The sequence below is a fragment of the Pelobates fuscus genome, chromosome 1 (assembly GCF_036172605.1).
Source record: "Pelobates fuscus isolate aPelFus1 chromosome 1, aPelFus1.pri, whole genome shotgun sequence".
Classification (NCBI taxonomy): Eukaryota; Metazoa; Chordata; class Amphibia; order Anura; family Pelobatidae; genus Pelobates; species Pelobates fuscus.
The window spans coordinates 207,904,890-208,037,265 of NC_086317.1; the positions used below are offsets into that span (position 1 = coordinate 207,904,890).

Consider the following 132,376-nt stretch of genomic DNA (forward strand, 5'->3'; position numbering starts at 1 on the left):
CGGCGTACGGCGGATCAAGGCCCCTCCTGGAGCCTCTGTCTTTGTCCTGCTTGTGTGGGTTTAGTCGTCAAGATAGTCTTCCCATGGTTGCCATATTTTATGGAATGATTTCTCTGTGTTCCTAATTTGGGCTGTGAGTTTGTCCATCTTTGACCTTTACTATCACGTCATTATCTGTGGGTAATGTGGGCTTCAGCCACGCCTGGGCTAGAGCCCTTCTGGCCACTAGTGTGATTTTATTAAAGAGTTGTTGTTCTTTTCTGGGGAGGCCGTCTATGGGTTTGGACAGTAGGACCGACCATGGGTCTAGATCTACACGTTTCACCAGTACGTCAGTTAGTAGTGTCTGTATGCGCTTCCAATATTTGTTTATTTCCGGGCATTCCCACCACATGTGCACGAAGGTGCCTTTACCGCCGCAGCCCTTCCAACATGTGTCCATCATGGTTTTCCAGATTATGTGTAGTTGCACTGGTGTGGTGTACCATCTCATGAGCATTTTATATGATTGTTCTTGGTGCAGTACACAGATTGATGTCTTAGCTGTCGCTTCCCATATGTCCACCCAGTCCTCACCTTCCAGTGCCCCTCCCAGGTCCGTCTCCCACTGGCAAATGTATCGTGGGTCTTTAGCGTCTTTGGCAGGGGCGCTGAGTTGTGCGTATATAGTTGTTATTAAGCCCTTTTGTATGGTTTCAGCATTACATAGCTGTTCATAGAACGTCATTGGGGTGTGAGCTGCTTTTTTAACCTCTGGGGTTTTGGCGAAGTCTCGTAGTTGTATATGTCGAAATACATCTTTTGTAGTTAGGGGTGCTAAGGTTTTCAAACTATCGAACGTTCTGAAGGAGTCCCCCTCATACATGTGGCCATATCTCTGCATCCCCGTACTCTCTATGCCCCTAAAGTCTTGTGCACTCAGCCCGGGTTCAAATGCTTTATTCCTCAAGTATGGAGTTAGTGGTGAGGGTGTGTGTTTAAGTGCATATTTGGTGGCTGTCTTGTCCCATATACGTATGGAATTGAGGATTACCGGGCAAGTGGTTCGTAGGGATGGTCTGTCCTGTTTGGGCACCCATATCCAGAATTGTGGCAGATCCGTATTCATGAGCTTCGTTTCCAGGTCGACCCACCAGTGTGAGCCCTCTGGTGTCTGCCACGCTACTATTTGGGCTAACTGAGCCGCCAAGTAATATTGGTACAGATTTGGGAGTCCCAGTCCTCCCCTTGATTTCGGTCGGTACAGCACTTGTATAGCTACTCTGTGTCGTCTTTGCAGGGCCGCCATCAGGGCATGACAACCGTGACAATTGTCACGGGCCCGGCGGTCCTGGGGGGGCCCGGCACGCGGCCGGATTGCTGGAACGGGCCGGGACTGAGAAGAGGACTAATATGTCGGGCGGGCCCGAGTCCCGACAGTAGGGGGGCCCAGCAGCTTAGCCTCTGTGCCGCTGGATGCTGGGCCCCCCTGTGTGCCGCCGGGAGAGAGCTGCACAAATCCGGATTCCTGTGTGACTCCTGTCTGCAGCTCCGCCTCCACGGGTGCAGTCCAGAGCTGAAGACCATGATTGATTGTCAGCGAGCTCAGCCAATCAGAGCTCGCGAGACAATCTCCACATGGTCTGACTGCAGCTCTGAACCCGTGGAGGCGGAGCTGCAGACAGGAGAGCATGGGACCTCGAGGGTGCTGCTGCTGCTGCAGAATAGATCACCAGGGGTAAGTTATTTTATTTTCCACTCTCACTGCCAACCTCCCCTCACTGCCACCCTCACCTCCCCCACTCACTGCCATCCTCCCTTCCCCCATAACTGCCATCCTCCCTTCCCCCCATCACTGCCATCCTCCCTTCCCCCATCACTGCCATCCTCCCTTCCCCCATCACTGCCATCCTCCCTTCCCCCCATCACTGCCACCCTCCCCACTCACTGCCACCCTCCCATCCCCACTCACTGCCACCCTCCCTTCCCCCACTCACTGCCATCCTCCCTTCCCCCACTCACTGCCATCCTCCCTTCCCCATCACTGCCATCCTCCCATCACTGCCACCCCACTCACTGCCACCCTCACCACCTCCCTCCACTCACTGCCATCCTCCCTTCCCCATCACTGCCATCCTCCCTTCCCCCATCACTGCCATCCTTCCTTCCCCCATCACTGCCACCCTCCCCACTCACTGCCACCCTCCCATCCCCACTCACTGCCACCCTCCCTTCCCCCACTCACTGCCACCCTCCCATCCCACACTCACTGCCATCCTCCCTTCCCCCATCACTGCCATCCTCCCTTCCCCCATCACTGCCACCCTCCCCACTCACTGCCACCCTCCCATCCCCACTCACTGCCACCCTCCCTTCCCCCACTCACTGCCATCCTCCCTTCCCTCACTCACTGCCATCCTCCCTTCCCCATCACTGCCATCCTCCCTTCCCCCCATCACTGCCACCCCACTCACTGCCACCCTCACCACCTCCCTCCACTCACTGCCATCCTCCCTTCCCCATCAATGCCATCCTCCCTTCCCCCATCACTGCCATCCTTCCTTCCCCCATCACTGCCACCCTCCCCACTCACTGCCACCCTCCCATCCCCACTCACTGCCACCCTCCCTTCCCCCACTCACTGCCACCCTCCCATCCCCCACTCACTGCCATCCTCCCTTCCCCCACTCACTGCCATCCTCCCTTCCACCCTAATACTGCCACCCTCCCCTCCCCCATCACTGCCACCCTCTCCCCAGATCACCAGGGACAGGGAGTCACTTCACTCTTGAGGTAAGTTAATTTATTGTCTCACTGCCACCCTCCCCTCACTGCCACCCTCACCTCCCCCACTCACTGCCATCCTCCCTTCCCCCCATCACTGCCATCCTCCCTTCCACCCTAATACTGCCACCCTCCCCTCCCCCATCACTGCCACCCTCCCCCCATCACTGCCACCCTCCGCTCAACCACTCAATGCCAGTCTGCCACCCTCACCTCCCCCACTCACTGCCACCCTCCCCTCCCCACTCACTGCCACCCTCCCTTCCCCCCATCACTGCCATCCTCCCTTCCCCCCATCACTGCCACCCTCCCCACTCACTGCCACCCTCACCTCCCTCCACTCACTGCCACCATCCCCTCCCCCACTCAATGCCAGTCTGCCACCCTCACCTCCCCCACTCACTGCTACCCTCCCCTCCCCCACTCACTGCTACCCACACCTCCACTCACTCACTGTCACCCTCACCCCCACACAAAGTCATCCCCTTTACCATGCCACACTCACATCTATCCCTGCTAATCCTGTATCACACTCCCCTCCAACAACGTTGCCACACTCACATTAATACATCCAATCCTGTCACACTCAACACCCTTCGCTCTGCCACACTCACCATGTCATAATAATCCCTCAATCATGTCACACTCCATCCTCCAACCATGCCACACTAGCACCAAATGCTGTCACACTCACTGATTCACACTTCAACCATGTCACACTGAACCTGAATATTAATCCTCCTTAAAGGGACACTCCAGGCACCCAGACCACTTCTGCCCATTGGAGTGGTCTGGGTGCCAACTCCCACTACCCTTAACCCTGCAAGTGTAATTATTGCAGTTTCATAAACTACAATATTTACCTTGCAGAGTTAACTCCTCTAATGGCGGTCTTCTAGACTAGACAGCCACTAGAGGACACTTCTGTGTTTATAGCACATGAAAAGTGTGCTATAACGGCACAAGACGTCCTCACGCTATGTGAGGACCTCCAGCGTCGCTGAAATCCCCATAGGAAAGCATTGAAAGCATTTTTCAATGTTTTCCTATGGGGAGGTCTAATGCGCGTTTGTTTGTGTGCGTCTCCCCCGCCGACGGCCGCGCATGCTCTATAGGTCTCCCCGTCTGATGTCGGTGGGGGAGGAGCGTGAGTGGATCCTGACCCAGCGCTGAGGGACATCGGCGCTGGATACAGGTAAGTCACTGAAGGGGTTTTAACCCCCTCAGCAACTTGGGATGGGGGGTGGGAGGGAGAGGGGACCTGCAGTGTTTTCCTGGCACTGGAGTGTCCCTTTAACCCCTTAAAAGACCACTCTAGGCACCCAGACCACTTCGGCTTAATGAAGTGGTCTTGGTGCTAGGTCCAGCTAGGGTTAACCCATTTTTTTATAAACATAGCAGTTTCAGAGAAACTGCTCTGTTTATAAATGGGTTAATCCAGCCCTCAAAGCCTCTAGTGGCAGCTCTTGCCCCGCGTGCGCATTCAGCCGAATGGGAGGAGAGGAGGAGGATCGGAGGAGAAGAGCTCCCCACCCGGCGCTGGAGAAAGGTAAGTTTTAACCCCTTTCCTCTCCCCAGAGCCCGGTGGGAGGGGGACCCTGCACTATAGTGCCAGGAAAATGAGTATGTTTTCCTGGCACTATAGTGGTCCTTTAAGGACACATGACATGTGTGACATGTCATGATTCCCTTTTTTTCCAGATGTTTGGTCCTTAAGGGGTTAAGCATGCGTGGGATATGCATAAGGCTATCCTAACTATAAGATAAGGCCAGGGACTAATGAAAGTATTTAGAAAATTGGGCAGACTAGGTGGGCCGAATGGTTCTTATCTGCCGTCACATTCTCTGTTTCTATTAACACCCCTCATCCTGTTACACTCCCTCCTCCAACTATGTCACACTCATCCCCAAATCTTTCCCTGCCACACTCACCCTGTCACTTTAAGCCCCACATTCACCCCAATTCTGTCACACTCTACTTCTCTCATTCTGTCACACTCACCCCCACCCCTGTCTCTTTCACGCCCCTCGCCCTGTCACCAGTGGTGTATCCTGGTTTTGTGCTGCCCTAGGCAGGACAAAACTCAGGCGCCCCCGCCCCCCCCCTCGTGCCACCCCCACGCAACCTTTCCCCCCGCCCCGCATTCTAAATACACACACACATTCACTGACAGATACGCATACACTAGCTAACAGAAACACACACTAGCTAACAGAAACACACACTCGCTAACAGAAACACACACACACTAACAGACACACTCACACTCAGTAACAGACAAACACACTCACTAACAGACACACACTAACAGACACACACTCACTCACTAGCAGTCGCAGACACAAACTAGCAGACACACACACACTAACAGACACACACTCACTCACTAGCAGACACAAACTAGCAGACACACACTCACTAACATACACACACACTCACAGTCAGACACACACACTAACAGACACACACACTAACAGACACACACAGTCAGACACACACACTCACAGGCACACACTAACAGACACACACACACTAACAGACACACACACACTAACAGACACACACACACAGACATTAACACATTTTTTAAAATTTATTTAACCCCCCCCCCCCTGCCTCCTTACCTTTGGGAATGCTGGGAGGGGGGTCTCTTCGTCCCTGGTGGTCCAGTGGCTGCTGGGCGAGCGGCATTGGCGGGCGGCTGGCGAGGGAGCACTTCCTCTGAGCTGTCTGTTCAGCTCCCTCGCGCGCCTCAGAGTGAGGCTGGGAGCCGGAATATGACGTATTCCGGCTCCGCCTCCCAACCTCAATCTGCGGCGCGCGAGGGAGCTGAGCAGACAGCTCAGAGGAAGTGCTCCCTCGCCAGCCGCCCACCAGCGCCGCCCGACCGCCCAGCATGTCTGTTAGCCGCAAGGCTAACAAGACATTTGCCTTGGGCATTTGGGGGCGGCTTTTTTTGCCGCCCCCTGGAAAATGCCGCCCAAGGCAAATGCCTTGTTTGCCTCGCGGCTAATACGCCCCTGCCTGTCACACTTACTCTGCCAAGTTAACCCTATATTCCCCCGTCACAGTTACACCCTGAAGACAGTAATCATACACAGTCGTGAAATACAGCTTTTCCATAAACACAATGCACAAAGATCACAATCAGCCCCCCATACATACGAGCTTCCACTTGCTCACATGGTCCCAGACACACACATGCTCACAGAGACACACATTCACTTACAAGGATACTTGCTGTCTGACACACACTCTCAGACATATTTAGAAATACACAGAGCCAAATGCACATCGTGAATGTATGTTTGTCTGTGTGTTTCTCTGTGCATCAGTGTGTTTGTTTGTTTCTTGTTGCTCAGACCTTGCGACTGATGGACACCTGCAATTTTCCTGAAAGGTGAGTATTTCTGCCTGTTACATGACCACGTACGTGCTTGTAACTTCCTAGGACATCTGAAGATTACTACATTGGTAAGTTGTATTAAAACACATTGAGCAAGTCAATTTGTGTAAAATTTGTTTGCACTGCACTATTTGCACATTTTTGTATATATTTGCTCATTGTTTCCTGCGTTATTTGTTTGTTTTGATATTTATATTTATTATTTATTTGCACTTTTTGTGAAATTTATACAGTTTTAAAAGTTTACATTTTTACCTTGTGTGGTTAGCCATTGGTACTCAGGTCTGGTTCTACATGATTTGACTATTTATTTGTTTTTGATAATATTGTCTAATATATTATTGCATTTGTCTATTAATATGTAATTGAATTTGCACAATTTTGAAAGTTTACATTTATACATCTTGCCACTAAATCTTTTTTCTGTGTTTTCTTTTAACCATACCCTTTTTCTACATTGTTTGAGAGTCAGTTTTTAATTTGGCTTTTGCACTTATTAGGTAGCATTAATACATTTTCGAGAGCAAACACATATTTACTGTTATTTACTGACATTTGCTATAGTATCACATATTTGGGGTTTTGGAAATTCTTTACAATATTGTAGTAATAGATGTAGTTTGGCTCATTGATATAAGTGCGGTTCCGTCCGTAATAAATACATCAAAATGTATCTGCACAAGTCTGGAGCGCAGAAGAGGAAAGAAAAGAGAGAACGAGAGCAAGAGGACGAAAAACTAAAAAAGAAGAATCCATTATTGAAGTATTTTAAAAAGGAAAAACATACAGAGCAAACAGCTATGATACAGACTGACTCTGAGGAAGATGACGTACATCATCAAGAACCAGAAAAGGAGATCGCTTGCTGCAGCACATCTAACACAACTGACCCTGAAGTTCTAGTTGAACCGTTAGAAGAGATGGAAGCTCCACCTCCAAGCAGCGTTTCTAACACACAGGAAATTGTACAGGAAGAATTGGATTGGAAAGATCCAGCTCTGTGGCCAGATGTTCTAAAAGACAAAGACCGGGAAAAAAATGTGATTGGTGGGCTAAGAAAAGAAGAGGAACTAAAAGAAATGATTAAAGGTATGGATAAAGATTATAAAGAACAGTCCTTTAGTGAGTTTCTCATATATTCAAAGTCCTCTAATGGACGAGAGAGACATATTCGGGAATGGCTCAAGTGGAGTCCTACCAAGAATGTGCTGTATTGTGTGACCTGCATGGCATTTTCGTCTGATCGTGTCAAAGCGACTAGCATGCTTTGTAAGAAAGAAGGATTTGATCCATCAAAAAAAAAAGTGGCATTTGCTTTACATCAAACTGCCAGAACATGAAAACTCCATTATTCATAAACAAAACTACTGGAGTTGGAGAAAACTTCAAATGTCCGTGGCGGGGCATGGTGTGGATTCTAATCTGCAAAAAAGTTTGGAAACCGAAACAAACAAATTTTCTTCTTTGTTAGAAAGACTTCTGGATGTAACTTTGTTTTTGGCATCAAGAAATCTGGCTTTTCGGGGAAGCTCGCAAAGAATTGGAGACCAGCACAATGGTAATTTCCTTGGTCTACTTGAATTGATAGCACACTATGATCCAGTGCTCCAAGAACATTTAGAGAAAGTGAAGAAAAGTCAAGAGACAGGAAAAAAACTGCATGCACACTATTTATCCTGGGCAACACAAAATGAGTTCATAAACCTATGTGGAAAGCATGTTCTGAATACAATACTCAAAGAAAGAGAAAAGGCAATTTATTTTTCTGTGATATGTGATGCAACACCAGATGTTTCACACACAGAACAAAATGTAATTGTTTTAAGGTATGTCTACAATGAACCAGGGTCTGAAGACTGGACTATTCAAGAAAGGTTCATTGAATATTTTGACTTCTTCCATAAGACTGGAGAGGAAATAGCAGAAATGCTATTATCAAGACTACACAAACATGGCATCAATGTCAAGGATTGTAGAGGTCAGGGCTTTGACAATGGAGCCAATATGTCTGGGAAAAATAAAGGAGTCAGAGCTCGCATACAGGAAAAGTATCCGAAAGCTATATTTTGTCCATGTGCTTCACACTCCTTGAATCTTGTGGGTGTGCATGCAGCATCATGCTGCCCTGATGTGATCACTTTTTTTGGATGTGTGAATCGCCTGTACACACTTTTTAGTGGAAGTCCTGAGAGGTGGAATATTTTGAAGGAAACCATTGGTGGTTCATTGCATGGCCTGAGTGACACCAGATGGAGTGCCAGGATAGAAGCTGTTCGTCCTATTGCTCAAAAACTTCCCAGCATTTTGGAATCCTTGGAGAAAATATTATCATCCAGAAAACTTTCAAGTGAAGCTCATTCAGAAGCTGTAGGCCTTAAAGACTATTTTTCATCTTTCAAAGCTGTCATCCTGGCAACTTTCTTGGTGAAAGTTCTTCAATGTTTTGAAGATAGGAACAAAATTCTTCAGTCCCGATCAATTTCACTGGAAATTGGAGCAGAAAATATCAAGGCCCTTTCTGCGGAAATGCAATTACTCCGGGAAAGGTGGCTTTCTCTACTTTCTGAGGCTAAGCATGTGGCAGGTAATTTGGAAATACCAACGGTACTGAAAACACAGAGAAGCCGGCAAAGGCAGAAGAAACAACACAGTGAATTGGGCAGTGAAGACCAAGAATCTGAAGAAGAATTTAAGGTAAGTGTTTTCTTTGTGGCACTAGATTCTGTCATTAGTGAACTAAACCAACGGTTTAATTCTATGGAAAATGTGTGCAGTTTATTTGCTCCCATTTTAAAACTTAGAACAATATCGGATGAAGAACTTGTGACATCCACTGAAAATCTTATATCCAAATACCCTGAAGATCTTACAGTTTCACTGTTAAGTGAAATTCAGCACCTTCGCAAAGTTTTTGATGCCACATTTGCAAGCAGCTTGGGTCCACTGGATTTGCTGAAATCTATATACAAGCTACAGCTTGAAGGAATATTTGGAGAGGTTTGCATTGCTCTCAGAATATTTGCTACCCTTCCACTTTCTGTGGCTGAAGGAGAGAGAGCGTTTAGTAAACTATCTCTGATTAAAAACTATCTGCGTTCAACAATGAGTGAAACACGTCTAAACAGCCTTGCTATTCTTTCTATAGAGCATGAACTTGCCCGCACTCTTAACTTCAAAGACCTAATTACAGATTTTGCCATCCTTAAAATAAGAAGATGGTCAACTCAGCAAACTTAAACATTCAATGTTTACCGCGGAATGTTTATCATGTTCTTCAGACACGTTATATTTGTACTCTGCCAACTGCTTAGGTATGGTGGTTACCCACATGCCTTCAGACTTTTTGATTGTGTGTGACATTGTGCTGAGCTGTATCAAAATGTTATTGTTATTGTATTGTTATTGTAAGATAAAACATTGACTAATTTTGTTGTTTAGAATTATTTCAAACTGTTCACAATTATTTAAATGGTTCAAGAAATGTTTTATGTTAAGGAGTCTTCTTCCGTATAGTCATAGTTCATATGTTTGGCCAAAAAATAAAACTAAATGACTCTTATTTAAGTAAAAGAATGTATTTCAGATTTCATTCAGGACAATACATGGATATAGGGACATTGATATTTACACAGTTTACACCACTACTACACTACTCTGAATATATTTCTAGAAAAGGACATACAGGGCTATAAATAATAGAGTAGAACTTAATATTTAGAGCTTCTTGATCCAAGGAGAATTCTGATTGCCTTTTGGAGTCAAGAAGGAATTTTTTCCCCCTAAGTGGCATTCATAATAGCTTAACTTGGGGGGTTTTTTGCCTTCTTTTGGATCAAAAGCAGGAAGGATAAGTAGAAAAGTTGAACTTGATGGGCCCAGGTTTTTTTCAACCTAAATTACTATGTAAAAATGGAAATTTAGCTTTCTGACACCATAGCTTAGTGTAACATCATATAGTTTGAAATAGCGTGGCCACAAATTTAAGGTTCCGAGTTATGTATTGGTGATTTCACCAGCATAATTCTGCAATTCAGAGGTCTATTCACTAGACAGGGAATTTTAATAGATTTTCTAACTCAAGGGCAAAATAGTTGACCTACTGCAAGAAAACTTCTAATTTGGCTTCAATGTTTCAATTCTCTAATAATTAATTAGCTATTCCCAGCTTAGTTAATAGACCTCACTGTTTCAAGGTTAGGTTAGGTTAGGTTAGGGTCCTGCTCAAAGAGTCTACCTTGACGTGGTGGCAGGCTTACTATTTTTAGGCCAAACTATAGATGAAGAGACTCCTTTCTATTAAGAATGATCATATCTGAAACTATGCAAAAAAAAATAACTATGCAAGGAAGGGGGCGTGGTTAAGTATGGGGGGGGGGGGCCCAGACCATTTGTTCTGTTAGGGGCCCGAAAATTTCTGGTGGCGGCCCTGCGTCTTTGTGCCCATATAAAGTTATCTATGTGTCTTTGTAGTGTCGTTAGGTCTTGCTTAGTAACTTTGATCGGTAGGGCCTGGAACAGGAACAGTAGGCGAGGTAGCAACGTCATTTTTATTGCATGTAGTCTCCCTATCCATGAGATTGTTTTTTCTTGCCATTTTTCTATATCCCGACATAGTGTTAGCAATGTGGGTGTGTAATTCGCTTCATACAGTCTCCCTGGTTCTGCGGTTAGTTTAATCCCTAGATATTTAATGTCAGTTCTTGTGAAATTGAGGGAGTGGTTGGCTTTTATGGCGTTAATCTACGCCATATCCATTTCCAGTGGCATGGCCACTGATTTTTCTATGTTAATTTTGTAGCCTGACACACGTCCATATTCCTTGAGGAGGGAGAGAAGGTGGGGCAGGGATCCCTGGGGGTCGGTGAGTGTGATCATGATGTCATCCGCATACGCATACGTATTCCTCCCCTCCTGCCCTTATGCCTGTTATGTTCCTATCCTCCCTTATCCTTTGCAGGAGTGGCTCTAGTGCTAGGACGAACAACAAGGGGGAGAGGGGGCAGCCCTGTCTGGTGCCGTTGGCGGGCTTGAATGGGGTCGGAGCTGTTCCTGGTACCGCTGTTTGCACCCGCGGTTCTGTGTACAGGGCTTTTATGCCCTTTATGAGCGTTTCCAGCATTCGTAGGTGCCCCAAAATTGAGAAGAGGTAGTGCCACTGGACCCTGTTGAACGCCTTCTCCGCGTCCAAGGATAGGATCAGAGAAGGCGTCCGGGTCCTCACCGCCCACGAAATGACATCTGCCCCCCTCCTGGTGTTTTTGTACAGGTGCCGAGATGGTACAAAGCCGACCTGATCAGGGTGGACCAGTGTTCCCAGTAGGGGGTTCAGGCGCGTCGCTAGGATTTTTGCAAACACTTTTACATCAAAATGTATCAGCGAGATGGGCCTATAATTCCCTTCCTCCGTCGGGTCTTTACCTGGTTTGGGGATGAGTGTGATGTCTGCCGTAAGTGTTTCCGGATTAGGATGTCCTCCGTCCATCCATTCCGTGTACACCTTCACCAGCCTTGGGATCAACGTGTCTCTAAGGATTTTATAGTAGGAGCCGTCGTAGCCGTCTGGGCCTGGGTCTTTGTTTCCTTTGAGTGCTGTGATTGCCCTGTCTACCTCTTCCTCCTCTATCGGTGCTCCCAAAGTTTGTATGGCTTCCGGAGTCAATCGCGTCATATTTGTTTTGGCTACGAAGTCTGCGACCGCTTGTGCATATTCCATCTTTTATTCCATTCCATCATGTGCATTGTTTCCATCTAGTTCTGGGGAATGATTATAGATGTTGGCTAGGAGCTCCGTGAAGATCTGGGTGATCTCCATGGGGTTATGTGTCACCTGCCCTGTCTTGTCCCGGATCGCTGTTATGGATTTGAATTGTTGTTTGGGGTATAGTGCCCTGGCCAGGAGGGTGTCCATCTTATTAGAGCGTTCGTAATAAAGGCGTTTTTTACGGACCAGATCTCTGCCGAGATCCTCTACCGCCGTGGCCCTTATTTTATGGCGGAGTACCCTAAGGTCCTGGAGTCCCTGTGTCGTGGGGGTTTGTTTGTGCCTGGCTTCGGCCCTCCTCAGCGCCTTTTGGAGCTCGAAGAGGGTTTCCGCCTTCTGTTTTTTCCGCCGGATTGCCAGTTTGATAAGGGTGCCCCGGATAACCGCCTTATGAGCGGCCCATATCGTAGATTGCGCTAAGTCTGGCGTGTCGTTTTCATCAAAGTAGGACGGAAGTTCATCCTGAATGAGCTTCGTCACCTCTTTAATAAGTGTGCTGTTCAACCTCCATTTCCATGGTGGCTTGGGCCCTGGGATTCTTATTATAAGCTCTATGTCAGCGTGGTCTGACCACGTAACAAGGTTTATTCGCGCAGATTGGATCCATGGGATCCCTCTCTGATTGACCAGAAATATGTCTATGCGGGAGTATGTGGAGTGCGCCGCCGAGAAGAATGTGTAATCTCTCTGTCCCGAGTGTCGCAGCCTCCAGAGGTCTATCAATTCCATTTTTTGTATAAACTGGGATAATAGCTTGTCTTGTCCCCCGACCTCAGATGCCCTCTGGCCCCCTATCGGTGTGCTACGGTCGACTGGTGGGCTGGGAGTCGCATTCAGGTCGCCCCCCAGCACTATTATTCCGTATGGCAGTGTGTGTAATTTATCCCAGAAGTCTGGGTCTGGTTGGTTGGGTGCGTAAATGTTAATCAGATGGTATGTGGTGGTGTATATGGTCCCAGTAAGGATGACATACCTACCCATGGTGTCGGTTTGTGTCGTTCGGGTGACTAAAGGGAATTTTTTGTGTATTTCTACTCCGTTTTTCTTCACCAGAGCTCTGGAAGAGTATGCCCTGGTGTAGAGGTGATCAGTTAGCTGAATCCGGGCTGAGCGCAGCATATGCAATTCTTGTACGAAGGCTATGTCTGTCTTTTGTCTTTTTAGTTCCCTCATTAACAGTCGCCGTTTGGTCGGTGTGTTAAGGCCGTTGACGTTTAGGGAGGTTATTTTAAGTGTGGCCATGTTCTGCTTCAGGTCCTGCCTGTCTCGTTCGCGTTGGAGTCAGATCTGTCCGCCGCACGCCCCTCCGAGGTGCGTGTGTGAAAATTAACAATTAAGAATTAAAAATTTAACAAATTCTTGCTAAGCAAAGAGGATGGGAAGGGGGGGGTCCTCTTTAGGGAGGTTTTGTTAGGTTAAGAAGCGGGGGGAGGATTTGTAGAGGTCCTTGGGAGGACTGCAGACACGTGGCACCCGCGGCCCCTCCAAAGGTTGGTGGGGTCCGGTGAGCCCGCGTAGTAGTCCCGGCCTGTTTTTTGTGCGGTTGAGATGGGCGGGGAATAGAAAGGGGGGGGGTTGTAAGGTGTGGTGGGGGGAGGTGGGGGATCTCCCCGGTCTAAGTCGTGCCGGGTGTAACGAGTACGTTGTGTAGCACGGAGGGGACAATCATTCGCCGAGCACCCTGATGCCGATCCGAATAATAAAGTTTCTTAGTACATATACATCAGTTCCCTGCGAGGTTTTTTTGGGTCTGTGTGTCCTCTCACGTCAAGTCACATGTGTTTATAGACAATGACATTATATATTACATACATTATATACACTGCCATGAATAACCAAATAAGTGAAACATGAAGTAAATAAAACATAGAATTTGTACTAGTCTAATCAACCCGTCCTCTAACGCTATTGTGCCAAGTACGATTTCAGTTAACAGTATGGTTTCGGCTTCCAGGAAGGGCCGGTTTACCCCGAGAGTTCGGTTGCCCAGCCGCCCCAGCTGTCTACAGTTCGTGGTTTTCCCTCACAACCCTACAGTATTTTGGGTGTCTCTTGGGGTCTGCAGTATGGGGGTTGAGGTTGGGGAGGGGATATCATCCAGTCTGTGTCGGGTCTGTTGGAGATCATACCTTCCCGTCCCATGTCCAGTAAGGTGGTGGTGGGGAGGGGGGCGTAAATGGCTGGGTGAGTAAAGGCCCGTGACCCCACTGTTAGGTGTTAACCGTTAACAGGTCTTGGTTTACTGAGCCTGTTTTGGGGTACCTGGCTATTCCCTTTGCCCGTAGTTTAGTGGTTACCCTGATTTACAGCGTGTACAAAAAAAAGGGGGGGGGGAAGGGGTTTACACTTGCGTGTCTGGTCGCGTTTGCGATGTTCTCAATAGCCCAGTTCGGTGTCTATTTGCTTAGGTATGTACTCCGGGATACAGTCCCTTTCCCCGGTTTTCACCGGTGCTGTCCTAGTTTCAAATGTTCATTGTTAAAGTCAGACTTCGTTGTGTTGCGTTTAGTTCTCTTGTAGTCCGGTCATGTATCCCTTCTTGGCTTGTTCACTCTCTTTTCTTCATGTTCCGTCGTCTCCAGCTCAGCATGTTGATCATGGTTTGTGTGTTAATGTTTTTTCTTTTTTTCTTTTTTTTTATATATTTTTCTTCTTTTTCTTCGTTTTTTTGTGTGCAATCTTTTTTCTTTGCTATTTCGTTCTCATTTTCCTGTTGTTTTATCGTTATCGTTGTTTTTTTGTTATTTATTCTTTTTTTCTTTTTTGATAATTTTTCCGTCTTCTGTTTGTTGTTTGTTCTCTGCTTCAGTCCTTTTTTCCGGTGTTGTTGTCGTCTTTTATTGTGTTGTCCGTGACTTGGATTTGTATTCCAGGTATTTAGGTCAGTTTGGGAGAGGTCTATGGTAGTTTAGTTCTGTCCGTTATGTATTTAAGTCCATTGGGAGGAAGGCCCTTTTCGGGCCCCTCAAGGAGCACCGTCCTGTGCTGCCTCCTCTCTGGGCAATTGACCCAGTGCCTGGGTGCCTCTGTGGGGGAGTCCGAAATCCTCTGGGACTTCTATGCCTAAGCCGTGGAGGAAGGTCTTGGGGTCCGCTGTGGGCAGGAGTACGGCTGGTCTCGGTCCATTAAATACCAGCATTTTAAAGGGGTGTCCCCATGCAAAATTGAGGCCTTTGGCTCTGACTAGGTAGGCAATGGGCTTCCATTCCCTTCTTCTGGCTAATGTGGCAGGTGCTATGTCTTGATACAGGTGGATTGTGGAGCCTTCCAGTGAGTAAGTGTGATGGCGTGCGCTTTTTATGATGGCTTCTTTGGTGGAGAAAAAGTGCCACCGCATTATTACATCCCTTGGGGGGCCGTCCGGGGGGGCCTCTTGCTCTCAGTGCCCTGTGTGCCCTATCTATGGTCCACAGATGTTCCGGTATGGCAGGCAGTTGCTCTCTAAACAGACTCAGGAGCACCTTCTGTATTTCTGTGTCTTTTATTCTTTCCGGCAGGTCTTTTATCCTTAGGTTGTTTCTGCGAGACCTATTAGAGGCATCTTCTATTTCAGCTTCTAGTTCAGCCACCCTAGCAATAAGGTGGTTGGTGGTGGAGGCTGCTTCGTTTTGGGCCGCCACCACGTGGTCCATCCTCCATTCTAAGGCCTCTGTGCGTTGGCCCACTGTTTGTATCTCCTCCTTGACTTCCCTTGCGGATCTCTCTATCTCCCCCGCCAGGTAATGTCTTACCTCTCCTAGAGATTGTAGGATTTCCGCATTAGTTGTCTGTAGAGGTTGGTGCCTGTGATCTCTGGTGCTCGGGGAGTCTGGGGAGCCCGTGCTCATCTGTCCGCCGCCATCTTTAGCTGCGTGCGGCCTAGGCATCGTGAGTAGGTCGGCGACAGATGGGGTACCTTCCCTCGGCTTCTTGCCGGATTTTTTGTTCATTGACATCTCCTGGTGCTTCCCTCCTATAGTGAGAGGATTTTAGGAGCGTTGGCAGGGGTGAGTTGTTGTTTGCGTGGCTTTTCTCATCGTGCAGGGCGCGGAGCTCTCAGCCTAAGCAGCCATTACTCTCGGCGGTCAAGCCACACCCCCTACCTGTGGGTTTTTATTTGTCTCCTGAACAATTCTTCTGGCAGTTGTGGCTGAAATCTTTCTTGGTCTACCTGACCTTGGCTTGGTATCAAGAGATCCCCAAATTTTGCACTTTTTAATAAGTGATTGAACAGTACTGACTGGCATTTTGGAGGCTTTGGATATCTTTCTATATCCTTTTCCATCTTTATAAAGTTCCATTACCTTATTACGCAGGTCTTTTGACAGTTCTTTTCTGCTTCCCATGACTCAGTATCTAGCCTGCTCAGTGCATCCACTTGAGAGCTAAAAAAAACGAATTGACTATTTATACACAGACACTAATTGCAATTTAAAAAACCACAGGTGTGGGAAAATAACCTTTAATTGCCATTTTAACAAGTGTGTGTCACCTTATGTGTCTGTAACAAGGCCAAACATTCAAGGGCTTTGATCGGGGCAATTTGGGTGATTTCTGTTATCATTATGATTTAAAAAGGAGCCAAAAATGGCTTATATGATCACTATCCTTCATTAAAATAATTTCACAATTTCTGCCATTGTATGCAAACTTTTGTAACTGTAATTAGCACTAGTGTCTATAATCCTATGTTCTCATTTATTGTAGTTCATGGGGTGAAGGCAGAACTCCCCATCAATTAAAAATGTAAATATATTTATAGTAACCATAAACATCAGTACTCCAGATCCTCTATAAAGTAAGCCAGACTCACTCACACAGGCATGGCAAAAATCTGGTAGAAATAAAAAAAGATAAAAAGCAAAACTTAGCTTATTTTTTTTATCCTAATTTTCTTTTATGTGCAGTGAATTAATTAACCCAACGTGTGTCATCTCTGAGACGTGAAACTGTATAGTTATTATAGTATTTCACAATGTAACCTCTTTGAGGAACTGTGTCATGCTTCTAATTCTGAGGTTTTACCACATGTTTATTACAGTAAAATCTGAGTATATGTTTTCTTTTTTCATAAAACTTCCACAAGGTCAAACTGGAAAGGTAATGTGCCCCGCCCCAACCTTTTTAACATGAATGATCAAAGGTATTATTCAGTTCTTCATAAAACTTGCATACATTTACCATGAGTCCTCAGTTCTTAAAAACTGACATCAGTGGTGACACACCAAGGTAGTTTGTTCAGGAGTTTGCCTGAAGGATCATGAGAAATAATCAAGTGCCCAAATACAAAATTACATAAATCCCAATAAAAACACACATGCATTTAATAAAACACATTCAAAAAGAGCAGAGTTTAAAAAAAAGTTACCATGGGATGCCAAGGCCATTTTCTCCTCCCACCTCCCAGACCTGAATGTATCAGTAAGGATTGGAGGATTGCTGTGAACAATGGCAATTGTCACTATCTTGGTGAAAGACAATGGCAGTTGTGCCTAATGGACCACACCCAATTCCATGATCCAACCTCCACCCTAGTAAACATATCATCTGGGATAGAGACACAAACCATTGGAATGAGAAGACTGAGAACTCATGAGGTTCTGGTAATTGTGCCATGCGTGAAACAAATACCTTTGATCACACTGACTCCATTGCAGCGAATGATCTAGGAGCAATTTAGTGCAGTCAGGACACTCTTCTCAGCCAGCTGGGGCACAAAATATTTTTTTACAGCAGAGAATTATCATCTCTTTAGTGTAAATGTATACGGATAAATCCCCAAGAAATAGACAAAGCTGGAGGCATTGAACGTAAAAAATAAATACATTTATTAAGAAATACTATCACAATTATACAGGCAAAATAATGAGAAAGCAAAAGCAATACATCACATTTCAAGAGTAAACCTGTAACCAATTACTAACAAGTGGCTATGTTAGGGATACATTAATGATATTATGTTTAATGGCTTGTCACCAGCACACTGTATATACAGACATGAGGTACAGCAGGAGTGAAAAAGCAAGTAACAACAATGCAAAAAAACAAAAAGTACTGCAGTAACAATTAAGAGGCAGAACTTTACTTTATTGATTTCAACTGTGTCTTCAAATTGAAAAAAATCATGAATAGCTTACAACTCTGTCAATAATGCCATTGTGGTGTTTATAAGACGCGTTTAAAGATTTACAAAAACAAATACTTTTCAGGACAATGCCAGGTCTTTCGAAAAAGTGTTTCATTTCTGCCTGCATTCCAAACAAAATATATGAATTTGGATCTTTTGTTTATTAAATGATGCCATAGCCTATTTCAAAGGACAGAAGATTGTATACAGTTAGGGCACGATTCTTGTTATTTTGGCTGTTACCAAAATAAATTCAAGTTACAGTTAAATAATGAACATGGGCTTAAAATGAGTATTTCAGCTTTAATTTGAGAATATTCCCATTCAAATTGGAGAAAGGGGTTTGGGAATTACAGCTCTTTAATATGTAGCCTCCTCTTTTTCACTGAACCAAAAGTAATTGGACAATTGGCTCAAAAGCTGTTTCATGGACAGGCATGGGCTATTCCTTTGTTATTTATTCATCAACTGAGCATGTAAAAGGAGTTGATTCCAGGTATGGCATTCGCATATAGAAACTGTTGCTGTGGAACCCACAACATGTGGTCAAAGCGGCTCAGTGAAATACGCCATCCTTAGGCTGTATACAATTTTATTTATTTATTTTAAATCCATCAGAGATATAGCAGGTACATTAGGAGTGGTTGAAAAAAACAGTTTGGTACGTTCTGAGAAAAAAGAACGCAATGGTGAGCTCTGCAACAAAAAAATGCCTGGACGTCCACGGAAAACAACAGTGGTGGATGATCATAGGATCCATCCCATGGTAAAGAACCCCTTCACAACCTCTAGCTAAGGTAGGCATATCATTATCCAAGTCTACCAAGACCAAATACAGAGGTTTCACCACAAGGTGCAAACCATTCATAAGCCTCAATAGAATAGAAAGGCTAGATTAGACTTTGCCAAAACCATCTAAAAAAGCAAGGCCATTTCTGAAACATCATTCTTTGCACAGATAACACTAAGATCAACCTGTACCAGAATGATGGGAAGAAAATAGTATTGAGAAGGAACAGCCTATGATCCAAGGCAAAGCATAGACATTCAGTGTCTCCACCCTTTGCAGGGAGGCACTTAACTTTCCTCACAGAGATGCATTGACTCAATGCATCTCTATGAGAAGATGCTGATTGGCCAGGGCCTATAGATTTGCTAGCGTGTATTGTGTCCTAGTACATACGTACTTGTATTCATAAGCTTGGGGTAAATTATAAATGTCCCTTTTTTTCCATGTCCATTTTGTTTCTGACTATTGCGTTTTTTTGTTTTTTTTTAAATTCTTTATTTTTGAAGTGTGCACAGTGATAACAATTGTTTATGAGGTACCCCAAAGGCAATCCTCAAACACGTTAGGCACAATTCGATCATAGGGGTAGACATGAGATCTTGCACACAATTTTTTTTTTTTAAAGCAAGGTGATATACAGTAGCGATGGACATTGCTCAGAGAGTTTGATATACATAGCAAGTATTAATACATAGGCTAGGCATGCTTGTTTAAGCTAAAGTCACAGAAGTAATGATAGATGCAGATATCAAACAGGTAACGTTAGAGACTTTTCATAGTATATGTTTGCACGGTAACAAGATTAACGCAGTTATATGTTTAACATTAAAGATCACGTTTTGCTGCTGCAAGATATGCCTAAGTGATAATTAAACATGCAGTAAGATGTTCCTACAGGTGTTATGCAGGCTAAGTTTGCCACCCTGAGTGACTGTAGAGGTAAGTGCTAGTGTGGGGATGTTAGGGACATGTGGTGCAGTCTTAAGGTTTAGTGTTCCTGGCTGAGTGTGATGTGATTGTGGGTCATCAAAGACTAAGCCTTCGTAATTAAATGCTTCTTGTCGGGTTGTGCGGCAGAAAGTGTGATGTGAGTGTGACAAACTGCACCACATTAAGATTCGTGGGAGCCGTGACCCCTGGTCCCATGGTTTATGTTCAAGAGGTGTCAAACAGCATATAAGGTTCAACAAACAGCGTGGCACAGGTCTGGAACATAGGGAAGAGAGTAAGGCCGGGAGGGCTAGTTATGTGTGAGTGTTTGTGAGTTTTGTTCAGCCTCGAGCACTGGAACAAGCAATGTAACAACCTGTACAGTAAACATAACGTGGCATTGGAGCTGGCAACACATTTCTAAGTTCTATACAAGATAGTTGAGTCAGTGAGGGAAACATAACATTTCTGCTTATGTGCATTACGCCCGTCTGGGTCAAACGTATTAATTGTAGAGGTAGGGTAGCTATCTCTTGGATTGTGTTTCACCACGTCAAGACATGCAAAATCATAAGGAGGAACAATGAACACTAAATAGAGAAAGAAAAAACAAGCGGGACAGGGACATATTCCAATAGTCAAGTTACTCTGGTCACATGTCGGCCCCTAGGTTGTGGTAAGAATATAGCAATATTGCCCACTGTAAATGTGGGGTTAACTGTACGGGGGCCGTGAGTCCCATATAGTCTTGTCGTATTCACCCGTCAACCAGTGTCCCAAATGGTGATCTCTCCGGGTCGTAGCTCGCTGTTCAGGCCTTCCCTCCGCAGAGCAACTCGGTCGGGTCCCTCAGGTAGGGGTTGCTGTCCGTGTATTGCGGGTATCGGCTCTCGGGACAAAGGTTTCTGCAGTGGCCGGGTTCCACTCGTGTGGTTTGGAAGGAGCTCGGGGCTGTTGAAGTGAGTCCGGTGGGAGGCCCAAAGCGGCAAGGTGCGTCTTCGCCTCCTGCAGGTCCGCTATATGGTAGGTATTTTCACCCTGGATCACCTGAAGTTTGTGCGGGGTACGCCACCGGTATTTGATGGAGTGTGCGCGGAGCAGGGTGGTGAAGGGCCGAAGAGTTGCGCGCCAGGCCACAGTCCCTCTAGAGAGATCTGCGTAAAGTGAGAGGGCCAGGTCTTCGAATATGAGGGGTGAGTTACCTCTGGCGGCGGCCATTACAGCCATCTTGTCCTGACGCTTTTGGAATTTGATAATCAAGTCCCTGGGTGCCGTCTGGGGAGCCGTAGGCGGTTTCGGGATTCTGAACAGGCCGTCTATTACTACCCCTTTGGCCTGCTTTGGCGGTAGGAGTGTGCCAATTAGACGTCGTATAAAGTGGGGGAGTTCAGACTCTGGGACCGTCTCTTTAATGCCTCTAACCTTTATGTTTTGGGCTCGGCGCGAGTCCTCCAGTGCCGCCATAGTCTGTTCCATCCTCAGGTGCTGTAGTTGTAGCGTTTGCACCTCCTGCTGGAGCGTGGACATTTGTCTCGTGTGGTTGCGACAGTCTTGCTCCACAGTGCTCACACGATGTGTCAGGCCCTGAATATCTTTTCTCATTGCAGCCATATCGCCCTGTATGTTTTTGCGGAGCTCCGCCAACAGCTCCCTCATCTCGGCCTTAGTTACCGGGGCAGTGTCCGGCTTTGCCTGAGGCTGTGTCAGGGTGTGCATTGCCGGTGGGCATAACTCCTCAGGCTCAGAGAGACCTTCGTCGGTGTCAATAAAGTCATCCATGTAGGCGTTTAAGTCAGGCTCCGGATCGCCACGTGCTCGGCGCCATAGATCCCCTATGCTGGTGCCCGGCCGGGGCGGGTCAGGTTTTGGCTTTTTATGTTTCCTGCCCATTGTTGTGCCGCCTGTCGCCGTGTGTGGACTAGGGTAGCTTTTTTTGGGGGGGTAAAAAATTCGAGTTTCTCTTGCTTTGGGCCTGTAGATCTCGGAGCTCTCCAGAGATGCGACCAGTCAGTTCGGCTGCTGGCTCCGCCCCCCATCCTATTGCGGTTTTTTAATGGAATATCAACATAGATGTACAGAGGTCCATTATCAGCTACCATCTGACCTGTGCTCCAGTTGCATGTTGTGTTTGCTAATAGTTTAACATTTAAATGGCTAATTGATAATTAGTAAACCCTTTTGCAATTATGTTAGCACAGCTGATTAAAGAAGCAATACAACTGGCCTTCATTAGACTAGTTAAGTATCAGCAATTGTGGGTTTGATTTCAGGCTCAAAATGGCCAGAAACAAAAAATCTTCTTTTGAAACTGGTCAGTCTGTTCTTGCTCTCAGAAATAAAGGCTATTCCATGAGAGGAATTGCCAAGAAACTACTCCCTTCGCAGAACAGTGCAAAATGGCTGAAACTAGATTAGAAAGAGTGGGAGGCACCACTGCATAACTGAGCAAGAGGTCAAATACATTAGAGATTCTAGTTTGACAAACAGGTGCCTCAAATGTCGTCAACTGGCAGCTTTATTAAATACTACTTCCAAAACACGTCTCAACGTCAACAGTGAAGAGGTGACTATAGGATACTGACCTTCAAGGCAGAGTTGCAAAGAAAAAGACATATCGTACAGAGGAAAATTGGATGAAAAGTGTTATGGACAGACAAATCAAAGTTTGAGGTGTTCAAATCACACAGAAGAACATTGGTGAGATGCAGATCAAAAGATGCCAAAGGAGTGCTTCATGCAATCTACCAAGCATAGTGAAGGCAATCTGATTGTTTGGTAGTGGTAAGGTGGGAGTTCATAACAGGGAAAAGGGACTTTGAAGAATGAAGGCTATCACTCCAGTTTGCAACAGCATACCATACCCTGTGTAAGGCGCTTGATTGGAGCCAATTTCCTTTTACAACACGACAATTACTCAAAGCACTGCTCCAAACAAAACTATTTAGGGAAGAAGCAGTCAGCTGCTATACCGTTTTTAGTGGAGTGGCCAGAACAGTCAACCTATTAAGCTGTTTTGAAAGCAGCTTTAACTTATGGTACATAAGAAGTGGCGATCAAGCAGCCCAACCTGTGGGAGATGTTTCAGGAAGCATAGGGTGAAATCTCTTCAGATTACCTTAACAAGTTGATAACTAGAATGCAAACGTTTTGCAATACCGTAATTGCTACACATTGGGAATTATTTGACAAAGCAAAGTTTGAAAGACACAATTATTATTTCAATTAAAATTAATTATTTCTGACCTTGTCAATGACTATATTTCACGTGCAAACGTATTTCATGTATGTTTAAATGAAAAAAAAAAAAAAATTCAACACCAGTGTATGTAAGTGTTCGTAATAAGATAGGTGTGATTGTGTGGCATGTTATATGTGTTAGAATGTATAATTCTGCATGTGTGAATGTAGCTTATTAGAGGTTTGTAAGATGCATGTTATGTTTGAGTGACTGATCATCTATGAGTTTGTATGGCTGAGGAAATGGAAGAAGTAATTTATATTGGATGGGGTATGCTATACAAGTGCACACCTCTCCTGACGGGCTCCTTTATAGTTTTCATGCTTATAATTATGTCCTTCATCAATCTACAACATTCTGAATGGAAACATCAACGTAAGTAATAGAGCTGATGCTCTCAGACAATTAGTGACTTCCCATTCACGTACCTTTTTCAAGCCAGTTTTATGAATGGAAGTCATTGCTTGGCTGAGAGTGTCAGCTCTCAGCCAATCAGCAGCGCCCCTATCTGGCAGCACACCGCGCTACCTGAAACTTCAAAAGCCGGATGCTGCCTGTGGGAGTTGAGATTAGCGTTGGAGCCAACTTCACGAATGGTTTAACCCTTTGAGTTTAAAGGTGCACCTGGGGGCTTCCTGGCACCATAACAACCTCATTTAGATTAAGTGTTTATGGTGCCTAGTAGATATGTGCAATTTGTTTCGGTCCGAATTTAAATTCGGCCGAATTTCGGCAATTCCGACACTTCCGAATGTCCGAATTTCGGAAGTGCCGGATCAAACCGAATTGCAGAGAAAATTAAGGGAATGATGGCAGGAATCTAACCCTAACCCTACCCCTAACACCAACCCTACCCCTAGTAGGGTTAGGGGTAGAGTTAGGGTGGGGTAGGGTTAGGGAATTGCCAAAGTCTCGAATTACTGAATTTTGGAAGTGCCGAACCGGAGAATTGCCGAATTTCGGAAGTCCGAACTGAAGTGCCGAATTCCCAAATTGCTGAAGTCCTGAATTTCGGAAGTGCCGAACCAAACAAAATTTTTTGTAGGTAAGGGGTAGAGGTAGGGTAAATGGTAAAGGTAGAGTAAGGGGTAGGGTTAGGGAATTGCCAAAGTCTCGAATTCCTGAATTTTGGAAGTGCCCAACCGGAGAATTGCCGAATTTCGGAAGTCCGAACTGAAGTGCCGAATACCCAAATTGCTGAAGTCCTGAATTTTGGAAGTGCCGAACCGAACAAAATTTTTTGCCCAATGACTTTCCTAGTGCTTGGAGTGTTCCTTTAAATAGAAAATAAAGTCTGGTGTTGTAAGAGTGTTATTGGAAGATACGCACAAGAGAGCCTGTCTTGTTTTTGCAGAACGGGGAGTGATGAGGCTCATTCATAGACAGCATCTGGTGTGCTTTTTTCTCTGAAAAAGATATCTCCATTTGTCAGTCACCATCAGTAATCAGCAATACAATAATGCATTAAAAATGGTGGTTATTTGCCAGCATGGAGGGTCTAAGCAATACTTACCATGGGTTAATTTCTACTAGCCATGGCTACATTTTTACTCGCCAATGGCTACTTGGAATTTTAAAGGAACACTATTGGGGGGAATCCTTAGATTTACTTACCTTATTTTTCTATGCATGCCATTCTCCGTGCTGCAATTCTGCCTCTGCTGGCTGAAATCATCAATACTGATAATCTCAGCCAATCCAATGCCTCTCCACGTGGAAGCATTGGGAGGCTAATGCTCATGCGTGGCAGTCGCTGAGCTGTGGCCAATCAACATCTTCTAATGAGTCAATGCATTTTATGGGGAAGCATTCAGCATCTCCATGCATTGTTTGGAAATGCTGAACATCAAGTCAACAAACATAAGAAGCCCCTCTAGTGGCAGCCACCAGAGGTGGTGTTAGCCAAGTTCAGCCTCCAGGACAGGCTATATGCCCAGTGACCACTATATTAAGTGCCTATAGTCCCTATCTTAGACTACACTGTAACTATCATTCATTTTTCTGCAGTCCATGCAGAAGTAATTCTGCCTTCCTTAGGATTTTGAAATGTTTAACAGGTAAGAAGGTAGATATAATCACCAAATTATCTTACTCCTCTGTACTGTCATCTATCCTTTGCTTCTAGTCTTCATCTCCATATGGCTTAATTTGTCTGAAGCCACGTTGTTATCGTAGTCTTGCGAATGCATACCAATACAAAACATTGGTCTGGGGAAGATCCCACAAAAACATACATGATCTTGAGTTTGTGCAAAGAGATACCTATAGTATGTATTACACATTGTGCTAGAAGTTGCATATTATGTTTAACCATCACACACAATGGCCACTGTTAAAAAAAATATATATATAAAAAAAAAAAAAAAAAAAATATTTTAAAGGTTTATCCAAAATGTTTTAAATCGTTTGAAAAGCTTATCCAAAAATATTAAATTGAGGCCAATGCCTGATAGAAAACTGCCAGATGCTGCGTCTCATTTTGCCAAAAATTATATTCTCCATAATATATAATTTCAGTACCATGGAATTTATGAAAAAAAATTAAGTAACAGAGGCACTTTAGAAAATAACCCTGTTGGGTTTTATTGATTAAACCCTGAATTGTAGTTGTGGCTGGCTGAAAATAGTCAATAGGCAAAACAAAAAACAGCTAGGCTATTTATGCCAATATTTTGTAATTCCGTTTTCATTACAATTATTTTGTTTTAGTCAATATTCCTCGAAGAAAAAAAAAAAGTTAATTATCATGCAATTAAATTTAAAAGTCAAAATAATGGAATTGGAAACATAGTTGAATTTATGCAGTTCGCAATATATGAAATAAATAAATGAATTAAATTTACGTTGAATTCATACTTTAGCTAATCTCGCTTCACCTCTTGTATGTTACTTTTTTTTTGTCTGTTAATAAATTGTGTTATATCCCCAGTTTATAATTGTAAATGTCTATGGATAATGATAATAACTGCATGGAGTAAATTCCAAATCGCTTAGCGTTGACATCTTACGTGCAAAACAACTCCGGGCAAGAGCCAAGTTAAAAATTCTCAGACTGCACTAAAAAGTGCAACTTTGCTCGTTTAACCTTTTATTTGACATTTTTTTTTTTTCACAATTATTACAATTCAGATTTATTTTGTAAATAACCCTCTGTGTGAGCAAAGTGTATCCATGGTATAGAAGAGCAAATTTAAACCCCAGTAACTTGCTTCCCTATTCACAACCACTTTGTACTTACTAACCCTATATTGTGGTTGGTCAATGCATGGCTGACTCAGTGACTGTGATGCTATACTTTGTACAGACACGGAACAGAGCTATATTGTGAGTATAGATAGCGCTCCATGTAAGAGCAGGTTAATATTAAACAAAATGCATCAGGTACACTGTGCTCGGCCATACTCCTACACCCAGCACACACACACACATTTCCTTCATCCTGGCCTGGTTTCCCGGCAGGCCTAGGGGTTACTAAGGTAACGCAGCTCTCAGCCCTCCCTCTCCCTCCCATGATGCAGCGCGGCAGCTCCAAGTCCCCCCAGTGCGCCGCCATGTTGTCGGAGTGAGAGGCAGAGGTAGGGAGACGGCTCCGGGGGCTGAGAGAAACAACGACTCAATCTGACTCCATCCTCCCGCTCCGCCCGTGAGTATTCGCTCGAAACCGACACCGGGAGATACGTGAGACTCTAGGCTCTCCTAATCCGTCATTATTTCGGGGGTCCACCACTCCAAGAGGGGGGAGAAGGGCGTTTAAAAAGGGGCCGGTATCCGGCGCTGGGTCCTCCCTCTGCCCATGTTTTGAGGCCTCTATTGTTACGGGAGCTGGAGGGGGGGGTGGGGGTTTCGCGATTAAACCCGAATACAGCGCGTTAAACTCTTATGAAATCGCAGTGTCGGCCTCAGTGCATCGATTAGGGCAAGAAGCACCTATTTTTCGAGGTTTCCATCCCTGGAGCCATGCAAATTGTGGGATTGTAGGGTCACAGGCTTCCACTGTAGGATCTGCTCCCTTGGAGGCCCCAACATTAAATATGACTAACAGCTCTATGTAGGCGATTGAAATGTACAGGGCAGCGTAATAACAGGTCACTAATCACCTATCTTTATAGGCACAATTTGGTTCAGGAGTAAAGATCTTTCACACTTGGGTATGTATCTAGTGTACTTACAGGAAGATGTGTTGGTCTTTTGTCATTCTCTACCCATTTGGCACAGCTTGATGATCTCCTTTTTTTTTTTTTTTTTTTTAAGTGTTACTGTATCTGTTTTGTCAGTGCTGTAATCATACAAAGCTTGCTGTATGGCCTGCTCTAGATTTGTGTTTGCAGAGTGCTTGATATGCTAAAACACAGTGGGTTAGTTTATTTGGTGGATAGGTTTGTTGTGTTTAAACTTGTACTTATTTTCGGCCTTTCTTGTCTGTATATATTTATGCACTTCTGCTTTGCTTGTAGGAGAGTGGACTGACATTTGATTGTTGATACATTTTTATTTTTTCCTTCTCCATCAGTTCAACATAATTTTCTTTTTTTTCCTTTGGGCCCTGATTGCCAGTGCTTACTTTTTTTTTTTTTTTAGTTTGTGTATCTGGTATTCTTCTCACTGAGCTAGAATGTACAGAACTATGCAGTCATTCATAATTTTGAAATGGATTAAATATTTACATGTAGATTAGAAGTTTACTGAATCCTCTTTACCCTCCCCCACATCCAACAAAACAACAGGGTTCAACTTCTATCTATAGTGAGTTTGTATTGTCTTGCAAACTGCTTTTGTAGCGAAGATACAAGGTGAAAATCGAATTTGTTTATAGAAAACAATGCAGCCGTACACAAAACTTAAGTAGGATATAATTTTTTTTTTCCTCCATTTATAGTGTCGCTCTATCATAAAATTATTAGCAAACTTTGTCAGTCTAGAAAATTCCCAAGTCTAGTATTCAGTGGGCATAAAACTATAATCAATGGCTAGTGTAAACACTTGTATTGGTGTGCAGGATGTTTATAGGTTTTATCCATACCTGTATGTAAATTGTTTTCTCATAATTGAAAAATGGTGACATGTTCAAAACTTCGTTGATCGTTATAGGAAAGCTTCAGAGGATGATCACTGGAATATGGTATAGTCAAGAATAAGTAACACAGGTTTTTGACAATTTCTGTCTTAGTTTATCAGGTGACTCTTCAACGTTTGAAATTCTAGATTACTATGGAACACTGACAACACTGACATTTCTCTTCTGAAACGGGGGTGGGCAGGAGTAAGTTACTATGTGGTGTTGATCTATTTATTGGAGACTTATGTAGTACACCATCTTGAAATTACATTTTAGTTTGTTACTCTAGTTAGCAGTAGGCTAGTGTGACCAGTCATTGTGTAAGAAAACCCACTGAACCTGGTTACATTTATATTATTTTATAGTTGCATATTTTTCTTTGAGTGGTTGTGGAATTTACATATACGGTTTTCAAAGGAAACGAAGCACACCATCCTCTTCAGATTAGTGTGTTTGGGCAGTCTACCTTTTTGGTTTTGGTCAAAATGTTTGAGTGGAAAAAAAACTGGGTTATCGCAGTATTCCTTTCTTTAGTGTTGCTTTATGTGCATGTGCACCCTCAAATGCGAGTGGTAAGGGCCCAATGATTTTAATGTATTCTAAATTGTGCCTTGCCCTTATGAAATGTATTTTTTTTCTTTTTAATAAACCGCTTCTGCCCAAGTTTCAGAAGTTGATTTAGTTTTTTTTAGTCATTTAATTTATCTTAGAGAGCTTCCCTATAAAAGTTTTGAATTGTTACCTTGGTAAATGCACTTCTAGATGGTAAGTGGTGCATAACTGAATAACTTCTTTAGCATCCTGAATTGACTTCCCATTAGTTAACCAGTCACTTTCAACCACAAAATGGTATCAGCAAGTGAACTTGTCATGACACTAATTACCATTATATTATGTATCACACCAAACGTATGTCAGAATTATAAAAATAAAATTTTTTGCAGTTTGGAAAATTTGTCCACTGTAATTTCTGTTATTCATAGACTTCAAAGAGGCAAATTACTCATGAGTTTCTTGTCATTACTTTCTGCTTTTCTTTGCTGTTCCCATCTGGGTTTAAGCCCTGCTTTTCTTCATTTAGTGAATATGGTAGTTATTTCTTAACTAACATTCTTTTTCTAAACACCTATGGTGTCCGAGGTAACTCGTTAGTGTTGATTAGAATTTTTTATTTTGACACAATGGCTAGTTTGGTGTTATATTTAAAGGGCCACTAAGATAATTTCAACCTAATGAAGTGGTCTGTATGCAGTGCTCTTGCCGTTTTCCCCTTGCAATGTAAAACTAGCTGTTTTGCAGATACGGCAATGTTTTAATTGCGTGACTAGATACACCTCTACTGGCTGTTCCATTGACCGCTATTAGAAGATGAACTAGAGAAGTGTACCGATAAGGACTGGGATAGATGAAATGTACTAAATAGTCGTTGCCAGAAATCCACAGAATGGTTGCCAGAGGTAATGGATCAATCACAGAGAGAAGCAGCCAATTTCTTGAAAAGTTATTACATCCTTTTGTTGTTAAACTGAAGTCCTATCTTCAGGATACTAAGCAAACACAAATTTTACTAGAAAAAAAAACTCTGGCTGCAGAGTGTTCCACATATAGATGGCTGAGTTGGAATTAACCTCATTCTGGTTGGAAATGACTATAACAGTGTTGAAAATGGAACCTATGTTGTGGGGGTTCATAGCATTGCAACAGTGGAGGTAGTGGACAGGAAGGGAATTTTTCAACGAAGTGTGGTCTGCACTGAGAAGCCACCATCCAATGTGTAAAGATTTCTCAGAAGTATTGCTATATATTTCAAGGTTTGAAATTTCCACTTTTTGCACACTCACCCCTGGATTAGACAAATGGGATGTGCTACTCTACCCACAACCACATGCAGTAGGAGTGAAAATGGCATTGACCTCTCCCTGGAAATACCAGGGAGCTTCTACTGGGAGAATCAGGCACAATGGTAGCTGTGCTGTTGTATGTCATCACATTTGTCCAGTGCTATCCTTGTGGCTGCAGGCTTAATTTTTTTTTATGAAAGTACAGGTCCACATGGCTCCTATCTCACAACTACAAAGGTGGGGTGGAATTCCCATATAGTGACAAAGGTGTTCAGCAGTAGGTGGTGTCAAAATTAAAAAGGGGGAAAAAAAGAGGAATTGGTATCAGTTGACCACTCTAGCCAATTAGCAGTCTCCCTGCCAATTACTGGAGGACCTGGAGATCTGGGTGACTATAGTGGTCCTTTAAGGTAAGAGAGCAGAAAATGTTATGGTTCCTAAACTGTTCTTTAAAGGAAAAGGAACACTATAATGTTGGGAATACAAACATGTATTCCTAGTGCTATAATGTTCAGATAGGTTTAGCTGCCACCACCATCCCCCCCAAACATAAAAAGAAAACTCTGTGCTGTGCGAATCCACAACTCTTTATAGAGATGCATTGAATTAATGTTCAGCTTCTTCATACTGAGCGTGGAGACGTTTAGCACTGGACTAAGCAGCACCTCTAGTGGCAGTCTATTGCCCCGTTTCCACTGAGTGGTACGGTCTGGTACGCTATTTTGAGTGTTTCAATTATGAAAGTGGCCCATACAACCAAACCGCACCATTCCTGGGCCCCCTTCAGACCTTTGTCCATAGGAAATGTAACAATTAGGGTGGAGCTACTGGCGTCACACTATACAATCCATTGATTGGCGGACAGGAAAACGTCAATGCTCATGACAAATGGCACGCTAGGCATTTGGTCCAAACCCTGTATGCCCCCTAGCGGTCCAACTTGCAGCGGAAACGCTCACCTGAATAGGCTGGACCATTCTAACCTTTCCGAACTATACCGCTCAGTGGAAACGAGGCATAAGTGACTGCACCTACAGTTGTTACTAGGCAGTAATGTAAACACTGCCTTTTCTCTGAAAAGGCAGTGTCTGCAGAGATAGACTATAGGCACCAAAACCACTACATTAAGCTGTAGTGGTTTTGGTGACTATAGTATCCCTTTAACATTAAATGAAGTGTGTGCTTTTAATGGTCATTTTAGTATTGAGTGGCAGTGACTTCAGCCACACCCTCTGACACTTCTTTCATACATACACTCCTGTATTGATGCACCTACTGACTCTCTGGGTAAAAAGTGATTTAGAAGTGGTTATTGTTGGTTTTTGTGGTGAGGAGTACATACAGTATAAGAGGTTTGTAGAAAGGGGCAACTTTTTATTTATTTATTGCTAGAAAAGAGATTCAACAAATTCTATGTAGAATGGATAAACAAAATAAATTGGATTAATTTGGTGTTAGCAGTTCAGTTTTATGCTACTTTCACACAGGTTAGAAGATCCTTTCTGTGTATTAACATTAATATTTACATATTCGTCATACTCTGTATATACAGACACCCTGCACTAAATAAACGAGTACTGGTTGGATAATATCTCGCAAAGCTTAAATTGAAATACTTGTTGCATGTTGGCAGAATATTTTTAAAGTAACTTTATGAAATACTCAAATTTGACTGTATTGGAATTTCTTTGCAAAAAAAAAAAGTTAATTAAAATTCCAACAGTATCAAAAACTTGAAGAAAAGGTAAAGCAATATATTTTTTTAATGGTCAAGTCTGAAGTTGACAAAAATTACAAAAGGCAGAGCTTCCACTGTTATATTTTGTGGGTTCCTATAGTCGCTTCTAGGGATGGCTATGTAATGACTGGCGCCTTGTCTTGCATCGTGAGATTTGGTCTAAGGAGGATCGTGCAGTCTTGTGAGATCCTCCATAGTCCATCATGCGTGCGTGTTCAGCAATAATGAAGGCACCAGGAGCTGAAGAAAAAAGACAGAAGATTGGGAAAACTTGGGGTAAGTATAAATTTACTCACTAGTGCCTCATTCTGAGCAAAGGATGTTTTTAAATAATGAACCCCAAAAATAGCATTAATTTTGTGTATTTCTTTAGGCAATGAAAACAGACAAAATTTACTTGCATATACTATAGCATAATGATGTTCTACATTAACTTTCCGCTTGTCCAATTCCTCGGTTATTTAGTCTCCTAGATATATTTGCACGTTGAAGACACCCTGGAATCTTTTAACATCTGGAATTGAACAAAATGGGCTATTAAAAACACTATTACAAAAATAAAATGTTATTTGAAAAGTAGCATTTGAAACCTGTTAACAGCACATGTCTTTATTTTAGACCAGTGGTTTCAAACTAAATCCTCGACACAAGCCAGCAGCCCAGGATTTAGGCACAAATTTCAAAATTCTGTTCCTCTGCAGATATTGGCAAAAACTGGACTGCTGTTGTATTTTTTTTGTTTTTGTTTTAAACTAGGTTGGGAAGCACTGTTGTGACTACACCAGCATAGTTGAATTCAAAGCAATCAATATATCGATACTATAGACTTGCATTTGTAAATTTTTTATGTGTTTGGTTCATTTAGAAAATGGATGAAAGTGGTTTCATTGTTATTTATGTGTAAGTAAGTTAGCAAAACTTACTTAAATCTGTTTTATTTTGTAAACTTGTAGCTTATGTCCTAAACTTAATAACTTCTTGACCTCTTAACAGTGGACTCATAAAGGAACACTATAGGGTCAGGAACACAAATGTGTATTCCTGATCCTATAGTGTTAAAATCACCATCTAGCCTTCCCTGATGCCCTTAAGGACACATGACGTGTGACATGTCATGATTCCATTTTATTCCAGAAGTTTGATCCTTAAGGGGTTAAAGGACCACTATAGGCACCCAGACCACTTCAGCTTAATGAAGTGGTCTGGGTGCCAGGTCCAACTAGGGTTAACCCTGCCTGCTGTAAACATAGCAGTTTCAGAGAATTATCCCCATGATGGCATACCATTTGCAAAAGTAGACCATTTGCATTATGTTTACATTAGGATTAATCCAGCCTCTAGTGGCTCTCATTGACAGCCGCTAGAGGCGTTTCCGCGCTTCTCACTGTGATTTTTCACAGTGAGAAGAAGCCAGCATCCATAGGAAAGCATTGAGTAGAGTGAAGTCACTAAATGGCAGTGCAGCACTGCCCCAGGAAGCACCATTAGCAGCCATCTGAGTGGCCAGTGGACGTATCCCTAAGCTGTAATGTAAACACTGCATTTTCTCTGAAAAGACAGGTTTTACTGCAAAAAGCCTAAAGTGAATGATTATACTCACAAGAACAAGTACAATAAGCTGTAGTTGTTCTGGTGACTATAGTGTCCCTTTAATTCATTATTTTTTTGTTTATGCCACTCTTTTCCGTTAATGTTTCAAAAGCAACCAGAATATAGGACGGCTGGACTAATCCCAGGTGCAAAGTCGCCATGGTGACCCAGAAATGCCAACTGGCACCCAGATTTTTTTTTTCCATTGCAGGGCAGTAATAACATAAAGTCTACGGGAGCAGCTGCTACAACCCCATTAAATAGGTCCAATCAGCCTGTTGCTACATAATACTGATTAGTTTAAAAAAGTGGTAGTGACTTTTCTCTTGTGTTCCTGTCTTCTCAGTCTTTCAACCTTATCCAAGCAGTGGATGGAAAGCAAAGCCTGTAAGTGATGACTGGTGCTTACGAGGTGTATTCCCGGCACCTCTGACCGGGAGTCACTGGATAAATTCCCCTGCCTCCCACGAGTTGGGCACATGCAGGATTAACACCCCACCTCCTGTGAGTTTGACATTTGGGGGTTATCACGCAGTTTGTGTGTACACAACACTTTTGGGTTTACCCCATACTGTTTCCAGATCAGGCTTCTCCAAACTCCGGCCCTCCACATGTTGCTGAACTGCAACTCCCATGATTCTCTGTTTCATTCATAGAATCATGGGAGTTGTAGTTCAGCAACATCTTGTGGGCCGGAGATTGGGGAAGCCTGTTCCAGATGTTCACTTGGTTAATTTGGTGAGACCGTTTTAGAAACAAAAACAATAGACTGTAGACATGCCTTCACTGCGTTTACAACTTATACCCAATAAACACATTTTCTAAATCCCTATATTTGAGTAGGTTTATATTTTGTGTTAACCATCTGATTTCACTATAGGATTTGCCAAAGTGTTTAACATGGAGCTTACTAGAGTAATTATTCCTTCTCGCTTTCACTTTCTATTTTCTATATCCTCCTCTTTTTTTTTTTTCTTCATCAATATATTTATTTCAAAGAATCCACATCTAATATTTTGGGTAACACAGTTTGTAAAACCTCTGCTATAGGTAAGAGAGAAGAGTTTTAGTTTTGTTATTGTTTTTTATTTTAATTCAGCTAAATACAGAAATATTAGGGTTATTAACCCCCTTAAGGACTGAGACAGTTGTACAAGTTGTGATCAAGACAAAACGTAAACAAAACCTTGAATTTGCGCTGTCCAAGCGTAATTCACCTCTTTCATATTACGTGCACCCATACTTATCATATATAATTTTGTTCATGAAAAACAGGGCTTTCATGTCACATCAAATATTTGTATATTAAACATAATTTAATATGAATATAATATAAAAAATGAGAAATTAAGAAAACATTTTTTTTTTTACTTATGCATGGCATTTTAACTGTGAATGTCATAATACTGTTAGCTGTTACTGCAATAAAATACACATATTTGTATTTAGCGATGTCTCATGAGTAAAACAGTACCCACCATGTATAGGTTTTATGGTGTTTTGGAAAGTTACAGGGTCAAATATAGCACATTACAGTTTTCAGTTTATACACATTGAAATATGCCAGACTGGTTATGTTACCTTTGAAACCAAATGGTAGCCCAGGAATGAAAATTACCCCCATGATGGCATACCATTTGCAAAAGTAGACAACCCAAGGTATTGCAAATGGGGTATGGCCAGTCTTTTAAGAAGCCACTTGGTCACAAACGCTGGCCAAAATTGGCGTTCAATTTAGATATGCATTTTTCACACACAAACAAATAACAATAACTTTTTCCTGTGTCTGTGACCAAGTGGCTACTAAAAAAAAAGACTGGACATACCCCATTTGCAATACATTGGGTTACTCCAACCAAACAGTGTTCCTAAAACACTGTTTTGGTATTTGTACCTTTGTTGGCATGGTATCCTCCACATCTACAGAGAAAAAAAAAAGCAGGATGAGAGGACTTTTGCCGCCAGCTGGTTAAGCGTGCTGATAACAAGCTCCTTTTATGCACCAAACTCACATTAAACAGCCAGGCTGAAGACACTGCTGGAAGTGGAGTTACACCTCGGGCAGCAAAGTCCCTTCCCTGACACGCTAAATAGTCAAACTGTTTTGAGCCCGAGAAATTCTACTAACTGAGCAAAAAAATGTGGTGCCATGCAGTCATTGTAGGGGTTAATTGAGGGGTGAATGTTATTTTGATACCAATTTATACTTTTACTTTTATAATTTTTTAATGTTTTGCATATGTTTAAATCTGAGAACTGTAGCAGTACATTTTTATTTCAAATATTTGCAGAAATAATAGTGAAGCAATCTTTACCTTTTTTAAATGGACGTTAGTTGCTTGAAAATTGCTTTAAATTAATATATAATATATATATATATATATATATATATATTTTGTCTTTGTTTAGATCATCAGGAATAGATGTGTGGAATTTTGAATTTGTTGTGCTTGAGTTTTTTTATTTTATTTATACAATGTATTTTATTCCATGTATAGAGTGTATCTTCGGACAGTCTTTAGGCTGTAGGTTTCCTATCTATTTAAGTTCTTCACCTGAACATTGTGGCCTTCCATTGCATGTCAATAAACCTAGTACAGCATCTTGTCAATTGGCATCTATTAAAAATCCTCTTTGCCCGCCCCCCTTCATCCAAAGCCACTTTAGCTAGTGTGCGTCAGCTGGAGATTTATTGGAGCTTTGGATTACTAAAGAAAGACGCACATACACATGGCTCTAACTTATTTAACCCTATTTAAATTAAATTTTCATAGTTTAACCCTATGCTAACTACATACAAATTTGACTTTTGGTAACTAAACTATTGTCGATCATTTGCATAGAAAATGTTTGTTATGATGGTTATTCCAGCAATTCAAAGAAACCCTGTAAGCACCCAGACCACTTCATATCAATGCAATGTTTTGGGTGCAGTGCCTCTGTCAATTATTCCCTGCAGTGTTTCCATTGCAGGGTTAATTGCACTTCTAAGAGCTGTCTTCCCGACAGCCACAAGAGGAGCTTCTGAGACAGTAACAACCAATGCTTCTGATAGAGCATTTGATTGAACGAGCATGGCATTCTGCAGAGTAGGTGAATATCGTCTCCATGATAGCAGACTTAATGATGTCTAAGGTGGATTGAGTGGATGGAGTAGTGGTGTCTGCATTGAAAATAAGGTGACGGAATTATATTAATGCATACATGAACATTCAAACACCTTAAGCATTGGTGTCTTTTTTTTTTTTTTCTTCAATATTAATGATCACATTTATAAATTTAACACCCCTCTCCCTGGCTGTCGATCAAAGAACCTGTTCTTTTACTTCCTGGTTGTTTACCTCAGGGCACCTGGGATTTGTGAGCCTGTTTTGCCCCCTAGGTGACCGGCTGCCTGAGAGCAGAGACGGGCAGTCGGATCACGGAGGGCTGAAGCAGGCTGCTGACTGATGCAGGCGACTGGCTCATTGAGAAGTAAGGGAAGGAGACCGGCTCATGGAGAGCTGTGAAAGGGAGGCAGGCGGCTGATAGAGGAATTTGGGAGGCCGGCTCATTTATTGTGCGGCTTGCAGTGATGCCGGGAGCCAGGTTATGAAGTCACTCCGGCCCATGGCTCACTAAACAGTGCGCGAGAGAGCGGTGCGTAGGGAGGTGACAGTAGCCCCACTGGACCCCAGGGAATACCTATCCACTCCAGCTCTCAAGAATTATGGCTGGGTGGATTTAAATAAGTAATTACTTGTCTGTGTGTACCTCTTCCCTCCAATCACATGGGAAAGGTGTTTTTCCTCACCCCTTTTTCCCCACGCCGTGCTGATGGCGCTGCGACTGGCCCTACCTTCATGGCTGAGATTATCTGAGACGATCTCAGCCAATCCGATGCTTCCCCATAGAAAAGCATTGGAAGACTATTCCACATGCACAACAAAATGCAATTTAACTTCTCTTAGAGGTGCATTGAATCAATGCATCTCAATAGGGAACATTTAATGTTGGTGCTGCACATTGTGAAGCACTGACCCAGGAAGCACCTCTAGAGACTGTCTGAATGACTAGCTAGAGGTGTTACCAGGCAGCAATGTAAACACTGCCTTTTGTATGAAAAGTCAATTTTTACATTAAACAGCGTTCAGGGACAGGATATAGACTTCAGAACAATAACTGCATTAAGCTGTAGTGGTTCTGGTGATCCTAGTGTCTCTTTAAGAATTTTATTTTTGGCGTCGATTTCTCTGGCTCCTAACTTTTCTAGCTGGCTCCTAGATTCCAAGCAAATTTGTCAAGCCCTGGTTTAGCTCAATGGCGCTAACCACAAGAGGCAGACAATTTCCCAGAGCACATGTATTGTAAAGGCTTCTCATTGAGCTGCAGTGGGAAGATTCCACATCCACAGAAAGTCTGGGCCTGGTTGGAGGGGAAGGGCTTGCAAAGAATACAGGCAAGATATGCAGCTTCCATTGGAGCACCACAGCATGGCCATCACTGCACCAATCAGCATCTTCTCATAGAGGTGCATTAGCTCATAACCTATCTATGGGGATAGATTGTCCCTAGGAAACTCTTAGTGGTTGAGTGACAGCCATAAGGTGTGCATTTTTTTATTTTTTTTATATAAAGGCAGTGTTTACATTGCTGAGACTGTATGGAAACCCTCTTTGCTTCTGAATTTTTATAGTACGCTGTAATGATTCTGGGTCTTAATCATGTAAGACAAGCATGTCAAACTCAAAGGCTAACACGGGCCAAATAAACAAGGTTTACGTTTATTTGGGCCGCAAAATAAAGGTTCTACCTAGACCAACACAAACTAAAATTACTTGCATTATTCTAATGCAAAAAAATATGTAATTGTGTGTGTATGTATGTGTATATATATATATATATATGTATATGAGTGTGTGTGTGTGTGTATATATATATATATATATAATTTTTTTTCAAAAGCTTCACTTCAAGTTACTTACTATGCCACCTGAAACTAATACATAGCCTATAGTAGCCCGCCCCCTACTCTAATACGCTGCCACAACTATAATTAAATGTACTGCCCCCCTCCCACCAGTTTAATACACTTCCTCCCTCAATCCCCAATTTAATATACTGCCCCACTTCCCTCCCCTCAATTTAATACACTGCCCCTCTTCCCCTACCTTGAGCCATCTTCAAGTCCAGCCCTGCACAATCTTCTCTGCTCAAGCAGGCAACACACTCCTTTGGCACTGCAAGCAGCAGGGAAGGAGCAGTGGCTGGCCTGCTGCATGCAGTTAGCCACTCTGCGCACTGCTGCACTGCCACCAGATATGACTCAATACGCTGTATGCGCAAATCCAGTGGCTTTCGTGGAAAAATGTTTTGTGCAGAAGCACGCGATCGCCGCGGAACGCGGGAGGGCCACAGCACAAAGCGGTCTCGGTGACCCTGTAGGCCAGCCTGCTCCTGGGCTGCAAAGATACTCTTTGTGGGCTACGGTCCACATGTTTGATATGCTTGATACCGAAACATTGTATATAATTTTTGTTGAAAGCTCATTCCTTTTTGTACTAGTCTGTGAAGCTTTTGAAATTGACTTTTGAATACTTTTAAGAGACTGTGGATCCCTTCCATGTTGCTCCAGATGTGGTAGCAGACTATTGGATACCCTCAGTGCAACTCTAAGCCACTGCTGCTGGAGGTGTATATATATGTCCCTGCCAGCTCCCTGGTTTTGCACCACTCCCTGTCACAGATGTCTTGTGGCAGGCTTAGGCAAGATATGATCACATACTTTAACTAATACCTCTTGATTTTGTCCTAAGGTTAGGTGAGAGAGATATTTATAGTTAATACAATGTTAAACAAAAATCTGCACACCAGTCAAACCATAAGACTTGCTTTTCCCACAGAAATCCCGAAACTGCAGCAATGTTAAAACCACAAAAGGATTCTGGGTGGGCATATGCAAATTAGTTTAACAAAGAATCACATTTTTGCCTCATTTCATTAACTATCCACAGACTTCAGGTGGAAGGGGTTTTCAATCAAAATTTTTCCCCACCATAACTTTTCGTTAAATTGTGCAAGGGATGCTTTTTAACGTTACAGTTCTAGTAATATGACTTATTAGGGTTGAATGTACAATACAGTATAAATGAATACATGAATTATTTTTCTAGATTATATCACATCACTCTAATCTTTGCTGTATTGCTCATTGCCGTTGACGGAGTGCAAATAAATTATTTTCAACTTCATGAGTTGAAATATAATTCATTTTTCCTGTTATTTTTTATTTTTTTTTAAATGAAATACTGAATTACTCAACTTTTGCCTCTCTAGGTGTTGGTGGAATGAGCGTTGCATGTGTCTTGAAGAGGAAAACAGTTCTCTGGCAGGACTCCTTCAGCCCCCACCTCAAACAGTACCAAGAAGGCACACTTAACCACAATATGCCCGTGGTCCTGACAAATGGACCGGTGGGCCAGCAGCAGCCACCGCCTCCAAATCATTCTAATTTGGCTAGTGGTCCCCATGCAAGCCCTGTTGGAAGTGCAATGGGAGTGGCTGGTCGCTCCCAGGACGATGCAATGGTTGACTATTTCTTCCAAAGACAGCATGGCGAGCAGCTTGGGACTGGCGGCAGTGGTGGAGGTGGCTATAACAATAGCAAGCATCGCTGGCCCACTGGAGATAACATCCATGCAGAGCATCAGGTTAGTGTGACAGTATTTTGCTGTGAATGCATATTGATAATATGTTTGGTGCCCTCATTCACCATTTTAAATATAGGTTCCTAGTATATCTGCTATATTCACAGTGATGAGGCTAATTACCTTTTTTGTTCAACCTTCAAATCTGCAAAAAGTGATTTGTACTGCATGTCTCTGTGTAATTTATTTTAGCTTTAAAACTTGCACAGTTTCTAGACCAGTGGTTTCCAAACTTTTTAGGTTCAAGGCGCACTTAATATTTTTCCAAGGCGCCCCAAGTCAAAACACAATTCTAGGTTGTGTATATATGTACAGCACAGCGGCATATACAAAAAAATAAAAATAAATATATATACATACATACACACACACACACACGTGAAGGGTTATTCAGGGATTCCTGACAGATATCTGTGTTACAATGTAACTTACGTTCATTTTGAAAAAAAAAAAAAAATGGTTTGGAAATAGCCAAGTGCTATTAGTACTTGTGGCCCTATAACGTTAGAAAAAAAGCTAAGAACATGTTAACATTGGGTATTTCTAAACTCAGGACAAAATTTTGAAACTATTTAGCACGGGTATTTTTGGCGGTTGAAGATGTGTAACAGATTTTGGGGGTCAAAGTTAAATCAATGCATCTATATGAGGAAAGTTCAGTGGAGACCCTGCAGAACTGCCCCAGGAAGGAGCTCTAGTAACCATGAGGAATGGCCAGTTGATGTATCCCTAGGCTGTAATGTAAACACTGCCTTTTATCTGAAAAGACTGTGCTTACTGCAAAAAGCCTGAAGGGAATGTTTGTACTCGCCAGAACAAATACAATAAGCTGTAGTTGTTCTGGTGACTATAGTGTCCCTTTAAGTCCACCCATCCTTTCTGCCTTTGGGACTGCTGGATCCTTGTCCTGGGCTGGCTGTCCACTTCCCACCATGCTCCCTGGGCTGCTGAACAGGCTAACAAACACCCTGGGATTTGCCGAACACAGAGACGTTGCTTAAAGTGCACATTTAAATTAAGTGTCATCCTTCTCGGACTAGAAAGGATTTGCATTCTCTATACCTCTGCATCATTTTCCTTTCTTTTTGTGTTCTAGGTGCGCTCAATGGATGAGTTAAATCATGATTTTCAGGCTTTAGCACTTGAAGGAAGGCCAGTGGGTGAAGTAAGTTTCTTCATTGTTTTATATATCCATTTTGTGCAGACTTTAATTATATAAATTCTGTCTGTATTTGAGTACAATACTTTGGCTAACTCAAGATTTTCATACATTCAGATTGTCATCTTTACAAAGATGGACAAATTTGATACTGATAAAGGTGGGCGGAAAAAAAGATTTCACATTTAATAGTGGGACAATGCTTGGGGACTCTAAGCACCATAACAACTACAGCATTTGGTAGGGGTTTTGGTGCTTAGTCTGTTCTATAATTCAAGCCTGGATCACCATACTAATGCTATTTGTAAAATTGACTCCCAGCCAATTAAAGGAGCATGCATCACATTACTCCTGGGCAGCAGCAACAACAATAGTGCACATTAGCCCAAATACATTAAATAAAAATAGCTACTTGTGCGTTATCCCAAATCCCTACGCACATTTAACCCCTTAAGGACACATGACGTGTGTGACACGTCATAATTCCCTTTTATTCCATAAGTTTGGTCCTTAAGGGGTTAAATAACTGGAGGTGTTTTTTTTTTTTTTTTTTTTGGGGGGCGTGCAAAGGTTTATACATACATGCCTGAGGTACCCCAACTGCATTCCTCTGGCTTGGTTTCATGGGTCACAGTAGGGTAATAGATAGACATTCATTTTCTCTCTCTCTCTCTCTCTCTCTCTCTCAACAACATTAACATTAAATTGTATGCATACATAGTTAGTGAGTAACAAAAAGGTCCTGAGCAGCTTGTCAGATTATTATATTAGTGTAGTGATGTCTGTAGAGTGACACTGCACATTGCATGGCACTGAGCTCGCTGCTGGAATGCTATTGTGCAAAGGCCATCCGCTCCTGACAGTCTGCTCGGGGTCTCGGGCTTCTCCTACCCACAGTCGTCTGTATCACTGGGTGTTAAGTACCCGAGATTGGCAGCCCTGCTTGGGGATACATCCCCCTGTATCCTGTGGACCTCGGGTTGTCGTCTGCGCCATTGCGGTGCTGTGCGCTTCCTCCGACCTTTCCACCAGGCTGGTTTTGATCTGCCTCTGCTTTCCACTGGGCTCCGTCGGCATGACCCCATGAAAACCCCTTGCTTGTGCTGGCTGCGTGTTGGTGTGTGGTTAAGGGGGGGAGGGGGAGGATTCTGCCTTTGTTTGGTCACCCGTGTCGGGACCCGAGGTATGTCGTTGGGTGGGAGCGCTGGCAGTGGTGGTTGCGTGCAGGCCTCCCATCGCACCCAAACGGCGGCGAAAATTTTATTCATACTGTTTCGAGCCATGCGTCTGGTGGGTCGGAGGTGATGAAGGCATCCGCCATTTTGGGAGTTTCTCCTGTTGTCAGTTCCGGTCCTCGTATGGAGGTAGGGGTCTCCCTCCCAGTTGTGCTCGGGGAGTGTATGTGGGTAGACCGGGATACCCCCCACCGGTCCAGAGGGCCCATAATGCGGGCCCAAGGATACAATCGCTTCTTGTCTTGGCGATAGGAAAGCGACCGCCTCTCCTGCGCCCGCCACTCTTGTAGGCCTCATAGACACATCGGGTGTGCTTCGCTTGTAATGACTCTTGTAAGGTATCATTTTGTTCCCCTCGTTGTCATCAGTGGCTTGGTGGCCGTCTAGCTTCATTTTTTTTTTTTGTCGTTTTGTAGGCAAAATATTGTTTTATTTCTGTTGCTTGGCAGATGCTGTTGAGGCTAACGTCCTCTCTGCTTTTCAGTTAGGCCACGCCCCCCTAACTGGAGGTTTTTAATTTCACTCCAGTTTCCACTTGAGTGTAAGCTTCCCTACCATGTCAAGGCAAAACCTCTTGGATGAGTCCTACGCTAACAATTCACATTGTTTCTTTGGGCGAGTTAAACTCTGCTGTTCTATCAGCTGGTCTCATAGAGACCATTTGATTGGCAAAGTGGGATGGGGAAACATTGAATTCACTCAGATCATCAATATTGGCACCCATACTAAAGTAATTGGATTTTTTGAACAGTTTGTTTTAAACTAAGGTAGCATTGTAATTTTTGTGTTTAGAAAAATGACGCTGTTGGTGTAATATTGCATAAGAATTCGGATGTCTTCATTTAGTTGTTGCAGGTCCGAGGGTGCTCGGTTGAAGCTCTATCTGCAGCTAGGTTGCTTAAAAGCAACTCTCTCATTGCTGTTAGGAGCTGAGTTGTTTACATTGACAAGGGAGTCCTTCTGGCATGAGGGGACCAAATAAAAACCTTTATGGATTTTTCCTTTTAACCGTCCACTCGAGGGAACGAGTTAAAATAATTAATGCAGTGTTTGGCTTGCACTAGACACACTCTTCTAGCACATTGTACCACACTTTTTGTATAGGCTGTTTTAAAGTAAAACAAGCTTGTTCCTGGCACCTAAAGCTGCCCTCCCCCCTCACTGCCCCCCCGGAGGTGTAGAAGGGGTTAACAACCCCTTCTGTCACTTACCTGGGTCCAACACTAATGTCTCAGGTCTGCCTTCTGTCCATATACACAGATGTCAGCCGGTGGCAGAGACCTTATGCTCAAGCGCTGTAATGACCACGCTAGCTTTAGGATTTTCATGCATAACGTGAGGACGTCCAGTGAAAGTCCCTCGCATGGCTGTCTGGTAGACTGCCACTACCCTACCCTAAAAGGTAATTAGTGCAATTTCTTAAAAACTGCAATAATTACCTTTGCAGGGTTAAGGGACATGGAACACTGCACCAAGACGACTTCAATGAGCTGAAGTGGTCTGGGTACCTATAGTGTCCCTTTAACTTCATAGCTTAATTATAGTTGTGGCAAGGAGGGCTCCAGCCACACAGTTTAACCCTGTATCTGTCTTGGAACTGTGTGGTGTAAGTAACTTTTCTTGCTGTATGTGAGCATTAAAGCGGCACTGTCGTGCCGAACTTACCTTTCTTTAATTGATTCCTCTTCTCTTCCTCTTAGGATCTTTTTTCATATCTTCCTGTCTGCTCTTGTTTTCTTTAAAACATAAGATAAAGTAGGGACTACTTTGTTTTATTTTATTTATATAGCGCCATCAGATTCCGTAGTGCTGTACAATGGGTCTTATGCAGCTTTCCTACGCCTGACCATCTATGACCAGCGGAGGAGCAAAGTGTGCTCCGTTTCCTGTGGTCAGATAAATTTGTCCACAATTCTCACTTTTCCTCCGTGTTCTCGAGATGCCTCCTTTCCATATTCCCGAATGCCGGCAAAACTATTGAATTTCGTCCTAGTACAATGAGAGCAGTTCGTCGATTTGTGTTAGGATGAAATTCTGGACTTTTGTTCGGATCGGAATTTCATTTGAATGCATCTTGCTTAGTAGATAGCTCCCTAATTCCCATGGTATCAGGTCGCTATCTACCAAAAGGCTGAAAGACCAAGATCGGTCTTTCAGCCATCTTTACTTAGTATTCGTAATTAATCTGCCCCTACTTGCTATATCGCAAGTAGGGGCATGTCTAGTAAACAGTGAGAAGCCTGTGGGGGACCTAAATTACAATATGGGGAGGAACCTATTGTCCCTACTTCAAGAGTGTGCATGACGTAGTTGTGGTGGTGAAAGGGTTAAAGCTCACTATTTGTCTCCACTAGACCTGAAATAATTACAAAATCTCCCTTCGCACCGCCCACACTTAAACATAATATAACTGTTACTATTTTAACGCTGCTACCACCAAGACAACTTATAAATTGGGTGCCTTGGTTCCCCAGGTAAATCAATAATAAAAACCCACCAAATATTACTTCGCACAATATCTATGTAATGGCAAAATACTAATTAGGGATACCTAAGAAAAAATAAAAACTAGATTCGGCCATGACAGTGCCGCTTTAAACCCTTATGCTGGAACTTTTGGAATTTTATATTTTACGAAGTTAAATTCTTATAAATTTCATTAGGTTTACAAATGATATTTGCCAATTTTGATGTATATTTTTTTTCACACCTGTGGCTTTTGACACAATGTTATTTCAGATTATATGCTAAACTTTCTGACGTTATGTCAAATATTGTAAAATATAAAGATAAAAAAAACTTTGGGTGAAGAGGTTACCTATAACTACTCTGCATGCTTTTGAGTCTGCTGCTTCGTTAGTTAAAGGGACACTGTAAGCACCCAATTCCCATCACCCTTAACCCTGAGCATGTAGTTATTGCAGGTTTTATAAACTGCAATAATTACCTGCTATGGTTAAGTCCTCCTGTAGTGGCATTCTACCAGACAGCCACTAGAGGGACTTTTGGTCGCCTAAACGATGCTGGAAGTCCTCTTGCTATGCATGGGTACTTCCAGCTACACCAAAATCCTTATAGGAAAGCATTGAATAATGCTTTCTTATGGGGAGATGCTAATGGAGCGCGGCCATTGCCCCGCATGCGCATTAGGTCTCCCCCAGCGGGCGTGGGCTGAGGGACCTCGGCGCTGGACTCAGGTAAGTGACAGAAATGGGGGGCCTTGACAAAGGGGGAAGCTATAGTTCCATGAAAACGAGTTTGTTTTCCTGGCACTATAGTTTCCCTTTAATGTGTTTTTGCAGACATAATTATATTTTTAGAAACAGCAATGCTTCTGTGTCATTGTTGCTCATTGTTTAAAAAAAAAAAAAAACTGTTTATTCATTGCAGCAACTATTGCCTAGCAAAAAATTCTGGGAGAGTGATGATTCAAACAAGGATGGACCAAAAGGCATTTTCTTATCGGATCAGTGGCGTGACAGTGCATGGGGAGCATCAGGTGAGATAGCAACACTATTTAGTCGGCATGAAGGAGATTATTCTCTAAAAATCTGAGTTTTCTTTGAGCTAGCATGTGTGTTTTACATTTTAGATGAATGTCACATTTGTATAGATTAATTCAAAATAGTTTGACCTATATTTGACCTTAGTTTAGTTTAAATTGTAGAGTCTATTAATCATGCCACAATTAATCATTGTGTTTGAAGCGTGTGGATAACTCCTAAATTTACCTGGGGTATTCGGTTTATTGTAAGAAACTTGTTTACTTAAAAAAAATAAATATATATATATATATATATATATATATATATATATATATATATATATATATATATATATATATTATATTTTATTTTATTACCTAGGCAATATAGAGGTTTCCCTCACCTCACTGTACACATTCTAGTACAAAGCTGGTCTCAGTCAATCAGTTCCCCTATTTTCAGCAGGCACACAGTAATTTAATAGACATATATTATGCTTGGCTAATGCTGAGACTGATTTTAACCCCTTAAGGACGCAAGACGGTTCAGGACCGTCATCGGCATTTTTCCCTTGCCGACCGACGACGGTCCTGAACCGTCCTAAATTTAAAATGTACTTACCCGATCGCCGTCGTTCCCCCGGCGGCGATCGGCGTTGCTCCCGTTGTGGGGAGACTGCCTGCAGCCCAGACAGTCTCCCCATGGCGGATTAGGACCCCTGGGGCCATGTGATCGCTCAACAGGGCGACCACATGGTCACAATAGGTGTCCTAGTCTCTGCCTGCAGGGGGCCTGTCTGTGCTGACAGGCAGTCTCCCTGCTGCTGTAAAATCAAAGAAAAATTTAAAGTGAAAGTTAATAAAAAAAAATATTATTATATATGTGTATATATATATATGATATATAGACATATATTATACCTATATAATATATGTCTATATATCATATATATAATGTCATGCTAAGTGTATTTTTATATTAATATGTACATATATTAATATAAAAATACACTTATAATTAATTTACACACGTGTATATATATAATATATAATAACTATATATATATTGTATATATATATTATTATAAAATACGAATAATAAATAATTTAAATTAAATTAAAAATAATAATAAAAATTAAAAAAAATATATATCTATACGAAATGTTATTCTAACTGTATTTTGATATTAATATATATATATTTATATCAAAATACACTCAGAATGAAATTGTATATATATCTATGTATATATAAATAAATAAAAAGAATACGAACTATTCATATGTCCATATACAAAATGACATAAATAATTATATAAATATACACGTAGACTTCAAATATATAAATATGCACATATATTTAAATTCTACGTGCGTATTTATGTAATATTTTTACATAATTAAGTTATTTTATTGATTGCAATTTAAGGGACCTGCCTGCCAACCCAGGCCGAAAGTCTAGAGAATTTAATTTGCTAGCACTGTATTTTACCCTGTAACGTTCTACGACACCCTAAAACCTGTACATGGGGGGTACTGTTTTACTCGGGAGACTTTGCTGAACACAAATATTAGTGATTCAAAACAGTAAAACATATCACAGCGATGATATTGTCAGTGAAAGTGACTTTTTTTTGCATTTTTCACACATAAACAGCACGTCTACTAATGAAATAATTGTTGTGATACATTTTCCAGTTTTGATACACTAATATTTGTGTTCAGCAAAGTCTCCTGAGTATAACAGTACCCCCCATGTACAGGTTTTATAGCGTTTTTGAAAGTTACAGGGTCAAATATATGGGTCAAATATTTTTACATTGAAAATGGCCAGGTTGGTTACGTTGCCTTTGAGAGCGTATGGTAGCCCAGGAATGAGAATTACCCCCATGATGGCATACCATTTGCGAAAGAAGACAACCCAAGGTATTGCAAAAGGGGTATGTCCAGTCTTTTTTAGTAACCACTTGGTCACAAACACTGGCCAAAATTAGCGTTCAATTTAGTTTTTTACTTTTTTCACACACAAACAAATATGAACGCTAACTTTGGCCAGTGTTTGCGACTAAGTGGCTACTAAAAAAGTCTGGACATACCCCATATTGAATACCCTGGGTTGTCTACTTTAAAAAAAAAATGTACATGTGGGGTGTTATTCAGCGATTTATGACAGATAATAGTGTTACAATGTCACTATTGATACATTTTAAAAATATATGTTTTGAAACCGTAATATCCTACTTGTACTTATAGCCCTATAACATGCAAAAAAATAGCAAAAAGCATGTAAACACTGGGTATTTTTAAACTCAGGACAAAATTTTGAATCTATTTAGCAGTTTTTTTCATTCGCTTTTGTAGATGAATAAAAGATTTTTCACATAAAAGTCAAAAAACATGTATTTTTTTCAATTTTTCATCATATTTTTTCATTTTTTAAAAATTAAATTACATGAGATTATATAAATAATGGTATGTAAAGAAAGCCCCTTTTTGTCCTGAAAAAAACAATATATAATTTGTATAGGAACAGTAAATGAGAGAGCGGAAAATTACAGCTAAACACAAACACCACAAAAGTGTAAAAAGATGCCTGGTCGCAAATGTACAACATCGCAAAAAAAGTCCAGTCCTTAAGGGGTTAAAAGTGTTGTGCCGGAGACTTGGTAGAGTCTCCAGGTAACCTCCATCGAGTTTAGTGTGGTTCTTTGGTTTTATTTTCTTCTTGATCCTCAATATGCTAAGTTTGAAAATGACAAATCAATAAAGGTTGTGTATACAAATAGCCATCCTTTTCAGTAGTGAATAGGGATCCACCTAAATTTTCGGCCAAAAATGGGCCTATCCTGTTTCGGCCGAAAACGGGTAAAAAAAATTGTAGTTAATAGTTTAACAGACATGCTTGCATTAGCAATTCAGATGATTCACAATGAAGGATAGTAATGATAACTTGAAAAGTCAAGAATACAGCACTTGGGAGGGGGCGAGAACACTATGGGGGAGGGGGCGAGAACACTATGGGGGAGGGGGCGAGAACACTATGGGGGAGGGGGCGAGAACACTATGGGGGAGGGGGCGAGAACACTATGGGGGAGGGGGCGAGAACACTATGGGGGAGGGGGCGAGAACACTATGGGGGAGGGGGCGAGAACACTATGGGGGAGGGGGCGAGAACACTATGGGGGAGGGGAACATTAAGCAGGGGTGAGGGGCACTGAAGGGAGAAGGGAAGGTTTCGGCCAAGGGCATCCTGAATTTTCCGTTTCAGCCCAGAATATTCATTTTGGTGCTTCCCTAGTATTGAATTCAAAACTTTGTTAAAACTGTAGTCATGTTACTTCATCATATTGAAATACAATACAAGATGTGAATTAATATATTGTGCACTTGGTTGTGACCTGTGACTGACTTTTTTTATTTTTTTTTTTAATGAGCTCCAAATTATCTGGTTGCAGATAATTTAATATTCCAATGTTTTTATTACCAGATTATGTTGTATCATTGTACACAAAGTGGTTCTCCAGCTGAAGCCATTTTGTAAAGTCAGAGCTTACCAAAAAATGGTAAATGTTTAAAATTTGGTCTCTTCCTCCTTTTTATTTTGAAACTTTTCTTCTATTAGACCATTCAGTCTCACAGCCCATCATGGTCCAGCGGCGGCCAGGTCAAGGTTTTCATGTCAGCAGTGAGGTTAACTCTGTGCTCTCCCCTCGTTCTGAGAGTGGTGGCCTGGGAGTCAGCATGGTCGAGTATGTGCTCAGCTCCTCTCCTGGAGACTCCTGCCTGAGGAAAGGATTCGTAAGTGCCTCTCCCTTAATACAAACAAGGGGGGGTGCCCTTCGATTGCCAAGATATAGAAAAATGCAGGTAAAAACAAAGATGGCTGCAGTGTCACCCAGTTAGAAGCTGCAATGTAATGTCACTGCTTTCTGTAGGTTACCAGATTCAGATCAATGCCAACTTTGGAAGCCACACTTTTAATAATCCCAACCGTAAATTGTCAGGTTTTTGTATCTAGGAGCATTGCAGTATAGTTCCTGTTTTTTAGAATAATAACTTTTGCTCATAGTAGCAGATTTACCTTTATTGCAAATGGTCCAAATATAGTTATATGTATATCTGTATTGGTTGCTTATTGTCTTAATTTCTGGCAAATTTAAACAAAACTATACTTTACTTTGTGGTAATTTCACGCATCTCTTATTCCCCTATTATTAAAGCTACCTTAAAATATTCCCTTCTTGCTTGCCACCATCAGTATGTGCATTTATTCAAAAGTAATTTACAAACAAGCTTGAAGTTACTTAGAAAATATTAAGTACAAAGAAAAATAACAACGCAAAAAATTGTATAGAAATAATAATTCCTGCAAATTTGCTTGTGTAATAGCATAATCTCATAGAAGACAAAATAAATAAAAACCAAATTGGCGTTCATTGAAATGAATTACAATAAAGGGTTACTCTAAGCACCATGACCACTTCAGTGTTTTCGAAGTGGTCATGGTGTCTCTGGCAGAGTCATCTTTACACAGGGGTTAATTTACTGGCCAATGAATGACAGGTGGGACTGACATCTGGCTTCTGCAGCTCTGGATAAGCCATGTGCATGTCACCTGACGCGGAGGCTAGCTTGGTAGGGCCCAGGTAAAAGGGCAAACTTTTGCAAAACAGTTTGTCCCATTACCAAGAAAGAGTGCCATGGTGCTCTTCGCCTCATAAAACAACCCTTTATGTCTTAAAAACTATCAGGATGCTAACATTAAAAGGTCATGTGAGGTAGATGAATACGGAAGCATGAGCTGCACATCATTCCTCTCCAGTTGACAATCTGACTCCGCTTACAAGCATTAGACATTTGGTATCTTTTTATAACGATGCAACACCTTGTAAATATATTTAAAAGATAACCAGCATGGCTAAATTCACAATTAAAGCGCAAAAACTTGAATATTGTGTTTGCACTTCTAAACACCGCTACGAGCTCCACAAATGACTAGCTGCCCGTGTTCTAATCAATATAGCATGCTGTATTATGACTTCAAGCTCCATCCAGTAATGCATTGTGGTTTTCATTTGTGGCCCCTCATTGATGCCTGCAAATTTATTGAACTAGCTGCAAGGCTTGTATTTGTTTTACTGATCATTTGTAGTTCAGTGTGTTAAATCTGTAAAACATTAAATTTTTAAAAGTTACTTCCCCTTTTAATTAATATGGTTGTAGCTTATGTATAAATGAAGTGTATTCGAAAAAGAAAAAAAATGCTTTATACATATCATGGCTAAAGTCGTTGTGCAAATTAACAATGATGCTCCACACAAGACAGATTTAGCAACCAATACAGTGATTATAATTGTCTTGTTTTGCCGTTTAAGATGAACAGTAAACCCATTATGCTTTAAAGTAAATCCGCTAATTTTGTTTTTAGATATTATTCTCTACGAGCAGGATGCAAGTTTAGTCAATCGTTTGCTTTTTTTATTCTGACCACAGAAAGTTATTGGACGGTTGATTGAATCTTGAGATTATTATTATTATTTTTTTTATTATTTTTATCAAAGTGCCAGACATTTCTTTATTTTCATAAGCTGTTAAGGAGTGTCACTAAATGATGGGGTCACATCAATTACAAAAACACCCAGAGTAGCCTGAATATACGTATTTGGAAAAGTGTTCTTTGCCTTTTTGTTTAGGGGCCAAGAGATTCGGAAGGAGATGAAAATGACAAGGGAGACAAAAAGAACAAAGGTGTCTATGAAGGGGACAAGTTAGGTGATCTGAAAGAGGAAGGGGATAGTATGGATAAAGCCAATGGACTACCGGTCCAAAATGGGATTGATGGAGATGTGAAGGATTTCAGGTGAGGCTCAGAAACCAATATTACAAATTGTTTAATTGTTATTGCTGTTTATATAGCGCTAACAGATTCTGTAGTGCTTATAATAGTGTTCAAGTTGTAAAAATGGGGCAATTACAAGTAAAGATCAATATTCGTGGAGTTATTATCACCTTTTGTAACAGAATATAATTTAATATATAATTTAACCCTATAGTTTTCTTTGAAATGTATCTTTTCTTGAACATGTAAAATTAACTTTCATGAGATGGTGTATGTCGCCTAATTTTAGATTTACAAACTTGAATACCTTAACCAAGGTTTATTCCAGCGTCTTTGGAATTTCATAAGATAGTGTGGGCTTGAAAAATTTGCTTTGAATCTAGGAGCCAGCTATAAAAATGTTAAGAGCCAGGTTTTTTTTAAACTAACAAAGCTTTATTTTCAACAAAAAAGGACAATTCTTAAAGGGACACTATGGTCAACAGAACCACTACAACTTAATGTAGTGGTTCTGGTGTAGTCTAGCTTGTTCCTGCAGGCTTTTCAATGTAAACACTGCCTGAACATTCCCCACAGAGATGTATTGATTCACTGCATTTCTATGAGGAGATACTGATTTGCACAGCGTGCTTTTTTTACTGCGCATATGCAATAGCCTCTGATTGAGATTGCCAAGATTTGTGATCTCAGCCATGAAGGTGGGGGCAAGCTGTGACAGGACTGGAATGTAGTCATATCCCGGCATCCAAGCAGGATGTGCGAGGGAGAAGAGCAGGAAGAATACAGCTCTGTTGCCACTGCCACCTGAGAGGCCCCTAAGCCATTGACTAACTGGCTGATAAATACTTAGACGCAAAAACAAAATGTCTAGTCGCCATGGCAACCCGACGCTTATGATTTATCGAGCCACGAAATAATGCAATTTGCTGTAAATTGTTGGAAATGGTACGGTTAGAAAAACAAAACTATGTTTTCATAGAAAGTCCTGCCAACTTATCTTATATTCTAAAAATACTACTAATTTATATCTTTAACTTGATACAAATCACAAGTGATCACACCTCACTATATTTTCTATTTTTTATTGTGTACTTTCAGACAGGCTGCTTGGTTTCAGTTATTGAATGGCTAGATCTAAAATGAAGGGGTAACGTAGAACTGAATAAGCATAAGTTATTATTTTTTATTTTTTTTTAATCTTGTAGCCGTACCCCAGGAAACTGTCAGAATTCTGCTAATGAGGTTGATCTCCTCGGGCCCAACCAGAATGGTTCAGAAGGACAAGCTCAACTTTCAAATAGTAATGGAACTAAACAAGTGGAGGATTTTGGTGGTATGGAGTCCCAAAATGTACAGCTGGATCATATGGAGCATGTTGGTATGGAACCATTACAATTTGACTACCAGGGCAACCAAGTGCCTGTTGATTCAGGTGCCACTCCTGTGGGCCTCTTTGACTATAATTCTCAGCAGCAGGTGAGCTTAATCTGTGCCTGGTTATTGAATTACCTTAAAAATAAGAATGATCTGTTTTATTATGGATTTTGTCAAATTAAACGATCACCTATCTTTGTGTAGCTGTTCCAAAGACCGAATGCCCTCGCAGTCCAGCAACTGACAGCTGCACAGCAGCAACAATATGCTTTGGCAGCAGCGCACCAGCCACACATAGGTGAGTCTGAATGAAGTGCAGCATAAGCAGAGCATGCAGGTATTCAGAATGAACTGCAAATCGCAATGTAGTTGTATTTCCATATACGCTTTTTACGGTTGGTCGAGACATATGCATAAAAAAATCCGCTTTCTAGAATTAGCCATTTAGCAGACAATCATTGTTGTGTTGATCCTTTGATCCCTTAAATGTCTCACTGCTTCCAGACCACCTTACTGCAGAGTAATATTGCTCTTGGCTTTCTTTTGCCAAGGTACTGAAGTCTGCTTTCACTGACAGGTATGTTTTCAGCAGGTTTAGCTCCCGCTGCCTTCGTCCCAAACCCCTACATAATCAGTGCGGCACCTCCTGGAACAGACCCATATGCTGCAGGACTAGCAGCAGCAGCAACTCTTGGTAAGTCCCCCTGAACCCATGCAATCTTCTTTTTATTTTTATATTTTTCTCCCCCACCTGTCTTTGATATTCCACTGGTGGAATGCATTGTGTATTGAAACCCAAGGCTTCAGAATTCACAAGTAAAGATTAGTCCAATTGCTGGAATTATCTTCTACTCCTTAAAATAACACAAAGTAATTTCCTAATATCTGCATGTACAGGTCCAGCAGTGGTCCCTCACCAGTATTACGGTGTGACTCCCTGGGGGGTGTACCCAGCCAATCTCTTCCAGCAACAAGCAGCAGCTGCTGCTGCAGCCAGCAACTCAGCCTCCCAGCAGAATAACCCACAGAACCAGCAGGGACAACAACAGGTAAGTGTCCTGTGGTCCTCCTCTTGCTGTTGATTTTATTTTCAATTTTACACTCTATACTTGACTCCCTCTTCTTGAACGCAGTTGACTTTTTTACCATATTTATAATATAGCTCTCCCATGATGACTGCATCTTTGCCACTTTTATTGATTTACTTACAATTAACAAATTGCAACAAACATGTATGTACTACTATAATAGCAATATTGCACTTGTTAACCTAGAGCAGAATGGTGAGGGATACAAATAATTTGTTGTTTTTTTAGAAAAAAATATTTTTAGAATTTGTTAACAGTTTGTAAGTGGTGTGGTTTAAATTTTCAGAATGTGTATTTGTTACTTTTGTTAAATTATGTGTAAATCTTGTATTTGCAGGTAATGGTATGTTCTATTATAAAGGAAATGTCTGTGTGTGAATATGAATGCTAGACTTGGGCAAAAGTTGGCTGGTCCAAATCAAATGCATTTTAATCCACACCTGAAGTTAGCGTTCATATTTGTTTGTGTGTAAAAAATGCAAAAAACTAAACTGAACGCCAATTTTGGCCAGTGTTTGTGACTAAGTGGCTATTAAAAAAAGACTGGACATATCCCACTTCAATACGTTGGGTTGTCTACTTTTGTAAATGCTATGCCATCATTGGGGTAATTCTCATTCCTGGGCTACCATACATTCTCAAAAGCAACATAACCAATCGGGCAAATTTCAATGTGAAAAAAAAGGAAACTCAAGCCTTATATTTGACTCAGTAACTTTTGAAAGCGCCATAAAACATGTACATGGGGGGTACTGTTATTCTCGGGAGACTTCGAACATAAATATTAGTGTTTCAAAATAGAAAAATGTATCACAACAATTATATTGTCAGTGGAAGTACAGTTTGTGTGTGATAAGTGCAAAACAAATGCATATTTACTGACGATATTATCGTTAAAAAGGTTTTACTGTTTTAAAACGTTATTATTTGTGTTCAGTGAAGTCTCCCAGGTAAAACCGTACCCCCATGTACAGGTTTTATGGTGTCCTAGAAAGTTACAGGGTTAAATATATAGGACTTGCGAGCCAAATTCTCTGGACATCCATCCTGCGTTGTCAGGCAGGTCCCTCAAATTGTAATTAATAAAATGACCCCGCGGTCACGACCGCCGTCGGGGGAACAGCGGGGACCTGGTAAGTACAAAGGACCGCGGGGATGTTCTAAGCTGCCCGACAGCGTTTAGGACCGCCCCAATAAGAATGGCATAGAACGCCCGCCATCCTTAAGGGGTTATATTTGCGGAGTTATAATTTTGTTACGTAAGCTTCGATGAACTGCCATCGCAGGCAATTCATTTTCTGTTGGGAATCTTTTCTAGTTTGTCCCTAAGCCCCAAAACTCTCAATTAATGTAAGGTTTTTCTGATTATAGGTACTGCGTGCTGGGGGCAACCAGCGGCCCTTAACGCCCAACCAGAACCAACAGGGTCAGCAGAATGATCAGCTTGTGGCAGCTGCAGCTGTGAACTCTGCCCTTGCCTTTGGACAAGGTCTAGCTGCAGGCATGCCTGGTATGTATTCCTTAATTGATACCTAAATATTTTTTTTTTTATAGGATTATCACTAGTGTGTCATAATACTTGGAATAACTTTTAGGTACTTATGTTTGAGACCTTGTTGTCCTTTGGTTTTTACATAGTCTTCCTTTGGCTAAACTTTGAGGCATTACACTTTTGTATTAAAAGGAACTGTTTGAAAACTGTATAGAGTAAGGACCAGCCATGAACAGATTTGTTGAGAAAATGTAAGTGTATAATGCATTCTAGTTTCTGAATGGTCTCTATATATTTTTTATTTTTTTACCTTCAATTTTAGGCTACCCAGTACTTGCACCTGCTGCTTACTATGACCAAACAGGGGCGCTGGTTGTTAACACAGGAGCCAGGAACGGTCTAGGGGGTCCTGTTCGGTTAGTAGCTCCAGCCCCAGTTATCATCAGCCCTTCTGCTGCTCAAGCAGGTAAGAACTAGGCAAAATATAAATAATATTAAATCTTGAATATGTTTGGTTTGGTGTGATATAGTAACTCCTATCTCCTTAGCAGTTGCAGCAGCTGCCGCCAATGCCAATGGTCCAGGAGGCTCAAACAATGGACCTTTCCGCCAGTTAAGTTCTCAACAACAGCAGGGTCAACCACAACCACAAGGCAATCAGAATTTGGCATCCAGCTCCTTTTACGGCAACAACTCCCTGACCAGCAACTCCCAAAGCAGCTCTTTGTTTTCTCAGAGTTCCGGTCAGCCAGCAAATAGTTCATTAGGTTTTGGAAGTAGTGGATCACTTGGTGCCTCACTAAGTTCGGCTCTTGGTGGTTTTGGGACAGCAGGTGAGAAGAATACTTATTGATAGAGTGAATGTATAGAGTAAAGTAATTGCATCAAGGAGGGTAAAATGGCACGGTTTACTTACTCACTGAAGTGCAACAAAAAATAGTAACTGCATTTATAGAAAGTATTTTAAAGTACATAAGTGAATGATCGCAATAGGTTTTTCACCTACATAAAGTGTCAAGCTGCACAATTTGCTTTTCTGTACACCCAACCATACAAACTAAAAGGGATATTATTGGAGGATATGGAGAATGACTGACTTCAAACTTTGTTTATTTGGTGCTTGACTTAAACAGGACCTGTCACTAACCAAATCACTCATGCTCTGAAACTTCATATCTACATTGTGCTAGTAGTCTTGCTAGCACGTGTATAGGTTGGGAGAAAAACTTATTTAAAAATAGTTTTTATCTCCCACCTACCTGTCAAGCAATTCCTCAGCATAGATTCTATGGCAAATGATTGACGGAGCTGAAGGGACCTTTTACAGCGATCCTTCCGCTCTCCACCTGTAGCATGCGCTGTGGTAACTGCCTAGACATCAGTCTCTTCAGACGCATGCAACAAAGCCAGAATGTCTGCATCACTGTAGAAATTTGAACTGCTTTAGGAAGTATCCCGAAGCGAGGCAAATATGTGAAGAGCATGGGCAGACCAGAGGTGGGTGTGTTGCACTACTGTAACTCTAGCAGAGGGTCAGGTGAGTGCCTGACATTCCCTTTAATGATACCTGCTTACATAAAGTAATAAAACCTATTTTTTTTTTTTTTTTTCAATTTATATTTTTTATTCAATTTAGAACAACATATATAATTGTTTTTTCCAATGTATTCAAATTTAGCATAATATGTGAGCATACTGGCGACATTTGGGGTATATAATAAAGGGATAACAGTATTAAACAATAGCGAGCAATAATACAGTGTAGAGCATTCTCTGCTATTCAAGCTGTTACTGTATTCGTTAGATGATCTTAAGGATCAGCGTCCAGTGGCAGAGTCCTGTGTACCTTTGTGTCATGGTGTGTCGTATAGGGGTCTATATAACTCCTGTTTCCTCTGTGTGGTCTCCGTTATTCATCGGGTCTGGGTTTCGCCGCTTTAATTAGTGGGTTCAGTTTCTTAAGTGTGATGTTGTGTGGTGCACTGTTTCGTTGTCTGCCTGCACTCTCTGAGACTCTCGGGTTTTTGGTGTGATGAGGGGTGTTCTGCTGTAGGGTGGTTGTCAGGCCTGCCCTTTGTAGAAAGAACTCCAGGTCATCCCCCGAGGTGAGTGTGCAACTCTCTCCTTTAATCTCTGTAAGGATTGGACCCTTCCATGCCCCAGCGGTACCTAACATTGGCGGCTCTTAGCTTCCTGGCTATAGGTGCCAGCTGTCTCTTTTCCGCGAGGATGGAGAATGGAGTGTCTGGATAGATAGCTATGTTGTGGCCGTCCACTGATACAGTCCCCATCTCTCTGGATTTTGCGAGTATGGTGGACCTCACGGAGATGTCTCGGGTCAGCACGATTACATCTCTAGGTGCTGATTCTGGTGCTGCCGCTGACTTCCGCACTCTGAACGCCGAGATGATCTGTGGTAGGTCGGGGCTGTCGGCAATGCCCATGGCCGTCAGGAGGTTGTGGGAGTATGGCAAGAGCTGTGTGTTGTCGACACTTTCTGGAATGCCTCTGAGGCGCAGATTTTTCCGCCTGTGTCTGACCTCCATTGTGGTGAGTGTGCGTTTCATTTGTCTTACCTGTGAGGTAAGTTCTTGTATGTCTCGGCTTGCAGTACTTATTTTTTCATCTCTGGCGGTTTCTCTCGTTTCCAGGGAGGTAACTTTCTGTTGTACCCCCTCCACTTCTGTTTGCATTTTCTGGAGGTCGCCCCTCCATATCTGTCTCATCTCCAACAGGAGCCGTTTTATATCACCTTTTGTGGCAGGTGCCTCATCTTCCTCTGATTCAGTGGCAGAGGATCTAGGCGAAGGCAGTGAGTCTTCTTCTTCCAGGGAGGCTTCAGATGCCTCGGGCGTGCAGCAGGCCTCAGGCGCCATCTTGGGTCTGTGTGTTCGCCGGCCGCTCAAAAGCTAGTCTGATGTCCGGCTGTTGGTGCTTGGCCGTACCTTGCTGCCTCTTATTTTTTTTCCCCATTGTCTCTGCTTTTGGGGGGTGTCTGTCTCTTGGGTCAGAATTCCACGATATTGTGGATTTTCCGTTTTAGCTCTTGTTCAGAACGGAGTTCCGTGAAAAGACGTCCGCTCTGTTTCCCTGTCGGCCACGCCCCCAAAACCTATTTATTTTAATGTTAGTGTCAGAATAAAATGACAATATCCAGAATAGATATATTTATATACACAGATATTCCTTAGCAGGTCTTAAAATTAGGTAAAACTAACATCAGATTAACAACTCGTGATTACACCATGTCGTGATTGATATAACAAAAAAGGCATAACGGAGAAGCAGTGTGTGCAAAAACGAAGTATACCTTATGTGAACCAGCTTGTAGAACCATCATTAACAGCAATAACTTCAAGTATTCGTTTTCTGTATTACTATTAGTCTTTTACATTGGGAAAACAAGGGGCTGGCTGCACTCACCTGAACATGCTTAAATGGGGTGCTGCTTGGGGCCAATAAGTACAGTAAAAATGAAAATCCAGCGCACTCCCATATCTATCTACTAAACAGCTACTTTGGTGCTGACAGATTTTGCTAGTTTTATTAAAAACGCCTAATTTAGGCAAAAAATAATGTGGGTTTAGTTACATTATATATTCATACATTGCATAAGCCTTGTACTGCAGAGAACTCGAGATGGAAGGATTTCCCCAAGTGAGTAGCTCATTTAGTAGACGGTTGGTAGTGTAAGACCTGCCAAAGATGGGGTACATTGACGTTTGTGGCAGGCTTATGCAATGTATGATTATATAATGTAACTAAACCCACATTATTTTTTGCCTAAATTAGGCGTTTTAAATAAAACTAGCAAAATCTGTCAGCACTAAAGTAGCTGTTTAGTAGATAAGGGAGTGCGCTGGATTTTCATTTTTACTAGTCTTTTACATTATGTGTAGAAATTTTGCCCCCACTCTTCTTTACAACATTGCTTCAGTTCACTGGCATTCAGTAATGCACAGCTCTCTTCAGGTCCTGCCACAGCATTTCAATTGGGTTGAGGTCTGGACTTTGGGCCATTACAACAACTTTGTTCTTTTCTGTATATATAGATTCCTGTTTCTCTGCGGTGTTTTATAGAGAGCAAAAGCAAGTTTGGGTATCATTATGGGCCATTATTATTTGGGAACATTATAGGCCTAAAGTGTATTCCTCGTCTAGAGTGTTTACAAAAAATAAAAAAAACTGTTGGGCCCCCCTTGCCCTTTTAAATACAGTAAGACCTTACATTTCCCGTAGGAAAGCATTGGGTTGGCTGAGATAATCAATTCTGATGATCTCAACCAAGGAGGAGGGGCGCAAGGTGAAGCTTAACGCCACCCTGGCCAACCAACCTCTCCTCCTAGAGCTGCATTAAATCAATGCATCTCTATCTGGAAAGTTCAGCACCTCCATGCAAAGCATGGATACACTGATTGTGCAGCACTGACCCAGGAAGCACCTCTAGTTGCTGTCTGAGTAAGGTGTCCTTAGGCAGTAATGTAAACACTGCTTAAAGGACCACTATAGTGCCCTGAGGTTGCCCCCACCCTCAGGGTCCCATTCCCGCTGCGCTGAAGGGGGAGGAAGGGGTTAATCCCTTACCTTTTTTCCAGCGCAGGGCTCCCTCTTAATGCTTTCCTATGGACGCTGGTGTCTTCTCACTGTGAAAATCACAGTGAGAAGCGCACAAGCGGCTGTCAATGAGACAGCCACTAGAGGCTGGATTAACCCATATGTAAACATAGCAGTTTGCTATGCTCACAGCAGAAAGGGTTAATCCTAGAGGGACCTGGCACCCAGACCACTTCATTAAGCTGAAGTGGTCTGAGTGCCTATAGTGGTCCTTTAATGTGATGTAACTGCCTAATGTAATGAAAATACATGAAAATGAATGCAGGGACTGACTAGACTCACCAGAACAACTGCCTTAAGCTATAGTTTTTCTGTTGACTATGGTATCCCTTTAATCTACTTATCTCCACATTTAGTAAGTTTTATATATGTATTCTTATTGTTTCGCAGTGGAGACACGAGGTGAGCTTTTATCGTTCCTTAGTCCGGTACTAATACTAATGTATTATTATTTTGTATTCTTCTTTTAGTTGCCAATTCCAATACTGGTAGTGGATCTCGACGTGATTCACTTACTGGCAGCAGTGATCTGTACAAGAGGACTTCCAGCAGTCTTACCCCCATTGGTCACAGCTTCTACAATGGACTTGGCTTCTCCTCTTCACCAGGTCCTGTAGGCATGCCTCTACCCAGCCAAGGACCCAGCCACTCCCAAACACCTCCACCTTCCTTATCCTCGCATGGGTCATCTTCCAGTCTTAACCTTGGTAAGGACTTTTTTTATTTTTTATTAACCTACACTATTGGTACCCTCATTCCTGTGGCCTCCAATCCCCGTCTCTTCCATCATTTCCTTGAATTCTGTTTTCTCAATACTATTCTCTAATTCTAAAAAGCCTATCTTTAATTACAGGGGGGCTGACAAATGGTAGTGGGCGCTATATATCTGCAGCACCAGGAGCAGAAGCAAAGTATCGCAGCGCCAGTAGTGCATCCAGCCTGTTTAGTCCAAGTAGTACACTCTTTCCATCCACCCGCCTTCGCTATGGCATGTCTGATGTCATGCCTTCTGGTCGAAGCAGATTGCTTGAGGACTTCCGTAACAACCGCTATCCGAACCTTCAGCTCCGTGAAATTGCAGGCCATATTATGGAATTCTCTCAAGATCAGCATGGCTCTAGGTAGATGTTTTATTTTTTAGCCCTTCACATTGCCAGTATTCTGTTCTCGAAGAGACTTCTAGACTACTGATGTGTTTTTGAACCAATAGATTGATTGCACTGGTGTTGTGGACTGCATTTTTAAATTAAGTTTTAATAAGAAGAAAACAAAAGTTTAGGTATTTATTGCAGCTTGTGTGAATCAATTTGTTATATATCCCCCCCCCTTTTCACTTTTAGTTGTATGAGTAATCTATATTTGCGTTCACACTATCGCATTCTATTCTAATATATACTATAATGAAATCTCGTTCAGACAATTGAAAAATAAATATGATAATAAAGTATATGAAGTTGCATATTACTGCAACTGCTTTAGTTGTTGAACAGAACATCCAAGAGTCAATCCCGACTGCGCAGGTCTCTCCTCCCCTTCCCGGCTACCGGACCACCAGTTGCGATGGTATACGGGGCATTTGCAAATTCGGGAAAGTCCTCATTTGGTGACAGTTCTGTTTAATGTTTAAGCATATTTTTCTTTAATGTCAATAAAACAGTAGTTACTTTGTAAAGTGTGAATATATTCCACACTGCAAACTTGATGGTAGAGGACACTAATTGACTGTATTGTGATGTCTCCATATTGATTTTGCCATTTTCCCCACAGGTTTATTCAGCTTAAGCTGGAACGAGCAACTCCAGCAGAGAGACAACTGGTTTTCAATGAGATTCTACAGGCTGCCTATCAGCTGATGGTTGATGTTTTTGGCAATTATGTTATACAGAAGTTTTTTGAGGTTTGTCCTGGTTCATATATTAAGTATAAATATTAATGCGAGTGTGACCTTTTGTACTAAAGCCTTTAATGTCCAGGTTTACAATGCAGCCGTGACGATCTGGTCTTAATTTTAATACGACAAAAATGTATGTCCTGCGTTGTGAAGAGGTTAAAGAGGTAGGAGTTTCATTGATGGAGTATCTACATGTAAACAATGTACTCCAAGCACCATTTTCTGGCAAACTATTTTGGAGCGGTTTACCACAAAATGTTGGACTTTTTCTGGCATCCTTGGATGACAATAATAGGCAGAGAAAACTGGGAGCCGTTCAGCTCATAGCTCTATGTCCGTTCTGGCTAGTTTTGCACAGCTTTGAAAAGATAAAGCAATGCAGCATTGTTTGAGCATATGCAGGTGTTATGGGGAGTATCCTGGCTTTAGTCAGTTTGATCAAGCAGTTTCACAGAGAATGGGGACTACATAACATAACCACCACTATGAGCTCGTAGTGCTTAATAATGTTTACATTTCCACCATTACAATTCCACTAGCACAAAGATTATTGTATGTCAAGTACTCGACTACCAGTTGTTACTGGATTTTAACCTTCTTTGCAGTTCGGCAGCCTAGATCAGAAGTTGGCGTTGGCAGAACGGATTCGTGGGCATGTACTTTCCCTGGCCCTGCAGATGTATGGATGTAGAGTGATTCAGAAGGCATTGGAGTTCATTCCACCTGATCAGCAAGTCATCGTAAGTGAACTGTTAAAATTGTCCTGTCAATTCAGATGTAAGGCTGCAGTTAAATATTAACATAAGTACACCTCAACCAGACAAAGAAAAATTAGCATATATGTAATATCGCATGTGTGTATATTAAATATTAGTGGCCCCTTTTCATTTCGATTTTTTAAATCTTATAATATATTTTTTTTTAGTAGCCACTTGGTCACAAACACTGGCCAATATTGACGTTCAAATTAGTTTTTTTTGCATTTTTCACACACAAAATATACTTTGGCCATTGTTTGTAACCAAGTGGCGACTAAAAAGACTGGACATACTCCAGTAGCAATACCTTGGGTTGTCTACTATTGCAAATGGAATGCCATCATGGGGGTAATTCTCATTCCTGGGGTAGCATACGGTCTCAAAGGCAACATAACCAATCTGGCGAATTTCAATGTGAAAAAAATGAAAAATGTAACCTGCTATATTTGACCCTGTAACTTCCCAAAACACCATAAAACCTGTATACAGGGGGGGTTCTGTTTTACACGTGAGACATCGCTGAATACAAATGTGTTTTATTGCAGTAAAAGCGTATTATACTAGTCACAGTTTGAATGTCACATAGAACTTAAACGTTTCTCCTATTTTTTAAAACTATTTTATTCATATTAAGTTATGTGTCATACCTAAATATTTGATGTTAAATGGTTTCCCCTGAATAAAATGATATATATGTGCGGGTATGAAAGCGGTGAATTACGCATGAACAGACATGTAGCGCAAATTCAAGTTTTTGTTTAAGTTTTGTTTTTATCACAACCTGTACATTTGGTTTAGTCCTTTAGGGGTTTAAGAGCAATGTTACAAAACATTCAAAGGTGTTTGTAACATATTAAGTGCCTGGTTTGTTAGGGTTTTTCCCCCTCTCACTTACTTGTCTTATCTGGACTTCATTGAATTAGGGATATCTTGGGAAGCACACTCATTTCTCCAGCAGTAAGGAGGATTTTTTTCACTAATCCTCAGTATCTTTTAGTGCAACAAAGCATTTTTTATATGAAGGAGTAGCATTAGAACAATATTTCTGAGCAACATTGTGAGCTATTCATTTATTAGAAGAAAATGAAATGGTCATTTAAGAAAACTTCCTTAATGTCGAGATGACAGAAAAATGGTTTTGTTTTGGTGGGGGTTGCTTCAATCCTATATTTTCTTTGATTATTTGTTTTTTTTCTGTCCACTTCTTGTCTTTTACTTCCATTTCCTAGAATGAGATGGTCCGAGAGCTAGATGGCCACGTTTTGAAATGCGTGAAGGACCAGAATGGGAATCATGTGGTACAGAAATGTATAGAGTGTGTGCAACCACAGTCCCTGCAGTTTATCATTGATGCCTTCAAAAGCCAGGTGAGTGACCTGGCATGGATTAATTTAGAATAGCCAGGTTATTGCAAAGGGAATGTGGCAATGGAAGGGAAAAAGAGTACAAAGTAGTTGTTGCCATACAAGCCTTTTGGTTTAAATACTGGTTTGATCACTGAACACACTTTGTCTTTAGGTATTTGCACTCTCTACACATCCATATGGGTGTAGAGTGATCCAGCGGATCCTGGAGCACTGCCTTCCAGAGCAGACACTGCCCATTCTAGAGGAGTTACACCAACATACTGAGCAACTTGTACAGGTACAAGAAATTGTCTATTTAGTTTTTTTTTTTTTGTTTTTTTTTAATTATGCTGAAATTATAAAGTTTAGGTAGTATCTTGTTATATACACACACATCGTTTCCATATTGATAAAATCTTGAGAAAATCTTTGACTGTACATTTTTCATACATCTACATATATATATATTTTTTTTTTAAATGGTAGAATATTGTAGGATTGACTCCTAAAGTCTGCAGTGTGTGATTTTTAGTGATAATGAAAGCTTATATATGTCTTAACTATGGTTTAAATGAACATTCGTTTGACATGTGGCACCACATGTGAATAGGCACCTGTAATTTGCTGAAGTGCTTTCTGTGTGAGGATATGCTGTAGCTTATGAAAGTGTTGGTTTCTATTCGATTCTATTGGCTCCAAGGGCTATTTCTTTCTCCCTTGAGTGTGTGTCCACAGGTTTCAATTTATCTTTGCATCCCTATCTTTCAATTAGTCCTCTAGTGTCATTTCCCTGGCACAGGCTGAAAGAAAAAGGGGAGTTCTTGCAAAGGCTTCAAACAAGACCTGGGGCAGTGGAATTTCCATTTAAACGTTTTCTGTAGTACATGGTTTTCCTGCACAAATAAAATGGGCATTCTGTGTAGTCAAATGTTTGTGTTTTGTTTTTTTTTTTTGTTTTTTTAAAGAAAAACTAGAATTTTGAATACTAATGTGTACAAATGTTTACACTGCTCAGACTGCAGAATCAGACTCTGTGCCCTTCAAATCACTACATTGAGCTGTAGTGGTTCTGGTGCATATAGTGTAAGTTTGAGAGGTTTTTGGCACTAGAATCATTCAGTACATTTATATATCCCGTTATTGTGGATAAATTTTTTACACCACTTCTACTGCAGTAACTCTGCAACAGTTGTGAATTTTTTCTGTTCCAATAAGTTTAAGTATTTGTTATTCTGCTTACAGGATCAATATGGTAACTATGTCATTCAACATGTTTTGGAACATGGGCGACCAGAGGATAAGAGTAAAATTGTTGCAGAGATTCGGGGTAATGTTCTGGTTCTGAGCCAGCACAAATTTGCAAGGTAAGATGTTTTTAGGAAGATGGCATGTTAGGCTGGTAGTTTATCACAAAATATGTTTGTAGTATAGAAACAGAAAGCACTTTCTCTTTGAATTTCAATATTATTAACCTAATGTAAAGTGGTATTTGGGAAAAAGACTGGTATTAAGAAGTGCCCTGCACCATGAAGGTTTAAAAAGTAGATTGTTACCTTTGCTTTTCTGTGCAGCTTCCCTGGCTGAGATCAGTCTTGATGGTCTCTGCTAATCCAGTGGGAAACATGTTGACGCTAGTGAGCATGCATGGAAAATTATGCTGTTGGCAGCGTTTCACTGAATAACAGAGTCTGACTGTTATTCAGTGGGAAGTGCCTCTACTGGCTGTCAGGAACACGACCCCATGAGATAAAGTGGTCTGGGACACATTGTAGTCGTCTTTAATTGATTCTATTTTATTATATTGTGTGCGCATATACAGTTTGATAAAGTAGTAAAGAAGTACTCCAGGTCCAAATGTTACTTTTAATTATTTCTATTAAGCTACTTGTGACTTGATCATGCACAGGGAGCAGTTCCCATCCGAACCCAGGTAAAAAGTCAAAACATTAGAAAACTGGTTGAGTACTTGGGTACTGAACTAGGGTGGCAGTACTAAAGTAGTCCTGGCACCATAATTGCTAGATTGCACTATAGTGGATATGGTGATATGGTGCTTGGAGTGTTTCTAGAAGTATAAAAATATTCTTGTGCATTATAGTCATATTGCAGATGTTTTTAGATAATTTTTTCTGGCGGTTCATGCATATCATTTTGTGAGGATTTTCCCCCTATATTATGAAACTACTGCTTTAGTAATGTATTTGTGAAAAGATAGGGTATTTTATAAAGTATTTTTGATTTTTTTATACATCTCCCCCCATGTCTTTTATTTAAAGTAATGTTGTGGAGAAGTGTGTGACACACGCATCCCGTACAGAGCGAGCTATGTTGATAGACGAGGTTTGCACAATGAATGATGGGCCTCATAGTGCCTTATACACCATGATGAAGGACCAGTATGCCAACTACGTAGTACAGAAAATGATTGATGTGGCAGAACCAGCTCAACGTAAGATTGTCATGCACAAGGTAAGTAGACACGCACCTCATGGATGACACACACATTTAATTGACAGCAGACAATATTATTTGATTCCAATATTCATTTTTTAAAATATTTTTTTTTTCAGTAGTCTTTTGAGATTAGTCTAGCCAATAATAAGGGAATCTTTATTTTGCCAATAATAAAATATTCCCAGATGAGATGGAATAAATTTGCATCTGTAGTTTTAAGCACAATGGGAGTGTCTTTCACATGATGATGATTTGTATCTGGGCTCATTAGTTTATTGGAATGTATGACCTTGTTACAATTAAATATGAATTTAAAAAAAAGTAACATAACTTTTCTTTGTCCTTTAGATCCGACCACACATCGCCACTCTCCGTAAATACACATATGGCAAGCACATCCTTGCCAAACTGGAGAAGTATTATATGAAGAATGGCATGGATCTGGGTCCAATGTGTGGGCCCTCAAATGGCATCATCTAGAGATCTTCCTGAAACAACTGTATCTCCCACCTTTGCCCACCGTGTGGGAGATGCAGGGTGTAGCTCTGACCTTCAACCTTTGTAAATGTCTTTAATTTTATTACACTCAGTGTATTAATTATTATTATTATTTTTTTTTAAAAATCAACTTAACCCCCACTGTATTTCTGTATAGAATCACTTGTACATATCTTGTACATGTCCTGCCCTTTTGCTGGATGCATATACTTTTATGTGTGTGCTCCAACGTCCTTGTGAATAAATTTGCTCTCTAAGTCCAAAAGGTTAATGAATTTTTTAAGCCAAAAAAAACAAAAACATTTTTCCCTTTTGCTTATTTTTAAACATTCTTTGTTTAACCAGAGTTCTCCATTTCTACTTGTACGTATATATACACTTTTTTTCTTTTTTTTGGTTTATTCTCCGAGCAAATTCTGTTTTATTGTGCAGAAATTGGGAAGAATCGAGGCAGGTGTACAACTGCCATTTTTATGACTGTATTTTTGATTTCAAGAAAAGATTTACTTTAGCATGTCCACTTAAATTCTAACCCTTGTACCCTTTTTTCGCTTTGTATAAATATGTAGTGTATACTTGATATAGATATTTGCATATATATATAAAACTTTGTAGTATTTTTTTCTTTTAGTTTTTTTGATGTTTAAAATACAGATGTATCCTGCAGTTAGTGGACATAAACCCTTTTGACTGTAAAATTGTACATTTGTAAAACCTCAGTAATGTAAATGTGAGTTTGAAAATTGACATAACCCCCTTCCTTTTTGGTAAGAGATAAGAAAAGGCAAAAAAGACAAAAAAAAAATCTTTAGGCCAAACTGTGCATTTCCAGAATTCTTCTACAGATTTATTGGTCGTGATGTTGTAAATTGTAAATTGTAATTTCAGCCAGACAAGACAAAAAAAATTCATTCTTTTTCTTCCCCCTTTTTTAGTTGGTGTTTAAATCTAATTTTATTTCCCTTAATTGGATAATTGTAAAAATTGCTCCAAATTACTGAAGAAAACTTTTAAAGTAGCTGACCGCAAATTAGTGTCTGATTCTCTATGAAATCAAGCAGCCCTTATACGTTTGGAGATCCTGTTAGTTATTCCTTCCTGTACAGACTATAATAATGTTTTTGTTTTGCATTTTGTCTCACTTGTAAGTTGCTGTAACATATTGTCCACTTAATTCTTTCTTGTTTGAATATACAAATGTAATAGTTAAACGGTGTATATTTACAACAGACATAAGAACCCCTCTTTGTGTATATTACAAATGCAATTTTTTCCAAGCACACTTGTTTAACCGTATGTGTATAATTAAGAATCCCCTTTTCTGTTGCCAGATGGAGTGGAAAGAGGGCAATAGGGAAGGGGCATTATCGGCCCTGTGGATGCTTCTGAATTAGCAATTATTTTTTGTACTTTGTGTAGAATGTCTATAAACGATGTGTGATCTTTATTTTGAAAATTACAGAACTTTGGAATCTCAATGGTTTGTGGTCTGAATGTATTTATTCTTTTTCCTGTTTTCAGCACACATACTACCAATACAGTTATATACTTTGGTTTATATATTTCTATCTATCTGTATTGGACACCTTAAGAAATTTTAATTTTGTACAATTTAAAATTCACGATCTCACCAGGACCAGTTATAGGTTCTTAGCTCAGTTGGATTTCTTGCCTCACCTTTTTGGCATATGCCTAGGGTAACCTACTTGTATGGAGGTTCTGGAATTTTAGGTGTTACAAGGGTTTTGGGTGTACTGCAGTGAGTTCCAGACCAGTGTGGAGTAACGAAAGATGATGGAGAATGCTCAGTAGACTGCCAGAGATATTCATTGGCTTCTCCTACATATCAGATCTCTTCTATCACCAATATAAAGCCTTTTAAGGAGCTGCACTGGATTTAAAGTACTGCCTGTGTTATGCAATTTTTTTTCTTCTTATCTGTTGCCCTTTCATTTAGAACTGGTCAAACTTTTGAGTGTTTGACTGTAGTTGGTGTGTGTTTATAAAATATAGGATCCTTACTTCCTATATGTTATGATTCTTCCTTATGTTCTGCCCAGTCTGCCCACCATAGGCATCGCCTGCAAGATCCTGATTACCTGCATTAATACTACACACTCTAGAGGTGAAAGGTGAGTCAAACTTACTTTAGATATATATTTTTTTAGATATATATAGATAGATATATTAAAAATTAGTACAATACATTGGTAGAGTAGTGATTTCTATATATTACTTGGGGTCATTAATCAGGTCAACAGAGAAAGCGAGAACTAAAGAATGTAAATTGTGTAGAGAGCCAGCCTTACTGCAGAAAAGGCTTTGTGGAAAATGCATCCAGGAACAGAAAGTTAGTCTACCTCATCTCCTGATATAGATAAGAGAGCTAGATCTACTCATACAGACTGGTTAGAAATGTCATCTGAAAATGAGGAACAAGTTTATGTTCCAGAGGAGTTAGATGGCATACCCATTGACTCCTTTATCTCCATGGTATGTAAAACTTTGCGTGTGGAAGGCAGTTTCCCCTTTTAACCAACACTTTTTGCAAGCCTACTTAAATAATTGTCAGGGTTTCCTTTTAATGAAACAATATAGTCATTTTTCTATAGGGAGATGTTTTAAGTCATTCTAAAGAAAATGCAGCAACCTGGATTTCAAGTCCAAATGTAGATTCTGAAGTAGTTTGCCTAGTGAAACAAGCTACACTTCTGATAGAAGAATAGATATCGTTACACATTTCAGACTTACTAGAAAGAATGAAAAATGCTTTCCTTTACACCAAATTGGATCTGAGAGGAGTCTACAATTTTATGTGGAGGGTGACGAATGGAAAACCAACTTCTGCACAAGGTATGGCCACTTTGAATACTTTGTAATTCAATGCCTCTGCTACAATCCAGGATCTAATAAACCTCTTCAGAGACCTACTTGACCAGTATGCAATATATTTTAGATTATTATTTAAGTGCCAACAAACTCTGCAGTGCTGTACAATTGGTGGAGTAACAGATGTGTATTTGTAATCAGATGACACAGAGGGATTGAGAGCCCTGCTCAATAAGCTTATGTGCTAGAGGGAATGGGGTATAGTGACACAGAAGGGTAGGGTAGTAAAGTAGGTGGCAGGAGAGGAATGAGATGCGGGGGAGGGAAAGCTGTTGACAGTTTATTTGATATGCTTTCCTGAAGAGGTAACTTTAAAAGATATAGACTGGGTGAAAGTCTAATTGAGAAGGGAAAATGTGTTCTAAAGTAATGGTGCAGCCCTAGAGAGGTCTTTAAGGCGAGAATCAGAGATGGGAGTATGAACAGAGGTTAGACGTAGGTCTTCGGCAGACTATAGGGGCCTAGACGGGATGTATTTGTGTATTCGGAAGGATAGGTAAGTCGGGGCCGTATTGTGTAGTGATTTGTAAGAAAGTACCAGGATCTTGTGGAAAGCCAATGTAGGGACAGATGTGGGAGGTGCAGGCGGACAGGAAGATGAGCGTTGCCGGCCCATTCATTATAGACTAACGGGGCAAGTTGGGAACACGTAAGAAACTGAGAAGCAGATTACTGTAGTCAAGGCGAGAGGACAGCGGCATGGACCAGGACCATAGCCGCACTAGGCGTTAAATAGGGGTGGATGTGTGCTATGTTTTTGAGACGGAAGCTGCAGGATTTGGCAATAGAGTGGACATGAAGGGTGAAGGAGAGGTTGTAGTCAAAGAAAACTAGAGCTCTTGGTAGGGCCATTGACTTTGAGGGAGACACACAAGGGAGTAGCAACACTTAAAGGAGGGTAGACCAGAAGTTCTGTTTTGGACAGGTTAAGTATAAGGAAATGAGTTGCCATCCAGTTGGAAATAGCAGAGAGTCAGTCAGAGACATGAGTCAAGAGGGGTGGTAAAAAATCAGGGGAGGACAGGTAGATTTGCGTGTCGTCGGCATAGAAATTATACTGGAAGCTGAAGGAGCTGATGAGTTTATCAAGAGGCATTATAGACTGAGAACAATAGGGGGTCAATGATATAGACCCTTTGTGAAGACCAACAGCGAGGCATTGGAAAGAAGAGCCAGAGAAAGAAACACTGAAAGAGCGCTGGGAGATAAAGGAAGAGCACCATGGGGGGGGGGGGGGGGAAGAAGAGAGAGAGAGAGGGGGGGGGGTGTGTATATCTCACAGACTGAGATTACAGAGAATGATAAGCAGTTAATGATCAACAGTTTTAATAGCAGCAAAAAGGTCAAGGCGAATTAGGATAGAGTAGTGGCCATGGGATTTAGAAGTGATTAGATCATTGGATACTTTGGTTACAGCTGTTTCAATAGAGTGACAAGCATGGAATCCAGTTTGAAGCGGGTTAGATGACATTAATTTTTTTCTCTCATCAATTAAAGAACGTGAACATGTAAATACTAAACCACCTGAGAAAGCACCATCTGTATGTCACAATGGAAAAATGTATATTCCGTAAACAATGTGTACAGTTCCAGAGTTTCAAACTAACTTCAGGTCAAGTACAGATGGACATTTTCAAGGTGGAAGCTATTATATCCTGGCCCACTCCCACAAAAGGATGTACAACATTTTATAGGATTTGCAAACTTTTATAGAAAATAAATTCGCAACTTCTCTAGCAGAGTGTCCTACCTTATAACTATCACCAATTAAAAGACACAAAAAGCCTTTAATAAGTTGAAATAACTCTTTATTTCTGCTCCTATACTATCACTTCCCGGTTCAAAAAATACAAATTTTGTGGAAGTTGATACTTCGGAAGGGGCAACTGGTGCTATTCTTTATCAAAGGGGAGAGGACAATTAATTACATTTAGTGGCATTCTATTCAAAAAGTCTTTAACCAGCAGAGATAAACTTTGATATTGGAGACATTAAACTACTCTCCATTAAACATGCTTTTGAGGAATGGTGTCACCTGTTGGAGGGTGCTCTGCGTTCGGTACAGGGCTACAGGCTCTCTTTTTCCCCCGCTTCCAGTTTCACAATAACCGATCGACCTGAATCCAAAAATGGTACAGCGAATGCTCTGTCACTCATCCCTACCTAAATGGAAACTCCAGACTCTGATATACACACTGTCCACTTTATGATCCTCTTCTCTAATGGAGAGACGACGCAATTGGGCCAAAGACCCAACTATACCCCTAAAACCATTGTTTTAATACACATATGGAAAAGATCCATCTTCCCCAAGCGCTAGGCAATGATTTTCCCCAAGTGTTATAAAATACTTGACCTAATCATAACAAGACATTTTTTGTGGCCTTCTATGTTCAAGAATGTAAAGGCTTGTGTCCAAACATGTGCCCAAACCGAGAAACCAAAAACTAAAATAAGTGGTCTTTAACAAGCATTACCAGTACCATCTCACCATTGGATTTACATCACTGTAGACTTTATACTTAACCTACCACCATCACATCAGTACACTACCATTATGGTGGTTGTGGATCAATTTACAAAAAGTCTACCAACTGCTACACAGTCACTCTATTTTACTGAGAGACATTTAGTTTGCATGGAAGTCCTTAATCCATTTTTGGAAGGAGTTTTGTCGCAATCTATGTATTTAGATCAACTTCTCTTCATTTCACCCACAGGCCAACGGACAGACTGAACGAATGAACCAGGTACTGGAACAGTATATCCGATGTTACACTATGTATCTACAAGATGCCTGGTTGGCATTACTCCCTGCCACTAGGTTTACCATCAATTCACGAAAAAATTGGTCTATGCAAAAAAAAACTTATTTCCTTAACTTCAGGTAACATGATTCTTGCCTGCCAGATCTACCTGGCTGTAGTTCCTTCACTGACCTTCAGAACCATGTAAGCCATCTTCAACAAGGATTCCTCAAGCCTCAAAAACTCATTGTCATTGTGTAATACCCCAACATGCAGAGTTTAGGATAGCAAAGTAAAAGACGATGATATAACGTATTACCGGGCTTTAGAATGGTCGGACTAAACGTCAGACAGAGATAAAGCATAGTACGAGACGAGGTCAGGATAATGGAGAGACAGCGAAAACAAGAACTAGCCAGAATCAGGAACACTGTTATCCGTGAGATAGGCAAACAAAACCGGAAAGGGTTAAAAATAAACTTAGTCGGCAACCAAGGTCAATACAAGAATACGATACAAAAGCTTAAGGAACGCACTACAGGGTACTGAAATAGAAATTTGACCGGGCCAGGGCAGTTTAAATAGCCTTTACTTAACATTTGATTGGCCTACGTCATGCCTACACCCTCAAAACGTGCGTGTGTAGGGGTGCTGGAATTATGTTGGGCAATGGGAGCCTGAACCAATTTGTGGCTCCCACTGCCACTTTAAGAGCATGAGAGGCGGGCCACGTGACCGCTCTCAAGAACGGGCAGGTGGTCTAAAGAGGATGGTAAAGAAATACTCCTTGTAGAACAGTTTTAGAGCCAAGCTATTTATAAGCTTTTTGGGATTGAGGTTATCTACGATAGGACACTCTCGGTGGTTGCAGTGGCTTCCATGCATTCCAGTTCAACAGAATAATTTTAATTTGATAAACGAAATCACTGATCAAGGTAGAATATACTATCAGTACTGTGTCAGTTGTAATAATACCAGCACTATCTCAGGCATGAACCCTTTTAAGTATTAACAAATTATAAAATCCCACTAATGAATAGAGACACATACTAGTAGCTTATAGTTGTCTCAGGATGTAAGTTAAATAGGAGATGAAAAGTTATAGTATTTTCTAATTTGTTAGTACAAACAGAAGAATTTACTTCAAAAGATATTACTTCTTTACCATTAAAAGATTCCATTAAGTGGTGGCTGAAGGATTCCAACCCTTTCAGAGGCTTCCCTCTGAGCCCCCGACCCTTATGAAGATCATAACTATGGATAGAATATGCACATTGTGTATGACCTGCATCACAGAAAGAAACCTCTTCAAACAGCGGGAGTCAGGCACACCCAGCGAGTATTTTCCAGGAATATTTCAAGAAGATTGTTAAGAGATGGGGAACAACAGTAGTAGACCTGATAACAACATTATCAAATTGCCAAATGGAAAGATTTTTTTTAATGTACATTTCACTCACTGGCAGATGGAACATATGTCATGCTTCATCCCTAAAACTTAAAGGAATGTTATGTATTCCTTCCAATCCACCTAATCTTTTGAGTCCTGCATGAGATATCACAAGTAAACTTTGGGGTTCTGGCAGTCATATCTCATTGGCCAAGGAGACTTTGGTTCCCCTTACTACTACAACTGTCAATAGAGGATCCAATATATTTTCAAGTAATTCCACATCTCATCTCAGGGACCTCTAGATCATCAAAATCCTCAGACTATAAACCTGAAGGTGTGCAAGTTTAACCCCTTAAGGACCAAACTTCTGGAATAAAAGGGAATCATGACGTGTCACACATGTCATGTGTCCTTAAGGGGTTAATGAGACTTACAAGCAAGGGATTCTCTGAATCAATGATACCTACGCTGATAAATGCAAGGAAAAGCTCTACCTCATCAGCTTACAAAGACACAAAGATGGCTTCAGTTCCACCATATGGCCATCTTGTGTTAAGCCCAGCACTACATCACAGCACCCCAATATCAGTGGATCTTATGCTTATTTTAACATGGGAAACAATACTTATATAGTGCTAGAAGACTGTAACTAAAACTAAAGTGCATTTAATTAGTCAATTGTAAGTGCATTGTTAATGTATTTCAAAATATATGAATGAAAACAATTGAACAAATAAATAATTATAAAAATAAATAAATAAGGCTTTATAAAGGCTTCTGTGTATGTTGAAACGTTGCTGTTTTTGTCCCGAGTGCCTGGACCTAATTTATTTTCACCACAGGAGCCTTACCCTAACATGCAGGAAAGTGAAAACCTACAAAAGGTGAATCGAAAAGATGTATTACCGAGCCTTAGAATGGCCGGACTTAACGTCTAAAAACAAGAAGAAACAAAGTAAGGGTAAGCCAAGTTCAGGAATACAGAAATACACTGAGTATATACAAATCCGGACCAGACTATCACGAGTCAAAAAGAAAGCCAAGTCAGGATACCAGAAATCACAAGTCAAAATACAAAGCGAATCCGCAGACCTGGCGTTTCTCTGGCTTTTTTAAATTCCGCGTGGGCTGGGGTTCGCTGTGAGCCTGCTATAGCATCTAAGTGTCCTTGGTACACTACGTCAATCACCTTATGTGAGGGCATTGAAGCTGGGATCCCCTGTTCTTCTGGCTGCTTGGATTTGTTTTCCTTGCCTGAAGGTATGCTTTTATTATTCTTACAGTTTTTTCTTTGCCTTGCAGTGCTTGCTTATGCATTTGATAGATTATGGTTTTTAGTCTTTTAACATCTCCATTGATCTTACATTATGGTATGGATTCTGCCTCTGCAAGATCCCTCTCTAGGAAAAAGGTGAGCCAATTACTTTTTCTTATTGGGGTGTTAAAAAGAGTGCTAGAGGGGGCGTGGTTTGCAGCCGAGCGAGCTGGACGTGTCCGGGTAGAGCTCCGCTGCGACCGCGGTGCCAACAGCATACAAAGGCGGAGATAAACTCTCAAACAGACCGAACTGGTCGGGGGAGCCGTGATGGATCGGAGAGCCACGAAGAGTAAGGTGAAAAGGGCGGCGGAAACGGGTGTTATTGTGCCCGATATGTTTGCGGCCTCTCGCGCCGTGCGGCTAAGCACACAAGATGGCGGACGAGAAGGCCAGACTACGCCCCGTTCTCCTGCGAGCCCAGCAAGCGGTGTGGCATCGGATACCGATACCAGCCAGATCCTGGCGAAACTGGCGGAGGTTCGTAGCTACCTGGCCTCTGAGATGGTACGTACTACCTCAGAGGTGAAAGCTGAAATACAGGCTTTGGGGGTGAGGACGGCGATACTCGAACAGCGGGTTGAATCCACGGTTGTGGCCCACAATGCTGCAGCCGCACAGATCAACCACCTCACCTCCCAACTACTCACTGCAGAAGCAGCTATAGACGACCTGGGGAATAGAACACGGCGCAATAATATACGCCTTCGGGGATTACCCGAACAGGAAGGGGAAGGGTCCCTGACGGAGGTCGTTCTGGAGATTTTCAGGCCGCTACTCCCCGACATCCCAGAGCACTTGTGGCATATTGAACGGGTGCATAGGGCCCTCAGGGCTAGGAGAGCGGAAGACCGGCGCCCAAGGGACGTGATAATAAAATTTTTGTCGTTTCAAACGAAGGAGGCCCTGATGAGGTATGGCAGAGATCGACAGATCCTCTATAACGGGGCCAACCTCACTCTCTACCAAGACCTTACCCCGCTGACCTTGCAGAGGCGCAGGGACTGGCGCCCGATCACTGAACTCCTGCAGCGCCATACCATTAAATACGCTTGGGGACATCCCTTCCGGCTAATGGCTTTCAAGGATGGCCCGCACGAAGCTTCTATTCCCAGATGGTGACCCGAGGAAGTTCCTGACCGAGCTGGGGATCCAAACCCCTGATGACTTTCCTGTATCGAAGGGGTCGGCGGAGGCTCTTGCCGCTCTCCCCCGAGAATGGTACACGACAGATGAATGAGGGGGGAGGCTACTTCGTTGCCGTATCCGAGCGGCGGGCTGCTTTTCTAGATGGTAAGACCTCGCGGGTGGGATTAGGTTGTTTGGGTGGGTGACTCCTAGGCCCCGCTTAAAGCGCCTTTCGGGCTTTTGGTTATTGCCATTTCTGGTGGCGGCGGGCCCAGGATACTGGGTTTTTGTATGAGGCACATTTGGGTCAGCGGGCTCCTTCACCCACGGGTGGGTCTGCTCGTTATGGGGAGGGTTAGGGCTTATTTCTGTCCCCGAGCCTCGCCCTGGTTCCCTTGCCCCTGACTTATTGTTTCCCCTTTCCCGGGGGACCTTTTTTCAGGATGGCCCTCTATTTTTCTCCTCACGGTTTTGGGGATCATATCTGGTCCCTCGGTGCAGAGGGCTATGTTTGTTTAGACACTGTTTTACCTGGGGACTGGGAGCAGGAGGGGGCAGCGGGCGGGCGGCGGGAAGTGTTTTTTCACTGTGTATATGTTGCATATTAATTGCCCCCCTTCCTCAAGGGACCCTTTTCAAGATGGCTTACAGTTTTTTGTAGCATGATTTTTTGGATCTTAGGCCTGGTCCCTGGGGGTCGGGGGCATCATACATTTATTTACTGTTTTTCTGGGGAGCGGGATCGGAGTGGGGCGGCGGGCGGTGGATAGCGGTTCTCGGTATATTTCTGCTTTATTACTGTTTGCCACCCCTCCCCCAAAGGATTAAGTCCAGGGGGGTCCACTGTTTTTCGTGGCGGGTTTCCTGGGCTTCGAGCCTGGTCCCACAGGGCCGGAGGCATTGAATACGTTATCTCTGTTTTTCTGGGGGGTGGGCTCGGAGTGGGTGGTGGGCGGCGGGTAACGGTTTCCCAGGTGTTTATGTTATTTTTGTCACCTATCCTAATGCATCAGGTCATGACATTGCTTAATATTTATCCCCCCCGCCACATTTTGGCTTCATGGCTAGCCCCTCTGGGCTGGGGGCAATGTATATCTATGCTTCTGATTTATCAAACCAGGGGGGGGGGGTTTGGGAAGGGGCGGTGGGACTTGGTTCACGCTATGTCCACAATGGGTTTTTATTTTTATGCTAGGTCCACTCTTACGCCGGGTTACGACTCTGTGTACTATAGGTCTCGGGGCGGGGGGATGGGCGGGGGAGAGGGGGGCGGGTCATGCGGTATATGGGTTTCCGGTTCAGGCACTTTTTGGATTTTTGGAGTTTTGTTGGTGCTTTTTCTTTTTTGGGGCTGGATGACGCTTGGGGACGGCAACATGGTCTCCTCCTTCATCTCGGTTCTTTTCTGTATTATTTTCAAATTTTTATCTCCAATTGGGGATAGTCTGGCACCCTGGGGGTGCTATTCGTGGTTGGTTTATGTTGGGGCGGTTCTGGGGCCGTATTGGTTCTCTGGAAACGCCTAGACATATTTCCCATTTGGTCCTGGCAATAGGTAAGACCAGGCTACTGTTTTTCATGTTTTTCTCTTTCTCTTTTTCTTCTTTTCTCCACTATTCTACCACCCCTTGTTACCCCCTTTACCTTTCCCTACCCCTCTTCCCTGCTCGGACCCCGCTGGGGGGAGGTGTCATGATACCCGTTCCGCATTCTCAAGATGGATCCGTAGAGGACCCAACTTGTCTGACAAACCGATTCCCCCTTCATTGCAATGCCGTTGAAATTGTTATCCCTGAATGTTAAAGGCCTTAATGCCCCGAGTAAACGGCGCCTTATGTTTAGGGAACTTAAACGCCTGAACCCTGATATTGCTTTTCTGCAGGAAACGCATATACCAAAGCCAGCAAAATTTATGTTGAGGGACCACACATTCCGCATTGTACATGAGGCGAGAGCTCTAAACAAGAGGAACGGCGTAGCTATTCTTATTCATCATAGGTGCCCCTTTCGGATAGGGAATGTGATAGCTGATCCGGAGGGACGCTATTTGCTGCTTTCTGGGAGTTTACACTCCCACACGATCCACTTCCTCAATATCTATGCCCCTAATGTCCCATCGGCCGAATTCTGGGACGCCATGGCCCAAATGGTCAACAACCTACCGCATGGCATGATAATTGTGGGCGGGGACCTTAATGCCACTCCGTGCCCGGCTGTTGACCGGAGCCGTTGCAGCGGGCTACCAAGATCTCACGGTAGGGGGAGTCAGGACAAAATACTCCGCACATTTATTCAGCGTACCGGCCTCCTAGACATATGGAGAGCTCATCATCCAGATGAACGTGATTTTACGTTCTATTCCGCACCCCATGACTCCTACTCTAGGATTGACCTATTTCTGGTTAATTCGCATGCAGCGTCCAGGGCCTCTGCTTCCACGATCGGTTCTATAACCTGGTCGGACCACGCAGAAATTTCGTTAACAATGGATAAATTATGCGTTGCATCTCCGTGGTCCTGGAAGCTGAATACTTCGCTACTACAAGACCCGGTCATGGTGGAAACAGTCCGTCAGGAATTATCCGATTATTTTCTTCGGAACGCGACCCCGGACCTCCACCCGGAAACGGTCTGGGCCGCTCACAAAGCGGTTATCCGGGGAATTTTTATCAGAGAAGCAACGGTAAAAAAGAAGCGTTAAATGCAACTATTGTCCTCCCTTCTGGAGGCCCTGGGACGTGCGGAAGAGAAACATAAGGCAGCCCCGTCAGCTATCACGTTGGCGGACGTACAGAAATTGCGTATGTCAGTGCGAGAGATACTCTTGGACGATACGGCTAGAGCAGTGGTATGGTCCAAGAGGACATTCTACGAAAAGTCTAATAAAATGGACACATTGTTAGCTAGGTCCCTCCGCCCGAGACAGGGTCACTTTCATATCACGAGCATCAAGGATGCTGCAGGTAGGCATTGTACGGACCCCACCGATATCGCATCGGTATTCACAGCATATTACTCCAACTTGTATAACCATTCTGGAGAAGTAGACGGGGAACGTCAACAACGTGAGATCAGGGAAGCAAAGGCCTTCCTCGATCGACTAGCCCTACCAAAACTGGAGGGTGGCGATGTTGCCGCCTTGGGAGCTCAAATCACGGTCGACGAAATAGACGCGGCAATTTCGTCCTTGAAGGGCAATAGGGCCCCAGGCCCGGACGGCTTTGAGGGTGGTTATTATAAGTTGTTTCGGGAGGAACTGATACCGCATCTTGAGACGTTGTTTAACGACCTAATGAAGGGGGGTATTCCGGACAGGGACATGTCGCTGGCCGACGTGATCCTGTTACCAAAGCCTGGCAGAGATGATTCGCTCCCTGAGAATTATAGACCGATCTCATTGATAAACCACGACTCTAAAATTCTAGCTAAGATCTTAGCGACCCGCCTGAACCCCATATTTAACTCGGCTGATCCATCCGGACCAGGTGGGTTTTATCCCTGGTAGACAGTTGTACGAAAACACTCGACGTAACATTGACCTTCTCTTGCGGCAAGCGACTAGGAAGATCCCAACTTTGGTCCTGTCACTTGACGCAGAGAAGGCTTTCGATAGGGTTAAGTGGCCATACCTATTTGAGGTCCTGCAACACTTCGGCCTCCCTAACACGTTTATTACAGCAATTCGGGCTCTATATACGGATGTCCAGGCTCGGGTCCGTATAGCGGGCTCCAAGGCTATACCGTTTGCCTTGGGCAATGGGACTAGACAGGGCTGCCCTTTGTCGCCCCTGCTCTTTGCTTTGTCACTGGAACCCCTATTACAACAAGTGAGAGGTACTGATGAGATTCATGGAATTTCGATCGGGGACCGGAGATATGTTGTATCTGCGTTTGCAGACGATGTTCTGCTGACTCTGACGGAACCGACGGAGTCAATGGATGCGCTGGCGGCAGTCCTAGAGACGTACGGTGAAATGGCTGGATACAAAGTGAATCTGCCCAAGTCGTGCGCCCTACCTATAAGTATGAGTGATCCAGATATCGCTCGTATAGGAAATAATCACAATATTCGTATTGATAGGCATCACATCAAATACCTAGGGATACATCTGACGGCGGATCCCGCCCAGCTGTTTCAGCAGAATTACACTCCCATGATTCGCGCCCTCATCTCGGATATGGAAAGATGGCAGGATAAACCAATCTTGTGGATTGGCAGAATCCATTCAGTAAAAATGAATATCCTCCCCAGAATTTTATTCCTGTTCCAGTCTCGCCCAGTTCGACTCACCAAATCTGACTTGAGTCCACTCCAACAAGCCACAGGGAAATTCATTTGGCAAAACAGGAAGCATAGAGTTTCCCGTAATATCCTCTATAGAACAAAGTCTAGGGGGGGCCTGGGATTGCCAAATTTCTATTTTTACTACTTGGCAGCCCAACTCACGCAGGTAGCGTATTGGCACACCCCTCCAGACGAAAGGAGATGGGTTGACCTAGAGTCATCCTTAATGGGACCTGGTAAGCCACAATTCCTCATGTGGGTTCCTCGTGAACACAGACCGACAACACGAGTTGAATGCCCGGCCATAGCGAATTCGATGAAGATATGGGACATTGCGTTGGTCAAATATGGGTTGTCCTCCCGGACATCCCCATTGACCCCTTACCTCAGAAACAAAGCTTTCCCTCCTGGACTATACGCTAGGGATTTCATAGGAATAGAGGGAACGGGTGTCCAGCGCCTTTGCCAACTCTATGAAGGTGGGTCACTACTTCAGTTTGAGGATTTGAAGGCTAGGGCAGATCTACGCCCTTCTGACTTTTTTTGCTTTGTACAACTCAGAGACTTTGCACAGACCCCGATCAATAGATCTAGTGCATTGCAACCGCTTACCTTTTTCGAAGTTATGTGCCTTAGGGAACAGTTCCCAAGGGGCCTTATAACAGCTTTATATGCACAACTAAGCACCTCCACATCTGAATGGGGGGACCTTACGTACACAGCCCAATGGGAGGCGGATCTTGGCGAAGAATTGGAGGGGGTGGATTGGCAGGAGATTTGGGAAGCTGCCGCAGCTTCGTCTATTTGTGTTTCAATGCAGGAGCAAGCATATAAGACCATGTTTAGGTGGTATACCACCCCGGTGAAGTTGTGCAGGATGAACAGAATATCCACTGATATCTGCTGGAGGGGCTGCGGTCATAAAGGGACTTACTTACACATGTGGTGGGAATGCCCTAGGATCAAACCGTTCTGGAAGGAAGTGGCGGACCTACTGAAAGATGTCTTCGGTAGGGAGATTGACCTAAACCCATGGGTTTTCCTTCTGGCCAGACCTCTTGAGGGATGGACCAGAACGGAACTGAAATTGTTGAATAATGTAAACCTGGCGGCAAGGCGGGCATTGGCTCAGGTATGGCTTCAACCTTCCCCCCCCCCCTTTTCATAGGGTACTACAAAAGATTAAGGATACGTTCCTTATGGATAAACTTACAGCGAAGGTCAGAGGCACAATGGCAAAATTTGATAGAGTTTGGGCACCGTGGGTAGACAGTGGTGCGGGAGAATAGGCAACAAGGGAGTTGGATCCGGGCCACCGTTCTCCTTTCTTCCATCATCTTTTGGGGACTGGATGCTTACCTATCAGGTTCCCTTTACTAAGAATGCTATGGGACTCCCTTCGAGAGCCCCCAGAATACCGTGGATCTTTAGGGATAGGTGGGGCTGTATACAGGAAAATGAGTGATGTGGCTATGATTGAGGGCATGACCTCATAGGCTGGTGCTGAGGTCGGGTAACCGCCTCTACCTTGCCTGCTTTTCTCTCTTTTTTTGGGGACGTGGTGACTAGGGGTTTGCGGACCCCTAGTCACCCGGGTGGGTGGAGGGGGTTAAATTTGTATTTAGGGCCCCCACCCGCTGCTCAGGGTGCTCAGGGGTGGGGGCCAGAGGGGGAAGACATTAGGTTCCCCCCTCTTATTCTAGTTTAGGTACCCCACCCACCGCTCAGGGGGAGGACATTAGGTCCCCCCCCCCCAATTTGTATTTAGGGCCCCCACCCACCGCTCAGGGGTGTGGGCCAGGGGGGAGGACATTAGGTCCCCCCCTTATTCTTGTTTAGGGTCCCCACCCACCGCTCAGGGGTGGGGCCAAGGTGGACGGACATTAGGTCCCCCCAATTTGTATTTAGGGCCCCCACCCACCGCTCAGGGGTGTGGGCCAGGAGGGAGGACATTAGGTCCCCCCCTTATTCTTGTATAGGGCCCCCACCCACTGCTCAGGGGTGGGGCCCAGGGGGGAGGACATTAAGTCCCCCACTTCTTCTGGTTTAGGGCCCCCACCCACCGCTCAGGGCTGCTCACTGTTTAATAGACATGCCCCTACTCGCGATATAGCGAGTAGAGACATAATTTACTAATACTAAGTAATCTTTACTTAGTATTAATAAATTTGGCTGAAATACCAATTCAGGTCTTTCAGCCTTTTAGTAGATAGCTCCCTAATACCGTGGGAATTAGGGAGTTATCTACTTATTCATTCCTGTCATTACATTGACTGGCCAAGTAACTTACATTTTATATGAATGTGTGTTACTTGATTGTTGTAAGTGTTGCAAACGCTTACAGCTGAATCCTGGCTATGTTTGTATACTTTTTATTTAATTTGGTGAGGATAAATGAGGGATATGAGTGGAAAACGGCTTTCAATACTAGAAATGGGTAGTACGATTATTAAGTCATGCTTTTTGGCTAATGTAATGCCCAAGCCGTGTTTCAGGATCTTTTAAACGATGTGCTTAGAGAATTCATTTATTCTTTTGTATTTGTGTATCTCAGCGATATACTCATATATTCTCCTGATCTCTCTACTCACCATGGCCATGTAAAACAAGTTTTACAAATACTACTAAAAATGGGTTATACTGTAAATTTGAAAAGTGCCTGTTTGATCAGACAGAAGTTTACTTCCTGGGTTACTTGATTTCTGCTTCTGGTTTCCAAATGGATCCACAAGAACTTGAGGCAGTTCTGCACTGGCCCCTACCCTGTCGACTGAAAACTATTCAGCATTTTATAGGCTTTGCCAATTATTATCGTAAGTTCATAAAGGGGTTCTCTACTGTTACAGCCCCCATTACTCACCTTACACGTAAGGGTGTAAACTGTCACATATGGTCACAGAAAGCAAAAGAAGCATTTGATAATCACAAGACCTTGTTTACTTCTGCTCCCATACTAGTGCACCCTGATATCAGCACACCTTTTATACTAGAGGTAGATGCATTAGAAACCGGGATAGGTGCTGTTCTTTCTCAGAGGGAAAGACAGGACACCCCTTTAACACCTTTGTCGTTTTTTCTCCAGAAAGCTGACGCCAGCAGGAAGAAACTATGATATAGGCAACAGAAAACTGTTCGCCATTATCCTGGCCTTAAAAGAATGGTGGCATCTTTTGGAGGGTTCTAAAAATCCACTTTTGATCATCACTGTTCACAAGAATCTGGCTTACATAGGTGAAGCCAAAAGGTTGTCTTCCAGACAAGCCAGATCTTCTCTGTTCTTGTCATGTTTCAATTTCGTGATTACATACAGACCAGGCACAAGAAACGTCAAAACTGACACCCTATCTAGGCAATATGATTCCAAGCAAGAACAGGAGCAAGAGATTTCTCCTATCATACCTCCTGAATCTATTATAGCCTCTACTGTTCTTACATTGTTCTCGCCTCTCCTTTGTACCACTATGACAGCTCAGGTACAGGCTCCAAGCGACCTACCTCAGGGTAAATTGTACATACCACTTAAGGAGAGAAAAGAATATTAAGGGTATTTCATGACAATGTAACAGCAGGGCATCCCGGCATCAGCAAAGCGATGTCTGCTGTCACCAGAACGTTTTGTTGGCTTTCTCTTAAAAGGGATATAAGAGAGTGTGTTACAGCATGCACTGTTTGTGCTATTTCCAAAGTTCCACATAGACAGCAATGTGGTTTGCTACAACCACTTCCTATACCTCATGTTCCATGGTCCCATCTAGCTATGGACTTTATTGTTGAACTTCCAGTCTCTAAAGGTTTTAACACCATACTAATGGTCATTGACTGGTTCTCTATGATGGCGCATTTCATTCCACTTAGGAAGTTGCCTACCGCCCCAAAACTCCTACACATATTCATAAAGGAGATATTCCGTTTATATGGTATTCCACTGAATATTGTGTCTGACAGGGGTTCTCAATTTCTATCTAGGTTTTGGAGATCTTTCAGCAAACAATTGGGTATAGAGTTATCGTTCTCCTCGTCCTATCATCCACAGACTAACGATGAAGGTGAAAGAGCTAACTAGTCCCTGGAACAATACTTACGTTCTTTCATTAATAGCACGCAAGAGAACTGGTCTGATTTGTTACCATGGGCTGAGTTTGCTAGGAACAATACCACTCATTCATCAGGTCCAAGCCATTCTTTGTTACTAACAGTCGGTATCCTACTGTTTTCAGGGCCGGTGCAAGGATTTTTGCCACCCTAGGCAAAAGTAAAGTTTGCCGCCCCCCCCCGCCCATATGACATCACAATGCCCCACCCATATGATCTGCCATATTAACTACCGCCAGTGCTGCAGTGCCGCTGTGTTTACATTAAAAGGCCTGCAGGGACAGGCTATAGACACCAGAACCACTACATTAAGCTGAAGTGGTTCTGGGGACTATAGTGTTTCTTTAATGTGAGGTAAATTAGAGATTAGTGCCACAAATAATATATTAGATTGCCTACTTACAACCAGATGAGGATGATGATGGGCACTAGCTGCAGTCTGGCTCCACTGGTCTGGTGTAGAACAGGCTCTCTGGAGGCTGTTTGTAACTGTGGTCACAAAAATCAATGTTCTGGGAGAACGGGAAGCAGCTCCATTTTTTTAACGCCCTTTACACAGCTCAAGGTCTGAGTCCCAGGGTCCACCTTCATGTTCCACCTATGAGTTTGTTCACAGGAGGTGGAGTAGGGCATGTCCTGATATGTGTGTAAGGAATGCATTGTGTGAATCTGTGTTTGTATGTGTAAGGGCTGCAAGGTGTGTTTCTGTGTATGTACGGGATGCAGTGTGCGTCTGTAAGGGGTGCATTGAGTGTGTGTAAGGAATGCATTGCTTGTCTGTGTGTGTAATGCATTGTGTGTTTTTCTGTGTGCAAGGGGTGCATTGTGTGTGTGTGATGGATGTCAATCTCTCCCCCCCTCCCTTGTCACTCTCTTCTCCCCCTCTCCCTACCTTGTCACTCTCTTCTACCCCCTCCCTTGTCACTCTCTTCTCCCCTGCTTGTCCCTCTCTTCTCCCCTGCTTGTCCCTCTCTTCTCCCCCCTCCCTTGTCACTCTCGTCTCCCCCGTTGTCACTCTCTTCTCCCCTCCCCACTCTCATTCCCCGTCAATTCCCCTCCCTGTCAATTTCTTCCCCCCACCCTGTCAATTTCTTTCCCCTCCCTTTCAATTTATTCCCCCCACCCTCCCTGTCAATTTATTCCCACCCCCCTGTCCATTTATTCCCACCCCCTCCCTGTCCTTATTCCCCCCGTCCATTTATCCCCCCTCCCTGTCCATTTATCCCCCCCTCCCTGTCCATTTATCCCCCCCTCCCTGTCCATTTATCCCCCCCTCCCTGTCCATTTATCCCCCCCTGTCCATTTAATCCCCCTCCCTTTCAATTTATCTCTCCCCCCCCCTTTCAATTTATCCCCCTCCCCTACCTATGTTGTAGCGTGGCCGAGCTCTGTATGGTCCGTGGGTACAGGGAGCTTTTGTTTCCTGTACCCGGCCGGACTAAAAGGAAGTGTTCACTTCCTGTTAGTCCGGCCGGGTACAGGAGACAAATGCTCCCTGTACCCGCGGACCATACAGGGCTCGGCCACGCTACAGTGAGGGAGTGACAGGAGGGAGCGCTGAGCGCTTCACTCCTGTCAGCCCCTCTCCTCATGCTGCGCCCGGGCGGTGCGCCCTCATGGACGCACCAGCCCAGGCAGAGCTGCAGCCGCCTGAGGCTCTCTGCAGAGCGCTCGGGCGGCTGCAGCATGAGGGGGGCCGGCGCTCCTGGCGGCGCCCCTTCCCAAGGGGCGCCCTAGGCGGCTGCCTAGTCCGCCTTACAGGTAGCGCCGGCCCTGACTGTTTCGCATTTTCCGATACTGCCATTCCTTCTTTAGATGTTCATTTGAATCTCATATGTGGCACTTGGATTCAGGTTCATAATGCTTTAAACGATGCTGCTACTCGTTTTAAATGTCAGGCTGACAAGTGGTGTGGTGCCATGTCTGTGTACCATGTTGGTGACAAAGTCTGGCTTTCTTCATGACATAATGGGTTGAGGGTACCATCTTTGAAGTTTGCACCCAGATACATCGGCCATTCACAGGTTTCTTGCTCTCTTGCTCTTCCTGCTAATCTTCATATTTTGAATACCTTCCATGTCTCCTTGCTTAAAAATTTGGTTTGCAATAGGTACACTGCTCCTTTGGTTCCTCCTTCTCCTTTGGTTGTTGACGGTCAAGAGGAGTATGGAGTCAATTCTGTTGTTGATTCCAGGTTGTAGCGTGGTTCTCTTCAATATTTAGTTGACTGGAGGGGTTATGGTCTCGAGGCAAGGTCCTAGGTTTCTGCAACTGATGTTCATGCTGGTTGTCTGCTCCAATCTTTCTATGCCAGGTTTCCGCTAAAACCTGGACTCTTCGAGTGGGGGGTATTGTCACGGCGCAGGGTGATGGTATCGGCGTGATCACGCCGATACTACAGAGACTAATTAGTCCCCGATCGGCGTGGGTGCACATGAGCAGGGCGGTCGTGCCGAAAATGGAAATATAAACTTACGTGGATCGCGGTGGCTTGCCGTCCGATCCTCCAAGAAGACGAGTCCCGGCTGGTGCGCTGTTCTAAGGGATGCCGGCCGCTGCAGTTCATTCTTACTGTAAAAGGGCACACTGCCCACTTTAAAGATGGCACCGGCATGCGTGTGACATCACAATGTCGACACACACGCACATTTTGGGGTTAAAGGCCATGCACTGAGATGCAGATTTAAACCCTGCAATGCCTTTTCTCAGTGCCCTGTCATGGTTTCCACTTGTTTGTTGTCAGTGAGTGCGTTCTTGGTAATATTTTCAGTTTTTTGCTTTTGGCTTATGTTTTTTACTTTCCCCACTTCAAGTATCCTGACCCTTGGCTAGTTTATTCGCATTGTCTCATTCTGTACCCCTGACCTTGGCTTGTTATTTAACCATTCTCTTAAGTCCGGCCATTCTAAGGCCCGGTATACGTTGTTTATGATTATATAGTTTTGCGTGTTGGGTCACACAGTAATCGTGACATAAACATAGTGAGACAGAATACCTCAGAAGATAGAAAAACATAGGTAGTAAATATATCATGCTAAGCGGTCTGACAGTGTAGTGAGTCGTTATAAGGCAGTGATGGCGAACCTATGGCACGCGTGCCACAGGTGGCACGTCGTGCCTTCTCTGTCGGCACGCGGCCATAAGTTCGCCATCAATGCAGAGTAGGCACTCTGCTTCCGTGTCGGGAGGCGGGGGGAGGGATCTGTGAAACAGCTCCCCTGTCCTCCCGCGCGATGCTGTGTGGAGCGTTGCCGCTCGTTACCATGGCAATGCTAAACACAGCATCGCGCGGGAGGACAGGGGAGCCGCTTCACAGATCCCGACCCGGAAGCAGTGCTTACCACCACTGGACCACCAGGGATGACTGGTTCCCCCCCCCCCCACCCTCCTTCATTAAAGGTAAGAAGGAGGAGGAGGGAGAAGATACTGTTTTAATATACTTTTCTTTTTAAACACGTTTCCCCCCAGCAGTACCCTTACCCCCCCACACGGTACCCCTACCCCCCCACACAGTACCCCTACCTCCCCCACACACTGTACCCCTACCCCCCCACACAGTACCCCTACTTCCCACACACAGTACCACTACCCCCACACACAGTACCACTACCCCACACACACTGTACCCCTACCCCCCACACAGTACCCCTACCCCCCACACACCACACACAGTACCCCTACCCCCCACACAGTACCCCTACTCCCCACACACCACACACAGTATCCCTACCCCCCACACACCACACACAGTACCCCTAACCCCCACACACCACACACAGTACACCTACCCCCACACACACACCACACACAGTACCCCTACCCCCCACACAGTACCCCTAACCCCCACACACCACACACAGTACCCCTACCCCTCACACACCACACACAGTACTCCTACCCCCCCACACAGTACCCCTACCCCCCCACACACCACACACAGTACCCCTACCCCCCACACACCACACACAGTACCCCTACCCCCCACACACCACACACAGTACCCCCCACACAGTACCCTTACACCCCACACACCACACACAGTATACCTACCCCCCACACAGTACCCCTATCCCCCACACACCACACACAGCACCCCTCCTCTCCCCAGCACCCCACACCCAGCACCCCTCCCCTTCCCCACACCCAGCATCCCTTCCCTACACCCAGCATCCCTCCCCTCCCCTACACCCCCAAACATCACCTCTACCCCCCCCACACAGCAGCCCTACCCCCACAGCAAAGCACCCTTAACCCCGCCCAGCACCCCTACCCCCGCCCAGCACCCCTACCCCCCACACAGCAAAGCACCCCTACCTCCCCACACAGCACAGCACCCCTCTCACACACACAGCACCCCTCATACACACACACATACAGCACCCCTCATACACACACATACAGCACCCCTCATACACACATACACACAGCACCCCCACAACACACACAGCACTCTTACCCCCAACAGCACAGCACCCTTACCCCCGCCCAGCACCCCTACCCCCGCCCAGCACCCGCCACACAGCACAGCACCCCTACCCCCGCCCAGCACCCCCCACACAGCACAGCACCCCTACCTCCCCCCACACACACACATACAGCACCCCTCACACACACATACAGCACCCCTCATATACACACACACAACACCCTTCACACACAGCACCCCTCACACACACACAGCACCCCCCCACACACACAGCACCCCTCATACACACACACAACATCCCTCACACACACACACACACACACACACACAGCACCCCTCACACACACACACACACCACCCCTCACACACACACACAGCACCCCTCATACACACACACAGCACCCCTCACACACAGCACCCCTCATACACACACACACAGCACCCCACACACACACACACAGCACCCCTCATACACACAACACCCCACACACACACACACACCACACACACAGAGCAACCCTCAGACACACACACAGTACTCCTACCCCCCCACACAGTAACCCTACCCCCCCACACACCACACACAGTACCCCTACCCCCCACACACCACACACCCCACACACCACACACAGTACGCCTACCCCCCCACACAGTACCCCTACCCCCCACACACCACACACAGCACCCCTCCTCTCCCCAGCACCCCTCCCCTTCCCCACACCCAGCATCCCTCCCCTCCCCTACCCCCACACACATCACCTCTACCCCCCCACACAGCAGCCCAACCCCCCACAGCAAAGCACCCTTAACCCCGCCCAGCACCCCTACCCCCGCCCAGCACCCCTACCCCCCCACAGCAAAGCACCCCTACCTCCCCACACAGCACAGCACCCCTCTCACACACACAGCACCCCTCATACACACACATACAGCACCCCTCATACACACATACACACAACACCCCTCACACACACAGCACCCCACACACAGCAGCCCTACCCCCCCACACAGCACCCCCACAACACACACAGCACTCTTACCCCCAACAGCACAGCACCCTTACCCCTGCCCAGCACCCCTACCCCCGCCCAGCACCCCCCACACAGCACAGCACCCCTACCCCCGCCCAGCACCCCCCACACAGCACAGCACCCCTACCTCCCCCCACACACACATACAGCACCCCTCACACACACATACAGCACCCCTCATATACACACACACACAACACCCTTCACACACAGCACCCCTCATACACACACACAACATCCCTCACACACAGCACCCCTCACACACACACACACAGCACCCCTCACACACACACAGCACCCCTCACACACACACCACCCCTCACACACACACACAGCACCCCTCATACACACACACAGCACCCCTCACACAAACACACACACAGCACCCTTCACACACAGCACCCCTCATACACACAGCACCCCACACACACACACACAGCACCCCTCATACACACAGCACCCCACACACACACACCACACACACAGAGCAACCCTCAGACACACACACAGCAACCCTCAGACACAGCACCCCTCACACACAGCAGCCCTACCCCCCACAAAGCACCCCCACAACACACACAGCACTCTTACCCCCCACAGCACAGCACCCTTACCCCTGCCCAGCACCCCTACCCCCACCCAGCACCCCCACCCCCACACAGCACAGCACCCCTACCTCCCCACACACACACACATACAGCACCCCTCACACACACATACAGCACCCCTCATATACACACACACACAACACCCCTCACACACAGCACCCCTCATACACACACATCACCCCCCACACACACATCACCCCTCATACACACACACAACATCCCTCACACACAGCACCCCTCACAAACACACACACAGCACCCCTCACACACACAGCACCCCTCACACACACACACCACCCCTCACACACACACACAGCACCCCTCACACAAACCCACACACAGCACCCCTCACACACAGCACCCCTCATACACACACACACAGCACCCCTCACACAAACACACACACAGCACCCCCCCCCCCACACACAGCACCCCTCATACACACAACACCCCCACACACACACACCACACACACACAGCAACCCTCAGACACACACACAGCAACCCTCAGACACACACACAGCAACCCTCAGACACAGCACCCCTCACACACAGCACCTCACACAATCACATACACTACACCCCTCAATGCAGTATGTGTTTGTATTCAGCAGTCTGTGTGTGTGTGTGTATTCAGCAGTCTTTGTGTGTGTATTCAGCAGTCTGTGTGTGTGCATGTATTCAGCAGTCTGTGTGTGTGTGTATTCAGCAGTCTGTGTGTGTGTGTGTGTATTCAGCAGTCTGTGTGTGTATTCAGCGGACTGTGTGTGTATGTATTCAGCAGTCTGGGTGTGTGTACTCAGCAGCCTGTGTGTGTGTACTCAGCAGACTGTCTGTATGTGTATTCAGCAGACTGTGTGTGTGTGTATTCATCAGTCTCTGTATTCAGCAGTCTTGTGTGTGTGTGTGTGTGTATTCAGCAGACTGTGTGTATGTATTCAGCAGTCTGTGTGTATATGTATTGCATTTGTTGGAGATACTAATAAATATAAGCTTAATTTTATCTATTTATATCATTATTTAAAATGTGTATCATTGAACTCTCTGTTGTTGTGTTCCTTTAAAACAAAAGTTGGTAATTAGTTCGGACAACAGTACGAGTTGTTTTTTCTAAACTTAAACCTCAGTATTCAGGTTTAATTGCCGTGTTGGCACTTTAAGGAAAAAAAAGTTGGCATGTATTGCGGTTTGGGCACTCGGGCTCAAAAAGGTTTTCCATCACTGTTATAAGGGGTCTAAATAAAAGAATAAGCAATAAACATGTGAGTGTTTGAAAGGGTATGAGAAGAGGTGTTACATTCAGATAGGCAAACTGACCACTCAAGATAATGCTGTCAGCCATTTTGGGTTACCTGTGAGTGAGTCTTCTTCCTGAGATTCTCCCAGCAGCGTCGTAGTGGTGAGTACTCGCTTTGGTGGGGGCCGGGATAATCCCCACCAGTCCAAAGGGGGGTGAGTATGGAGCTCAGAGAAACTGCAGTAGAAAAAGCTGATAGGGAGATCGTCCGCCTCTCCCCCCAGGGAATACCATGCCGCAACAGGGTAACGAGTCTGGAATCCACACCAGCTTTGCCCCAGCTGTGCTAGACGAGGGTATCTATGTGGGAATAGAGTAGAATAAATAAAGTAGCGCTGAGAGAAAAAAGAAGTGTCAAGTGCTGCTAAAAAACACTAAGTGTAATGTCACTCTTTACACTCAAAAACGTGGTTATACAGAATAAAGTGATTAGTGCACATAAGTAAATAAGATTGCCTTAAAATATAAAACTGATTCTTAGGTAATTTTGTGAAGGACACTCTTTTTACTATGTTAAATAGATATAAAACAGATGCACATAGTGTAACCTGTATTATTAACATATATTGTAAATAAGAGTAGTCAGCACACTCCCAATTTTTTGAGCCTATTATAAGTTGGCTCTGGACTTATGATGCATGTCATCTCACACACCCTCAGGAACTCAATGGTTTTTTGAAGCAAAGATTCCAGGGTCCAAGGTGGGAATTTAAAAGTTAATATTTATTCAAACTTTACATATATATAAAAACAAATAAAAGCACAACGCGTTTCAACCTATATAAGGTCTTCCTTAGGTGCAAGTATCTCTTAAACTGAATCTGCATCATTCTTATATACAACATACTTAATTGTACAACAATATCACTTGTGTCAAATTAGATATAATTTCCCTCCCACTTCCAAATATGGTCCAAACCAGAAGTGGTTTGCCATCCCCAATATGGCGCCACCTCTGGTTCCAGGCATGACCCAGAGCCCTCCCAAACATGTCCGATCAATATTTTCTGTCTTCAGACGATCTTCTGTCGCGTCACTTCCGGTTACGTAGTTCCGGTTTACTGTTCTGACGTCACTTCCGGTTGCGCGATCACATCGCTGCATTCCATATCTTTTTAGAGTCCTGGGGGCCTGGTGCTGACAATTATGATGAGCCTAATTACAGAATCTTATCGACCAAAAACACATAAACACTCCCAAGCATCCTGTATCTGATGGAGATGGTGCTGGAGAGAAAGAAAACAGCAGCTATAAGAAAACACCTACCCTATGCTAATCCATAACCAGGGGCGGACTGAGAACCCTCAGGGCCCCCGGGCAAAATAAATCAAGGGCCCCCTTACAGGCCCCACCCATACTCCGCAGCAAGCGCCACCCATGTCCCGCCTCCATGCACCGCCTCCAGCCACACCCTACACAATCTTTAGACACAAGGAACAAAAGTGCAATAATCCCTTCAAGGCCCCAGTAGAGACTACAATGGAGTCTAATAGGCTTGGAAGGGGGTCTTTCTAACAGAGGCCATCTCAGTGTCCCTGCTGGAAACAGTCGCCTCCAGGCCCCAGTAGAGACTACAATTGAGGGCTAATGGGCTATGGAGGGGGGGGGGGGGAGTATTCTAGCAGAGGCTATCTCAGTGTCCTTTAGAGAGTGTGTTAGAAAGAATTTCCTCCAGGTCCCATTAGAGACTACAATGGAGTCTAATGGGGCCTGGAGGGGGGTCTCTCCAACACTCTGTTTCCTATTCACAATATAGCAACACAACATAGCTCGCTGATACCTAGGCCAAGTTGGCTCCTCTTATCTTAATTACTGTTGTTGGCTGGCAGTCTGTGGGCTTGCTGGAAGGCTGTGGGCTTACTGGCTGCGGCTGGCAGGCTGTGGGCTTGCTGGCAGGCTGTGGGCTTGCTGGCTACTGCCGGCAGGCTGTGGGCTTGCTGGCTGTAAGCCTAACTGGTGGCCTGTGGGCTGGCTGGCTGGCTACTGGCCAGCGGCCAGCCTGTGGGCTGGCTGGCTGGCCGGCCTGTGGGCTGGCTGGCTGGCCTGTGGGCTGGCTGGCTTGCTGGCTACTGGGGCACTTGGAGATTATTTAAAGAAATAATCCATGCACAATAACCACTACTGCTCTGTGTAGTCGTTATGGTGCAAGGAGGGCCGGGCCCCCCTAGCAGAGTAAGTAGTCAAACCGTTTAAGAACAGTTTGACAACTTACCTGGGGTCTGCTGGGATATGAGGCTGTTGTAGGGTTAGGAGCAGTGGTGCAATATGTAAGGGGTGCAGTGTGTGTGAAAGGTTCAGTGTGTGTGAGGGGGTGTAGTGTGTGTGAGGGGGCTGTGTATGTGTGTGGCAATGTTAGTATGGGGGGCTGTGTGTGTATAGGTGGGCAGTGTATGTGTGTGTGTGAGGCAACGTGTGTAAATGTGTATGGTGTGTGTGGGGGCAGTGTGTGTGTATGGGGGGCAGTGTGTGAATGTGTATGGTGTGTGGGGGTAGTGTGTTTATGGGGCTAGAGTTCACTCTCACCACTGCAACCACCAGGAATCCCTGGTGGTCACAGTGTTGAGAGTGAACACTAGCCCGTAGCTCCAGGGATAGAGTTTACTTTCGCCAGAGCCGTAACGTTGCCGTGGTAACCGCGGCAACGATCTGTGCTCGCGCAAGAAGGACCCAGAGGAGCTGCAGGCTGAGCTCCCGGGTCCTCTCTTCCTCCCTCCCCTGCCGGCTGCACGCACGGTGCCTGCGGACAGGGGAGGGGGCAATTGCCCTCCTCTTACTCCCCCTTACCCCTCTTCTAACCCCCCCTCCCCCTCTTCTTACTCCCCCTCTTCTTACCCCCTCCCCCTCTTCTTACTCCCCCCTCCCCCTCTTCTTACCCCTTCTTACTCCCGCCCCCCTCTTCTTACCCCCCTCCCCCTCTTCTTACCCCCTCCCGTCTTCTTACCCCCCTCCCCCTCTTCTTACCCCCCTCCTCTCTTCTTACTCTTCCCTCCCCCTTCTTACTCTTCCCTCCCCCCTCTTCTTACTCCCCCCTCCCCCTCTTCTTACCCCCTTCTTACTCCCCCCTCCCCCTCTTCTTACCCCCTTCTTACTCCCCCTCTCTTCTTACTCCCCCCTCCTCTCTTCTTACCCCCTCCCTCTCCTTACCCCCTCCCTCTCTCTTCTTACCCCCCCTCTCTCTTCTTACCCCCTCTCTCTTTTTACCCCCCTTTCTTTTTACCCCCTCCCCTCCCTTTCTCTTTTTGCCCCCCCTTCCCTCCCTTCCCTTTCTCTTTTTGCCCCCCCTCCTTTTCTCTTTTTGCCCCCCTCCCCTTCCCTCCTTTTCTCTTTTTGCCCCCCTCCCCTCCCTTTCTCTTTTTGCCCCCCTCCCCTTCCCTCCCTTTCTCTTTTTGCCCCCCCTCCCCTCCCTTTCTCTTTTTGCCCCCCTCCCCTCCTTTTCTCTTTTTGCCCCCTCCCTTTCTCTTTTTTCCCACCCCTCCCCTCCCCTCCTCTTTTTGCCCCCCCTCCCCTCCTTTTCTCTTTTTGACCCCCTCCCCTCCTTTTCTCTTTTTGCCCCCCCTCCCCTCCCTTTCTCTTTTTGCCCCCTCCCTTTCTCTTTTTGTCCCCCCCTCCCCTCCTTTTTGCCCCCCTCCCCTCCCTTTCTCTTTTTGCCCCCCTCCCCTCCCTTTCTCTTTTTGCCCCCTCCCCTACCCTCCCTTTCTCTTTTTGCCCCCCCTCCTCTCCCCCCTTTCTCTTTTTGCCCCTCCCTTTCTCTTTTTGCCCCCTCCCCTCCTTTTCTCTTTTTGCCCCCCATCCTTTCTCTTTTTGCCCCCTCACCTCCCTTTCTCTTTTTGCCCCCTCCCCTGCTCTTTTTGCCCCCCCTCCCTTTCTCTTTTTGCCCCCCACCCCTCCCTTTCTCTTTTTGCCCCCCTTCCCCTCCCCTCCCTTTCTCTTTTTGCCCCCCCTCCCCTCCTTTTCTCTTTTTGCCCCTCCCCTCCTTCTCTTTTTGCCCACCCCTCCCCTCCTCTTTTTGCCCCCCCTCCCCTCCTTTTCTCTTTTTGCCCCCCCTCCCCTCCCCTCCTTTTCTCTTTTTGCCCCCCCTCCCCTCCCCTCCCTTTCTCTTTTTGCCCCCCTCCCCTCCCTTTCTCTTTTTGCCCCCCCTCCCCTCCCTTTCTCTTTTTGCCCCCCCCCTCCTTTTTGCCCCCCTCCCCTCCCTTTCTCTTTTTGCCCCCTCCCCTCCCTTTCTCTTTTTGCCCCCCCTCCCCTGCCCTCCCTTTCTCTTTTTGCCCCCATCCCTCCTCTTTTTGCCCCCCCCTCCCCTCCCTTTCTCTTTTTGCCCCCCCTCCCCCCTTTCTCTTTTTGCCCCCCCCTCCCCCCTTTCTCTTTTTGCCCCCCTCCCCTCCTTTTCTCTTTTTGCCCCCCTCCCCTCCCTTTCTCTTTTTGCCCCCCTCCCCTCCCTTTCTCTTTTTGCCCACCCCTCCCCTCCCTTTCTCTTTTTGCCCCCCCCCCACCTCCCACTGAGTGTGCACCTTCCTGTCAGTCCGGCCGGGTACAGGAAACAGAAACTCCTGTTCCGCGCGGAACAGGAGTTTCTGTTTCCTGTACCCGGCCGGACTGACAGGAAGGTGCACAGTGTTTGTGCACCTTCCTATCACTCCGGCCGGGCACCGCGGACCAGAGTGCAGCTCGGTCACGCTACAGGGGAGGTGAGAAGCTGCAGCCGCCTGAGGCTCTTAAGAGAGCGCTCAGGCGGCTGCAGCATTTAAAGGGGCGGCCGGGCCCCCTGATGGCGGGCCCCCCTCCCGGCCGGGCCCTCGGACCATGTCCGAAGTGCCCGACCGGTCAGTCCACTCCTGTCCATAACCCCTAACAGCAGTATCCAGTGAAGCAGGAAGTCAATGGGCACGGTAAAAGGGTGTGCCACTGACGCAAATCACATAACCTGCCAAAAGGGGCGAAGATGCCTGCCAATCATGCAAGCTCGCCAACTAAGGGCATACTATGCAGACAGCACCTTGAGCTTGGTGTAAATGCGTCTAATGATGCACTCACTCAATGCCCTAGCACTCGCTGGTCCACTTGTCTCCTTACCTTCTTACCAGCAGGCAGAAGCTCCTGGTATATAGTCTGGGACAGAGAAAAACTGTATGTAGTGAGTGTAGAAGAAAGGGAACATGCCACTGTGTTAGAGAGACCAAAGTCAGCATTACCTTAACTAATTTCATTGTCAGCCAGTCCACACACGTTTTGTTCCCATACAATCCCTCTTAAGTTTCCATACTTAAGCAAGAGTATGTGAAAAGTAGTTAGGGTTGCCACCTTTCTTGGAAAAACATACAGGCCTTACTAATTTGCATAATTAATTATGAATGGGTGACATGATGTAAATCGCAAGGAGTGACAGAAGAGAAAATGCTGTAAAATCACCAAAAAACAACTTACCCGTATATACTCGAGTATAAGTCGACCCAAATATAAGTCGAGACCCCTAATTTTACCCCCCAAAAATAGGAAAACTTATTGACTCGAGTATAAGACTAGGGTGGGAAATGCAGCAGCTAGTGGTAAATTTCTAAATAAAATTAGATCCCAAAAAAATCACATTAATTGAATATTTATTTTGTGTATATAATGAATGCAGAGTGTGTGTGTATGAAGGCAGTGTGTGTGTGTATGAATGCAGTGTGTGTGTGTGTGTGTGTGTGTGTATGTGATGCAGAGTGTGTAACCTTGGTGGGGGGTGGGCATTTTTATTATTTTTTTAAATTATCATTATTTTAATATTACATTTTTTATTTTTTTTAATATTATTATTTTTATTTTATTTTAATATTATTAATATTTTTATTATATTATTATTTAAATTTGTATTTATTTATTTTTGTCCCCCCCCTCCCTGCTTGATACATGGCCAGGGAGGGGGTTTCTCATTCCCTGGTGGTCCAGTGGCATTGGCTGTGTAGGAGAGGGGCTGGCAGAGAGCTGTTACTTACCTTTCCTGCAGCTCCTGTCAGCTCCCTTCTCTCTCGTCCGTTCCGGTCAGCTCCCTTCTCCTCCAGTGTAAGTCTTGCGGTGTGACTGCTGAATGGAGCGTTGCCATGGTAACCGTGGCAATGCTCTGACCCCGCGGCTCTCGCGAGACTTACAGTGGAGGAGAAGGGAGCTGACCGGACCGGAGGAGAGAGCAGGGAGCTGCAGGAAAGGTAAGTAACAGCTCTCTGCCAGCCCCCAACAGGACCGCCGGGCTTGTAATGAGCCCGGCGGTCCTTGTCTGTATTATGGCAATGTAAGTTGCCATAATACAGACACTCACTCAAGTATAAGACGAGTGGGGGGTTTTCAGCACAAAAATTGAGCCGAAAAACTCATCTTATACTCGAGTATAAACGGTAGTTTGATTCTGCTGTATAGATGGATTGCTTCCGGTGTCTCCCTGTCCCCAAGTGTCTCAACTCTCCCACTGTCTCAGTGTCCCCATGTCTCCTATTGTCCCCATGTTGCCCAGTGTATCAGTCTCCTCTAGTCTCCCAGTGACCCCATGTCTCCCAGTGCCCTCATGTCTCCCAGTGCCTTCATGACTCAATGTCCCCATGTGTCGATTACCCTAGGTCTCACAGTGTCCCTATGTATGACAGTGTCTCAGTGCGCCATGTCTCCCAGTGTCCCCTAGTCTCCCCATGTCTCAGTATCCCCTAGTGTCGTGTCTTCAGGTCTCCCAGTGTCCCTATGTATCACAGTGTCCCTATGTATCACAATGTCTCAATGCCCCATGTCTCCCAGTGTCCTCTTGTGTCACCATGTCACCAGTGTCCCCATGTCTCCCTGTGTCCCCCAGTATCCCAATGTCTCTCAGTGTCCCCTAGTGTCTATGTCCCCATGTCTCCCAGTGTCCCGTAGTATATGTGTTCCCATGTCTCCCAGGGTCCACATGTCACTAGGACACTAGGAACACTAGGAACACTGAGAGACATGGGGACACTGTGAGGCATGGGTGCACTGAGACAGGGGACATTGGGAGACTTAGGGACACTGAGAGATATGGGGACATTAAGACACTTGGGGGCACTGAGAGACATGGAGACACTGGGAGACATGGGGACAGTGGAGCACTGAGACACCAGGGACACTGGGAGACTAAGGGACACTGGCTAGGAAACATGGGGACACTGGGAGTCTAGGGGACACTGGGAAACTTGAAGACATAGGGACACTGAGACACCATGGACACAGATACTAGGGGCACGGGCTGAGAACATTGAGACACTAGGGACACTGGCTGGGACATAAGGGGACATTGGGAGACTAGGGGACAATGGGAACCTAGGGGGTACTTGAAGACATGTGGAAACTGTGTCCATAGTGTCTCAGTGTCCCCATATCTCCCAGTGTCCCCAAGTGTCATAATGTCTCCCAATTTCCCTTAGTGTCTCAATGTCCCCATATCTCCCAGTGCCCCCATGTCTCCTTGCAGCCTTTTCCCCATCCCTCACTTCCTTTAGCTGTAGGATGTCTTTGCAGGGTGGAAGTTGCTGTCTGGGCTCTCTGTAGCTGCTCCCCTGCGGATCAGTGATTAGAGATAGGCAGGGAGGGATATGCTGGAACTTCCTATCCCTGCCTCTCTCCAAACACAGACCCCTACTGCCCAGTGCTGGTATTGCACCGTAATCTCTGTTTATACTGAGAAAAATACCAGCATTTGTATTGTCAGTATGACTACAATATCTGCACCGGCCAGGCAGTCTCAAATACTGTCTGTGCCAGTGAAATACCGGCCAGGTGGAAATCCTAAGAGTAGGGTGTAAAAAAAAAAAATTTTTTTTAATCAATGGGAGTATTTCATTGGCATGGGCCTGGAGCTGCAGCTCCATCAGCCCCTATGTTAATCCGGCCCTGCCTGGGGGAGTGGCATCAAATGTCCATATTCCATTATGGAAACGGGCATTTAGCCCATAGTTCCAGTCCAGTGAATTGTATAAAAAAAATATAAATTACATAAGAAACATATGTGAATTTTGATACTTTATAAAACACATAAAATCCTTCTAAGCATATTTCCTCGTATTTCGACTAACTCTGTCTAACATTACGTCTGGCCACTTTAAGGCCCGGTAAGACGTTTATATTTCATTAGTCCATTCTTTGCTATCCTAAACTCTGCGTGCTACGGTTATACTCTGTGACAGTATCAAATCGCATATGACTGTTTTCATCCTATGTGCTAACACCGCAGCATACATCTTTATATCTAAGGGGTGAGATAGGTCTGTAGCTCCTGACATCTTCTGGATTTTTAGAATGGGTATGATATTACTAGGAGGTCTTTGGGTGGTAAGCCTTTATTGGCAAACTCATTAAAGGCAGTCGTTAAATGTGGAACTATCTCGTCTAGAAAAAAGTCCCAAGAGGCCATCTGAGTCCGGGGCTTTTTTAGGAGCCAAATTATTGATTGCTTTATAAATTTCTTGTTTTGAAAACGGCATACTACATTTTTCGATTTGGGAATTAGACAGATTTCTCGAGATTTTATTTTGAAAATAAAATTCCATTTGTACTGTTGATCAATGATTTGTAGAATTATAAAGTTCTCTATAGTGTTTCTCAAAAGCTCTAGCGATTTTATCTGGAGATAGGCAGATTTTCCCATCATGAACAATTTTAGATATATTTTTAGATTTATTTAAATTTCTTAATTTAGATGTTAATATTTGTCAATTCTATTTCCTTTGTAATACCAGCTAGTTCTTATTTTATTCAGGATTCTATTTGATTTTATAATTAGTTGATCATTAATTTGTCTTTTTATGTGTTCGATTAATTTAAAAATGTTTATATAAGGATTGGATTTATTATTCTGGAATGTTTTTCTAATTCTATATACAAGTCTGAAAGATTTTTTCTTTTCGAGTTGTATCCTGTGCTGCCAGTTTGATAAAATGGCCCCTTATGACACATCTGAAGGCAACCCATATATTAGCAGGCGAGGAATCTGGAGTAATGTTCTCTTTGAAATAAAGAGAAATTAGTTTTTTAATAGACATGTGCAATTTGTTTCGGTCCGAATTTAAATTCGGAAGAATTTCGGCAATTCAGACATTTGTATTCGACCCCTAGTAGGGTTAGGGGTAGAGGTAGGGTTATGGAATTGGGTTGGGGAATTGCCAAAGTCTCGAGTTCCCGAATTTCGTAAGTGCCACCCCGAACCAAAGTGTCGAATTGCTGAAGTCCTGAATTTCGGAAATGCCGAAGTCCTGAATTTCTGAAGTGCCAAACCGAACCGAATTTTTTGCCCATGCACATCCCTATTTTTTAATATATTCAATTTTCTGGGAGGATTTTAATGAGAATTCCTTTAATTTCCATTCAGGTCTTGTCTTATCAAATCGATCTTTTAAGTCCATATAGATCATATTATGGTCAGACCAGGGGATTTCTATAATTTGGATTTGTTTAACTCTTCCAGCTGTGTCAAAGTCGGTCAGAACATTTCAATTCAATTCAATTCGCGAATAAGACAAGTGGGTCTTAGAAAAACATGTATAGTCCCTTTCATCAACATGTTGGATTCGCCATATATGTAAAAGAGCATTGACAGACCGACACTTGGGGTAGAACTAGTGGTGCATCAGGTGGAATTTACCCGAGTCCCTCTTTGGCACCACCTCCAACCGCGACACCCTAAAACCGAACAGAGGTGAATGGCCCTGCTCTGCATCATAAACTAACCTCCCTTCTCAACTTATTGCTCACTACTTCCGGCAATGCGGCCACTGACCTAAAACTATTCAAGGACACCACCGTCTCCTGTGGAACAAATGGTATCTGGATCCCCATGTGAAAAACCCCGCTTGAAGAACTGCGCATCCTCTCGTCTATCGTAGCTGCTTAGCCATGGCATCATCTCTTCTCGGTTCACTGGTGTTCTCCCCTGTGCACCCCCACTTGCCTGCCTTTCCCCCTTAAAATATTTGGAGAGGCTGTGGGCTCTCTTACATCCGGAGCACTTGTGCTTAACTCCGCATGAGGAAACCCATTTACACTGGCTGTCAATAAACAGCCAGCAGAATCTCTTTAACCCTAAGACGGATGAGGAAGCGCTTGCCCCCCGTGCCTCTGCTCTCCGAAATCTCATCATGATCCCACCGCATACTTGCATTAGCTGCTAAGCGCTAATAGCATAGCGGCACCAGGTCAGCTCCCCACAGATTCTACAGGTGTCCCAAATACCATGCTCATGACAAAAGAGCGACGAACATTTGTCCGGCACCTTTTCCCCAATAACGCTGGCCAGGAAACAGAAACCCGAAAGCCAGTTCCCAAACATCTTCAGTATTCTCCTGTAATTATTTTTCTAGCCCTCCACCTCCTTCTGGAGCCTATCCTCCTTTTTTTTTTTTTTAAATAATTCTTTTTTAGGTCGACCTGCTCCTCCAGAGGAAGAAAGAGAACATCAATTATTCACCCTTCCATATCCTCTATTTGATATCCACCTTCAAATGGACTCCCAAGGAGTCCACAAAGTTCTGTCCCTCCCCCGAAACGAATTAACCCGCTATACCTGCAGAATACTCCCTCCCAAGTGCCTCAGCTTCTAGCACCCAAGCTTCTGATAGAGTCTGCGGGTCACCTGCCTGTGCATCTCCAACCCCCAGGATTGTAAACTGGTCACCCCCATTGTGCCCCTGTCACCCAGTGGGTGTATGAGAAAGTTAAAATGAACCCTCACCATTGTTGACTCCGTCCACCAGTGACCTTCGAAGTGGTGCTCAGGGATCATGTAAACACTGAACCGCCAAAACGGCTGCATCCTCATCCAGAGTCCTGGGATCCTGCGGCCTTCTGCCGAACTCGACCTCGACCTGGGGAGTGCTGCCTCAAAACACCTGCCCCCACTGCCTATACCTGTCTCACTTACTTGAAGCCCCGCAGCATTACTTTGGGAACTCCAATACCCCTGGACTGAACCTGAGACCTCCCAGAAGAGGCATGAGAATGCCTACCACACCAACCCCAACAATCTGAGTCAATCCCACCTGAGGAAGACACTGACCAGCTAACACTGTGGGAAAGCCAACTACCCTTTCTCACGAACACCCTCTGCCATGGGACATGTGTACTCTCCCTCTAGGCCACCCTATCCCAGATAACTACCACTATCGTAAACCCATAACGTCCCTACCCGAACCCCACTGCACCCTAGCCTCCTCCCGCTGGAAAATTCCTCCCAAACTCTGACCGGTGCCTCTTCCATTTGACCCCTAACCCAGAGAAACAGCTCCCCAGGTGAATCCCTAATACACGGCCTACATCCCCCATGGACATGAGACTCAGGGCTGGAAAGGACCAAAGGAAATAAGGCTGAACTCCCTGCTACCCCAGGTACCTGCCTCCTTCCTTCTCCATGGGTGTGCTGTATCCTCTTGGACCGCGGTGCGGTCCGCACCCGGCGGAAACTGCCAGTCCCAGCAGCTGCCCCATCATCTACCAGAACTCCTCTGAAACTGCCAACCACAGCTGCCTCTGGATTCCTGTGCCTTGAAGCCGGTCCCACCGGTCCCATGCTCCTGGTAGACCTCAGGTTCCTCTGCACCCTCACTGCCTAAGCCACTGCCAAAGTCCGCAGCTTGGTGCATGCCCTTCAACTCCCAGGCAGGTCCTCCGCTCCCAGGCTAACATGTAGGAAAACCCATAGATGCAGATGTGCTCCTGGCCTAAACCTGCCCCAGGCTCACCGGGACTCAAGCACAGCGGTGGCTGTGTCTTTCAGGTGATCCTGGTCTCCCTGCTGACTCTGTATCCTCTACGTAGGAAAACCCAGCTGCGAGCTGCAGCTGTGCTGCAGGCCTCACCTCCACCAGGCATACTGGGACTTAAGCACTGCGGTGGCCGTTTCTGTCAGGCCGGCCATGATCCTGGTCCCCCGCTGACTCCATATGCTCCATGAGGTGGCCCTGTTCCTGCTGGGCCCAAGCCACTATTCGTTAACGTACCACCATCTGGATCCACTCCAGCAGCTGCTCCACTGTATGTCCTCTCCATATTGTCTTCAGACAGCTCTGGGATGCTGCCCCGTAAGCCTCCTGGCTGAAAGTGAAACGTTCTTCCCTCACAGATGATTTCTCTAGCTCTGCTTTCACCTCACTGGTACTGACAGGATGCAGGACTGGAACACTGGGTACTTACAGGCTCTTCCAGTCACTCAGGAAACACACTGCACCATGCTGTATTCTCTGCACACAGTACTGGAATGTCAGTGTACTGCTTAGAAGTTAGCCGAGCACTCACTAAACACAGCAAGCTAACTTCTGGCCTGCTTACAGAGAGAGCAGTGTGGCTCCTGGTTACACTCTCCTGCTCTGCCTCTCCCTCCTGTTTCAGAAGCTGTTCAGCCGCATCCCCCCTAACAACATGAGGGGACAGTTGCAAAACTAAAATGGCTGAAGTGTAACTGTTACAGCAGCCTATATGTGCCCTCTGCCCTCTATGCTCCTTCCCCTTTCTATATCAACCAATCTATACAGCCTTGCTCAGCACTGTCAAGGCCCTCCTCCACCTATTTATTTGTTTCAATTTGGTCATTCCATGATCTCGTAAAAGTCGGGGGTGTTGGATGCGTTATTTGTTGGAGTAATTTGTAACAGGTGGATGAGAGTTTTGGTACACGTTTAGCGTTAGAGCAAACTGTTTTGTTGTGGACAAAAATATTAACCCAATTTATGTTAGTAAAATGCCTATTTACTCAGTGTTACAAATCGTTATTTGTAACTGGCCCTTAAAATGGAACATTGCCCTGCTTCCCTGGATTGTGGAGAAGCCTAATGGCCAGCCTCCTTCCTTATAACTATGGCCCCTGGAAGATTGTGCCCCTGAAAACTGTTTAACTTTTATTGGGTGTGTATGGCCCTTTAAGAACCGTCTGGGGACATATTGTGACTTTGTTGAACAATGCCCCTTTAAGACTATGTCCCCAGACCTGTAAAATAACTTGTTCCTGGCTTTCCCCCACTTGGTTCAGTAAATAGGGCTTCTGAACCAAGTACCACACAGGCGGACCACCCAGAAGTTAAAGTGTGCAGGCAATTTACCTCCCAGGCTGTGAGGTTACTGCAGGTTAATTGCCGAGCGCTGGGTGGCCGCCATTCGGCAGCCGAACACGTGGCGGCGGCCATTTTAATACAGTCGAATGCGGTCAGCGGTAACCTGTACCTTTCCCGATCCTTCGACACCACAGCCGGAGACTAAGTCCCGGCCGAACATTCGAAACAACCGTTCGAAGGGAACTTTGTCGTCTATTTCATGGGAATAGATCACCACACGACTAGCGACCACCGCGGAAGTTTAAACCGCATTTACTTCGACACGTCGACAAAAGCCGAAGTGCGTTCGAATATTCGAACACCGGCTTCGGATGGAACTTTACCGATTTTCCGGCTAAACATCGACCGACCACACAGCCTGAATCTGTGGAACTGTTTCTGGGCTTGCAAACAGGCGTGCGGTCGGTCCAAAGAGACTTTTTAATATCTCTGGAACTACTGGACGGATTCCCACGAAATTTGAGTATGTTGTTCCACAATTTATGTTGTTCACAAAAATATACGTTTTATTAATGTACTAGGTAAAATGAGAAAGTTATAAAAATGTATAAAAGTGTATAAGTTTTAGCTTGGAGATAATTGAGTAGATACAGTAGGAAACTCAATTATCTCCCAAGCAGAGGGGAGGGCACCAGGGGGCTATACTATTCTGTTATTGGTTATTTTATACCTCCCCCTGGGTGGGGTCTGTTTGTACCTGACTGTAATAAAAAGCAGGCTGGGTGTTCCAGACCTCAGTTCTTACTTGACCCTCAAATCGCAGCCTCGACTAGTTTTTTGGGCAGAAAGGTATCCTAGCTGTGCTATAGCTAGTGGGATTATTCTACACTTACAGGACTCATATGGAATACTATGGAAAGCAGCTCTCCCCTCTTCAGCAAATAGGAATCCAGACTACTAAGCGGTCCAGCTCTCAGCAAGCCTAAGGGTAACCGTAACATTTGGTGGCAGCGGTGGGATTATCCTGGATTTCCTAGGAGAGGTACGGAACGGATGGAGAGCGCCTACACAAAATTGAAGCGTACAACCCTAAAAGATTTACTGGAAAGCAGAGGAGGGTACGCCAGCAACCGGCCAAGGAGAGAACTGATCGCAGAACTGACCGAACTGGATCAAAGCTTCACAATGGCGGAAACACCAACCACGAATGGTGACGAAAAGGCAAGAATTGTTCGGGAAAGGCTCTCCCTATACGGGCCAAACCCACCTATAGAACTAGTGCAGCAGTTGATGGCGGAGGCAGACAAGGATATACGAAAGGCCCGAGCCCACGCACTTGACCTAGTAAACGCACACCGCAATGCTGAAGCCCCGCAGGTAATTGTTCCTGTCGAAAACGCTGGGAGGCCCAAGATACCCTATGCGGCATTTCGACCCTTCCTAGAGAGCGAGACAGGAATTGATGAATACTTGGCGGACTTCGAAAGGCAATGTGCCCTGCACCAGATTCCCATCAGAGAGTGGCCCACGATCCTGTCTGGGAAACTATCCGGGCGAGCCCTGGAAGCTTTTCGTACCTTGGGTGCTGAGGAAGTGACACAGTATGAGCGAGTTAAGGAGACACTGCTAAGACGGTACGCTGTAACTCCAGACACGTATCGCCGGCAGTTTCGGGGCACGAAAAAGAAGCCTAACGATACCCATATGGAATGGGCGCACCGAATGCGGAGGGCGGCAAATCACTGGATGAGCGGAAGTAAAGCTGTGACTGGTGAGGAAATTTTACAATTGTTTCTCTTAGAACATTTTTATAATGGCATGGAACAGCAGGGGAAGGAGTGGCTGCGAGACAGGCGACCTTCCACCTTAGAAGAAGCGGCCAAATTAGCCGATGAACATTATGATTCACGTCTTCACGAGCCCACGAACTACCGGGCTCCAGCACGGGTCGAGCCCAGAGAGGTTTACCGTGCACCTCCTCGTACGGAATTCCGAGCCCCGGTACCCGCAGGGCCCGCCCGACACTCAGGACCACCCAATAACAACTCTGATCGCCCCAGACCGACTTGCCACCGATGCAAGCAACCAGGGCATTTCATGGCTAACTGCCCCCTTAACACGCACCAGACGCCCAGGAATTACAATTACCCCTCTGGGTCATATCGTCCTGCCCGAGCCCTCTGTGTTAACCAAGAGGCCTCTATGGAGGAATATTTGGGGCCGCTTCACGAGGCAGACCCTGTATATGCTGCTTCAGATAACCGCCAGCACCATCGGCAGAAGGTATGGCTCGAAGGGCGATCTACCGAGGGGTTGAGAGACACAGGGGCTACCATCACACTGGTACAGAGTCATTTGGTGCCGGAACACAAGCGGTCAGGGCAGACCGTGGCCGTTAGAGTGGCGGGGGGGGGATGTGTACAAAATTCCGACCGCTAAAGTACATCTTGATTGGGGAGCGGGAAAGGGGGCTGTGAACGTGGGCATAATGGATAATTTACCTGCTGAAGTACTACTGGGCAACGATTTGGGCCCCATGACTTCTGCCTATGCTCCAGCATCTCAGACCTCTTCTAACCCTCTAACTTGTAGCCTCGACTCATGTTTGTAGGGGACAGCTATAATCACTACAGGGATTGCTATGCTCTTCATACTCCCTTAGCTGTTGAGCTCTTGTAAGAGCTCTTGTTCCTGATCCTGCTTCGCTCTACAGAAGGAAGAGGTTCACCTATTGGAACCTGGAGCCTGGTCGTAGGTCCAGGGCGCAGAGCAGACGGCGAGATACCAGCCCAGCAGCGGTGGTTCGTGGAGTTCGCAGTGCTTAAGGTGGCTACGGTGCTGATGGTCCTTTGGAAAGCGCTAGGAGCATCATTTTCTACGGTCCAACTTCCAGCCAGCCTGGAGGCAACCGTAACACTCAGCATAACCACAAACAGCATTATTCAGCATTATACATGATTTACCTAAATTGGCCGCTAGGGAGTTTCCCCTTGTCATCGACTAACGCCCTTATTAACAAGATGGCGCTGGAATCTGGGGGAGACCTCCATGATGCCAGTGACATCACACCCGGTAGGAAGAGCAATAGATGAACCACTTAACACCTAACCAATAATATTGATGTATTATTCTCTGTTATCTCTGACAATGCATATGATGTAATTTTGCTTTATAAGGGGCATGCCATCCCCCTGGAATAAACTCTTCCTCAACCTGAAACCTGTGTCTGGTGTGAATTACTTCAGGAGCGTGCACGCATACTTTAATTTGGCCCGGAGGCAGATATACAAGATTATCAATTACTTGATTGATTCCACAACAATTTGGCGCCCAACGTGGGGCACGGGTTTTCGCCGGTTCGGACGGCCGGAAAACTGGGGCCGGAGCGGACCCCCTGAAAGTGGGACAACCGGAGCCTGATCACCTCCTAAATACAGTAGTTTGCCTGTATTCTCCTGTTTTGTGTCGATCTGCCTCTGTGTCCACTTCCGGCTTCTAGAAGGCTACAAGACAGGACAACTTCTTATCCGGTGCCTCTTTAAAACGAACCTGTCGATCGTCTATCTGCCTCCTGAGTGTGTATATGAATGAGAGAAAGCTGTTGTGTGGTTTGTGTTTTTATTACATTATAGCTAGACTGCCTAGCGGGCAGGGAATGCATCCGCCTGGTAAAGGGCTGGGAACCGCCTAGTGAGAGGCTGGGAATTTAGTCCGCCCGGTAAAGGGCTGGGAACCGCCTAGAGAAAGGCTGGGAATTTTGTTGTACTATTCAGAGTAGAACAGGGTTTATTTACTGTATAGTTGTTACTATGCTCGTTGTTATATTGTTCTTTATTATATTATGTTTTTTATTTAGTTGTAGTCAAAGTGTGGGTACCCTGGTTATGTGTGTGTGTGTTGTATGACTCATCCTTGATTCCGGATTATGTGCACATCTCTACATCTGTGACTCTTTTAAATGTCTTTTGATTAGTCTCTCCACGTTCACCTTTTCCTTTATTCTCTACCTCTTCTGTACCTTTTGCCCAGAGCTGTGTTAGTCACCCACGCTCGCCCGCTCAGATCCGTGACCACCATCTCGGGTGGGCGGATCCCGTGACTGGTTTACATCTAGGGAAGATGCACGAAGATCAATTCCTCGTGGCAGTCGAGCACTGTAGACATTCCTTCTTTTTCCTCTCTCTCTCTCTGTCCCTCTTACGTGGGAAGCCTTGTTTGGTAAAAATGGGACAAGAACATGCCAGACCTTCCAAAGGCTATTTAGCTTGTGACATTGTTAAGGAGAGAGCAGGAGAAGAGGCTATGATAAAAATAAAGAAGATAGCAAAGATTTGTGGCTTTCAAATGTCCCCAAGTGGTAGATTGCAACCCGAATTTTGGAGGAAACTGCTGATTGACAAAGAAGGCTTATTGTTGGATAATTGGTTAGGCTTGGTATCGGGTAGCGAGAGGTCTCAAGCGGGAGGGTTGGTTAGAGGAAGAACTAGATTTTGAAGGACAATTGATTTATGTATATCATAGAAATGTTTGTAATGATGATTCATCTCTCGATGTTCCCCAGCCACCGCCCTATGATGGCGCCCAACACAATGTGAAAGAACCTAGCCCCTCCTCCCCGGCCACTGCCCAGTCGTCGCAACCTCCATTTGGCGTAGTCTCCTTAGTTCCCACCCCTCTGTACCCCGTCCTCGGGGCAGACGGATCCTATTATTATGCCGTCTGACTCCTACCTCCCTCCATCATTCCTGCTGTTCCCACCCCTTTCCCACCTCCCTCCGTCATTCCTACTGTTCCCACCCCTCTCCCACCTCCCCCTGTCTTTCCTACTGCTCCCGCACCTCTCCCACCTCCCTCCGTCATCCCTACTGTTCCCGCCCCTGTCCCACCTCCCTCCGTCATTCCCACTGTTCCCGCCCCTCTCCTACCTCCCTCCGTCATTTCTAATCCCGTCCCTCTTCTACCTCCCTCCGTCACTGCTTCTGATCTCGCCCTTCTCCCATTTCCCTCCGTTATTCCCTCTATTCCTGCTCCCCTGCCATCTCCACCTGTTGTCTCCCCTGTCACCCCTCTCCCACCTCCCTCTGTCATTCCCTCTATTCCTGCTCCCCTCCTTCACCTGTTGTTTTCCCTGTCGCAGCCATATCCTCCAATGTCCCATCTCCCTGTGTCATTCCTTCCGCTCCCCTCCCCGTCACACCTTCCATCCCAGTTTTAGTTTCCCCTTCCCTTCCAGCCTCGAACCCTGTAGCCCCTCCCTCTTTTGATATCTCATCACTCATTTCCGCCCTCTGTAATGCCTCAGGGTGCACAAAATTCACCAACTCAGTTTGCAAAAGCTATGTCTACCGTACTAGAACCGTGGCAAAAATCTCATCCAGACGTGGTCCTCCTCCAATACGTAGATGATTTACTCCTCTGTGCGGATGACTTCACAACTGCTGAACGAAATTCAGAAGATCTTCTTTGTTTCCTTGTTGAAGAAGGTTGTAAAGCCTCCAAGAAGAAACTTCAGTGGTACCAGTCCTCTGTGGTCTTCTTGGGACATTGTCTTTCCCATGGCACCCGTCACCTAACAAGAAACAGAGTACTTGCCATTACAAATCTCTCTCTCCCATCTGCAAATCAGGCTTTCCTGGGCCTCATCACATACTGCAGATCCTGGATTCCCGAGGCTTCTCAGCTCATGCAACCTCTCTATGAGGCCTTAAAGACTTAACCATTGTCATTGTCTTCAACAGCTCGTACGTGTTTCTATGCCCTCCAATGGGCCATCTCCTCAGCCCCAGCTTTTGGCCTACCTAACTATCAGAAGCCATTCAAACTTTTTGTCTCTGAAAAGATGGGCCATGCTTCAGGGGTCCTTACGCAGTCACATGGTTCCCGTCAGCGCCCAATTGGTTACTTTTCATGCATGCTGGACCCCATAGCCAGAGGCGGCCCTTTCTGTTTGCGTGCTGTTTTTGCTGCCAGTGCCCTCTTGGACAAAACCAATGACTTTGTTCTTGGACATAAACTAACAGTCCTTGCTCCTCATGATATCACTGCTATCTTGAATCAAGTCCAACCGAAACATCTCTCATCCCAGATACATCTCCGCCTTCAAACTTCCCTCCTCTTGCCTGATAATGTCACTCTGCAAAGATGTTACTCTTTGAACCCAGGCACTCTTCTGCCACTTCCCAAGGGGGGAGTGCCACAATACTGGTACAGTCTGGATATAAATCCTGACATTCATATGGAACTTCAAGTGAAAAAGCCCACGGGAGAAGGCTGTTCCTCATATTTCTTTCACTAAGTCTCCAAATCTCTCATGGAATGAATTCGGCCCAATGGCCAAAACATGGAGTACTGCAACTCAAGAACAACTCACATTGGAGGGGGTCACTAAAAGGACAATAAATTGCAAAACAATCGGTTACCCTCGATATCACACAGAGATATGTGAAGACACCCCTCCTACAGAACAGGACCCAGATGCCCCTCATGATTGTTTTGAACAGATGAAAATGGAGACAACCCATCTCCCAACAGTGCATGAGGCTGCTCTACCAGATCCCGACTTCACCCTGTTTGTGGATGGCTCTAGATTTGCGGACACACAGGGACAATATCATACCGGATTTGCTGTCACCACAGAAGACCAAATACTCCAAGCATCTTCACTTCCATCATCCAAGTCTGCACAAGAGGCTGAACTAATAGCCCTTACGGTAGCATGTAAAATGTCTGAAGGGAAGCATGTTAATATTTACACAGACTCAAGGTATGCCCTGGGCGTGGCACATGATTTTGGTTTAATCTGGAAAACAAGAGGGGTTCTTACAGCAACGGGTACGCCTGTGAAACATGGCGCAGCTATCAAAGAACTGATGGATGCCTCTTCCTGAAGAGGTGGCCATACTGAAGGTAAAGGCCCACGGGAGATTGAATTCAGAAGAAGCACATGGCAATCATTTAGCCGACCAGGCTGCTAAGGATGCAGCATGTCAGTGTCGGGAAGTGGACAGAAGAGTGTCCGTTGAAGAGACTCCTATTTACACTATACAAACTCTTCCTACCGATCTCAAGTTCCTGAGAGAACAACAAGCAGCTGCCACCCCTCAAGAAAGACAAAGCTGGAAAGATAAAGGGGCAACCCTCCAGAATGAAGTGTATACAATCAACCTCAAATTCTGTCTACCCAAGAATATGTACCCAGCTGTACTCTCTGATTGACAAATATTTTGAAGCACCCGGAATCACTACCCTGACAAGAAATTACTGCAGATCCTGTACTATCTGCGCCAGATGTAATCCAGGGAAAATAATTAAAGCCGCACCAAACCATTTGGCCAAACCGCTGTACCCTTTCCGCAGTAGGATCCAAATCGATCATATCCAAATGCCAAAGAGTGGCCGGTATGAATATGCACTGGTCATAGTGGATATGTCTTCAGGATGGCCAGAAGCTTTTCCTGTCGCTAATCTCACTGCCAAGACCACAGCAAAGCGCCTACTTACCGAAATCATCTGCAGATATGGAGTTCCTGAAGTAATCGAGAGTGACCAGGGAACATCCTTCACTGCGTTACTGACCAAGGAAATCTGGGCAGCACTGGGGGTGACCCTTGCATTCCACACACCCTATCACCCACAGAGTAGTGGTAAGGTAGAACGCATGAATGGCACTCTGAAAGCCAGGATGCTTAAGATGGCCCAAGAAACTAACCTACCCTGGCCAGAAATTCTTCCCATAGCACTATTTAGTGTAAGGTACACTCCAAGAGGGAGATTTAGCTTATCCCCCTACGAGATTTTATTTGATACAGCACCCAGGCTAGGTTGTTATATTCCTCAGCAACTTCAAATCCAGTCAGATGCAATCTAACTGCACTTTCTCATGCCTTGACCAAAATCCATGCGCAGGTGTTTTCTTCTATTCCAGATCCAGAGTCAAATACAGGCACACATAAGCTACTTCCTGGTGTCTGGGTTATGGTCAAGAAATTCCTAAGAAAATACACTCTTGAGCCAAGGTTTGATGGTCCATTCCAAGTCCTATTGACCATGTCTACCTCAGTAAAATTAAAATAAAAAGAATCTCAGGCACTCACTGTGATTGTTCTTCAAGCAGGTTTATTGCAACGTTTCGACCTCAATGAGGTCTTTTTCAAGCTTGAAAAAGACCTCATTGAGGTCGAAACGTTGCAATAAACCTGCTTGAAGAACAATCACAGAGAGTGCCTGAGATTCTTTTTATGTTATATATGTTTCTTGGGGTCTTTTGCTGACCCATGCTCAGTAGCACCCTGTGTGTAATTGTTGTGACTGAGTGCGACCCTATTTCTATTTTTGTTACATACCTCAGTAAAATTGGCTGGGAAGAATACCTGGATAAACGCTTCACACTGTAAGAAAGTTCCTGATCCAGAGGAAGCAGATTCCGCTAAAACATGAGCTTCATGTGCCTACTTCTGCTGCTAGGCCTATTAAAGGCCCAACAAGTTGCTATTACCAAAGATAATCATGTTTACACATTTTGGTATAATTCCTTAAACACACATGTAGCTACTTTTACCTTTGATTACTGTGATATTGTCTCTTGTACCTTTCCGCAATCACAACACTCAGCAATATATAAAGATATACCTAATTGAAAGGACCCATATATTTGTGTGACAGGAGGTCATTGGGGACATCACTCTAGTACCTGGAGAGCGGCGGGATGGAACCAGGGCCGGACTGGGAGAAAAATTCGGCCCGGGCATTTTTTTAGCACAGCGGCCCACTAAGGGGGCGGGGCAGAGAGGAAGTGTTTCGTCATCACCAATGACAAACACGCCCCCTCTCAAAGTGAGCGTTGGTTCAATGCTCTTCCAGGGCAGAGCTCTGCTAAAGAGCTCTAGCATGAGAAAAAATGCCCTGTATTTGTTCTGAACAGTGCAAGCAAATTTAATAACATGCTTGCACTGTGTTTCCTTGCAACTTGTCTCTGGTGTCTCTATAAATGGATACCAGGAGACAAAAGGGCCAGGAAAGAGTATTGTGCGTGTGTTTGGACCCTGCTTGTGGGATCGCGTGTGTGTAGAGTGAGCTGATTGCGGTGTGGTATTGTGTAATAAGGTCGGTTTTAGTCGTGTTGTGTTTGTGGTGAAATGTAATGCATATGTGGCTAGGGGCTGTAGAGAATGTGTGTGTATAGGGGATGTAGTAAGTGTGTGCATACAGGCTATAGTGTGTGTGTGTGTGTGTATATAGGTGATGTAGTGTTTGTAGGGGTTGTAGAGAGTGTGTGTTTAGGGGTGTAGCATGTGTTTGTTTACAATTAATCTAGTGTATGTATAAGGGATCCAGAGTGTGTATGTTAGGAATGTAGTGTGTGTGTGTATACAGGAGTCTAGTGTGTGTATATAACGGAATCAGAGTGTATATAGGGATCTTGTGTGTGTATATGATCCAGATTTGGGTAAGGGATCTAGTGTGTGTCTGGAATGTAATGTGTTTAGGGGTGCAGTATGTGTGTGAGGGGTGCTGTAGTGTGTGTGTGTATATATATATATATATATATATATATATATATATATATATATATAGAAAACACAACAATTTCTGGCACTCATCCCAAATAAAAATAATTTCAATAGCAACTACCAGGTGCTTCTCTGATCAGTAATATAAACAAAACAAATTGAGAGCACTCAATGGATTTGGTAAATAAAAAAAAATATATATTGAAAAACACGCATATAAATCAACGTTTCGACCGTATAGCGGTCTTTTTGATAAAGACCGCTAGACGGTCGAAACGTTGATTTATATGCGTGTTATTTAATATATATATTTTTTTATTTACCAAATCCATTGAGTGCTCTCAATTTGTTCTGTATATATATATATATATATATATAGCAAAAGTGAAGATGGAAAGCACTCCAAGGACTTCGTTAAAATATAACCTTTATTCGATCTCCAAAATAAAACGGTCAACGTTTCAGCCTGATACACTCAGGCTTTCCTCAGGACACATCATACAACAAACAATAGCCCAATATATAGCATAAAACATAACGCTTACTTACCCCCACCTGTGTTGCATCCGACTCTCAGGGCGACCGGAACGAGACTGCCGCGGGATGATGACGCGAGTCGCAAGCCACGTGGTGTCGCGCTCAATGACGCGACCCGGAGTCGTTGCCATGGATACCTACATATACAAATCGTAAAAACTTTAAAAACAACCCTCTAAATGGAATCGTGATGAAAGCTGCAACTATATTGTTGATAGGGATCCTGAGTAGGCATAAATACATTCAGAAGGCAATAGTGAACAAAAAATTAAACCTTTAAACATACTCTGATTCAGTGTAACCACATTCTAATGCTAATCATTCCAATGAAGATAATCATAGTGGTACTATATGGGCATACATAACAATTAATGCCAAACAAGATACCCAAATAGATTAAATATCACTCTTGTACACTGCATAGATAATTAAATCATTAAAGAGGAAACTGGCAATGTTTTATAATGACTGCCATGATGCTGCAGCCAGACCAAAAAACGGACTCCTACTCCCATAATTCCCATCCTGTAGAAATTCTGATTATATAACATTAAATGCCTATTAATAATCCAACAGTTGTCCTTTAACCAAAAATTAAACTTAAACAGTGAATGCAGACTATATATCCTAAATCAGTGACAGACATTAGTCATTTCCATATCAAGGAAATACCATTATACTGCACAATAAAAATAAATCACGGTCAATAATCTACTCCAACGAAAATTAATTGTAACATAAAACAATCCAAATAAATAGATCACTCTATATATCTCCTAACCAATTTAAACAATATGGAGGATTCATCCCTTGATATGGTCTCACAAGGAATATAGCTAGGGATGACTTACTAATAAGATCATATTGCCTTAATCCAATTAAAGGTCAAAATTTCATAAAGTCTATCCCACTGGATTGTAACCAAACTAGACCCATATTTACAGTTCTGTAGAATGGGAGCCTAACATAAAAAAATAATAAATATACATAACAAACATTCCTAATTCCAAACAATAATGATTAAATACCATTGATACCAAGTCACTAAAGGTAAGTGATCAGCCTCTCCCCCAGGGTGGGCTCACAATCACCCCTTACTCGTGACCATCAATCACTGTGTATAATACAAAAATGGTACAGTGGAAACATCTAAACATGTATGCCTATCCCCCAGGGTGGGCATCACATGTTATCCACATATTATAGAAATGCCGATAAGCTATATTTCTCATTAAGGCCGTTTGGATATACGGTTTTCAAAGTCCTTATCCAAAAAAGTTCATGTTGGAGCAACATTTTTTTCCTATCCCCTCCTCTCCGTGGAACTGGAACATGATCAATGGCCATCAATTTTAAAGTTGGTAACGTATGTCCCTGTTCCAAAAAATGTTTTGCCACAGGAAGGTCTGACTTCTGGTCCCTATATGCCACTCTTATACTTGACCTATGGTTCCGAATACGTTCACGTAAGGGTAGGTCGGTTTTCCCAATGTACGTTAACCCACACGGGCAGCTTAATTTGTACACTACAAAATCAGTGGTGCAAGTCAATCGATGTTTGATATTATACTTTTTTCCAGTGTGTGGGTGGGTGAAAAATTTCCCCGGTAGCATGTGTCCACAAGTGACACATCCTAAACATCTGTAACAACCTGGATTCATCGCTTTTTCTTCTTGTAGATAACAATGCGTAGGATCCGTTCTGACCAATAGGTCCTTAAGGCTTTTATTTCGCTTATAGCACATCATTGGCGGATGCCGAAATTGCTCCGGCAATGTGACATCATTTGTCAAAATTCTCCAATTCTTATTAATAATTTCTTTAAATTGTAAGGAAGCCGTTGAATAAGTTGTTGGGAACACCAATCTCTCCATAGTTGATTTATCCGATGTAGGACAAATTTGTTGGCATTTATCCAATGCCTTCTGTAGTGTGTAATTGCTGTAACCACGTTGTCGGAACTTGTCCCACATATCACTCAATTGAGCTTCAGCCTTCACTTTGTTGGAGTTATTCCTCAAAACTCTAAGGAATTGTGAATACGGTAAAGATTCTTTCAATGCCTTGGGATGGAAACTACTAGCTTGTAAGAGCGTGTTCCTATCAGTAGGTTTTGAGTATAATGTGTAAGCCAGCTTATTACCTTCTTTGTAAACTCGTACATCCAAAAAGTCTACAGTCAACGGATCCACGGTCATTGTCAATTCCACATTAGGCGTACATGAGTTGATGTTTCGCACCATAATCTCTGCAGTGCTGATGTCTCCCCTGATAATCATGAAAATATCATCGATATATCGTCCGTATATTATGATGTTATCCCGAAAGGGCTCCAGAATATACTGTGATTCAAAACAAACATGTAGCCATTGGCGTACATTGGAGCCATGGATGCTCCCATAGACGTGCCCGCTATTTGTCTATACCAACTTGATTCAAAACGAAAGTAATTTTGTGTGAGGACTAATTCCAAAATTTCCATCACGTAGTCAATGGAGGGTCCCTCATATTTCATTGAATCCTGAAGTATTTGTCTCATAGCTTGTACCCCCCCCCATATGGGGTATAATAGTGTAGAGACTTTTAACATCACAGGTTACCAGAGATGTAGGTTCTATTGGTAGCTCCACAGAGGAAATGAGTTTGATGAAGTTAGGAGTATCCTTAATATACGTTGGTAAAGTCTCTATTGATTCCTTAAACAGAAAGTCCAGCCACCTTGCCAAAGGCTCCAGAATGCCCCCAACCGCCGAAACAATTGGCCTTCCCGGGGTTTTTTGGAGGTTCTTGTGGACCTTCGGGAGTGTATAGATCACTGGTGTTCTGGGATTAGACTGATGTAAAAATTCCCAGAGATCTCTGTTAATCAATTCATTCTCCAAGCCTCTCTGTAGAGCATTTTCAATCAACGTATTGACTTGAATGGTAGTGTCTCCATGTAGTTTCAAATAAGTGTTGGAATCAGATAGTTGGTCTAAAATTTCCATTCTGTAATTACTGTAGTCCTGGATGACAATCCCGCCACCCTTATCCGCCTGTCTGATGACAATATTCTTATCAACAGCCAAGGATTTAATAGTCTCCCTATCCTGTTTAGAACAGTTGGAACGGTATGGATGTATAGTTCCCAAATGGTCAGTGGTTTCCTTGTATACTGATCTCAAAAAGGTTTTTATAGTGGCTTGATTGGGCATAGGGTCAAAGGTGCTTTTTTTCTTGAATGGTACAGTTGGATTTTCCAATGGAACCAATTTATTCTTAAAGTAGTCCTTGAGTCGCATTGATCTTCCGAATTTATACAATTCAACTTCCCAATCTAATGCATTCGGTCTGGCTGTGGGTACAAAAGACAACCCTTTACTTAATAGTTTCATTTCTGCTGCCGTCAAAACCCTAGAGGATAAATTGAAAATCGGTATTATCTCCTCTGGCGTGGAGGTTTTCCTCTTGCCCCAGAAGGTTCTCCCCTTCTGTCCACGTCTAGTGATCGTCCGTCTTCTGAGGTTGTGATTTTGTTCCGATACCGTGTTTGTATGCCCAAGTGATCTTGAACTGCACTTTCTAAAAAAAGGTTGCACTTGTGATGTTCTTGCAGTTCTCTCCTCTCCAATCTCCCTATTATGGTCAGATTCAGAGCTGGATTCCCCAGAAGTTTTGTCAATGGTGAATTGTCTGGGTTTCTGTATATATCTTTTCTTTCTCGCAAATCTGGGACGGTCACTAGTGCCACTAAGCCACTTATAGACTCTATGCTCCTTATAATCAGCTGACACTTTAACTTGTTTGTCTCTCTTTTTTTTTTTTTTTTAATTCTTTATTTTATTTGTGCATAATAAGAAGAACATACGTTTGCACTGCCACGACAGCTGGTGCATACAGATTCGTAAACATATTATAACATTGGTATGGCATCAATAACATAGCACATTTTTTATTTTTAAAAGTCAGATTATGTAACAAGTCGAGCGTTGGTCATGCTTATACAGTTCGAGCTACTGCACGTTTTTAAATCAAGAGATAATCTAGTAATGATTTTTAGTAGTATGTGATCTTTAGTTTAACAAAACTTTGTGTAAACATGTGTGTAGATCAAGCATTGAAACTTATATAACATATGCAGTGTGACTAGTTGCTGATATTCAGTTATACAAAGGGTTGGCACTCTGTCTAAACAACTTAGTTAAGTAGGCTCAGACAATTTAAGAACATTATAAAAGTTAATAACATGAGCTTAGCAATGAGGGTAAAATAAACAGTGTAAATGGTGTCAAAAACGATTTAAGATTAAACGCCCACGTGAATAGTGAACCCTCTAGGGCTGAGTAGGTGTATGAGCATTTGTCATTAGTACCAGTTGCTCTGTGCCATATAGCTAACAGGTGAGATTATCAATGGAGTTGAATGGCTAACACGATGTAGGTTGATTGCAGGCCTATTCAGTGTGAATGTGTCAGCCAATCAGCATGTTGTGTGTGATATGTGGCTAGGTACACGTGATTCTCTATCACTAGGCGCCTAAATAAGGCAGGGACTATACAAATAATAATATTTTCACTTGTACACATTTTTATAAGTAATACTCAAAAATGGTTAACATTAACTTCATATTTGACTGTGGATAAACCCACTGCAGAGGATAATGTGATATAGAGGTCTCTAGCTAGGACATCTGTGCTTGTGAATGAACAAGGTAAACCATGGGTTAAATACTTAACAGTTTGCACAGTCAGGTAAGGTGGCTGCTTTTAGTAGATATCGGGCCTGGCAGCTTAGGGACGGACTGTATGTTCAGTTCAAGTTCAGCCGACTCCTGACACTGGGAGACGTTGATGGTCTGTTGGGCAGTCCCTCAAGGTTTTGAACGCATATGAAGGCCAGCGGGACCGAGTTGTCACAGGGGGTCCAATGTTGGATATGTGATGTTTCCTTCTCCGGTGCGTCTCGCTATCGAGGGTAGGTACTCGGGGGTTGGTATGGCTGGCAGGGTAGTCTGGAGCTCCCGTGATCTGCTTGTGGTAGACCGATCGGGTGTTCTGTGTGGTCCCACTCTGGTGTGTTTGGGGATGAGTGTTGACTTTTATCCTGTGTGGCAGGCTCGTTCGGCGGGATGGTGGTGTCCGTGCTGACGCTGTGAGGCCATTGCCCCTTCGGTGCCCACTCCCCGGCTGGCTGTAGGTGGATTTTGTCGCTGTCGGTCCCCGGTATGCTGCCGAGGTGCTGGGGTTGTCCTGCGTTTTCTTTTCTGCTTTTGTGGGTGCGTGTACCCGGTTTGGCGCAGTCCGGCTTCCGCCTGTACGCTTGCCGATACTCACTCGAGTGGGCGCTTGGAATGCCTGCAGTGAATTAGCATAGTGGCGTCTGCGGGTCGCCGGTCGGATCCACGAGGCTATCGCCCGGGCCACTGAGAGGCTGTGGAAACCCCTGCTGCGCAGCAGCTTGTAGAAGGCTGAGCAGAGCCGGTCGAGGGCCTCCGAGGAGGAAGGCTGTGAGCTCCTGGCTCCACTCTGTAGTTTATGGTGAGCGGCCATCTTGGACACACTCTGACTGATTCGCGCCTCTTCCGCGTATGTACGCCTGCTCGCTTGTTGCCGCCGTTTGCCCGCTTGTCTTGCGGGGACCGGGATGACCCCCACCGGTCCTGGGGGGGGGGGGTTTAAATTAGGTGTGATTGCTGGGGATTCCGGCGTCAGAGAGAGCGGCCGCCTCTCTCCGGCTTCAGCTCCCGCAGGCCTCAGATTGCTCCTCGGTCTATGTGCCCCAACAGGCTTCCAACGGGTGTCTCCCGCTTCCTCCGTGCACCCCTGAGGTGGGTGGTACACCCTGGGGTGTTGTTGGGCTGTATAGCCGATGATATTTCTTATTATTTTGCTTGCCCGCCAGGAGCTCTTTCCCTGCACGTCTGGTAGACTTGGCGGTCAAGCTCCGCCCCCTTGGAATGATGTTTCTAATTCTTTCTGCTTAGAGCACAGCGGCTGCCGCGAGGGGCGTTCCCGGAGAGCAGCCAACTTGTTTGTCTCTCTTGAAGCGGATAAGGTCAGTTTTGTATATCTTCACACTATTTTCCAATTTCAATAATGTTGGAGTAGCCTCAGGTGTGGCTAACAGTATAGCTTGTCGAGTTTCCAATTCTGTAATACGTCTTCTTATTTGGATGAGATCTTCCTTAACATCTTCTATAATGATTAACATTAAATCCAGTGAGCATTTATTTAAAACAGAGGTCCACTTTTTACAGACACCTGGTTTTAATCTCCCAATGGTAGGTATATTGCTTACCCTAAAACCCCTTGGGATCTGGAGATTCCGATGATATTCAGACAAAAATAGTCCATGCAGATCCAAATCGGTCTCTCTTTTTTTCCATCTAAGTAGCTCAAAATAAATGTCACGTAAAGAAGTGGTGTTAGGAAGGTCAGATGTGGTTGTATCCCATCTGATCCTTTCTGCATCAGTCTCAGTATATTGCCAAATCTCCGCCTGTTCAGCTCGTCCCCCAGCTAATGTAAAAAAAAAAAATATATATATATAAAATATAAATATGTTTGGAAGTATTGTGTGTGTGTGTGTGTGTGTTGGGGTTCTGTGTGTATGTGTGAGGGGTGCAGGGGGTGTAGTGTGTATGTGAAGAGTGCAGTATGTGTGTGTGATGGATGCTGTGTTTGAGTGGTGCTGTGTGTGATGTGTGAGAGGGTGCTGTGTGTGAGGGTGCTGTGCGTGAGGATGCTGTGTATGTGTGTGAGGGTGCTGTGTGTGATGTGTTTAAGGGTGCTGGGTGTGTGATTTGTGTGTGAGGCTGCTGTGTTTAAGGGTGCAGTGCGTGTGATTTGTGTGTGAGGGTGCTGTGTGTGATTTGTGTGTGTGGGTGCTGAGTGTGATTTGTGTGAGTGCTGTGTGTGAGTGCTGTGTGTGATGTGTGTGCTGTGTGTGAGAGAGTGCTGTGTGTGATGTGTGCTGTGTGTGAGAGTGCTGTGTGTGAAAGTGCGGTGTGTGATGTGTGTGCTGCGTGTGAGAGTGCTGTGTGTGAGAGTGCTGTGTGTGAGAGTGCTGTGTGTGAGAGTGCTGTGTGTGCTGTGTGTGAGTGCTGTGTGTGAGAGTGCTGTGTGTGCTGTGTGTGATAGAGTGCTGTGTGTGATGTGTGCTGTGTGTGATGTGTGTGAGTGCTGTATGAGAGAGTGCTGTGTGTGATGTGTGTGCTGTGTGTGTGGGTGCTGTGTGTGCTAAGTGTGTGGGTGCTGAGTGTGATGTGTGTGTGTGGGTGCTGAGTGTGATGTGTGTGAGAGTGATGTGTGTGAGAGTGCTGTGTGTGATGTGTGTGTGTGCTGTGTGTGAGAGTGCTGTGTGTGATGTGTGTGCTGTGTGTGAGAGAGTGTTGTGTGTGATGTGTGCTGTGTGTGAGAGTGCTGTGTGTGAAAGTGCGGTGTGTGATGTGTGTGATGTGTGAGAGTGCTGTGTGTGAGAGTGCTGTGTGTGCTGTGTGTGAGTGCTGTGTGTGCTGTGTGTGAGTGCTGTGTGTGTGAGTGCTGTGTGTGAGAGTGCTGTGTGTGATGTGTGTGTGCTGTGTGTGAGAGTGCTGTGTGTGAGAGTGCTGTGTGTGAGAGTGCTGTGTGTGAGAGTGCTGTGTGTGAGAGTGATGTGTGTGAGTGCTGTGTGTGATGTGTGTGTGTGTGTGTGTGATGTGTGTGTGTGTGCTATGTGTGCTGTGTGTGCTATGTGTGCTGTGTGTGAGAGTGCTGAGAGTGCTGTGTGTGAGAGTGCTGTGTGTGATGTGTGTGAGAGTGCTGTGTGTGCTGTGTGTGATGTGTGTGTGTGCTGTGTGTAAGAGTGCTGTGTGTGCTGTGTGTGCATGTTAAAAGGGATTTTGTGTTGGGGGTAGTAAAAAAAAAACCAAACTAATAATAAGGCATTATGTCCCCCCCTCCCTTCTTACCTTTACCCTGGGAGGGGGGACCGGCATGGTGGTACCATGGAGAGGTGTGGGGGGGGAGGGGACCGGCACTCTGCCATCCATCCCTGCGGGCTAGAGTTCACTCTCGCGAGATCCGGTCGTTGCCATGGCAACGATCCGGATCTCGTGAGAAGAACCCGGCGGAGCTGCAAGATAGAGCTCCGCCGGGTCCTCTCCCTCCCTCCCCAGCCGCATGTGCCGCATGTCTCTCCAAGTGGGCCGGTGAGGGAGAGCTTTGATCTCCTCACCGGCCCGCCATGGCACACAGCGGGGCCGGCGCTCGGATAGTGCCGGCCCTGCATAGACTGGCAGGGGAGATCCTGGGACCTTCCCCTGCCGGCCTCGGCCCATGGCCACCGCGGCCCACCGGGCATTTGCCCGGTGTGCCCGATGGCCAGTCCGGGCCTGGATGGAACACAGGCCGACCATGGGGCTACAGACCACAAAGTGCCTTGGATAGGGTGGACAGACATGGGAAACCCTTGTTACACAGAATGACTTTATTTAAGCCAACAGGGTCAATCCCAATGAAACTTACTTTGAACACCCCAGCTCAGGAGACACTGGAGAATATGTAATGGGAATGTACTGGAGAGGGGGTGGGTCATATAACAAGTTGGGGACTTTCTATTTACAAGACATGCATACATCACCTGACTGGGTAGACTCTATACACATGACCGTTAACCCTCTCAAACCACACATTAAGACTGTAACGGACCGTTTCACTCACAAGAGGATAAAAAACGTTTAGGCGATAATCCCCTTTCAGATAGACCATCAGCTACTGCAATCACCAACTATCCGAACTACAAACTGCACAAATCCCCCAACTCCCGAACAGGAAACACACAAACCCTGGAAGCAGCCGAACAGGAAAAGCCCTACGAACAGCTTACACTCCTGGCAATCGGCATACAGTCAAATTCCCCCCAAGAATGAGACAACACTTCACTTTGAGGGTTAAACAGGAACTCACTGTGCTGGCACACCCAGCCCAGCCTGGTTTTTATTACGGTACATACAGGACCGCCCACAGGGAGGTATAAAATAACCAATAAAATAACAGTTATAACCCACAGTAAAGTCCTTCCCTCTGCCTGTGATACAATTATCTTACACAATGGGAAATGTAATTATCACAGGCAGAGAAATAGAGTTTTTACAAATATACTATAACTTTAAAACTATACATCACATTCACATAAAAATACATATTACATATTCACAATCAATCCATTCAGGGGAACAACATATTAAAAAATGGCACGAATCAGACCAAGGGTTCAAAAGTTAGCAAAAGTATTAATAAAACCCACTGCCAGCATGGCTTTCCGGCCCAAACCAGTTTCAGAGTCTTCTATCCTGGAGATAATTGAGAAGTAATCCAATTATCTCTAAGGACAGAGGCAACACTCCATTAGCCACATGGCAGACAAAGGACAATAAAAGACATAAAAATACAATAAAATACACAAGGTTACATTTATTACATAAAAATACAGATATTCTACCTATCCCCAGATAGCTTATATCTGAGCGCACATTATTACCGGATTGCGCTCAGATCACATACATACAGTTCAATCGCCATTGAGCCAAAGTCTTTCATACAGTCTTTCAGTATACGGCTGGGCTCTATGGCATAGCTATTTAGGGTAGCATGGCTTTAACAGTCCGCAGAAAGGCACAAACCAGGGAAAAAGAACAGGGGCCATAGTCTAAAGGCAAGAGGCGGGCAAGCAGCCCCCTCCAAGGACACATGGCGAGGTCGGTTTCGCCACAAAGACCCTTAAAGACATGGTAGCTATTGCCAATCCTACATTCGAAGACACTATGGCTGTGGAGACACCAACCTATGGCTTGAGTGGATGAGGTATAATGCTAATTCTCACAATAGAACTAACTGTTATGTTTGTAGTGGGGCCAGACCCCATCTGGGTACCTTGCCTCTTAATTTACCTCTATGTACAGTCAACAACAAACTCATCAGTATGTGAATAATGGAAAAAGGTATACCCAATAACTCAAAGGGATATCAAGCCACCTGATGGAATCACCGTGTACCCAGGTAATTACACTTGCTACACTACACACGGAGCCACAGGTAAATTTGTGGGTAAATTCCCTTCTGGCTACTGTGCTACATATCAAAAACCTCCCACTACCCTGTTAGTAAATCAAGTTAAATCCTTGGGAGACATTTATTGGCTATTGTAGCGGTACTTACCCTTTCCAGGGGCCGGCCGGGGTGCTCTGTTCGAGCCAGGCGCGTTCCTGCTGCTGCACGACCCGCGCGCGGCTCATCCGACGGCTGTAACAGGAAGGCGGGCAGTGTCCGCGAGAAGCGGTCACGTGTCCCGCCTGACTCTAAGAGCGCACTGCGGGTCTCGGGCACGCTCTTAAAGGGACAGTGAGAGCCTAAATTGGAAAAGGCCTCCCATTGGTCCCTCTTATGCCACACTCCCCATACACTTACCTTTTGGGGGCGTGGATATGACAGGTGCCAATCAAAATAGGTGTTTAGTTATATATACTCACCTTTTTCCCTTAGTTCCTTGCCCTATCGTGGTTTCTGCTACAGTTCCCTTTAGCACTTGTTGTATTCAGTTGTGTTCCTTCGTACTTGACCTTGGCTTTGTTTTCTGACTACATTATCTCTTTATCCTTATCTGTTCTGTTTGCCGGCTTGCTGTTTACTGTGTACCAGACCCCGGCTAGTCCTAGTTTACGCTGTCTCTTTGTGCCCTTGACCTCGGATCGTTCCTGACTCTGTACTTCTCCTATATACGTCGAGTCCGGCCACTCTAAGGTCCGGTAGATGTATCTCCCCTCTGTGTTGTCTTCTGTTTAGCTGAATCCTGCGTGCTGGGGTATATTTTCGTTACATTACAATAGGGCCATGGACCCCGCAGATTTAGCTCAGCAGATGGCATCCCATGAGGCTAGATTTGTAGAGCAGGATCACCGTATGGATCAGATAGCCCAGGCTCTCCAGACGCTCTTATCTAGAACTATTCCAGCAACCACACCTAACCCTCCTACACCTCTTCTTCCTGAGGTATCTGCTTTGCCTAATACTTCAGCCCATTTAACACCTCCTCCTAGGTATGGAGGGGACTCTAAGACATGCAGAGGTTTCATTAATCAAATAGAATTCCACTTTGAGATGTATCCACGTTCCTTTCCCACAGAAAGGTCTAATGTGGGGTTCCTTATGCACCAACTTACCGATAAAGCACTTGAGTGGGCACATCCTATTTGGGAGGCAAATGGACCTATGGTGCATGATTTCAATAGTTTCCTTACGGCTTTTCGTAGAACTTTTGACACAACAAAAAGGTCAAAAAATGCTGCAAGAGCATTAATGAGAATTAAACAGGGTTCTAGGTCTGTGGCTGACTATGCTATTCAGTTTTGTACCCTTGCTTCACAGGTAGATTGCACCAACAATGGGTTAACTACTGCATTCATGGAAGGTTTATCTGACACTATATTGGATGAGGTAGTAGCTAAGGAGCTTCCTATTGCATTAGAGGACCTTATTGACTACCTCATTGATATAGATAATAGGATTCGTGACAGGCTCCATACTAAGAACAGGAATAGACGTTTGGTTACACCTATTAACCCCAGAGTTGAAAAACCTGAGGGTGTTAAAGTATCTGAGGAGGAACCCATGCAATTAGGGGTTGCCAAACTCTCTGATACTGAAAAATTACATAGGAGAAGGGACGGACTCTGCCTATACTGTGGTAGGAGAGACCATATGGTAAAGGAATGTCCTCTGCTTCCGGAAAACTCTTGCACCTAAGACCTTATAGGGGACTGGCCTTGGGTGTGATATCTAAGTCTCCTAAATTGCCTCCTAACCGTTTGCTTCTCCCTGTTTCTTTACATATGGGAGAGAGTTGTATAACTGAGCACATATACGCTCTGGTTGACTCCGGGGCAGCTGAAAATTTCATAGACTCTGGTTTTGTTAAGAAAAACAACATTCCCATCAGAGAGAAGGAGATACCCTTGGCCGTTGAGGCCATAGATGGTAGACCATTAAGTTCTCCAGTTGTTACTCATGAAACTGTACCGTTACACATGTATACAGGGGTTTTACACTTTGAAACCATTCGGTTCCAGGTCATCACCTCTCCTTCTTCACACCTCGTGTTAGGGTACCCATGGTTACGTGCTCACAATCCCATTTTCGACTGGGAGTCAGGGCAAATAAAATCATGGAGCGAAGCCTGCCACGAGTCTTGTACTATTGAAGTCACCCCTTCAGGGCCGGACTGGGAATTAAAAGCAGCCCTGGAAAAAATTATTTACCAGCCCCATAATGCGTCGCGCCAGCATAGTGTGCAGATACAGAGTTAGAAAAGATAACTTAAAATTAAAATTATTACTCCAATGTGAAAAAAAGCACATATAGGCTTAAAAAAAAAGAGTGCAGATTTATTTTAAGCAGACGTGCCTTTGCATATAACCAATGTTTCAGTCCAACTACCATGACATATTAAGGAACGCTTGGTAATGGGACTGAAATGGTGAATGTATGTAGGGCACAACTGTAAAAAATGACGTTATCTTGTTTATTTTGAGGTCCTGTGGGTGCACTCTTCACTTTAAATATGTTATTGTGCTGGATTATGCACCTAGCAACAAGACTGGGCCAATATCTGCTTATTACATATTGTACATATCAATGACATTTCTTAGTGTATTATGCATATATAAATGTACATTAATATATGTGTAAATATAATAGGCATAATTATATATATATATATATATATATATATATATAATATAAATCAGTGGCGGATCCAGGGCCTGATCTCAGGAGGGGCACCTATAGATTATTTAAAGAAATAATCCATACACAATAACCACTACTGCTCTGTGTAGTGGGTATGGTGCCAGGAGTGCCGGGACCCGCTCCCAGAGTAAGTAGTCAAACCGTTTAAGTACAGTTTGACAACTTACCTGGGGTCTGCTGGGATATGGGGCTGTAGTAGGGTATAGGAGCAGTGGTGCAATGTGTGAGGGGTGCAATGTGTGTGAAAGGTTCAGTGTGTAGGGTGCGTGGGGCAATGTGTGTATGGGTGGCTGTGTGTGTAGGGGAATGTGTGTATGGGGGTCTGTGTGTGTGTATGGGGGGGCAGTGTGTGAATGTGTATGGTGTGTGTGGGCAGTGTTTGTATGGGGCTAGAGTTCACTCTCACCACTTGGACCACCAGGAATCCCTGGTGGTCGCAGTGGTGAGAGTGAACTCTAGCCCGTAGCTCCAGGGCTAGAGTTTCCCTGTGGCACTCTCCCTCCCCCTCTGTCTCTCTCTATTCATCCCTCTTTCTCCCCTTGTGTCTCACTCTCCCCCTTTCCCTGTGGCACTGTCTCTCTCTATTCACCCCTCTTTCTCCCCGTGTGTCTCACTCTCCCCCCTCTGTCTCTTTCTCCCTCCTTTCCCTGTGGCACTCTCCCTCCCCCTCTGTCTCTCTCTACTTACGCCTCTTTCTCCCCTTGTGTCTCACTCTCCCCCCTCTGTCTCTTTCTCCCCCCTTTCCCTGTGGCACTGTCTCTCTCTATTCACCCCTCTTTCTCCCAGTGTGTCTCACTCTCCCCCCTCTGTCTCTTTCTCCCTCCTTTCCCTGTGGCACTCTCCCTCCCCCTCTGTCTCTCTCTATTTACGCCTCTTTCTCCCCTTGTGTCTCACTCTCCCCCCTCTGTCTCTTTCTCCCTCCTTTCCCTGTGGCACTCTCCCTCCCCCTCTGTCTCTCTCTATTCGCCCCTCTTTCTCCCCTTGTGTCTCACTCTCCCCCCTCTGTCTCTTTCTCCCTCCTTTCCCTGTGGCACTCTCCCTCCCCCTCTGTCTCTCTCTATTCGCCCCTCTCTCCCCCCTTGTGTCTCACTCTCCCCCCTCTCCCTGTGGCACTCTCCCCCCTCTGTCTCTCTCTATTCACCCCCCCTCTGTCTCTCTCTCTATTCACCCCCCCTCTGTCTCTCTTCACCCCCCGTCTCTCTCTTCACCCCCCCTGTCTCTCTCTTCACCCCCACCTCTGTCTCTCTCTTCCCCCCCACCTCTGTCTCTCTCTTCCCCCCCACCTCTGTCTCTCTCTTCATCCCCCCCTCTGTCTCTCTCTTCATCCCCCTCTGTCTCTCTCTCTCTTCACCCCCCCTCTGTCTCTCTCTCTCTCTTCACCCCCCTCTGTCTCTCTCTCTCTCTTCACCCCCCTCTGTCTCTCTCTTCACCCCCCTCTGTCTCTCTCTCTCTCTTCACCCCCCTCTGTCTCTCTCTCTCTTCACCCCCCTCTGTCTCTCTCTTCACCCCCCTCTCTCTCTCTTCACCCCCTCTCTCTCTTCACCCCCCCTGTCTCTCTCTTCACCCCCTCTGTCTCTCTCTTCACCCCCTCTGTCTCTCTCTTCACCCCCCTCTGTCTCTCTCTTCACCCCCCCTCTGTCTCTCTCTTCATCCCCCTCTGTCTCTCTCTTCATCCCCCTGTCTTTCTCTTCATCCCCCCCTGTCTCTCTCTTCATCCCCCCTCTGTCTCTCTCTTCATCCCCCCTCTGTCTCTCTCTTCATCCCCCCCACCTCTGTCTCTCTCTTCATCCCCCCCACCTCTGTCTCTCTCTTCATCCCCCCCACCTCTGTCTCTCTCTTCATCCCCCCCACCTCTGTCTCTCTCTTCATCCCCCCCTCTGTCTCTCTCTTCATCCCCCCCACCTCTGTCTCTCTCTTCATCCCCCCCACCTCTGTCTCTCTCTTCAGCCCCCCCACCTCTGTCTCTCTCTTCATCCCCCCCACCTCTGTCTCTCTCTCTTCACCCCCCCCCCACTTCCATCCCCCCCCCCCCCACTTCCATCCCCCACTTCCATCCCCCCACCCACCTGAGAGGAGTTAGGGGGCCGGCCGGCAGGCGGCCGCATTGCACGCTGCAGCCTCACCGGTCTGGCGGCACACCTAATGCTGAGGGCTGAGGGAGGAGCATGTCTCTCTACCATGCTCCCTCGCGGTTCCCACAATCCCCAGCACGGATGCTGCTGGGGATTGTGGGAACCGCGAGGGAGCATGGTAGAGAGACATGCTCCTCCCTCACCCCTCAGCATTAGGTGTGCCGCCGGACCGGTGAGGCTGCAGCGTGCAATGCGGCCGCCTGCCGGCCGGCCCCCTCAAAGTGTGTGCCACCGGACCGGCCACCCGGTGGCACATATTGCCAGAGCAGCCCCCAGGAGCCGCGGCCCACCGGGAAATTTCCCGGTATCCCGGTGGGCCAGTCCGGCCCTGCACCCCTTTGAATTCTATTAATGTTCCTACTACTCCTCCTTTGTCTACGGTTATACCCCCGCAGTACTTATTTCTCAAGACTGTCTTCGATAAAAGGCTGTGAGGCTGACAAATTACCGCCTCACAGACCCTACGATTGTGCTATCGATTTATTGCCTGGCACTATACCCCCAAAGGGCAGGGTGTACCCTTTATCTGTTCAAAAAAACCGTGTCATGGAGGAGTATATTAAGGAATCACTAGAAAAGGGGTTTATTAGGAGATCCTCTTCTCCGGCTGGAGCGGGGTTCTTCTTTGTATCGAAGAAAGAAGGTGATTTAAGACCGTGTATCGATTATAGAGGTCTAAATAAAATCACTATCAAAAATGCATACCCTATTCCTTTAATCACGGAATTATTCGACAGGCTCAAACATGCTACTGTATTCACTAAATTGGATCTTAGAGGTGCATACAATTTAATACGTATTAAGAAAGACCACGAATGGAAGACGGCATTCAACACTAGATCTGGCCATTACGAGTATACTGTTATGCCATTTGGTCTATGTAATGCCTCAGCAGTATTTCAAGAATTTATTAATGACGTCTTAAGAGACTTTATTCACACATTTGTAATTGTGTACTTGGATGACATTTTAATATATTCTACAGATTTACACACTCATCACAGACATGTTACAACAGTTCTGAAGACCCTTCTTGCTAATGGTCTTTATTGTAAACTGGAAAAATGTCTATTTGACCAATCCGAAGTCCAGTTTTTGGGGTATTTGATTTCCGCTAAAGGTTTTCGGATGGATCCCCAGAAGCTTTCTGCTGTCATAGAATGGCCTCTACCACAAGGTTTGAAAGCCATTCAGCGTTTTCTTGGTTTCTCTAACTATTATAGACGTTGTATTAAAGGTTTTTCCTCTATTGTAGCGCCTATCACCCGTATTACAAAAAAGGATGGCAATACTCGTGTCTGGTCTCCCGAGGCACTTCAGGCTTTTGAATTTCTTAAGACTATGTTCGCCTCTGCACCTATTTTACAGCATCCTGTCCCCTCACTGCCCTATATTCTTGAAGTGGATGCTTCCGATATCGGGGTAGGTGCTGTCTTATCCCAAAGAGAGTCGCCTGATAAGCCATTGCATCCTTGTGGCTTCTTTTCCAAACAAATGTCCAAAGCAGAAAAGAATTATGATGTGGGTAATCGCGAACTCCTTGCTATTATTTTAGCACTTAAAGAATGGAGACATTTGTTAGAAAGAACTAAGGATCCTATCCTCATATTTACGGATCACAAGAACCTATCCTACCTTAGTGAGGCTAAAAGATTGTCTTCTAGGCAGGCTAGGTGGTCACTGTTTTTGTCTCATTTCAATTATATTATCACCTATAGGCCAGGTGATCGCAACACTAAAGCAGATGCTCTATCCAGACAGTTCGAAACTGCTGACAAATAGGAGATTGATGTTACTCCCGTCATTCCCCCAGACAGGATAATAGCTACTACTATTTTGTCTATTTCCTCGTCCCTCTTGCAGGCCATACAAGCGAAACAAAGAATGGCCCCTAGCGAGAGGCCCACTGATAAACTATTCATTGATGTTCCCGAGAGACGGGAGATTCTGTCGTTGCATCATGACACTAAGACTGCTGGACATCCTGGTATTTCCAAAACGGTGTCAGCTGTTTCTCTGTATTTCTGGTGGGATTCCTTACGCAAGGATGTCACCGACTATATAGGTGCTTGTACTA

General features: G+C 44.4%; 2 protein-coding genes across 8 annotated transcripts; both read left to right on the forward strand.

Annotated features, from left to right (window-relative positions):
• The first annotated feature begins 7,559 nt into the window (after positions 1-7,559).
• LOC134608990 (52 kDa repressor of the inhibitor of the protein kinase-like) lies at positions 7,560-9,407 on the forward strand. Its single transcript, XM_063452349.1, has one exon. The coding sequence runs from the start codon at positions 7,560-7,562 to the stop codon at positions 9,405-9,407; it is 1,848 nt and encodes a 615-aa protein (XP_063308419.1).
• Positions 9,408-26,514: 17,107 nt separating this feature from the next.
• Positions 26,515-68,616, forward strand: PUM1 (pumilio RNA binding family member 1). 7 transcript variants are annotated; one of them, XM_063454004.1, is made up of 22 exons: positions 26,515-26,638; positions 39,536-39,909; positions 41,003-41,071; positions 45,691-45,799; positions 49,407-49,651; positions 51,478-51,644; positions 52,829-53,099; positions 53,202-53,295; positions 53,575-53,691; positions 53,895-54,046; positions 55,457-55,595; positions 55,900-56,043; positions 56,126-56,410; positions 60,662-60,898; positions 61,045-61,312; positions 61,959-62,088; positions 62,688-62,822; positions 64,070-64,207; positions 64,359-64,484; positions 65,429-65,550; positions 66,463-66,655; positions 66,989-68,616. In XM_063454004.1, the coding sequence occupies exons 2-22, from the start codon at positions 39,547-39,549 to the stop codon at positions 67,118-67,120; spliced, it is 3,636 nt and encodes a 1,211-aa protein (XP_063310074.1). In that variant the 5' UTR covers positions 26,515-26,638; positions 39,536-39,546; the 3' UTR covers positions 67,121-68,616. The 7 variants fall into 7 exon arrangements, with proteins under 7 accessions (XP_063310074.1, XP_063310083.1, XP_063310092.1 ...); XM_063454013.1 differs by having other exon boundaries at positions 56,129-56,410; XM_063454022.1 differs by having other exon boundaries at positions 53,587-53,691.
• Positions 68,617-132,376: the final 63,760 nt, after the last annotated feature.

Coding starts and splice junctions, on each gene's coding strand:
- LOC134608990 (XM_063452349.1), top strand. CDS start 7,560: ATGTCCGTGGCGGGGCATGGTGTGGATTCTAATCTGCAAAAAAGTTTG.
- PUM1 (XM_063454004.1), top strand. CDS start 39,547: ATGAGCGTTGCATGTGTCTTGAAGAGGAAAACAGTTCTCTGGCAGGAC. Junction 54,047..55,456: donor ACCAGCAGGGACAACAACAG/GTAAGTGTCCTG, acceptor TTCTGATTATAG/GTACTGCGTGCTGGGGGCAA. Junction 64,208..64,358: donor TTGATGCCTTCAAAAGCCAG/GTGAGTGACCTG, acceptor CTTTGTCTTTAG/GTATTTGCACTCTCTACACA.